At 44.0% G+C, this 144,179-nt stretch overlaps 1 protein-coding gene across 7 annotated transcripts; it reads left to right on the plus strand.

Moving 5' to 3' along the window:
* Positions 1 to 2,848: 2,848 nt before the first annotated feature.
* EBF2 (EBF transcription factor 2) lies at positions 2,849 to 121,032 on the plus strand. 7 transcript variants are annotated; one of them, XM_065659283.1, is made up of 16 exons: positions 2,850 to 3,142; positions 5,561 to 5,717; positions 6,686 to 6,749; positions 7,052 to 7,107; positions 7,476 to 7,549; positions 13,034 to 13,102; positions 85,636 to 85,717; positions 95,609 to 95,726; positions 97,333 to 97,463; positions 98,007 to 98,133; positions 104,976 to 105,064; positions 105,933 to 105,998; positions 106,105 to 106,282; positions 107,736 to 107,921; positions 108,711 to 108,878; positions 117,130 to 121,032. In XM_065659283.1, the coding sequence occupies exons 1-16, from the start codon at positions 3,012 to 3,014 to the stop codon at positions 117,159 to 117,161; spliced, it is 1,728 nt and encodes a 575-aa protein (XP_065515355.1). In that variant the 5' UTR covers positions 2,850 to 3,011; the 3' UTR covers positions 117,162 to 121,032. The 7 variants fall into 7 exon arrangements, 6 of the variants coding, with proteins under 6 accessions (XP_065515356.1, XP_065515355.1, XP_065515353.1 ...); XM_065659284.1 differs by lacking the exon at positions 117,130 to 121,032 and having other exon boundaries at positions 2,849 to 3,142; positions 108,711 to 109,045; XR_010608133.1 differs by lacking the exons at positions 2,850 to 3,142; positions 5,561 to 5,717; positions 6,686 to 6,749 and having other exon boundaries at positions 7,058 to 7,107; positions 117,130 to 117,793; positions 117,891 to 121,032.
* Positions 121,033 to 144,179: the final 23,147 nt, after the last annotated feature.

Genomic DNA, 144,179 nt, shown 5'->3' on the forward strand with positions numbered 1-144,179 from the left:
ACCTGTCACTTTGACCCCGGCATGCGGCGGAGCGCGGCAGCCCGGAGGGAAGCAGCGAGCACCTCCAGAAGGCAGCGAGCACCGCTCCCAATCCGCTGCTTTTCCCCCTTCTTTTTAGCTTGGAGCGGTTTGCGAGGGTGGAAGCCGCGGGGGGAGCCCCGGCCCCGCGCCCTCTCGCAGCCGTTTCTCGGGCGTCGCTTCCACTCTCGGCGCCGAGAAACCCTCTCCCCGAGCCCTTGGCGCGCTCTGATTTGTGTTTAAATGCTTTGTAGAAGCGGGTGCGAGCCTGGTGCGGAAGATCCGCTGCTGGCTGGAGGCTCCCTTCTCTTATCGGGGTGTCCCCGGCAGGTCTTGCAGGGCTTGCCTATTCCGGAGTTAGACGGTGCCATTTACCTGCCGGCGGAACCGGCTCCCTCAGCAGGAACATCTGAAGTGCAAAGCCAAACTCGGCGGCGGTTGCACTAGTGTAACTGCTGCTTTTACTCGGTGGTTTTACTTCAGAAGAATCTCAGAAATGGGCTTTTCCCAAACTGCGTTTAAACCGAGTGCTTCTAATGAGCAATCTAGATCAGGAGGTTATAATTTGAGAGGTACTAAGTCCTGTTGAAATAAGCCGCAAAAGAGTGAAACTTAGCTGGAGGGGGAGCAGATTCTCCCCCGAAAGCACTTCCTCTGCCGGGGCCGATGAGGGACTCTGCTCGGGGCTGTGCCGCTTCCGAAGCGCCCGCCGAGCTCCCCCCGCGGAGGGGACGGTCCCTTCGCTTGTCCCTGAAGGGCAGAATTCTGGTGGCAGCTGTTTGGGGCGAGGAGAGGGCATCTCCGTGACCCGCGCCTCTGCCCCCTGACCCGCCCCGAGTCCCCCGAGCACGGCTCAGGGCCCCGGAGCACGGCTCCCCCGCCCTTGTATCGAAGCCGGGCAGGACCCGAGCGGACTTGTAGGGACAGAGCCGGCTTCATCACCCAGGAGCGAGGGACTCCGGGTATTAGGAAACGTTTTCTCCTTCTGAATACATCGGCCAAGGTTAGATGGATTGGGAATTCCGCCCCCTCCCCTTCCGTCTCTGCCCGGGTGTAAGACTAAATGCAGAAACGGTCGGAGTGGCATTGCCAAAAATGAGCTTAGTGCAGAGATGGGGCTTTTATCCAAGGAAATGTACCCACGCCTATTGCGAAATGGTCACAAGAAAAAACCCACCCTAATCTGCTTTACCACTGCCCGCATGTTTACCTCGTAGGTCCTTGTTCTCTCACTTCTCATTAAATTTTTAAACATATTACCCTGTTTGGGTGGATTGTGGGGTTTTATTATACTAAGAAACTGCACCTCAAAGATGCTAAGATCATATCTTGAGGGGCTGGCCTCGGCTCCAGAACACTATCAAACTGCCGCTGCTTTTCTTTCCCGTTAATATAACGCCAGCCTCGCCTTTTGCTAACCTGGCAAAATCGCTTCCTGCATATTTATCAATTTTGGGAGGCGGGTAGCATGGTAAATGTCCTGGAACAAAGATCGTGCGCGGTGCATTAGTTCATTCAGTACCATGTGTGTCACTTGTGCGGACACAACAATTCTCAGGGCCGGCTTCGCCCTCAGCCCGGCTTGAATTAAGGATACGTTTTAATCAAAGTTTTACGGGAAGAAATTAATTTTTGGTTATTTTGGCGAGAACTGTATGAAACTCCATGAAAATAATTTCGCATTTAGTAGAAAAGTGGCTTTTTGGAATGCAGATGAACGTGGATGGAAGGAGTTGGGATTTATTTTTAAATGGATATTATAGTCCTATCTCGTTGAAAATAAGTAATAAAGCAGGTTAAAGAGAGAAGCTGCACATAATGAGTGAGGAAATCCTTGCGCTGTCCCTTTAACTACCGAACATCTGATTCCCTCATCTGGCAGATGGTCTCTGAGCACAGATTTGCATTCATTGTCTTGAAATCTGTTTTCGCGTTGGTGCTATATAGATTTCAGAGGCAGATCTATACGCGGATCGGAATACAAAGGGGGCAGGAGGAAAAGGATCACCGAGGCAGAGTGCGTTACAAAAACCAGAATCCATGCGGTCCCGGCGCGCAGCGGGCCGGGCTGGCGGAGCTCCGCTCGCTTTAAACGGGGGATTTTGCCCATAATAACAAGTTTTAAGGCTGGACCCGGCAGCTCTCGCACGGTGGGAGCGCAGACCCCGCGGGCAGCGCTGCCGCCCGGTTCGCTCCTCCGGGCGCTCGGTTTTTAAACCCCGCGCCCGAGAGCGAGCCATCCAACCGCCTGTGCGGCTGCCTTGTCGCTGCAGCACGGCTGGATCGTTACGTGGCCGGTAGCGTGCGGCGGACGGGCCGTGCCATGAAGTTCGGAGCTCGCCCGCCCGCCGCGCTCCCGGTGCCGCGGCCCCGCTGCCCGCTCCCCGCCCGCGGGTCCGGCCCCGGGACCGCCCGCTTCCCACCAATCCGCGGTCGGTATGCTAATGTAATCCCTTATTTGGGAGCGGGCTCCGCCCCCTTCCCGGTACGTCCGCGGTAACCCCTTCATGGTGACCGGCTGCGGGAGGACCGGCTCTTCCCGGTGGAGCGGTAGCAGACCCTCCTTAACTCTGCTTCTTCCTTTCTTGTACAGTTTATCCCGCTTTTTTTTCCCTGTTCCCCCCCACCCCCCCGGATTAGGCAGCAATCATTCCTTCTCCCCGTGTCTGTGGAGAAACAGGTGATCCTGGTTAACAGCCATCGCTTTCTGGATGCAGTTTCCTCTCCTGCGTTTGAAGGATGATGATACCCGGCAAGACTGAAGCAGCGTAACTTTCACTCTGCAAGAGGAAAAACTTTTCATTTTCTCTGTTTGAAGGCATTAAAAACACGTAGCACTTAAAAAGCAGAAGAAGTTGGTTTTAAAGCTGAACTTCTCCACTTTCCTGGGATTTGTGTGTGCCAATTCCAAAGGCTGTGTCTTTTTATTTTCTTCTTTTCTCCTCCCTTATCTCCCAAAAGGAAACTGTTGCTAGTTGGAATAGACTTTTTAAATGTTTGGGATTCAAGATACTTTAGGAAGAGGACCAATTCTGAAAGATAAATCTCTAGGTTCTGAAATGGATTCCGTCAGGTCCTGGGTCAGAAACGTTGGGGTTGTGGATGCAAACGTAGCAGCACAAAGGTAACCGTGACTATTTCTCCCCGTTTCCCCCCTGCCTTTATTCTGTTATTTTACCTTTTTAAGCGAGCTTTTACTCTTTATTGTTGTTTGCATTTGATATTAAATTTATGCTCTCCTTTTCTGTCCCTGTCCCAGTCTCATCTAGTCAGTGAAAATCCAAGTTAGTGCAGCTAGAGCTAGGGAGAAGCGCTCCAAACCCGGAGAGCATCAAGCGTCCTAAAATCCAGTGCGGGGATCGGATGACAGCGACATCGGCTCATTACTTCTTTTCCTGCACAAGGGAGGTGTGTGTGGGGTGGATTATAACAGTAATACAGACCGCTCCTTCCCTCTTTGTGGGTCGGACAGCAGAACAGGAGTGGATAAAGTTAGAATTAAGTTAAATTTAGGTCTTTCTCTCCGCCCTCCCCGGCCCATCTTGTTTCATTTAATTCAAGTGGCTCTGCAGCTACCGCAGGCACCGGCCAAACCTTCCCCCGCGGCTTGAAGGCCGCGAGCTGCCTAAAGCAGACGAGCAGCGATCAGAGCACGGTTCTCGGGACCAAGGGGAGTCTGCAGAACGGGAGGACGCGCGGCACCGCGGAGCCCCGCGGGTGCTGCGCGGAGCCGGCGGGGAGCACCTGCCCGCGGGGCTCTGCGCCGACGGGCTGCGGAGCACACCGCGCTGGGGCCGGGTGTTCCTACTTGTTTGGGTGGGTTACACCACCCCTCCCACCCCTTTTTATTCTCTCTTCCCAGCCAAGTCTGCTCAGGACCGTTATTCCAGTCTCTTCCCGTTATTCCAGTCCCTTCCCATTAGGGGTAAGACGATTAAACCCACTTCTAGGTTGGTTTATTTTTTTTTTTCCCCTCGCTCTCTGGATACATTTTTTTATTATTATTATTTTTATTTTTTTTAAAGTAGCAAAAGGTAAAGGTAAAATTAGTCCCAGGAATAAGTTGGGTTTTATTTAATATAGAGACAAAGTGAAGGGCATGTGACAGCAGATGGGACTTCAAATGAACCATGGACGTTTTAAATAGTACTTCCATGCCCTCCCCCTCCTCCGGTCTCATCTGTGAGCGATGTTTTCTGAGGGCTATGGGAGGAGTTATCAGAGTTTTATGAATGTCAATAGATGGTTTAATAAATACAATGAGGGGAGGAAGAGGTTTATTCCCGGGGAAACCGAAAGCAAAAGGAAACGGCTCCTAAGAAGCCTGTAACTCTTAGGGCAGTGGGGCAGCAGCTGCGCTGTGCTCCTGGTGGCATCACCAGGGCTCTTTGAGAGACCTGTAACAAACCAAGAAACGCAGAAAATGAAAGGAAATCCGAACTAGGGGCAGTTGTGGCTGATGTGGTGAGTTCACACTGCACCTATTTGGCAAGGGAAAACACAGCGAAACATCTGTAGTTCTCCGAAAGAGTCAAACACTTTTGCCAATGCGGTGGAGCTATTTTGGGGACTGAAAATGTGAAGCAGTTCTGACTCCTAACTTGTCTGGCAGGTAGACTTAATCTGTCTAGTAAGTAATCTGGAGGTTCTAATGCGCACCCTTGTTCTCTGCAGTGGGTAGAAATCGGCATTAGGGAGAAGGAGCTACAACTAGTTTCACTAAGAAATGTACCTGCAGTTCGGGATGTTGTAGATACACAAAAGCATTTGAGTCTTTCCAAAGGTATGTGAAACATCCCTGTGTTTTCTGCAGTCAGGGACAAGATTTGGGCAAGGGTGAATTAACTTGAATCTAGATTCTTTCAATTTAAATTCGAAATTGAAGACCCAGACATCGGTTCAAATAGGACTAAGTGCTACACTGACAAACTTTGCTGCTGAGGGAAGTGAATGCTCTGCTTGAAACGAGTTGCCTTTCACCTAAAATGTAGGTGTCCTCAAGTTGACAGTGTGCTTGTAGGCAATGTTGTAAGGTCCTTGTCTCCTACAGGAGAGGTGAGCAATGTTGGGATGCGTAGATAGCACTTCCAGACCGGCTAATATGTTGCACCATCTTACCACCCTGCGTGTTGCATTCCAGAGATGAGTGTGACAGGAGAGGGGAAAATAGGTAGAGGAAGGAATAAAACACTTCCTCGTTTAGCAGTGACCCATCTCTTATCTTTCGGCGCCTATAAATTATTCTTGCCCTCGGAGCAAACTGCAGACACCAGCGTTACAATGACAACCCGGCCCGGCCGCAGCCCTCGGCCGCGCTTCTGCATAGCGGAGCCGCGGCGCCCGGGTGGGGAAGCGCCGGGCTCGGGGGTCGTTGTGACAAGCGACTGCTCCAGCGCCGTGTGCCGCTGGCTCAGGGGGGCGAGTCCCGGCTCTTCTCGGAATGTGCGCTGCCTTTTCTGTTGTTGTTTTGCTGTGACTGCTGCACAACCTGGTAATGTCTTTGTCTCTCCCCCACACCCCATCCCGTATGTTTCCTTCACAGCGGAGTAGCTTTGTCCAGAGCTCACTTTGAAAAGCAGCCACCCTCCAACTTGAGGAAATCCAATTTCTTTCACTTTGTTCTGGCTCTCTACGACAGACAGGGGCAGCCCGTGGAAATAGAGAGGACAGCTTTTGTGGACTTTGTAGAAAATGATAAAGTAAGGCTTGTTACCTTTCTTCTTCCTCTTTCGCTCTCCAAATCTGATCTTCTCCCCGTTGAGCTGTTAACTTCTAATACCTGTTGTCCCAAACAAAATGCAACCAGCTCTCGGTTAAGGGTTCAGGTGCTTTGACAGAGCTGTTGCCCTCTGTGTGCTGCTGTAGTTAAAAAGGTTTGCAAGCCTCTGCTGTATTGGGAATACAATGGGAATTTCATAGACCCACTAAAAATAGAATAAAAAAAATAATGGGGGTCAAATGTGCCTTTTTTTGCTACCTACCAGATCTGCCAAGTTTTATTAGCACCCTCAAAGAAGTGGAGTGTGACCTGTAATAGAGCATATTATTGTTGAGCTTGATTATATGTATTTTTGAAGGCTCCAAAGTCAATGGCAGTATTTAAAAAGCATTTGCTTTTGGATTTTAAAACCCATGTGCTGACCACTTCACATTGGTTTTACAATTGTTTTCTTAGTCATGGACAAGATGTTTTTTAATTATGAAGGATGCTCATTAATTATTTTCTAGGAAATTACAGTAAAAAAAAAACCCCATGCAAGAAACCTCCTTGTAACACAGGAAATAAATATCAGTAATGACTCAAAATAACACTACTGCAAAGGAATGAGCATGCTAAACCCCAAACCCACTGAGTTTTCCCACCGTCAATCTGCTTCATATTAACTGACTTGAAATGGACAAATTTATCTTGGTGTATTGCCTTGGAAAAGTGGAGAGCGTAGTAGCAAGTAGGAGGAAAAGAAGTTCTTGAACTCCTATAGGAAAAGATGTCAGCAGTATTTTGTAGTTTGCCTTGGGTCATTCGGAAGGTTAATACATCCCAATCAGTGGATTCACCTCGCAGAATTTTAATGAACTTTGTTGTCACTTCCATCATGATTATCAGCTTCTGCATTTTAAATGTGCCAAGTGTAAGTTCTGGAAGATTTTTAATTCTCTCTTTCAGGAGCAAGGCAATGAAAAGACAAACAACGGCACACATTACAAACTCCAGCTCCTCTATAGCAATGGTGAGTCCCCCCGCCAGTCACCTTCCGTGCGCTGTAAAGGGAGGGAAGGTTTGTAGGTGCTGTCACTGTGATTTCTGAAACACACTGAAATTCCCTTGCCTGATGCCCCTTCAGTGTAGGGATGGGTTCTGAAGTTTCGCTGGTGTGGATGGCCTTGGGAAACACACTAGAGGGACCAAAACTCGAGTGGTCTTTCTGAGGATGTTTGCTAAGGCACTAGATGAAACTAAACAGGTTTGTTCTGATGCTGAGGGAAGGATGCGTATGGCGGCATTGTTTATCACTCGTCTGTCTCGCTGTAGGTGTCAGGACTGAACAGGATCTGTACGTTAGACTCATCGACTCAGTCACTAAGCAGGTGAGCATAGCTAATGTGTGCCGTGCTGTCCTGCCTTGCTGCAGCCTGCCTTTTTCCCAGACACTGCCCTGCATGATTTTTTTTTTTTTCTTCTGGTTAATTTTTGTCTCTGGTTTATCTTAAAGACCTTATTTTTGAGGGCAATTGAAAAGTAATGCTCTAAAGTCTATTTATTTTCTTTATGGTTTGGAGGTTTTTATCCTCTTTAAAATCAATATTTATGTATAAGCTGCCTTCCCTGCTCATAAAGGCTTTGGGGGAAGGTATTTATTTGTGAATAGTGGTAAAAAGCCTTCACCTTAGATCTGAATATTATGACACGAGTAACCCTGATGCTCCTGGCTTACCCCTGTCTTTAATTCTTGTAGCCCATAACTTACGAAGGACAGAACAAGAACCCCGAAATGTGCAGAGTGTTGCTTACCCACGAGGTCATGTGCAGGTAAGATGACATGATTAATGGCATGGCATGTGTCAAGTTTGTTTCCATAGATGCTAAAACGGCCTTTCTGATGAAGTTGCGGGTAGGAAGAGTTTGGTATTTTTGTTGTTGAGTCGCAGGGGTTATTTATGTAGGAAGATTTTCCTTTTACATGTGGATGATGCTTGATTTAGGTCTGATACATGTAGTTGAGGTCTTATTTTTTTATCTTATTTTGCTTTGGCTTTTCTTTTTATTTACCGCAAGAGATTGAGCAGCCCTATGTATGCAGTCTGACCCGTGCTGGTTTGGTTTAAGCTGGGCCTCTGTATGCACTGTTTAAATCAAGACTTTTCATCTGCCTACTTCTTACCCAATTCCTGTTCACCTCTTGAGGATGAGCAGTTGAATGTACAGATTTTTCCCTGGCAATTAGAAGGCATTCTTCATCTAATTTTATCTGGTGAAATAGTTTAATTTTTTTAATTATCATCATTCATGTTCCTTAATTTTGTTTAGTTTTACCCCAGCCCAAAAAGAAACTCCTCAACCCAAAACACAAATCCTTTTTTATACCGTGTATGTAGTATGTAGGGGACTTCCACCTTTTAATTCAGAAAGACATTATTTTTAGCATGTAAAGTTATAAATTAGAGGGTAAAATGAGTTGAGGATGTTTTAATAACATTTATCTAAGTCTGAAGTTACATGTACCTTATGTATGTACGTTGTGCTTCCATGGGAACTTTTATTACACAAGAATGGGAAAAGTCCTGACTTTTTTTCCAGTACATAGAACAATGCAAACAGTCACTGTTCTCATATTAAGATGGGCTAAATTGTGCATAGAATGTATTTTATAAAAGGAAAGAAAGGCAAGGCAAAACCAGTCTTGGCCTTTATTAAACACAGTCTGTGATTTATTGTATCAGTGGGAGGGGGTTAAGCTGTTGGACTGATCATTGCTTCTTTTAATGTTTGCAGTTTGCTGCTTGATTATTTTTTTTGTTTGTTTTTAATGATTTTTTTAAAGTAGCCTTTTGATGTAGTAGTAAGAGCAGCCTGTTTGCACAGACTTCTTGTCAAGGGAAGGTATCAGTTTTGTACTTGGATATTATATCAACTATTCCATTACTTTTTAAATGCAGTAAGAATCGGGTCAATGTGTAGTGTTTCTGTTGGGCTTTGCTCTTGTTAATTAAAAAATGAGCATTGTCACTTCTGTCCAACTTCACATCCGGGCACACAAACACGGAGGGTATCAGGCGAGACACCCATATGGTGCGCTGTACGGGGACCGTAGATGTAGGAGCAAAGAGCAAAGGTACCTTTGTTACTTTCTGTCACATCTGGAACTTGCATACGTACTTAAATATATGATGTAAATATATATACTATCCATAGTGTGGAAAGTCTTCGCTTTAACTGGGTGAACATCAGAGAAGGAAAATTCTTGGATTTTCCATGCGGTTGTGATAACAACGTAACAGTGCGCTTCATCTTTCTCCTCTCTTCCTGTATCTCTACATCTGTGTGCACTCCTGCACTTCTGTTTTAGAAGTTGAAGTATTTCAGCAAACACCAGCACCTTCCCATCCAAATATACTTCAAAATGAAAGTAATTTGGGTTTTTGCTCTGCTGCTTCTTCATTCCTCTAGTATCACTGTTCAGCTTTTATATACCTGGCCTCCACTGATGCCTGCAACCATATTCCGTGCTTGATTTAAGGTAGTGTTCTACAAATGTAAGCCACTATTCTGATTACACTGAACTTTCCTGCTTGATAGATTAGCCAGGGAAGAATTACAACTCGGGGATGTCCTTTCTATGTAAAACACGGACTAGTGAAGGAAATCAAAAGCACTCTGTAACCTAATCAAGACATTCGATTTTAGATGTCGTGTTTTCCTGAAGTAGCTCTGAACAGGATGCTGCGTGTTCTGAAGAGGCATTACACATATCACTTTGAATAATGCCCAGGGAATGGATCCAGCTCTAGTTAAACTTGACATTTTATTTTATTTCTTTTAAGTACAATAATCAAATCTTCCTCATTGTGTGCTGCTTAAGTGGCAGCATCAATTTTTAAAGCCCCTAGTTTAGTTTGCATTAGTAACAGTATATAAAAATTTAATGCACTACCCACTCTGCTGTCCAAATTGATGCCTGGTGTTTTTAAAAGAAGGGTCTGCCAGTCTTTCTGCTCCTCTGCTTCCAGTCCTCACTAGTTGAAGGTAGGCTTTCTTTTTGTATGTAATCACACACGCAGCTATTCCTGCTGCACGGAGACAAGTGCATGCGAAACCCCGTCTCTTTCCATCAGACAGTGACAGATGCATGCTTAGCAGGAAAGTTGTCTAAATATTGATACGGCTGCACCAATCTGTCATACCCATTGAAAGTTAAACTCTCAACTCTCAATAATTAGTACTTTCACTGAGAGCCTCCTATTTATTTGCCCATCTGAAATTCTTCATTTGGGTTATCCTGCCCTAATGGGATCTGTTCCTGTTAGGTGGGTCTCTCTCAGACACACAGGCTTCCCCCCAATGGCTGGAAATCAAGGTAAACACTCTCCTCTCCTGGAATAACTTTTTTCTCCTCTTCTTTTTCTTCCAATTACCGGCTAAGAGGAAACTAGTTGTTATGCTGCTGCCAGCAACCCCCTATGCCCTCAATGCTCAGAGGGTTAAAAGGTATTATAATGTGAACAGAAGTAGTCTCAGGGCCTACAGCTGGCTAATAACAGAGTTGTATTGAGCACAGGCGAGCCCCACAGCTGTGACTTTCGCCACAAGGCTCAGACTAGACGGGAGCTCTAATCAGCTGGGCCAGGCGGCCGCTGGGGCCCGTGTCTTTATCGGCCAGATGGTGTGAATTTAGACACTTTTGTTATGCAATTGCAGGGAGGAGTTGGGGAGAAGAAAACAAAACAAAGGCCACCATGCTGGGAGCTTATTTGAGTTTGAAATTAGAGACAGATTTTTTTATTTTATGGGGAGGGGAGGCAAGTTGAGGGCTGAATTTTAAAACCATTTTAGTCAAGTGTGGGGAGGGAATGGGTGCAAGCTTGCCCCTGACTTGAGCCTTCTGGGGTGTTCAGTTTGGAGAGCTGGTGTTGGTCGTCGGAGCTTTTTGGGCTTTTTGGTTTCCGTGTTCGATTTTGTTGTTATTTTAATGTAAACAGTTATTTTTCCTCGTTAGAGCTAGTTAAAGGGCAAAGAATAATAAGAAAAGGTGTAGAAACTACAGGCCTCAATATTCGTGTTTTAAGTAAAGGTATGTTCCTGGCACAATGTTGTAACAGAAGTGTAGGTATTGGTGAAGTCATGCCAATAGTTTGCTTTAAGAGAATATCTTAGGCTTGATCTCTGACCACCAGAGCTTGGGAGTTTTGCCATTGACTTAAATTGGACCAAGTCAGTTCCGTGTGATCAGGATGTAGAGATCTCAAAAGCATTTTGAAGTATTTTGAGAGGTTTAGCTGAAAGCCATGGTTTTAGAAAGTAAGTTTCTAAGTATTCCAAATGTAAAGCTCCAAACTGAGACAATTGTGCAAACTGCCATCACCCAAAATGTGTTCATTTCAGACTGCAGCCACACTGAACTCCAATCTCGCATAACTCATCCTAAGCCACTTCCTATGCCAAGGAATGGCAGCCCTGGGAAGGGTGTATGAGCTGATGAGATGCGATGGAGGAACTGCTGGTGTGTTCTGCTTGGATATTATCAGTGTGCAATCAGATACATGCTTATGATCATCTGCATAAATTATATCACTAAAGGGTATCTCAGTATTACTGCAGAGAGGAAACAAGTGCTGTTTCTGCTAGCTGTAAAAAAAACCCCAAACACCACAAAAGTATCTTGAAAATTGAGGGTTTTGTTGTTTTATTAGAGCAGCATGTAAACCAGCACAGGCGTTTATTCCCAGTGTTACATTGGGTATGTCGGAAGTAGATGCCAAATCTATATTCTTCTATGTGAGGGGTTTCTGCTTTTGGGGGGTTTATTTTTTTTCCTTAGAAACTATCTCGTCTCAGCTTTTAGGACAAAAATATGCAGTTCTCTTTAAACAATCATTAGGCAATGAAATGCATAAAAGATGCACTTAAAGTTGGGTGAAGGAGGGAATAGGATATTCTTAGCTAGTGTGAATTACCATAGCTTCACTGAAGTCGATGGAACTATGACAATTTACAGCAGCTCGAGGCTCTGCCCCAGGGATTTTTAAATATTTAGTGTATCCTTTTATTTTAAAAGGACTAGCATCGATGAATAAGTGCAGGTTTGAGGCAAAGGGAATGTAGAAATGCTGGAACAGTTAGAGCTGCTGTTCAAATAGATCTGCTGGTTGGAGCTCATCTCGCCAGGCAATTGCAACTCGCGAACAGGAAGTTCCTGGCAGACGCTGTAACTTCAGTTCCAAATATCTGCGTTTTCCCCTTTCCATATCTGAAAGAGGGTTTTTGTCCAAATGCTTTTTAGGTATTTATAATTGAATATTAGGCATTGGGGGGGAAGCCCCTCTTTGATGCTTTGTCTGCCTTCAGTGAATTTAAGCATTTTATTGAATTTGGATTTTTTAATTCCTCTGCCTCGAATTGCTCTCCAGCTGGAAAACTGTGGAATTCAGAATTTTGTGAATGTACTCAGCACCAATTACAGCACTGTACAAACCCCTCAGCAATTGCTTGATCCCATAGGTGTGAATTTGAAAAACCACAGCAGACTCTGGAGAGCAGAATTTGGGAAGGCATTTGTGTCAGGGCCGAATTTGATCTGGTGACTTCTGAGGCAAATGGGACTTGGGATGCAGACTCCTTAGTTTCAGATGACTCCATCTTCCCCCTCCCATGTTAGCTTTGTTTGGAACAAGCTATCTGAGCATCAGGACACCTGAAATCTCTTCTAATGGACTTCTATAGCTAAGGACTGTTTTTAAAGTCTGTTGAAATTCTGGTACTCGGCTGGTGTATCTGCAAGGAGCATCGCTCATGTCCATGGGTCTGTCAGTGGAAATCAATGACCCATCTCCTGATATTGTTTTGTTTTGTTTTGTGGTGTTTTGGTTTTTTTGGTTGTTTTTTTTTTATTATTATTCCTTTTAAAAACGGGAAAAGGAAATGCAGTGGTTTCTTCAGATGGAAATGCAGTGGTTACTTTAGATGGATTTTAACCATACATAAACATGATACTCCTGCCTGTCATGTCATTATGACATCTGTTAATCATTTATTAATAAATAGCACCTTAGTCTAAAGCATGGCTTTTCATTTTTGGCTGGGAATTGCAGAAAAGACTATGGGGAGCCAAGTACCAAATCCAGCTGGAAACAACCAGGACTTGGGCACCCAATTCCCTTCTGGAAAGCCTAGCCAGAATATTCTGTCACTCTTCTAGGCTGAGTTCTGGAGCTTTGCAGACAAGACTTTCAGCTGGTTGCTTTGCTTTGCTGTTGATAGACCCAGTAATTCTTTAACTTTGGTTTTCTCTCTCTTTAGTCGGTGCTGTGAGAAGAAAAGTTGTGGCAACAGAAATGAGACTCCGTCTGACCCCGTGATCATCGACAGGTAGGATACAAATCCTCATTTTCGTACAAAAGCAACCCCAAATTGCTGGTTGTGCTTTGAGGTGGCTGAGGGTCTGTGATGATGGATATCTGTCAGCGTCTGCCATTGGGGATGTCTGTGCTTCATGATTCCTGACAGAGCTGCCAGCCTAAGAGCGGGTTGGCTTTAGTCCATCTAGGCTTACCTTGGCATAATGATTGATGTTCATCTTTTAAACTAAGTTCTCTGTGTATCACTTTCATTGCGAGCAAATATTCCATATATACATCTGGAATGTTTTCTGTTCAGCAGGGATCTGATCCAACTGGGTTACTGAGACAGATAAAGCTTTGAGCAACCTGGCAGCTCCAGTAATATTCTTTAACAAAATACCATTTTTGTAGGAATGTGGGGAGGAAGGAAGGGGTAAAGGCAGAAGTGCAACATGTTGGGTAGGATTAAAACTGATGGTTTGGGTGTCGTGAGCAATTTTATGTAGAACGCCACCTTCATATGTTACTCAGTTCCAGATCTAAGTCTAGGTTCTGCTTGCCAGTTTCTAGATGAATAACATAAATAGGGGAGAGCAGGGGTTTGTTAAATCATGAGCTGGCACATTAAAAACTGTGAGTACTTGTGGAGGCTGAGAAGTCGCCTGTGAACTCACTGACTCAAAGTGGTGTTTGCTATCCGGAGATCAGCGAGATTCCAAAAGGAAAAATAAGAGTAGACAGAGCTTTTAAAAAGAAGTGCGCAACCGAGATCTCCAGAAGGAGAACAGGAAACAAGGGAGAGTCAGGAAGAAACCTTCTCCCCCGTTTAATCTATAGTAACTGTTTAAAGAGCTGCTTTTTCCTGAAGCAGCTGGTACAAGGGGCCAGTGGAGAGCTGCTGCTGAAGTGGAATGATTGTGGATTCAGCTTTTATGTCTGTATGTGTCTGGCATGCTCTGACTACATTCTAATAAGCATTATTTGTCATAGTATGTCTTCTGAATTTGTTTTGGCATTCAGAATGGTCAAGCTGGTTTGAATAAAGATTTGCAAATCTTTCTTTTTCTTCATGACAGCGTTAACCTAAGTATTTTGGAGCTTTGATGTGATGGTTCTTCACTCCTTTTACCCCATGATTTTCCCTTTTAATGTTCTATTTACAAGCTGTGGTTGGGGCCAGAGTTTGCAGTGGCAGCAAACCGGGCTGTTTGTGTGGGGACAGTTTCCTGACTGGAAGCAGAAGTCCCAAATATGCCATCTTGACCTTTTCTGTGAAAATTCAAGCTTATTTTTGGCTGTGTTGATGTTTGGTATGAATCTGCTTTTGGGAACTTTCCAGTCTGAATGTTCTGAAACTGGTCTTGCTGCTGGAGAAGCAGCATGATGTGAGTGCTGTATTAGCCCAGGAATTAAGCCCATGAAGGGGATAGTTCCTACCACTAGATCAGATGTAGGCCGCAGAGGAAAGGCATGATGACAAATCATGTCTGGTAGCATGGTTTAGTGAACAGCGTGGACAATAGAAGCTAAACTCAAAGCTAAATCTTGTTCTACCACTGATCACAGGGCAGCATCTAGCAAATCACTCCCTCTTCTGCGCAGTTGCTCCTATTCCACCACTTTGCCCAGTTACACAAGGTTTGAGGAGTGAGGGATAATCCTGTGTACTGCGTCTTAACACATGTAATGCAAATACTATATCAAAGTTTACGCTGTACGTGCCTGTGCACAGAGGAATTTGTTGTCTAGACTGTCACCCTCAGGCATGTCCACAGCAGTAAGTACAACTATCAATGAGCTTAACGAAACGCTTCACTCTCCCAAGCTACTTTCAATGGGGCTGATCTTCCTGTCTTTCAAACAAGCAGAAAACTCTGCTGGAGAGCTCTATGTGTTCGGAACTAGCTTGGGAATCTGGGCAGCAGTGTTCTTATTTATCCAGGTGGTCTTTATATGGCTTCTTTAGAAGAAGATGTCTATGCTTAAGGGCTTAGTAGCAGGTAGAATATAGTCTCTGAAATGCAGCTTGCCATCGTGTAGGCCAGGAAAGGTAAGATTTTCAGTTTGGTGTTGCCTTCATGGTGGGTTTCTTCTTAGTTTAAAAAGAACTATGGGTTGTTTTTAGCAATAAATAATAATTGGAGTGGGTGCAGAGAGGGGCTGCGCTTTGGGTGTGTGTCTGTGCTCTGCATCTGCCCACGCCATGGACGCATCCTACAGACCTCCGGAGACTACTGAAGCCTTTGAATCGGTTGAGGTTATAACCATCCACTGTTGCACTGAGCTAACCGTGCACCAGATTTAGCTGAGTTCAGGGACTGTGTTACAAGCTGCTGCAGATGACCATGACTCCATGAGCAGTGCACAGCAGTGCAGTGTTTCCCCCTTTCTTTGTTTCTCTCCTTGCTTTTTATGCTCCTGAGGACTGATGCTTAGACACTTCTGTTGGTTTATCTGTCCCTTGCTATAGGGAGGCACAATTTGTCAGTGTTTGCCAGATCATGGAAACTTGTATCCCTCTTTTAAAAGGAAGAAATGGCTCAGTGGGAAAAAAATGTCAGTCGTGTTGTTGTTGTTGGGTTTTTTCTTCTCCTTGAATGAATTCCAAAAGTTCTTATGCTGAATAAAACATTTCTGCTGTGACCTTTGCTCTGGGGACTAGATTTAGATCCTAAGGACCTTGCAGTTATTTTTCCATTCACTCTTGAAAACTAGCACTTTTCTATATGAAATGGAACTTCTTCACTGAAATTCACTGTGACCCTCTCCCACCGACAGAGGTCTGTAGGAAGCGTTGGAGTATTTAGGTTCCTGCAATGTTTTGAGTCAGAATTCCAGGGCTAGTCTGATCAGAATCTGACTTCAGAATGCTGCCTCTGTTTTAGCAACAGCGATACAGCTCAAATCCTGCAATGCTGCTATTGCAGAGGTCAAAAAGCAGGGAAGACAGAACCCCAGTGGAGCAGAGCACTGAGAGGACTCTGTGAGCATGGGCAGGAGGCTTCTTGATAGATGTTTAGTCCAGAAGCATTTCCAGAATAGACACTTGAAGCTTTTTAGACAGCACAAATCCCAGTCAGCTCTCAGAATATTGGAGCAAGCTTTAATTTAGTGTATGAGATCAAAATTCACCGGAGCTAAGTTAGTTCAAGTGTGCTTCCATGGTGGATCATAGCATGGGTGGGTTTCCAGGGATCTTAATGTCCCTTCATCCTGTTTTCCATCTTAGTTTTTGGAGTTAGTACCTGTGGAATTGGTGGGTTTATGAGACTTCAGCAGTGTAATGGTTTTTATTCTCCCCCTCCCTTCATGGCTGAAGTGGTGGTTCTCGACGTTCCTTGTAATTCCTGGAAATCTGTGAACTTTGAGTGCTAACATTCCCTTCTTTGTTGAAATCATAGGCAGGGATATGAAGTGGAGGGGTTGGGGTGGCTTCCAGATAGAAGGGTGGACGCTTGTTCTTTTAAAGATGATACTTCCCAAATGAAAACTGTATTTTGCTTATATTCCAATTAGTTTTCCTCCTTTCCCACTGCAGTGATGCACATGAAAAGAAACTTAGTCCTGGGATTAAAAGGTCAGAGATGCTGCAAATGAATTTAATTCCTCATTTTAGGAGAGTTGGGATATAAATTCCCCATTCATCAAGTGGGAATGTTGGGATGGTTTTAATTTATATTTGTCTTTGGTTTTTTTGTGTGTGTGTGTGTGGGTTTTTTTTTTTCTTTGTGGTGGGTTTTTTTTTTGGTATTTTTTTCCCTTAATCTCAGCCATCTAAAAAGGACTTTATCCTTTCCGTCACCCTTTCAGGCTGATCCCAAAAACCGTGGGGTAACATAAGGATATTTCATAATGCTTAGGGGCAGAGCAGCATGAATGGAGAGGCCTGGATCAAATTCCCACTGATACAGGTTGCCCTAAGACTTCGAGCCAGCCACATAAGTCCTCCGTTTCTCCCTGTGGAAAGTGGTTTCAGATCCTTCAATAGGAATTTTGGGTTTGTTTTTCGTATTTCTACTGCCAGGATTTCACCTCCACGGCAGAGTTGGATTGTTCTTGTTCTGCTGTGCTCCACGCTCCTTGTACGCCTGCCAAGGTAGAATGAATGTCTCAAATCTGTTGCTGCTGTGGGGTGAAATGAGGAGCCCCAGAGAGACACAGCCTTCCTGAGCTCCCTGTGTGCTCCAATCCCCCCTTCCAAGCCTCCAAACCCCACAATGATCTCTTCTCTTGTCCTAGGGAGTCAAAGTCCTTTGTTCACTGCTAAACCCGGCTCTCCTGCAAAGAGCTGCTGTTGTGCCATCTGTCTCTTTATGAATTTTTTAGTAGACTGGATGTTTGTGGGGAGTCAGTAACTTACAGTGCACTATCGGAGCCGTTTGACACGTGGTTCTCTTAGTGCCTAATGTGCGTGTTTTGGTTCTTCCCTCTTCTTCCCCTTTTAGGCAAAAAGAACATTTCTTTACTAGTTTGCTGTACAAAACATCTTGTAATCTTTGCTATGTGCAATCACTTAAAGCTTGTAAATGGAGTAAACTTGAGGATGGTGTCACTTAATCTTCCTTTTAATGTTGACAGACAACAGGTTTTCCAGCAAGCTTGGTGAATCAGGAGGAGCTTAAAGATCTTTCTGAGTGTGCCTGAAAACTGAAGGATGGACGTGTGGTTAAGGAACTTGTTTGAACTGTGGAAGCCTCAGGTTCTCCATTGCAGACTCCCTGTATTTTTCCAGCCATTCCCATAGGAATTTCTACCTTTCACTGGTAACACAGGGACGCATGCTGAAAACCGATGTGTACAAATACTAGGGTGATGTGGAAAGCTGTTGCCGTTAGGTGGCAATTGTTCTGGAGTGGTTTAAAGCTTATTCTCTCCCCAGGCCTTAGTTGCTGCTGCCTGGGCTGAAGGTGTTACTGCTCCTGAAACTAAGCACACTTTGAATCACTGCTGACTTCAAGCATGGATCTATTAGGAAGCAACAGAACTAGGACCTCACTTCCACTAGCTTTTTGTACAGGAGCGCTGCAGGCCTTGTGCCGTCACTGTGTGACTGTGCAGCGTTTTGTCCTGAGCCCTCTGAATGGAGCACTTGCCTTTTGGGATAAGTCTGAGGGGAAAAACATAACGGGTTGGAGTGTTAACTAAAACTGGTTGGTTTAGTTCCACTAAGTGTGACTGAAATAGCCAGCTCATGTTCTGGTTTCAGGACTGCAAGTGGAACATGGTTAAGTCTCTGAACAAGCTGAGAGAGCAGGGCTGGTTCAGCCTGGAGAAGGAAAGGCTCCTTAAGGGGAAACCCTAGAGCAGCTCCAGTGCCTAAAGGGGCTACAGGAAACCTGATGAGGAGGGGCTTTGGACTAAGGGCCTGTAGGGACAAGACAATGGGAATGGCTTTATCCTGCCAGAGAGGTTCCCTGATGCTTTAGTGCAGTTTGGACAGCAAGCATGGACAAATTCCAGCCTTGTTAGATGAGTTGTGCTTTAGTAGAGACAAAAACCATTGCTGGTACTGGCTGGGTGAATCCTAACTGCACAAGGCAGAGTTTTGAGCGGAGTTCAGAGTGGAAAAATCCCTGTCTCCTCTTAAATGGAGGCATTGTCCTTGCAGTAAAGAGAATTTGAAGCAGTTTGTGTCCTGTTCTTATGAATAGCCAGCTGATACTGAAGGCTCTCAGGACAGATATGATAGCAGTGTGAAGAGCCATTGGAGTCAAGGAGTTTGGTAGCTGTAGAGTGGGGAATGGAATCAAAGTTTCCCATGAGCTAAAGTACCTCTGGGAACAGTAGCTGAGGGTGAATTTGCTATGCAAACAGGGGAAAAGAAATCCTGGGCCTGTAGAGCATTCGTGTGTGACATGGAATCTCTAAAACTCACCTGTTTGAAAATGGTCTGCATTTGTCTGGATCCATCTGAACGCATCTTTGCCAGTATTTCAGAGTATTTGCATCTTAATGAAAGCATCCTCTGTGTATTTATGACCTGAAATACTCTTCCTTGTCACTTTTGCCCTCCTCTAGGCCTCTGTCTAGACCTGGTTTTATGGACTTGTCACTTCATCTGCCCTAGCCTTGTTACTGCCTCTTGCTTTCCTTTTGAACCTTTTATTTCTGTCCATCCCTTCCTTGTGTTTCTTTCACCATCTGTTTCTGGTAAGATCTTGTGTATTTTCCATGCTGTTAACTTCAGCAGCTCTGAAGCAAGTGCTTCACATCTGAAGAAGGGCTGCCAGTTAATGTATAGTGCTTGCTCCTTTCAGATAGGGGCTGAAATAACTTGTCTTGCTTGGAACATCTCCCAGAGTCCTTGGTAAATGAAGACAGGGTTGAGACTGAAAGTATGTAATGTATATCTGAAACTTGCTAAGTCAGATAGCAATGGACTCACCATTTTAATGACAGTAAGAGCTGACATGGCTTGCCCAGGATCATGTAGGAGACTGTGGAGTGGCATCCAGGTCTTGTGTGTTCCAGGCTGGATCATGTGAGCATGTCCTGGAACAGCGTTTTCTTTCTGCAAGTGTAAGTCATATTCCCATCTTTTTCTCACTGGGACCTCTAATGTGCTGCTCTCATCCAACCCATCTTCTCTTTCTTTTTTTCTTTTTTTCCTTTCCTCCCCATTTCTTCTTCTCTGCTCATTTCCTTCACAAACAAATGCTTATTTCTCCATGGGCATTCCATTTATAACTCCACGTTTGGTGGCTTTTCCTTCAAGTGGAGTCCATTGAGCTTGTAAATCGTATTGGATCAGTGAGCCTATAATGAGGCTTCTGAGTCCAAACAGTGCAAGTCTGCTGGGATTTTATTGTTCATAAAGCTTCTTCCCTGGGGAGTGATAGAGCCATTAGGTGTGTGCTGTGTTTAATATTTGGTCATGGCAGGAAGCAATAATTTTCTCTCTTTTACTGTGGCTCCCGAGTTGTTTTTAAGCACTCAGCTTATTTGAGTGCCTGTGAACCCATTAGGCAAAAGGAGCCGCTCTGCCCTGCTTGGGTTTGTATCTGTCCTACAAAGGCTATTTCAACAAAGTAAAATGAAGCAGCAACTGATTGCCCTGTGGTGGCTCTTGATCACTTGCCCCTCTCATGAACTCAAGTGCTGTCACACCTGACAGGAGATGGCATGAAGCTGATTTCACCAGGCGATGGCATTTCTCATGCTGAAGGGATTGTTCTGTTTATTCCAGCAGAGAACAACCACCAGGGCTCCTCTTTGTATGGCATGTTAAATGGGGCTAAGGATTTATCTTGTGCGAATCCACATCAAAACTGCCTTTCACTTCAGTGGAAGCAGGAGCAAGGTTGTTACTCCGGTATTCTGGAAGTGGGTGTGTATATTTTATCAATAAAACAAATCAGCAAACCACCAGGCAGAAACCAAGCAAAAGCCAAGGAGTGAAACCCACCACTTTTCCAGGAAGGAACTGCAGTTTGGGTAAGGAAACAGGCAGAGTCTGGGCTGTAGGTGCTTTGCAGCTCCAAGTGTCACAACTTCATACCCATGTGGCCTGGGGCCATCAGTGAGCGGGGCAAGTCCAGCTCTGCAGCCCATTGAGCCCTTTTCTCTCTGCTCAGTTTTTGGCATGAAGGCAGAAAATTCTGCTCCATGGATTTTTTTTTTTTATCCCTTTAAAGAGAAAAGAGTGGAGTAACTATTCTCCTTGGAAATGTGAATCCCAAGCAAAGGAAAATGGTATTGTCAATTACCGTGAATCCTTTCAAGATTCAGGCTCTGCAGTGTGATAGGAAGTGGCTCCTCTGACAGCCTTTCCCTTGTATTCCCAGTGCTTCCCTCAAAGTACTAGTCAACTTTCTCCCCAGGATGTACCATCCGTTCTGCATGCTCCTTATGCTTTCCATTGTTGCTGCTGACTGCACCACCAAGCGGGTTTGTTAGCCTGATTATTGTAGGTGTTCACTTCTCTAGTTAGGTCTGTTCCTTTGCTTCAGGGGAAGAGTTTCCCACTACCATGTTTTCCCGCTGGGTCCTTGTCTTGATCTTTGCAGCTCTGTGCAAGAGGCTTGTATCAGAAAGGAAAGAAATAATTGCCTTGCTCTTAGGCTCTGTACCCAAGAGCTAAGTTGCAGAAGCAGGACTGCACGAGGTATGTTTGCATTAGCCAGACACACACACGTTGTGTTTTACCTTAAAGGAAGATGAGCGAGTGTTTGAAAAGAGATGGTGTAGGGTGGGTAATTACACAGGTGTTTAAAGCACTTGAATGCCAGAACACAGGGAACAGATCAAATTACCTGATGGCATAAAGAAATGAGACTTAAAGCCAAGAGTGGGGATGTCAATACCAATATGGAATGGTTTTTGAAGAGATGTGGTTATGTTTTCTTCTGCAACTTTGATAAAAAGCTATTTCAGCAAATGGATCCTGATTCGGCAATGCAGTTGGCACTTTTATTTAGCATCAACATCAAGAAGCATGTACGTAAACATTGTGTTGAAACTAAGTCCTGAAAAGAAACATGAAACTGCTGAAATTCCCAGCTGGGCTTTGTTGTCCGTTGTCAACTTCCCATCGGGAATGACAGTTCTGGAAGTTTCTTTTTTTTTTTAAAGATGAAACTTGGGATTCTTCCATTCACATGAATCTAAACTAAAAAGTGCTGTTTGGGAGGAGAGGTAAAGCTGAGGAGGTTCTGCCTCCTTCACGCGCTCTTCATCTTATGCGTCTGTCTGAGGGTTTTATTCTGGACAGCTTTAAATGCTCCCTGAATTAATGCTGCTCGCCGTGTCACTGGGTCTCCACGCTACATTGTGCTGGATACTAATTTGGAGCAGGAGCGAATACTTGAGCAGTGATGTTTTTCCAGATCTCTCCTCTCATTAGGAACGTGGGTGCTCAGTACCTCGAAGAAAAATAACGAGGACTTTGAAGGTTGACTCCACGCCAGAATAAATCATTTTCCTTGATGTTGACAAAAGATTTGGTCAGTCAGAATTCCTCTGCTAAAGAGGGGAGAAATGTATCCAGGGTTGTGTCAGTGTCACTTGTTGACATAGACCTCAAAAAAAATATCCTCTGGGACACTTTGGTTAAAGGTTTGGGTTTTTATTTTCCCCTTCCCCTTTATCTCAAGCATTTCCCAGCATTCCTGCAGGGACATCTGGTTCTCTCATTTTCCAGTTTGACTTCAGTGCCTTCAGAAAGTGTCACTGTCAGTTGCTTTCTATTTAGCCAAGCAACAGAGGCAGGAGAGGAGCCCTGCCTGGTAACTCGCCTAACGTAGAGCTGCCCTTCAGAAGCAGTGACCTGAACCATTTCTGTGATGGGCAATGGGACTGTGTCTTGTCTGTAACCCTTGTGGATATATACTGCACACAGTTTGGGAGCCGCCTCTTGATGGCCTGCTTGCAGTATGGGGGAAATGGTGCTTCTGGGCAAGAGAATTAGGCTTTGAGGTTTGGTGAGGAATTGTGTATGGACTGGGAGTCTTGACTGCAGGATTAGGACCTGATGATAGGCTGGACCCAGTTGGGGGAGTGAGGAAGAGTCAAGGAGCAGCTAGAACGAGCAGGTAAAAATGGGGATGGGGCAAGGTACATACTGTGATGTATTGAGGAAAAAATATATCATAATAAGATCGTGTCATATACATCAAAAAGGATTTCAGTTACTTCGTTAATTTTAATTGTAGCATTTTCTAGTTTCTGAATGAGTTTTTATGCGGTCCGTAATATTTCTGTATTTAAGATCATTGGCATGTGAAAGACTTGCTATTAACATTGCTGTAAGCTGCAGGTGCGGGTGAAGTTTTATCTTCCTGCAAGCTTCAATGTGAGTGTTTGATAATAAAATCCCCTGTATCTTTCATGCACGTTACTTTTCCCAATATAAGAAATCTAGAGCTGTTCCACGAGCTGTTCTGGGACACTGTCAGCATTGGCAAAGTACAGGGCAGTTGTTAACATAATGGTTCTACAGAGCTGTGTATAACAGCCTGCAGCACAGCTGTGATCATATGCAGGTACAAGATTTTAACAGACAACCAAGACTTCGCTCAGTTGAACCCTACACAAATTGAGTCTCTGTCATCATCCCCCCCACCATTATGCCATTTCAGGTACACCCCGCATATCTGTATCGGCCCTAAACAGCAAAGTTAAAGCTGAAGTCATTGGAGAGGCAACTTGATTGGAGTTGCAGCCCTTCCCCTCTAAGACATAGATCTGAACTTGAAAAACGAACCGGGTCTGTTTGTCCCTGCAGCTGCTTCCAGCCCACACTGCAAGCACTGAACACAAGTCTGCAGAATGGAACGTGATTGGCAGCTGCCTCCTCTAGGAGTGGAGGCCCCAAGAAGGATGGTGTGCAGATAATGAATTGGTGTCTTCATCCCAGGAGACTGAGCATTGCAATGCAGTGCCCACTCTATTCTCCTGTCACCCATGGTGTATCATATCCCCTAGACACAAAGGGAACTTCGGGTCTTACTGTCATAAATTTAAGCTTTAAGTCTTCAGTGTGCTTCTCCCCTTGCCCCCAAGATCTGTGGGAAGTGTTTCACCGTCCTCTGGAATGGTGCCTGCTGCTGTGTGCCTGCAGTGTGTTATCTGTGTGCTGACACTGTGAGCAGTCCCTCTCTTGCGCTTCTTGGGACAGAAACATGGCTTTCTTAGGACTTGGCACTGTTGCAGATATCCGTATGGAATCTTCCAGCATCTGGGTGGGGAAAAGTGCACTGGCACTCTTATGCTCAGTGGCTCTGTCACTGGCTTGGGCTGTTGTCTTGTGCAAGTTTTCGTCTTGAGGAGCTGTCAATAGCATGGGTGGTTGTATTCTCATCACTGCCTTAACACCATCCATTCCTGGTGCGAGAATGAACTCTGTGCTTAGTTCTGTCTTCTGCAGAAAGGGGTCTGATATGAAGGAATGTATTTAATGGGGAATTAGTCTGGAGACAACTGCAGTGTGCTGTATTGCATGAATGTTTGGGAATACAAGACTCAAAAGGAGAGAGGCTGTAGCCTGTTGGTATGCAGCAAAAAAATAAGATCCAGCTCTTATCCTGCACTTCATTGGCAATATTAAAAGCTGTAAATTGAGCTCTTGCTTGTATTAATTTTAAGGTATCTTTTAGGCTCCTGATGTTTTAAGCCTGTCCAGGACAACTGGCCTGTTTCTTAGTGTTTTGGTTGTTCCTTCTCTATCCTTTCCATTCAGAGTAGAAGCTCTGCAATGCAGGTTTGTGCTGTGACTTTGGACAGTGCCTAATGGTCAGATCCTGCTCTCAGCTGCTGTTGGAAGTAATGCAGTCGTTTCAGCTACCACCTCACATCAACTGCTCCCATCACTGAGACCTGTTTGCTTATTAAGCGAGCTCAGTGGAAAAGGCCTCCTTTAGTCTCATGCCCCAGTTGTCTGAACCAGTGCGATATGAAATAATTAACAGAAGTGAATAACCATTTAAATCTTTCCAGTAATTTCTAAAGAATTGGTTTCCAGAATTCTCCATAATTAGCACAACATTTCAGTAGGTTCTGTCTCTTGCTGATGTTACTTGATCTGATCTGTTTACTGGTCATTCAATGGCAACTGGAACATGAGATGGCTTTCTTGGGGGCCTATGAGAAAAAGATTTACTACCATAGGACTGTTGCTGAAGGAACCGGCTATGACTGAAAATCCTGCTCTGAATCCATTTTTGGGCTAAAAACCTGGCTTTTAGTTCATTTCTGTTTGGATCAACATTCATATCCCCAGATACTTGCTGTAAATGGCAGTAACCTTGTTTCTGTGCTTGCAAGGGCAGCAGAGGACAAGATGGTGGTGTACCTGCACGGGGACTCCCCTAGCTCCGGGACTAGTGTGTATCACCACAATAATCCCTCTGGAAAACTTGCTATATGTTATCCACCCAGAAGTCCCCTAAGGAAAAAAAGCTCCTTCCTTATCCCATTGGCAGTTCCATACGTTGGGTAGTCTCCTCTCCCTCCTAAGCCCCGTTTTCTCCTGGAGTTCACTATTGTTTTGGCAGCCCACCCATCACAAAGCAGAGGTCACATCAACATGACCTTTGGCTGGTACAAGGAGGCTGCTAAATAATTCACGTGGCCAACTTGATTTCGGGGTCCACATTTGTTTTTTCCACTCTCCTAATCAAGATGCTCATTTAATTCTATTCCAGCACCTGTTCAGCAATTAACACCCTACAATTTGCATCTTACCCTGACATTTGCTATCTCTCCAATTAGTTTTTATATCAGTATAATTAGGTAGGGTTATTACAGTGCATCAAGCAGGGTCGAGGATATTCCCAAGCCTTTAAGCTCTTTCCCAGATTTGTTTAGGGAAGCCACTAAGGGTAAACGGTTGATTAGGATCACTGTTTTTCTTCTGCATTCAGATCAGGCGAAAACTGTTTCCCCATGTGGCTCATGAAAGATCAGGGAAATATGTCAGTCTGTAAGAACTAATATTATGTAGTTCATGACTTTTTGGGTGAATTTACAGGGGATTATAAGTAAGGGTCAGGCTGCGAAGCCACTTGCAGCAGCATTCACGAGGGGACATAATGCTCTTGCTTTAGGTTAAGCTAAGCAAATTGCAACAATGAGTTTAATTTTTCACATCAGTTTTTGGAGTTACCATGTGGGTGGGGGGATAAATCAGAACTAGAGGGGACCTGGCCGTGTTGAACACTGAGGTTAATTGGGAAAGACTGTGGGAGTGAAATGACTATTCCTAACACCTTTTAATTCCAGTTTCATGGAAGGAAGGTCTTGCTCTTCAGCTGTGCCTGGTTTGGGTTGTAGGCTCCCTGAGGCAAAAAGTGTTTTGCCAGTGTACGCAGAGCATCCAGCAGTGTGGATCTTCCTAATGCTAAACTGTCCAGTAGTAAAAGAGATGGCTCCTTGCTGCTAATGTTGATCCCACCCCAATCAGCGCTGATATAAGGGAGACTTATGTGTATGTAGGGGAAGCGGGACACTAGGAGGTGAGATCTATAGCATGGGTCAGAGAGGAGGTGTTATTTTTCTCATCTCGCATCACCTAGCTCTGTGTGGTGCTTCTTTCTTAAGTTTGGTTTGAAATTCTCTTCTTCTAACCCTCAAATTCCCCTAGATCTCCCTCAATTCTGAAGGTGCATACACAGATTGTATTATCAAGAGGCAATATTGCCCTTGGTGAGGTTGCAGTGAGGAAAAAGATGATTGTAGGAAGAAGATCAGTGCTGGTGTGAAGAAGTGGGTAAAAAAGAACCCAACCCACCTCGCTTCACATCTGGTGTATTGCCCTGAATCTTGTTATTCTGAGCCTTTCTGCAGTATATGCTAATGATGCTCTCTAGGCTTTGGTGGGGAGGGATTCTGGAAACCCAAAGGAGGAGTCAGCCCACTTGAATTCCCCAGCCTGGAAAGGCTGGAGAGAAGTATAGATCTCATGTGCTGCATCAGTACAGCCAGAGCTACAAGCAGTTCTAATGCTTCCAAGTATACAATAGACTTTGCCTTGCTTAGTTTGAAATTCTATATTGTAATGAGCTTCATCTCTCCCCATTGTGTTGTCTTCTTTTTTAATCTCCAATTGCTTTATATGGATACATGAACAGGCTTAGAAAAATATAGGGTGGAAATGTCTTGGGAAATCGGGGCAGTGGGGAAGAAGTGGAATGGGAAAGGAGGCTGGGGACGACAAAGAAACCTGCAGAGATGAGCTTGATTAATGGGTATAAGAAATAAGAAAACAAGACCAGCCCTCAGACAGGCAGGAGTTTGAACATAAATCTCATTTGTGAGTGTCACCTCCAACTGATTTTTAAAGTTCTATCCTTTGCTGCTTTCCATGAGATGAAATCCTTAGGAATGAGTTTCCATGATGTGTTAGTAAGAAATTAAATTCCTAAGCTTCTAAGAGTTTCTATAGGGCTGCAACCCCCTCCCAAAATTCTGTGGAAGTGCTTTTGAGATACATGTATCTGTAGATATGTGTGTATATAGATATATATATTTATATATATACATACCTATTTATAGAGTCCATATTTAGGAGACTTCCTATCTGATTTTTCATCCTCATAGGCTTCAGCTGGATGCATATCTCAGCTAAACCCTGAGCAATATGAAGCTTTACCCCTGATGTTCACCTCTGTATCTGATGTTAAAATCTGGAGTCTCATGTACTTGCTTAGTTGGGTGGAGGAGAGAGTAAACAAATAGCTCGGTTGAAAACGGTAACCGTATCCTGTATTGTGTAGGATAATGTCATTATCTGATCACCTTGTCTGCTCTGAAATCTCACACTTCATCTTTTCCCCTTGATAGATTTCACCTTGGAATGCAAATACAGTCTGTCACTGTTGAGCAATCTGGTTAATACAGTGCCTGGCTACTCTGGGCCAGGATGAGCTTCTTGTTGTGCATCAGGAAGCACTGAAGGGTGCTATAGGGCTGATGGCTTCTCTCTGAATGGCAAGGAAGTCATCAAAAAGTGATCATAGTGACATCAAGGAAGGTACCTGTGTGATAGCATTTTGAAGGGCTGGATCTTCCTGTTGCTGGTTGCAGACTCTTTCTTAATCAGCAAATACAAACTTGCTCTGAAGCTGATGGAGCAATAGGCAGAACAGGCCTCTCCTCCCTTTTTCCCAAACAAGCAGATAGCCAGCAAGAAGGGCTCTTTGTTTCCTAAAAGTCTAAAAATAGGAGCATGATGTGTGAGCAGGAGAGATTTGTATATCATCAGCATTGGCCACGGTGCCAACTGTATCAGATTCCCTCTCGTTTGGGGGATCTCTCAGGGCTTTTGCTGTTGTGTTAATGGAAACGAAGCTTGTCTGTCTAAATACTGGGGTGTGTGAGAACCTGCACCCATTGCTTTGACCTGGGTTTTCAATCCCGAGGTTATCAACATGTTCTTAAACCGAAATGATATGAAACTCTGCAAATCCTTTTTTAATCTTCAAAAGCAGTTTTGGGGGGAAACAACAGAAATAATAATAATAAGGCTTATATTGTAAAAGTCGCTGTGTATTTTTGGGGTTTATTAGGGGAGACTGAGGTGGGAAAGGGAGAACCTGGCGAGCGTTCCGCTGCCTGATGCGGGTGACCAAATAGATGAGTTGCTACTGTGATTTGTTCAAGGAGGGGTCAGGGAAGAAAACGTGTGTGGGGAGGGGGAGCCAGGCTCTGCGTGGTTGCGTTTTAACACCTTCTCTGCTAAGCAGGAGGCCAGCTTGGGGTGCTAAATTCCTGTCTGTGGCTGTCTGTGAAATAAATCTGTGTGTTGTGTAGTCCCAAGCTGTCAGCACCGGTTTGCACTGATGGACTCTGAAGGAGGTTTCCTCTGGGCTCGGCAGCCACTAGGGAGCTGTCTTTAGCTCGGATTTCAGAGGCAGCTCATTAGACCCATAACAGCAGACACTCACTGCTGCTTTTCTCCAAGAATTTGTCAAGTTGGAATGTATTTATAGAGTTATGGCTAGACAATGATAATATTACATCTCCTGTACCTGTTGTAATGGCCTGGTGAGTTGGATGGTATGTGCTTTGTCAGAGAGAGTAGCTACCCCATTTGGTTACTACTCCTGCATGCTGTGCCCCCTTCTCCCCGTGGCACGCTCTCTGTCTTCGAAGGAGTGTTTGTGCATTGCCAAAGCCTTTGTCTCTGCTCACAGTCAGAGTCTTTGTTTTGAACACTCACAGGAAGTCCTGTCTGATATTTGTCTTTCCTCCTTCTTCCCCTTTGCACCAGTAACTGGCTGTTGAATGGGTCATCTCATGCATGTTTCTCTTCTGAACCTTTCTCTTTGCTTGCTCCTACCCAGCTGGTTCCCAGCTACTTTGGGAGCAGGCAGGAATGCTGTAGCCCATCTGTTGTGACAGAGGAGGCAGGATATGATTGTAGAAGGAAGGATGTGAGTGCACTGTGACCTCCCACTTTAAAATGTCATCACCCAGTGCTGGTTGTGGCTGGGAAGCAGGAGATGTAACTGGGACTGGTTCAGACCAGCACTCCAGCAGTGTCTGCTGTCAGACCTTGCTGCTCTGTAGTTCCATTCCAAGGGAGAAATGAGTCAATCCAGCCATTGTTCCTAGTCAGTGACACCTGATGTGTTTAGGCCTAGAATAGAGAGCCGAAAGTCGGAAATAACAAGATCCCATATTGGAAAGGAGTGTCCTGTGAGTGAGTCACAACTCTGGAACTCGGGAGACATCATTCAGGTCCCTGTCATAAGATGGCATTGAAAAGGCTGACTCTGGAGATAAGAATCATACCATGCATGATTTAATTCATGCTGCTGCATCACTTCCCCCTGAAGCCTGTCTCCACTGGGACACTCTTTTCCAGAGAAAACTCCTGAACTGAGCTAATACAAGTTTCAATTTTTCTTGATCAAAATACTCTTCCAGTTCTGAATCTCAGCCTAAGATTCGTCCAGCTCTTATATCTGTGTATGGGAAATACTCCAAAGAGGACTCAAAGGCAACTGATGCCTAAACTTCTTTTACAAGAGTAACGTAACTGTAAATAAGGTTTAAAAACTCTTTAAAACCAGTGTCAGGTTGGGCAGAGAAGTAACGTGGTGGTGACTATTCCTTACCAAACAGAAGGTACAGTTCTCTTGCTGTCCCTCTGCGGAGGCCCTTCTTAAGGCAGGGTGGGTTTTGTACCCTGTTGCAGCTGTGAGTCCTGGAACGCTGTAGAACTGATACCAGGAATCATTCACATCACAACAGCTCCTTGGTTGTGTGTCCCCCTTTGCCCTTCCATAAGGGGCATCTTGGCTGACTGGCAAAGATGTGAGTCAACGTGTGCTTCACTGGAGGCACCAGCGGCAAGTGTTTCCGAGAACAGCAGCTGAAAGGACCATTCCAGCACAGTGCTAGCTGGCAAAAAGCACTGGCAAACTGAGTATTAATCAAACAGCTGATAAAGTTTCATTTGGTTAATTTTCCCTGCAATAAAGCACTAATTATATCAAAATGAGAACATTTCTGAGCATTGCAGCAGAATGGGATCAAAATGACCATGATTGCACTGAGTGTAAAACCACCCTTTTCCCCCATCTCCTAGCGCAATGATTTCAGAGCCAAAGTATGAAGTGAGACTCAACAGAAGGAGGACATGGTGGGTTTCATTGAATCATTGAAATTAAACAGTGTCTCTATACTTCGGCTGATAGAAGGAAACTTCCACTCAAATGTGTGATAATGGTGGGAATTAGAAATGGTTGGAAGTTGGTTGGTGCTTTGTGGTTGTAACTATTAGTATTTAGACTTTTTATGCAAAGTTTTCTTCTCTTAGCAAGGAGCTCTTGAAACTTGGAAGTGTATTTTCAACTATTGGAAGGAAAGAAACCCAACAATTTTTCCTGCCAATAAATGCCTAGAAGATGAACGGTTGCACTTCTGAAGGTCAAAACATTTCCTGGAAGGAGCATAGAAGTAATGGAGATAACTGTTTCAGATGGTTTCTTGGTAGAGAATGTGAAAGGGTTTGGGGATCTGGAGGCAAAACCAAAGATGAAATTGCAGGACATGAAGAAGTCGGATGGTTTAGCAGTATTGCTTAGTGGATTTAATAGTTTTGTAGTAGTAAAAGTACTTTTCAGTTAATTATTACCAGCTTACCTAATCAGTCAACTGATGGATGTCCTTTCAAGGTGTCTCTGTGTTGTTATTGTAGTGACCGAGTGCAGTGTAGCCTGATGTCCTTCAACACAGCATTGTCTTGATAGTTACTTGACTGTTCCTGCCATGGTTGGGGCATTCCTGGAAATCATAGAACAGTTAGGGTTGGAAATGAAGCTTTCTGGGGTCAGGCTGGCAGCCTGTCCTGCAGACAAGGTCTTCCCAGATGTTACCAGGGTGCTAGTTTCACGCATGGCTTTCTGTGAAGGAAACCATGTTTTTTGGTTGTCTCTCACCCATTCTCCTCCCCCGTCTCCCCCTGTGGTGCTTGTTTCTCCTCTGAGGTTAAGCTCCAGTTAGAGAGAATAAAATAATGAATGCAAGAAGGGAAGGAAACGGGAGTTTCTTTTTAGCATTTCAATTTTCTCTCTGTCAAATGACACTTGAGGAGCTGGAGCCTGTTAACGCTCTCTCCAAGGAACAAGGCTTCTTTTGAGAGAAGAACTACAGGGAAATGCAGCAGCAACAACAAAAGTGCACCAGAATCCTTCAGACCTGGGCGTTCTCTAAAGAGCTCTGGCTGTCAGAATTTACACACCTTGCCTAATTCAGAGCACATGTCTCAGCTACAACAGGCACTCGGTAGACACGCTGCTGTCTTCCTCTCAGTGGGCCTGCTGTGAGTTTGTCAGCAGTGCTGTTAACGGTGACAAAGTAGTTCATCAATATTGTTTTTTAACACCAATATCCTAGAAGCAGCAGCAATGCTGTGTGCTGTTCACATGCAGCCTGTGCGCCCAGAGCCTTAAGGAGAAATGCAGCAGGTAATGGAGCGGCTGCTGGATACTGAAACCCTCTTCTCCTTTAATCAAGGCATTGGCAGTTTGTCTTTCAATACATTGCTGTTTGTTGTTCCTTCTTCTATCTGAGGGAGTCGGTCTGGGTTGTGGGTGTGCTGTTCCATTAGTGTAGAGCTCGGAAATCCTGCTGGCCAAAGATGATGCTGATCTGGAAGCAGTATTAAATGTGTTACATGTATGTCTACACAGGTTGTATGGCTGCATCATATTTTCCAGCACTCCTAGCTTTGGAAGGACGTAGTGCCTTGGATGCAGGGCTCTGAACACAGCAGTCCAGCTTTCAGGCCTAAGCCTGCTCTGTATCTCTATGTAAGTAAGTCTTCCTGGATCCAGAAGCACTTGCAAATATGATGCAGAAATATTTGAGCTGGCTCTGCAGGAAATCCATCTGGATGATTCTATTTCCTGGGGATTTTCCTATCTCTGCAATACCTAATGCCAACTGAATTGCACTTTATAATCCAAAACTCATCACTTAACACTTTTCCACAGACCTTTAAGCTGCCCATTTGCCTCAGGAGCACTGATGGGAATGGAGTAGAAATTTGTTGAAGTTAACAACAACAACAACACAAATCAAATGTAATTGAAAACATTTTTGGAAGCTGGAACAGTTTAACATAAGGAGAAATAGAAGTGTTGGATACAAACCGTCTAGTCTGAAACTTCTGCTGAGACTCATGGCAACAGTGAGCTGCGTGTTTCGTCTAAGAGGAACACTGCAAAAGTGGAAATGCCTTGAACAGAGGCATAAGCAAAGAGAGTATTCAATAACAGGAGGAGAATAAAAGCAAGAACTAGTATTACTTTGAGGTAGATTTGGCCTCTAGCCTTCATTTCCAGTCAGTATTACAGACCTCACAATTATTAAAGTTTATAAATGTTCTGTATGGATGTGATACTGAGATACTGAGAACAGCGAATTGTATTTTAGGAAGGGCATACCTAACTGCTTGGTGAGTTCTGACATTAACCGATAACTGTACTCATGCATTGCTCATCGTAGTATTTGAAAGGTCAAATGCTGGGTCTGGTGGCAACATCCATGATCAAACCCTGTGTGTTCAGCAGAACGACTGAAACGGTGCTCTTAGCAACAGATTGCAAAACCAAGTTGAGCAGATAAACCATAAATGCAGTGGGAGAGCCAACCCGTAGCTGTGAGCCGTAGATATCACCTTGTTTCAACATGAAAGTGACATAATTCACAGGGTTTACTTCCTCCTCAGTCTCCATTATTGATCAGAGAGCAGCAGGAGCCAGTGTACCAGAGATGATGGCTTTCAGAGCATCTTCATCCACTAGAAATTTACTGGCCAAGAAAAGAATGGATTCTCCAATTTTCATCCCACTTCATTGAATTTCTTGTTGGATCTCTGTTCTTGGCTCCTTGGCAGGACTGGTTTTAACGGCCAGTCCCTGGTGCTGTGTGAGGTAGCACTGGAGTGTGGAATGGGCAGTCTGGGAAATAGCCCCTCTCTTAAAGGAACCCCTCGCTCTGCCCACCTCCTCCTCCCCCCTGCTGAAGTAGCTTGGTCTGACTCATATCTGGCTCTTACAACATGTGGTAAGAGTTAGGAGGAGGGAAAAGAGGCAGAAAAAGATGGGGGAAGGGTAGAATGGGAAGGTTCCACAGAATTTTATAAGACTGCTTAGAATTTATGCTAAAATCCTACAGGGAAGATGCACTGGTGTCCACCCCTGCCCCCTTGATGCGTCTGCAAGTTTAGAGCCAAGATATGTCAAATTAGGGTGGAGGTGTCAGGGAAGATGGCGGTAGAGCTTGCAGGTAGGAAAAAGATCTAAAGAAAAAGATGTTTAAGAGACTATGAAGTTAGGTTTTGGCCTTGGTAGAAATAGTCTTAAAGCTGTTGAAGTCACATTCCATTTTATACCAGCTGGAGGCATGTTCCTCTCCCAAGCAGTGGTTGGGAATTGTGATTGAACTCACACTTGGCTGCAGTGTTGGGTAAGAGTTTAAAGAAATAAAGTGGATGCTGTTCACGCCAAAGTTGCAGAATCCATGTTTTTTCATTCCCATCCGTATTTTTCAGCCCCGTGGAAGATGGTTTGGAATTGTTCCCTAATGCAAGGATTTGTTCGAAATCACAGCTCAGCTGCAGAAGTTTCAGGCCTGGGTTTACTTTGTACCCAGCCTTTCCCGTGCCTTGATCCAAAGTTTATGGGAATTGGTCTCCAGTGCGTTGCTGAGGAGGGTCCTAGTGGTTTGCTTGCTGGTGTAGATCCTACAGGGAGAGTTTGTGTTTTCCCTTGCATGTCTTAAGGACACATTTGCTTGTGCTACCTCTGTGTGGGCTTTTTGGCTGCTCGTGTACTAATTTGTTGACATAAGAATATAACCATCTTGTCAAGCAGCATCTGCTTGTCTTTCTTCCATGAATTCTGCATAGTTTCTACTCTGTTTTTCCAAAAGCTGCTGGGCCTACATCCAATAACCTCTCCCCAACTCTTCCAAATAGCGTTTCCGGCAATTGCCCAACAGCCTCAGTATGGGTGAGGGGAAAAAAAAGGACTTATCTGCATGAGAACAACTGTAACCGTGCAGTGAATTTGACATAATAAACCCTCCTCCCCCTCAGCAAAACGTGTGATCAGTGGAATCCACAGCACTGCAGTTCAGCAGCGAGGCCTTGGGGTGCAGTTGCAGCAGGACTATAAAATCAGTTTGAAATCTTCTCGTTTAGGACACTGATTTGTGTTTATTTCCAGTACATTAGTTTCAGATGGTGCCTCTCTTTCACTGCAGAGCTGGTGGAGGGAAGTGAGCCTGCGTCTCACTCAAGTCATGGACAAAGACATAGCTCAGTGTGCAGCTGGAGGTGTGCTTAAGCTAAGCTTAGCTGGCTTTTATGGGCAGGTAAATGCTGCTTACTGCATTCTGCCAACTCTGCTCAGAGAGGTAAGCCCCAGAAAGGAGCAGTGTGAGATACCAGGGCCACAAATGTCTTTCAGACCTCACTGGTAGATTTGTACTCCCCTGTCAGCATCTTACTCATGCAAGTTCCTTGATGAAAACCAACTGAATGATACATAAAGCATGGAGAGGATGAACTTGGGTGCTACCCTTGTGCTTCATGGGTTGTGAATGCGGATCATTGAGCTCCTTTTGAAATGAGATCAATCTCTTCATGCAGTGCCAGATATAGCTCTTAATTGCCCTGTTGTAATGCGTTATTCCTTTGCTAATAGTTTGAGTTATTTCTTTGTTAACCTTTACACAGCCAATAACAAATTAAACATCATTATCTGAGTTTAAAGTAGGTTGTAAATCTTGAAGCTCTGGTTAATACTCAGGCACTTACAACGAGGGAGCAATAAAAGGGCATTTAATGACACCAAAACACAACGTGGGAAGTGTTATAAGCAAAAAAGAAGAAAACAGGGCGGTTATGAATTGTCCATGGAAAGATGAGTTTACATAAGTGATAGTGGTCTTAAAATGCGTCTCTGCTCAAAGTGGAGAGCTTTCCTTTTCAGACTGCAGGCAAATAACATGGTTCCAATGCTCTAAATTGCTTTGACTCGGCAAAATTGAAGGCATGTAGTAGAAATTTCTGCAAGTAACATTGGCATGAGAGAAACAGCATTGACCTGAGAGATCTGAAATGTTGGTCTGTTCTCTAGTAAGAACATTATTCCCCTCAGCTACCTGCACCCTTGGTTTGATGCAGCCAGCTTCTGTTTTCCAAGGGTGATGCTTTTGTATGGCTTCATGTTGGAGTGCAGAGTGACTCAAGGGATCCTTACCCCTGTGTGTGCGAAGTGCAAGCTGATGCACGTGGGACACATCTGATCTGCATCACGTCTGTGTGTGTAGTAGAAGCCACTCAGATGAATGCATGGGACCTGGGGATGTTGACAGATGTGATCAAGGCCTCTTCGCTGTTTGGGTGGAAGGTGGTGTGTAGAGGTGTAATGTTACTTGGGACTTGGTTATAAATGCTGGATGTGCACCAAAAATGTCAGTGCTCTCAGACTGGAAGGTGGCAGGAGCAGTGGTAGTGATGAGTCTGGAGGGCACTTCCCCTCTGGTGTTGAGAGAACAATTCTCTCTCAGCTGCGCTAGCAATTTGATGCTTGCAACCACACACATTCCCCTTTTCCTCTTCCCTTCAAAAACATAGCTGTAGGAGACCACAGGAACTGTGTAGGAAACATTAATTGGTATGCACAGCGGTGGCATGAGAACTAAGTAACATACTGCTGGTAGTCTCAGAGTGACAAGAGGTCAATAGAGGTAGTCTTGATGTGAGACACTGTATTTGTCTGGCTGTGGCCTCTCTTGTACCTGGCTTGGGAATAAACAAAGAATGATGATTACTGATTTTCCTCAGCATTTCATTCACTTTGCCAATGTTGGGAGCAAGAGGGTTAACCTGACTGGGTTTAAATGCATTCCCCTTGTATAGGAGGTAACTCCTGCTTGCACCATTTGAGGATATTCCTTCATCCATATTTTCTCAAAGATCTGTGAAGGTGAACCACACTGTGGTGCTGCAAGTTATGCACTGAGGTTGGCTTATGTAGAGGAGTGTGTGTTTTTCTTACTGTTCTCTGCTGTTGGGCGACTTTTGCTGCCACCAGCCTAAGCCAAAGATGAGAAAAATGTGGGTAGAGGCCAGATCCTTGAGATGCTTACTGCTGAGCTGTAGGCAGCTCTTCTGACCTCCTGCTCCTCAGTAGTGAACGGGTGCTGGGTTGTGCCTATGGACAGCAGTTCTACTGAATGGTTTTTGTTTGTTTGGCTTTTTAACTGTTTCACACTTTATCTTTCAGAACAACTTGAACTGAAAGCAAAAAGATCATGGAGCCTTGTACAGTCTCATAATGTGGAGTTTACACTGTACCTAGAACAGAACCTACACAGAGGACTTGCCAGTTCAAGTGCACTTGCCCTTAATTCCACTGTATTGCAGTGGTATAGAGATAATCTGAGCACTGCACTTGCCTTAATGGGCCAGAAACACTTCTGAAGTAGCCTTTAGCACAGCTTCTCACTGCTGCTTGACCTTGGGTATTTATGTTTCCACTTGAACGGACTTTGGCAAGTCTGTGGTGCGTGTGGGGGCAGCGGACGTCGAGGAGGGGACTTGGGCGTCATTAGAGGTGTTGGAGGTTGCTGATCTCAAAATTGACACACTTGACCCATTTCCTTGCCACGCTGGACCTGGAGTCTGGAGTGAGTTCCCCTGGGGACAGCGCAGTGGGTTTGAAGCTGAATCTTCAGCCCTTTCTTCCCATGAGGTGTATAATTCGATATTTATAGCTTTTCTCTCCAACAAGGTCTATGGTACCTGAGGGACCCATTCGGTAAAGAATGCTGATTCCCTTTATGAATTTTTGATGGGGGAGGAGGAGCAAGGGAGGCCACAAGGGGAACTTGTGAAATGGTTTTTTCTCTTTAGCAGGGTTGTGAACAGCCCCTCTGATGGCATTTGCCAGCCGAAAGTTGCCTGGATTTTCCTTCTCTTTCCTTGCTCCGTTCTTGTTTGCAAAGCAAGAAAACGGAAACGAGCATCTCCCAACTCCATGACTTGGTTTTTTCAGCTGCTCTCCTCCTCCAAAGATGAGGGTGATCAGTAAACAGGATATTTTCCTTGACTCTAATCTAATTGAGCCTCCTTTGTTCAGCTTCATTTTGGTGTCCATGGGGGTGGCACTCCTGGGACTGGGAGTGTCTGACTGTGTTTCAGTGCAGAGGAGGAAACGAGGGGTTTGCTTTTACTTAGCGTGTATGAGTGCACGTAACTCAGTTGTAATTCTTCATCTTCCCATCATACACACAAACAAAATGTACACCCCTGCCTTTCTTTTTTGCGGGTGAAATGTTCACCAATGTGAATTTAGCCACAGTTTTAATCACAGAGGATGTCTTTTTGTGTGTGTGTGTGTGTGGGTTTATTAGTAATTTAAACCAAGCTTTGCATAAGTAAATCTGATTTTGAGAGAATAAGACTTGCTTTCAATGAGTTGTGAAGCCTCTAGATGATGTAAAATGATGCGAAGCCTCTCTCAAAAGCTTTGTATGGTATGATGAGTCTCCTTTTCTGTGCAAGGTGTTGCAGGCATTGCAGATAACTCCAAATGCCAGTAGGGGACTGTGAGTTTGAGGCTATTAAGGGTTTTTTACTTGGATGGGGGAGGTAATAAATCTCACATCTGTAATGTGTTGGGCTTTTCCTCTTGATTGACTCATAAAACAATATTTGTGAAAACAGATGCAATTACTGACATAGCCTTGATCCTGGAGCGCTTAAAACACACACGTAACTTTGCTCTCCCGAGTAGTCCCGGGACATAAGCCAGTGCCTGTAGTTTTGGGGTCCTGTTGCTGAACTGTTAGAATCCAGGAGACTGGGAAATCAGAACTCTGGGTATTCTGCATTGCTCTGCAGGGTGTGTATTGTCTAGTAGGGAGATAAAGAAAAGGACATCAGGGAATAGATGAGGTCTGCTCTGTTGTGGCTTGGGGAGGGGGGAAAAGAAAGAGGTCTGGATCTGTGCCTGAGATTTTCCCATCTGTTCAATAGGGATTAAGATACTTTCTCTATCTCCCATCAGGGTGCAAAACTTAATGGAATAGATTGGCTGCTTTTTGATTCCACCTGTTAGGTGCTGTATTATCAAGCGTGTTTGATGCTGTGTTCTCCAACAGCTCCCTTTCTGTGGGACCTTTATCCTCTTTGCTTTTTGTCAGGTCAGTCAAATAAGACTTTTATTCTGAGGCTGATGTCAGATTCACTTTCCAAGAAGTTTTAGTGCTCCATTACCTTAAAGTATCATATGTTCAAGGCCAGTCTTAATTTCTTGTTTCTTGATGTCTGTACGATGCTGCCCACAGGTAACTGGTGAGTTGTTCCCATGTCCTTGATACCAGCTTCAGCTTTTCTCCTTTGTTCTCTTTTTTTCTTCATTTTTGTTTACTGTCTTGCTTTCTTTGTAGATCCCACTTTAAAGCAGATCTCTTTCTGCTCCACTTTGGGACTTGATCATTTCATCCATGTGTGACTACAACTTCCTGTTCTTCCCAAGCAACTGAAAATCATTCCCATTGTTAGAGCTTTACTTTGCATCCCTCTGTCTTTGATAACTGTTCCTGGTTTATTATAACCCTCATGCAGTTCCTCTTCCATTCTATCATGTCCTTTTGCTGCACCAAGGCCTTCATGAGGTTGTTTTTCTTGTTTTCTGTTCCCAACACCTTTGGGAACTTAAGATCTCCCAGTCTTTTCTATCAAAATAACCTTTAACTTTAGCGATGAGCCACCTTGTCATCTTGATACAGTATTGGTTGACTTCGTCTTTCTTCTTTAGTCCATTGGCTTATGAGTTTTCATAGTAAACCCTATGGACAACTGGTGTGTGTGCAGTACATTGCCGAGCATGCTGAAATTTCTGCCAGTGCTTTGTAAATATTTGCTGAGGATTGCTTTACATTGAGATCTTTTTGGGAACAGTCAATGGGTGTAGAAAGCTTTTAGTATGAGCAGAGATGGGGACAACAGCTTTCCTACCTAATAAAACCAGCTGAATATAAAAGTCTTCACACAAATGTGTTAAAAGGAGGCTGTTAGGATCTCTTAAATAAAGCATCCAATATAATTGAAGTAGGCTATTACAAACATACATTCCCGTCATGATGAAAGTAGGCTAATACAAACATTGATAAACCCACACCGTTACAAAAGCAGAACCAGTTCCACAAACACCTATATAAACCTCCCCATCATCATAAACCTCAAGTAGAGAGCAAACATTTAACACAAGCCTTGTTCACCGTAATAAAAGCAAATTAGGCAGGCAAATACCACAGGCATCTGTCAGTAGGATCCCTGATCTATTTTGGGTAACTTGGAGCATCTTGGTTCCCACCAGCCATCTTGACACGCGGCTGCACTGTAAATTGCTTAGGGAGAAATCCAGGCATTTAGTGGTCGTAAAAGAGAGGCTGCCTGCTGCTGCCTGAAAGGATTCCTGCTCTCTGTGCTTTATTCCCTGCTCGTGCAGCAGGCCTGCAGACCTCACTGCTGCAGCTTCAAGCAGATGTGGCTCAGTTTCTCTGGCACGTCTGTCTCTCTATCAAATGCTCCCCTCACAGGGACAGGTAAGGTTCGTGCATGTGTAACTACTCACTCTGGTTTCCACAGTGTGATGAGAGGTCAGTGACAGGCACTGCTGATGATGCCAGGGCTGAGGCTGACCTGCCCATTAGCCTGTGACGACTGACTTGGCTGCTGGATGGGGTTCTTGGTGCTTTACTGACTGCTTCAAAGTGACAGTGAGTCAAAGTCATTCTGAGGTGACTGGGAAAAGGACAGGTAAGCGCAGACAAGAAGAGAGGGGCATATTAACTCATGGTTCTTCTGGTCACAATGCCTTCATTGCTTTCTCCTTAACCTACCATGGAGCTCATGGGGGTGAAGTCCATTACTTCCTCCAGCAGAGATGCTCACCGAGGTTAGGTCCTTGTCAGATCCCAGATGGATCTGGCCTTCAGTTTCTAAAGCAAGATGTGAACTAAAATTTCCCGTTCCTATCCTGGCCCTTGGGAAACCCTGCTTATTCTTAGCAAAGCTGATAGCTAAGTACTCATCAAATTCAGCAGCAAGACAGTTAATCTGTACAGTTTTGAAGCCAGCTCTGATCCTTGCTGCCCAGCTATGGCTCCCGTTTGATTTAGTAGTGACGAGGCACGATGTGTGTTACTGCAGCAAAGCCAGACGCCTGCTCCCGATTCCCCAGGCATTCCTCTAGGATTGTGCAGCATCTACAGCCGTCTGTTCTGTAGGAGTAATAACCTGCTGTATCTGCTCAAGTTGATAAGCTCTTTGTTGTGAAAAAAGCTGGTGGGAAGACAGGAAAGTATCCCTGCGTGTTGTCACACCAGGATGTGTGTTGTATTAACTCCTTGTGGAAAGGTGTTGGGATCTAGTGGTTGTCAGAGGCCTGTAGTTGTTCTAATGGAACTGATAGTTTTATCTGGTGTGGAAGAGGAAAAGAAGAGTGGTCGTCTGAGGTTGAAATGTAATGCTGAAGTGGGCTGCTTTCAATGCTGGACTTCGTCGTAAGCTTCCTCAGTGACTTGGGGTTACTCAGTTCACTTCCATGAGCCTTGTTTTTACTATCTATGAAATGGTTCCTATAGTACTTTTCTTACAATCAGTAAACGTCTCTGGGCCGTTGCTACTCAGTCCTAATAGTGTATGGATTGGCAAGAAAGATCCTATATGGACTACAAGCTGGTTGCTCAGTATGTACACATATCTTCCATAGCTGTTTTGAAGGTGGTTATATGGCTGAAATGCTGATGTGCTCTATGGGGAAGTTATTTCTGAGGAGCTAAGTCTGGTTTTGATCTCATCTCTTTCCAGCTTACCTTACTTGTTAGTAAATAGAAAGTAGCAAGTCCTGCTGGTGGTTATCAGTGAGTTACTGCTCTGGGTTATTTTGTTCAACTCCAGCTTTGGAAATGCCTCTTTTCTCTATTCCCTAATTGGATATCAGTCAGAAAACAACCCAGTCTTGGGAACATGAGATTTTAATGTGCAGTGAATAAGTACCTTGAGACTGAAGGCTGTCACTAGAACTCATCTGGAATTGCTTACCACAGGGTAAATTTACTGGAAGCTGTGGCTTAATACTGGAGTTTAAAAGGTGGCACCTAAAGAAATCCTCTTAATGTCTCAACAAGCTGATGTTGACAAGTTCTGTGCGTTAAGGACTTACGGCAAAGTCCAAACCCTCACTCAGTATGTTAGACAAATAATTATAGAGAATTTTTATCTTGATACTTTGCTCTGAGGTATCCAGTCATAAAATATTTACAGTCGCTGCAGAGAATGCAACAACCATGGTTTGTTTTTGCTTGCTTTCTTTTTTTTCCCCCTCCTCTCTCTTTAGAACCAGGATTCCTACAGCACCGAATTGGGAGAATAACAATCAGGCTTCACGTTTTGAGCAGAGACACTTCCAAAGTGATTTCCCCCCCCCCCCCCCCCCCCCCCCGTAAACTTCTGTGTCTCTTTTCCTTTTTTTTTTTAAATAATATATAAAGCCTGTAAATTTCAAGCACTGGAAATTCTATAAGAATAACTAATAAATGCAAGAAACAGGGGGGGAATCGTACCCAAATCACAGCCGCGTTCAGCTGAAGGAGACTGTATATTTGTGCAGCTAACTTCCACTTTGTGTCATTTTCCTAAGTCTCTTGCCCAGAATATTATGAGTGCTTCTAAAGATGTCAAATAGCCCCTCAGTATCTACCGGGCCTACAAACCTTTATGGAAGTCAGAAAGCTTAGCACTTGCATAGTGTTTAATAGCAGCCTATGGTGGGAGACTGCCAAATTGGCCAACTTCTCCTGATTTTCATTCTGAAGTGGGGAAATAACATGGAAAAACTGCATGTGGTTTTTCAGAACTATATTCAATAATGATTTAACAATTTTAACCACATCCTAGTTAAAAATATGGATTTATTTTTATGAAACACATGATGCAATGTGATTTATCTGATGAGCAGCTTATTCGTTAGAATCAGAAAGAACAAGTCAGAACTGACTCATAATTCATATTATTTATATATGTGTGCATGGCTATTTTTAATTGGCTGTTGGTTTAAACAATAAATAATATGCAAGAATCATATAAAGATTTAAGCCAGAAGCATCAATTTGCTGTTTCTTTAGATTTAGATTTTTCCTTTTCATTGGTGGCTGTGTAAACTCTGCAAAACATTAATGAGAAACCGTGATTGTTTAAATAGAAATGCATGTTAAAATAGACATTGTTTTTGTATGGGGCCTGATTATTCCATTTGAAAAGGAACATGGATGTAAGGGGGTTTAGCAACTGCTTGGGGTTCTTTTGAATTCTTTTGGAAGTTATTTTAGCATAGAATTAGCAACAGATTCTGAAAATGACTGTTCAGGTAAATAGAAAATCCTGTGTGTGCACTGGGTGCTTCCCACTTATTTTGCATGAGAAGTTTCAAGCTCTTTTCAGGCAGAGGAATGTTTCACATGAATGATGTAGTTAGTAATGAACACACAAACACATGTGTTAGTGAATGGAAACAGTGATTCCGTTATGGATTCCTAGTTAAGGTATGCAAACAATTCCTTGTGCAAAAAGCAGGAAGATTGCTCTTCTGCCTGTTTGCTGAAGTCATTGTTTTTTTGGAGGAAATAATTTTCCTGCCTAATTTCTCAAGCAAATACTGTTATTTCTGTAGCTGGAAAGAAGCGTCTCAACAAGAATAGGTTTTGGTGTGGAATTGGGTTTGGTGGTGGATGTTTTTTATTGAATCGGACTCATTTACCTCTTGCTGCATTTCCTTTGTCCTAGATGATTTCTGACAGGTCCCCAAAAAAAGCAGTTCTTGTCCCAAAGTTCTCCCAAGAGTTTCTAATTTTCCATGATATAAAGCTATGAGAAATGTAGAAATTCTTCCCATACTCAGCTCTTGTAAGTGCCAAGGAGCAGTTTGGGATGGAGTTATGTATGGTGGGCGATGGAGAGAAACTTTTCTTTGTGGTTTTGGGGGGGGGGGGGGGGGGGGGTCAGGACTGCAAAGAAAGAAAAGACCCAGCCTGTCTCAAATTAATCTTTTGCCTCTGGATTTCTCATTCCTCGTGGCGGTAGTGATTTCTCTACCCTGGTGTCAGGCTGGTAACGAGGGGGGAGGCACAGGCAGTAGCTTGATTGTTCTGGATGAACTATCAGCGATCCATTGGGAATACTGGTACCTTGACCCCTCTGACCCTCAAAGTGCTGAGTGTGGAAAATGGGAAGTCTCCATGGACCTCAGTATGCGCAAGATGTCAGAAAAATGCAGTTCTTGGAAAACTGTACCTTTTTTTAAGGTTGCATCGCTGTGCTAACGTTACCGTTCCCTTCTTTTCTGTTTGGTTTTGTCCCCCAATGAGTGTTTTCCTTTTCTCGCCTCCCTTCAGTAACATTCACATTTTTATTGCGTTTGGGGTGTTTGCGATTGTCCCAGGAGAAGGAAAATGTAATAGAGGGTTTTAAACACAGTTACATTGCAAAATTGTATTGTTCCTCCTCCTGCCTCCACCACGGAGCTGGGAGCTCTTTTAATAATGTCTTCCCCACATTGAGCCAAAATCTCTGCTGAACTTGAGTAAACTTCCTACAGCTCCTTTTGGACTCATTAAGGGCTGAGCTATATTTCAATTTTGATATTTGGGTGTTTCCTTGGCAACACTTTTTTCATTTGGACACATAGAAGGTTATGGATCATCCACTTGCTTCTCTGAATTCCCAAGTATTGTTCCGTGTAGTAGAGCACAGCCGAGCCTGTATAATAACAAACCTGATTGCAGCCTAGCTGTTGGTGACTGATGTTGCAATGTAGATTCATAAGCATTTCCAGATTTCTGGTGCCAGTATCCAGCATGTGTATGGTGAGCACAGAACTCGAGCAAGTTTAGTCAACAGTTTAACATTTCACTTGGTGAGCCAAGATTTTTTCTTCCTTCCCCTCCTCATTTGAGGACAGAAGGGTGTATTTGATTTAAAGTTTCTACTGTGCCCCTCTTTGGGTTTGGGGGTTTAAGATGGATTTTTCTAACAGCCATTCACACTCTCAACACGCCTTCCCTTTCTCTGTGTGCCACAGGAGTGTTCTCTCCCATTTCCAAATGGGATCTTAATGCTGTGTATGGATTTAGAAGTTGAGAGTAAAAGTTCATCTTAGGCTGGCTTGCATACATCATTTTTTCACTGCTTGTGCTTTGGTTTCTGCGTCTTGAAGGAAAATACCCAGACTTTTAAGAGGAACTGAGACTGGATTTTGTAGGAGTTAAAATGATTTGCTGTGGCAAAGGAGAACCTGATCTTGACATCGATGCTGAAATAGCAGCAGAGTCTGGTCATTGTACTGTATTTGTTAAAGTGTTATTAACATTCCCAAGTTCTTGATGTGATTTCCTTAGTGGGTCTCAGAGCATCTCAGATAGAAGCTCCGTTAGTTCTTTAATTGGGATGACCGTGGGCATTTCATGCTGTTCTGACAGTGTAAATCACAACTGCTTCTGGTTTTCAGCCCTGTCAGTATTGTCAAAGCAATGCAGAGAGGCTCTAACATAAAAATCGGCCTTAACATGCTCCATTATAAAAATATCCTCACCTATATTCAGTATTTTATTAAAGGAGTCTTACAAAAGGGTTTTGAATTCTTCATTCCTGCAGACTAAACCCTTATTTACCTGAGAGACCAAACATCTCCACTGGTGGTTTCCGGGCCTTCTAGGTAAATAATGAGCCCTTTGCAGAGCTGCTTAGTTAACATGCTCACCCCAGCCACAGCGCTGGTCCCTGGCGGAAATGATGGGCTTTATGAAGCTGGGAAGAATTAAGTACACAACCCAACATTTAAATAATGTAAGTGGGGCTGTGTGTGTGCTTGTGCCTCCATCTGTGGGCTTGATCCTCAGGATAAAAAGTTGTGGCAGGCATTATTTATAGCTCAAACCATTTTGTCTTTGCCTTATAGTTTTCAGAAGAGCCAGGATTTGTTAGTATCAGCCTTAACTTTCAATTTCCTGGGCTTTGTCAGCTTAAGCCAGACACTTAACCTTAGTCAAAACCATTTCTGTTTGTTTAACTTGCCTCTTGGTTCTGTTGGGGCTGAAATGACATGAAAAATGGAGAAAAAGACGTGGCTCAAAGCATGTGGAAGCCCAAAGTTATTTTTCACTTTCTGGAAACAAAGAGAAGGTGAAAAATGCTGATTTATTGTAATTCTTTTGTCTTTACCACTACTGCCCCAGAGGACAAGGGGTTTGGGGCAGGGAAGTGGCTGCTCTGTGCTTACGGCTTTGCAAAGCTCATTCTCAAATCCAGATGTATAATTGAAGTCAGTGAGTCAGAAAAGTGTAAACATCACAGGTGACTTCCCCAGCACGAAGGGGGTCTGTCTGCTGGCTTAGAGGTGGTAAGCAATGGGAGATGAGGGGTTTTGGGTTCAAGTGTGACATACATGAACTTACCCATTTCGGGGAGTGATTTAAAATGCCAGCTGCCATTTGCCTGCAATAATTTCTCTCGTAAACTCCTCTTTCTGGATTTAGCTACAATATCATTCAGGGTTCATAATTCAATAGCCAGAACCATCAGTGCCTCTTGCTCCTGGCTGTTCCTACATCTTTTCTGTTGGGAATCTGTTCGTTGTGTGTATGTAAGATCCCCCCGTTCCTGCCTTACAACAATCCAAGTGGATGCAACTGTAAGTCATGGGTTCTAAACCTTTGTAGATCATCACGCCTTTAGAGATCATGATTCCTAGTCCAGTTTAGCTGAAGTATTTGAGGAGAACGTCCTGTCAGCTTTCAGCAAGCATCCATGAAGCTGTGGGAATGCTCGGTGATACTGTAAGTTTGACTAAGTTGTGGGCATGGAGTAACTTTAACAGCAGTCGAGATTGCTCTTGCTGATGAGGGCTGGTACCGGTTGGTGGAACCGAACGTCTGATTACACAGGTACTGCGACTGTGAGCAGCTCTCCGAGTAAAGGCAGGGAAGGCCAGCCATTAGAACAACATGAGATAAAGGAAAGGTTCTGGGTTGACTCCTCTTTTGTCATAGGCTGTTTTTGTGACTGGCTACCTGTGGTAGCTAAGAATGTGTGTGGAGTCTAGAAAGGATTTTAGAAACAACTAAGCTTGGTTAGAAAAGCTGAGCATTTGCCTTGCTGCGCCTCAGTTTCCCACATATGGATGAAAGTAACAGCACTTCTCTACTTACGGTGGAGAAATTCAAGCATTGCTGCAGTTTAATACTGAAGAGAGGACAAATGATTGTGTATTTGGAGAATTCCTGGTATTCTTTCCACTGCAGCACCAACAGTGCACAGCTCCGGTTGGAAGGCTTGTGTCACAGAATTATTAGGGTTGGAAGGGGTCTCTGGAGATAATCTGGTCCAGCCCCCAGTGGGAGCTGTGCTTCCTCCTGGGTTTGCGCACGGGGACCCTGGCTTGTGATGAGGGGTCTTGGGATTTTTCAAGCCACAAACTGAGATGGGCCCCAGAAATCCTCCTCCGGCCTTTACCAAGCACAGCAGTGCTCCTGCAGCATTGAAGCGCTGCGTCCTTCCCACCAGAGGTGTGAAGCTGTGCGAGAACTGGCCCACGAGCAGGTCTGTTTGTTGTGGGCTGTTTTATGAGGGGAAGAAAAGCAACGCTCCCAGTTTGCGAGTCTGAGGAGAGCTTAATTAAACTGATTTTCTGTTACTTAAAATACGCCTACACCTGCCTCTGTGGTGCTTTGAGAGGCTCCTGTTCCCAGAAGGCCGGGGGAGACGAGAGGAGAGTCAGATTGCAAGTTGTGTTTTTCATCCAGCCTTGTGTGTCTTGGGCTTGTATGTTTGGATTGAAATGGATGGGGAGGAAAAAGTGGAATTAGGTGGTTTTCATGGGGAAAGCTTACAGGTAGTGGCAAATTCTGCATGTGTTTAAACCCCGCGTTTTTCAAATCAAAAAACCTTCAGATATTTTCAAAATAATGGTGTTTATAATTTAGTTATTCGCAGCTTTTTAAAATAGTCCTTAGCCAGTTGTTTTTCCTTCCTCTTTTTCCTACTCTGGAATTTTTGTATAGGAAAGTGAGGTTAGGGAAGAAGATAGGAAAAGGAACAAACCACTGGCACCCTTAATGAAAAGCTTCGTTCAGGGCTATGCCTTATTTAAGCAAGTAGTTCAAAACCAAAACCATCTTCTTTCCCCAGCTCTGATTTTACAGGGAATTATTCCCCAATCAGCCCAATCTTCTGGCTGAATTTCAGTGTCACGTTGCAACATAATAAGCACAGGAGAAGAAGTAAACTGTATATTATACATGATGATATGTTTACATTCCACCTGTAATAAAATTAGTGTGATGACCCATTGGTCATGAAATGAAATGAGAATACTGGAATGTTGAAATATTGCCCTTAAAATGAATCGCTGTCCATGGAGCAGTTTTGATTAAACAGGGTTTTCTGCAGGGTTCTTGTTTCTGTTTTACTTTACGTACAAGGCAGCTGCGGAGCAGAGGGATTAACGCTCCGCTTCCCTTCGCTGTGCGCGTCTCAGCAGGCAGGTGGAGCGCGGCTCCTCCGGGCGATGGGCCTTTGCACACCCTTCAGACAGAAGCTAACGCTGGGAGAAGGCACAAACCAGGGTCTGATCGGGGCTAGGGAGTATTTGGAGCGGATTGTTGAAGCCACCTGGTGCGATGCTGAGGTATTGCAGCGATGTGATCCCAGGCGATAGCATCCAGAGACCATCCTGGTTTTTAACTGAAGCCCTATTTGAGGGCTCAAGGAAAGGCTGATGTTGATTTTGCTCTTCCCGTTCTCGTTACCATTTTGTGGCTGCCCCATCCCTGGCAGTGTTCAGGGCAACGTTGGAGGGGGCTTGGAGCAAGCTGCTGTAGTGGAAGGTGTCCCTGCATGTGGCAGGGGGCTGGGGCCGGGTGAGTTTTAAGGTCCCTTCCAACACATACCATTCTATGATTCACACCAGTATAGCCCCTTGGTCATCTGCCATACCCAGGGAGCAGCTGCGTGGACTTTAAAGTCCCCTTGTCTGCAAGCAGAGGTTTCATTAACCTCCCCCACAATCAAGTTAATCACTGTAAAGCTTATCAATGTGAGTAGTTCCATTTAAAACTGGTGGGGGTGTCCCAGTTGCTGGCTTTGTGCAAAGCATACAGGAGCCTAACATTAAATTGTACACTGCACTGATTTAAGGCAAATGTTGTTTCTTGGGGGGTGTGAAAATTTGGGGAGGGATTTCTTTCTTTTTCAAAATGACTTTCCTGCATTGCAGACTCTGTTCCTCTTTGTCTCCTCACCAGCTGAGCCTCAGCTGCAGATTCCCAGGCTCTTCTTCCCCACTCTGTTCTCGGCAGTGATTTAATAAATATATCTAAAAATCACTTTTTCCTTTCTCCCCCACCCAGCTGCCAGCTCCCACCCCCAGAATGCGTGCACACGGATGCATGTGAACTGGATTCACACCCGCAGGCAGCGATAGGTCTGATTTCATCACAGCTTCACACACCCAGGACTTTCTTTTTACTAATTTCCCACTTTTTCCCCTTCTCCCACTGCTTTTTGGACCCTGGGGTGAAAGTCCATCCCACAGTGAGAACGTGAACTAAGTATATGCTATAGAGACAGTGCATCAGTTGGGAAGGGCAGGAGCAGAATGACCAGGTCCCAGTCACCACCCAACGCAATGCTGAAGCTTCTGATGCAGGAGTCCCTACCCAAATGTGCTCAGTGCTACAGTAAATACTTCGGTTCTGGTTGCTTGACGTTCAGAAGTGCGATGTCTGAATGTGGTCTGTGCAGAGGGACTGCCTGATGTGGATGTGTTGCTCCGCTTTTCGGTGCTTGGATATTATGGGAATTTTCTGCTTCCAAGACCTCACATTCAGTTTTCATTGGTGCTGATCTATGATGATTCCTATGGACTTTGGCAGCTGTGAGTACTTGAGGATACAGGAATTGATGCTCAGTGCTGGGCCGTGCTGGTGGGAGCCACATCATTGCCCTTCCACCTTGCAGTGCCCATACGTCCTGGTGCTGGTGCCGGTGTTGTCACTCACGTTACGACCCCTGCTCACACCATCCACATATGCTGAGTGCAAGAGCTGCACATTGGGATGCTTTAGTATAAATGGGCCAGGTTGATAAGAGGAGGAGTAGGGAAAGAGATGCTTGAGGTATGAACTGGCCTCACCGCACCATTAGGCTACAGTCCTCAGGTCTTTGAAGTTCTGTCCCTGGGCTGTTTTGTCTGGTGTTCTCTTTAGCTTAAACTTCCTTTAGCTCCTCGGACGCAATCAATTCAGATCAAATTGACTCATAATGAGGAATTAAATAGCAAAGTTGTTCTGTTCATTCATCCTGATGGCTTGAATGGCTGTAATAAAAACTCATGCAAAGTAAGGAGAGGTTGGCCATGAATAAACTTGAGGCAGACTATGACCATGAGATTCATGCATTTCATGTAGTTCTGAAACATGCATATCTGGGCTAGTCCGGATGCCTCCTTGGTGCAGTGGTGAATAGCAAAAGCATTAAGGATCTGAATATAAGTGAAGTAATGCAAGACAAGATCTGTCAGCACAGGCTTTAATGTTGCTTAACAAAATATGTTACAGTAAATCTTTATAGACTATATAAGTACGCTGAGTTCCAACAAAGTAAACCAAAGTAAACATTTCTCTTATGGGAAATTAAATTCCATGTGGTTAGGGTAGAGCAATGATTAATTCAACGGCAATGAGAATATAGTGAAGTTATTGACTGCATCTGAGAAACAATTCAATGTCAGGAAAAGAGTTGAACCACCAGATAGTATGAGTGGAGCAACAGAACTGGAGTTTCTAATCTTTAGTTATAAATTAAAGCACTGATGCTGTATTAAAGCCAGTATTAAAGTCACATCCCATTACTGATAATGAGCTCACTGCAGGGTTGGTGAGGGACCATCATTTGCACTGGGACTTTGCAGTGTAAAGGGGAGTGTGTGTGTGTGTGTGCATGTGTGCACACGCGTGTGCGTGCGTGCGATGGCGTTCGCTCCCTGAGCCGCTACCAGCAGGAGCAGCGAGCGCTCGGCGGGCTCTTGGCTGCAGTGTTCCCTTTCATAATGCTCGTTTTAACTTTAACTGGTTTTTAATATTCTACATATGGTTTCATGGTTTTAAGCCTCCTCACTGGGAATGAACAAGGCTGTGGTATTATGATGAATAGTGGATCAAGTCCAGGAACACCCACTTGCTTCCCTACATATCAAACATGTGGCGCTCCCATTAAATATGGGAGTCTCTCTGGGGATTAGAGTTGTCCTATCTAATCCAGTCCTATTTTGTTCCCCCGACCCGGATTGAGTAGGATGCATTGTTCCCATACATTCTTCTTTTAATTAAATGCAGTAGATATGTCATGTCAGTGAAATATTCCAGGTCTGTTTTTACATCTGTAGCCATTTTCTCCTCCCATACTTCCATTTGCCTTCTTGGAAAGAAATTCTACATTAAATAGAGCCTTGGATTAGCTGATTGGCTGGGTGGCTGCTGCCAAAACTGGTCAAATAAAAAGCTTAATGTTGTTTTTTATTTTTCTGCCTATGTAAAACTACCCCATAATGTCAGACCCACCAGCAAACTCCAAACTCCCTGCCTTGGGTTGTTTGCTTTGTGGATGGCTCTTGCAGTGCTCACCCCTAACGTTTTGTTCCTTGTTCCTTCTGTAATCCCGACGGGTACCAGCACGATGGACACTGGGTCGGGTTTGGATTTGCTGGGATCATGTGGGAGCTGATCCAATTGATATAAAGCTTTATCATGATTCCCACTAAAAACTCTCTCTGACTGGGTGCCAGGCAGATTAGCCGGGGTTGAAAACTGATCTCCTTTTAAAAGCGCCGTGTTCAATTATTATATTTAAAACGCTGGATTACAGCTCTCAATTCTCCGGAGGTTAAACTGGAGCCTTATTATGAGGGGAACTACAAGTAAACATTATTAATTATATAAAAAAAAGATTGCTTAAATTAGGTTTTTTTCACACCTGCTTCTTTCTTAATTAGCTGCTAGGCCCCAGATTTCAGTCAGTTGAACTCTTTAGTATTTATTCAAGCATACTTGACATTAACATACTGTTTGATGTTTGATATCCCGAGTTTTTAATTTAACCACATGACAACAAATGGTATTTATGAAATATCAGTGAGCTGGAAAAATATCCTGTGTTGCAGTCGTGCGCTGTAGTGAGCTGAAAGCTGTTTCCTTTCGGAGCTTTCAGAAGGGCTTAAATGCACAGGGGGGAATATGTGCCTTGTGCTGATACCCCTATTTTTTATCCCGAGCAAGATTTACAGGCCGCCGGGGGTGCAGGGCTACCAGGAGAGCAGTAGCAGGCCTGCCATAGGGCTTGGGAGGGGGAAGAGACAGACAAATACCTTTGGAATGATGTCATAAGTTAGAGGGTTCTTACAAAATGGGATTTGTACCGACACACAAGTCAGCAGCAAAATATGTGACATGGCGTTGTCTGGGTTTATTCGTGTTGTTACACTTGATACTAGGATTGTTAACCTCCCCCCTTGTGATCCACACTGATGCCTACACTTTCCATCCCAGTTTACAGCACTTGTTTTGTGTTGCAGTAGTGCTCAGAGGGGAAGCGGGGCTCAGGCCTGCCTGGGTTAGGTGCTGTTCACCGTCACCAGAAGACAGCTCCTGCCAAGGAGAACTTGCATTCAAAACAGATTGTGTAAACACAGGGTGCTGAGCACAGAAACCACATAGGCATGTGAAACAACTTCCTTAGGATTTCACAGCGGGGTAGCGGCAGCGCTAGGATTAGAGCACAGTCCCTAAATCCCAGCCTCAGTTATGATAGCACGGAGATTTTTTATCCTATTTTCTTTAATTTGTTAGTGGGGAAACTGAGGAATGAAGTAATGAGCTGGCTTTCCCAAAGCTGCTCTGTGTGCAGGACAAAAACCAGTCCCTCAGCTTGTACTTGGGTTCAGCGTTTGCATCAGGATGTATCAGCTATCTGTCTCCAAGTGAATAATCTTACGTTTGTAATTACAGAGCTCCATAGCCAACAATGACTGTTCCTAGCACTGGCTAGCATTAAACTTGCACAGCCTTTGCCAGAATCTTGATACCTGCTGGTTTGGTCTTCATATGTCATCCTGCCCAGCGTCTACAGGGAATGGCTGCGTTTGGGGAGCGGATCTCAGTGAAAGCGTGGGGAAGATCTGAATCACTTCTGAACCGTGCTGCAGATTCTCTGTGCGAGTCTCGTCCCCCTCGGCCTGTTCCCTGTCTGACAGCAGTTTGCTGATGTTGGTGACTGGGTCTTGCATTAAGCAGAGCTCGCAAAGTGTTTGGAACGGAGCTGTGTTAAGTGACTTTGCATTTTATCAGTTAAGGAGTTGAGAGGTCCCAAATGAAAAATCGTCAACGAAATAGAATACTAAAAATAAGAAATTTCAATTCTTAAACTGGAATTTTGGTGTGATTCTGAGCTTAAAACCAGAATTTTGGTTTAAAATCAAGGCCCTTATTTAAAAAAGGGTCAATAAACTATTTCTGTTTGCTTTTGATACCTCTGCTCACTGTGAAAAACGCAACAAGATCTTTTTCCTTTTTCTTGTGTTGCGCACGTTAAAGCTTCACATTTGTTTCTGCATTTGATGAAATGCTATTAATCATTCTGATGACAGTTTAGGCTTTTTTTCTGAGCCATTTGGACCATAACAAAGGTTAGAAGTACAAAATCCTTGCGAATGAACAGGTATCACCTTTGTGATCCCTGCTTCTGGCTCAGGCAGAATTCTCTGGTGAGTTAAAACTGGTATAATGCCCTGGTTCAGACTCAGAGGGGTTATTTTTAAGGATGCTGGTTGTTGTAGTAGAGTTTGCAGATGGTCTCCATCACTTTTGGCTTCACTCACGTGGATGTGTACACACTTTGCTATTGCTGTCCTCCTGCAGTGACGTTTCGATGGCAGTCATGAGCTCTACCTGCTTTCTGTGCCATTGAAACATTGGTAGCCAGTGGGAGAAGGAAAGAAGGGAATATTTGCACCCCAGATCTCAACAGTGTGTGTGTGCTCCGCACCAGGATGCTGAGCATTGGTTCACTGGGACCATGTAGAATCCGATTCCGAATTATGGCACGTAACATCTGTTTGGGAAGATGCAGTCCAAGGGCCTGTGATTTCAGGGGGAGCCTTGCATGCATCTTGGCTGAGTATGCCTGGAATGTAGAGTCTGAAGGACTCATTGTAGTGTCTTTGATGCACCAGTAAGGATGTCTGTATAGAGACAGAGCCACCTGCGCACCTGGAATAGAAAGGCAGAAGATTACAGGTTAGTGAGGGTGGTAAGGCCATGGTACAGGGTGTCCAGAGAAGCTGCGGCCGCCCCATCCGTGGCAGTGTCCTAGGCCAGACTGGATGGGGCTTGGAGCAACCTGCTCTAGTGGAATGGCAGGGGGTTGGAACTGGATGAGCTTTAAGGTGTCTGTTTATAACTGTATTTGCCTTGTGCTTTAACCCTTTGCTGATCCTCTGTCTACTGGTAGATAACATCTGCTTGGGGTGACTGAGAGCACCAAGACACTGGTTCCTATTTATTACAAGTATTTCCTTTCTGTGTGAGAAGGGGAGAGATGTTTTGCTCTGTGTAATTGAGAACTTGGAAGGTTCTTGCACTCTTGATGTTCAGAGTGAGAACTTCACTTCTGCTGCAGCTTTTGGGCTTCATCTGCATGAAACATCTTTTATTGAACCACTAAGAGGATGATTTTCCTTTAAAGACCACAAGCCCAATCCCAGTTTATTCCACAGGTATGAGCAGAGCCAGAGCAATAGACCTGTGTAAACAAGACACCAAGACAAGACTTTCTTCTTGGTATTTTTGTTTTAAAACTTCTTTATATATATATATGTATATATAAAGAGGCTACTTCAGATTCTGCAGAAGTAATAATAAAACCAGACCTAATGGGTCACCATATGTGGAGAGGAGTTCTCTTGGGTCTTAGGATATACACTTAAAGAGTGAAATAAAGAAAGGGAAAAAAGCAGTAATATTGGCAACTGTTGTTAGGTAGTATAAACAATAGCCAGCCATTGGCTTGGAGCAGAGGATCAAGTTCCAATAGCACTCAATAGGGAGCCTTCCTTAAAAAATTAGAAGAAGCTGGGTTGGAGCTGGTCCATGCTGGGAATGGCAGAAGAAGCAAAAACAAGAGTAAATGAATGGAAATTAAGCAGCAGGAAATGGGGATTTGGCACAAGGCTGGAATTTGAAACTGCAGAGAGGTGTCAGTGATAAAGGTTGGATAGAGTTTCTGGCCAAAAACAGAAAGAAAGAATGCAGATGTGTTCATTGAATAAAGTACAGATGTAGAAAGTGGAAGGGGGGGGCTGACGGGGGAGAGAGGAAAAAAGAAAGGGGAAAAAAGGGAAAAAACAGAGGGGAAATAAGGCAGAAAGTAGGTGCATTCATGTTGAATGGCTTCTTGAAACAGTTTGTCTGTGAGCCCTTACCGACAGGTCAGGCAGGGTTTGTGCTTCTGGACTCCTCCTAAAGAGGCTTGGATGCACAAGTCCTGTTTACAGGTTTTCCTTATCATTTTCCCAATTGGTTTTGTTCTTTTCTTCTTCTCTGCAGCAGAGTATTTGTGCCTAACCCAAGGCATATGGTTGCACAATCAGAATTTATCATGTATTATTTAAATAAGCCCGCATTGTGGCAACTGACAGTGGGTATGTTCTTCCTAATTACAAAGTAGGCTTATTTGCTTCAACTGTTGTGACTATGAACCCATTTTCCCCTGCAGTTGGGCAGGCTAATTACAGTTTTGTTTCCATTTCTGCAATTCATCTGATGAGTAATGCTGGTGTATTCTTTCCCCAAAGTCCTTTTATAGCCCATAATACAGTTGCTGCTGAGTACTTGTCTATATATCTGCTTCAGATTGCCCCAGTGACAGAGGGAAGTCCTGTCACTCCTGTTGTACACTCGGTAAACCCACGCGCTGTGAGCTTTGAAGGCACTTAGCCACTTGTCTCCTATTGACTTGAGCACATAAAGTAAGAAATAGGGTCTCAGTGACTGGACAGATAATCACATAGGCTGTAGCAGAGCTCAGGGTAGTATCTGGGTCTTCTAAATCTGGGCTGTGACTTCAGCCGTGGAACCGCGTTGTGTGCAGAGCTGTAGCTTAGGGAATAAACAGGCCAGGGATGAAGCAGGTCTCCTGGTAACTGCCTTCACCCCAGAGATCCTACAACATAATTACTTTTAATTGGCATCTTGTGTCTTTAACTCGGGTGTTTAAACATCTCTGTCATGAATGTCATGGTAGGTTTCTGAAGGGCCTGATTCTGTTGACCGTTGTTTTGTGTGTCGTTTACTGGATAGGAAAGCGAGCATTTTGTGTCTACTTTGCAGTGGCTATTATGAAATGAAGTGCAGTGCTGCAGAGGACCGCGACTTTCTGAGAGCAGCAACAATGAATGGCAGTCTTTGAGTTATGTTTGACCAAATTATACTGTGGTTTATGGATTCGTGGTGTTAGACCCTCGTCTTGTAACTTAATCTGTGCTGTGCCCTGTTGACTTTTGAAAGAGCCTGTCCAGGAAAATGGTTTCGACCTAACCCAAGGCTGTTGCAAGGCTGCTCACTGATGTGTTGGGTGTTCACACGTGGGAATGCGTGCAGGTAGAGTTAACCCTTTTCACCTGCAAAGGACTTACTTGACCTTTAAGTTCAATTTAATACAGAACTTCATGTATTACTGTGATACCTGCAACATAAATGAGGAAAACAAGACAGGGAGAGGCTGAACAACTCTTTGTTATTTGGTTGGTATTCGGTGAAATCAGTCCAGCATTCCTAGAGTTTTCCAGTGGAATATCTGTGCCTATCTGTACTAATGACACTAATGTTAGCCGCAAAAGCTTGGATGAGGTGAAGTGAAGCCAAAGGGTGGACAATTTGATTGTCTCTGAGCTCTTTACTAGACCTTTATGCTTTGTGGTATCAGTTTGTGCAAACTGTTCTAATAGATCTTTGTAGCTGAGGCTTGAGGAGGAGTTAGATCTCATGGAATCATGGCAGCGAAGGAGGCTGTTTTTAGAGGAAGTAAGACCTTAATCAATCTAAAGCAATCATAATAAACCTTCATATTATAAGCTATAAACTAAATCACTGTGGGTTGGTTTGCTATTTTATTTCTAATTGCTGCAGTTCAGGACTTGGCCATCTGACTGTGAATTTTTTTTCTTTCCATTAAGATATAAAATAAGGGATATTTTGGTGTCTAAGCATCACTTAATATTTTCCTCAAGTATAAAGTGTCTTGACTCCAGAAAGTCTTTATTGTCCTTTGAGCTCTAGAAGGAATTTGTAGTGCCTTTCCACAGCTGTTGTTTTGCTTTTGAGTGGCTGTTGCACAACATTTCCTTTATATTTCAGGGTATTGTTAAATTAATCCAACTCTTATATTATTATCTGTTATGAATTTTGCCTCTCAGCTCTGCCAGAGCCATGATTCTCCAACCCTTGAGAACTCAAAGAACTGGCAGGTGGGGAAGGCTTCTCCATCCTGCAATAACAGCTCCTTCTCAAGCCCTACCATTTAGATAGTTTGATACTCAATTAATGGATGTTATGGGATTTAGCATGGGGGTAAATCAGTGACTTTTGTATGCCTAATTCCCGTGCAAATTCCAAGGCCCTTGGCATATCTCCAGGAGCTAGATGCACAGATCTAACAGTTTCTGCTGTTACTCTGACTGCCCTCCTTGGAAGCACTGCCTGGCATCAGCTTGCAGGATTAGTCTCTGATCGTCTAAAATGAACTGCTTAGTGTTAGCACATCCAAGACTCTCTTCTACAGGTTCTTGTATGCGACAATTTTAACTGAAGGCTGTATCCTGGGAAATATTGTACTGTAAATTCCCCGAATTTAGAATGAGAAGTTATGTGATGTAGATTCCTTTGCATATGCCGTGAAATACTGTGTGTTCTCTGCCCATACTCCCAGATTTTAAAGGGTTTCCTAAGAGAATGAGACACACAGGTCATGCCTGGTTCTTGTGGGAGCTGAATACCCATCACTGGTACTTGAGCAGCTCTGAAGAGCAGGAGTCATCAAACCTGCCAGCTGAGGCAAGCAAATACAAGCAAAAGTGGATGTCAGTGCTAAGGATTTCACAGCTGAGCTGTTAAACTCCTTTGTGAAATCATTGCGAAGTGGCCTAAATATTAACTGAGAACATTTGCCTTTTCCTGTGTCAGTTCCTGGGTGATGCTAATAAATAAGGGAATAAACCTGCAAAATGAAATGCATTTTTAAGGGACCCAAATCCTGGCAGGTAAAGGGTTTGTTATCCCTGCTCTTAAAGCAGCATCTGGCCACCTTCCTTTTCCTATTTCTCCATTTCTGTTTCCTATCTCTTCCCCTTTCCCCCCACCCTTCCCTTCATGGAGTCTTTTAAGTATAGATGCTACTTACAAGCCTGAACAGCTGTACAGCTACCAGTGCAAACCCCCTGTAAATGCCGACCAGATGCACGGTGGTGCGATACATGTACGGACAGCACCAGCCCCGTGCCGGCGGCTGCACTCACTTTCCTTCCTCACTGCGAGGGCAATAAAGGGAGAACTCTGCACCCATGCTCAGCTCCTTTTGCTAGATAGGAAAGGTAATGCTGAAGCTTTTGACTACCTTGGAAGGGAGTTACAGTGGTCTTTATTCTGAGTTTGGGTTCTTTAAAAGAGGATCATGGACAGACTTATGTGCAAGATGACAACATCACATTCTGATGTTCCTTCCAACTCTGTCACCCTGCACTGGGGATGCAGACTTGGTTTCACAAACCCAGGGCTTTCACAGTCCTTTTACCAGCTCCTGTGACTCACTTTTCTCCATCATTGGTTGCCTTACATAGATGATCACTGAGGGAAGTGGCAGCAGTGTAAATCTGCCTCCCCTCTTTGAAAAGGTGCTTCTCAGAGCCCAGGGTCCTCAGGGAGCAGCTTGTTACCTTGGGACTTCAGCTGGCATGGTGTGTCTTGGAGGTTGTCAGCCTGATGGCAGGGCTGGGCATGCCTCCCTCAGCACAGCCGCTCTGTGGCACCTGCAGGATGGGCAGCAATAGATACTGCAAAAACCAGGCATCGTGCTGGGTGTTTTTGGAGATCCTCCTGTTGTGTCTTATCCATGAACTGTTGGCATGCAAACAAATCAGATGTGCTTCTCTAGCACATTTCGTTGCCCTGTCCTCACTGGAAGCAGAGAGAACTGCAGCAGGAGGTAGGAATGGGGAGTTCCTGACAGGAGCAGAGGTTTGCATGAGGAGTCTTCTGTCACAGGCTGGGAAGTGTAACCTGTTGATACTTAACAGTAAGCATCGTTATGTACCCAGGAACTACAGATGGTTGGCCATAACTGTGGGTTATGTTAGTTCCTTACCACTTACTGCATGCCCACACATCTGGCTTACTGTACTCTGCATTTCAGCTTTCTGTAGTGATTTTTCTTTCTCTTCCCTGCAAATAAATTATTTTGGTACTTTTTGTATGAGGAGGGTTGATTTAAACATCAAATCGTTGATGTTTAAGAACAAATTGAGATGCTTCAAGGGAAGAGATGCACGTTAATGATGTTTGTTGCTGATACAACACCTTATGATTGAAAGTCATCTTTCAGTTCCTGCATGTATAGCAGTACTGAAGCACAGCCATCTCTGGGCTGAAGCACAGCAGTTTGAGGCACTGTCCTCTGCACCCATGGAAATGGCAGCACAACAGGACTGAGTCCCTTCCCCTACAATAAACCTGGTTTGTGCATAGTGTCCATGAAAACCGGTGCAGCTGTGAGGGTTTTACCTCGCAGCCCTGTGTACACCGACTGTGCTCGGCTTACTTTGCCTTTGCTATGCAAAGAGTTCCTGCTGTGATTCACGAGAGGTTTCCCTACGTGCAGCTCCCTGAAGCTGTCTGGGTCTGTGGCTTACCCCGCGGCTTAAGCTGAAACCTGAACAAAGTGCTGACTTGGTTGCTGATCCTTCTGTGATCAGATGGCCTATTTAGGGGCAGATTCTTTGCTGCACCTCTTCTGGGAATCCCCCCTCAGCCACCCCCCTGTGCTTGACGATGCTGTTCTGCCTCATTATGCCCACTGCACCAAGGGTGATGAAGGTTTGGTGATGTTACCTGTCTAATAGCCATGCTCTAGGGGAATCATTCCTGATTCATTCTCTTTTCCACAGCCTGTATCCCTTGCTGAAGCTGGGTCAGACACCTTTTCTTAATCACCCATTTTATGATTAAAAACTCCTTTGCTGACAAAGCAGGAGTGGTTTGTCACGAAGCAGTCTGTTCATTTAGGATCATCTGTTCATGCTGAATGGTATCTAGATCAGCGACTGAAAGGTTATGTCATTGACTGGAAGCAGAAATGTTTCCACAGCTGAGATCCTTGCTCTGTTATCCAAGGCATGTGTGCAATTGTGACTGTGACAAAATTGGTTTAAAACTGCAGATCTTTGCATGCAGGCTTAAAGTGAACTGATGCACTCTGGACAGTTGTCAGTCTGAGGGGTCTCTTGTTGAAGGACAGTATGTGATGTGATTCCTGTTTAACTGTGGATCATTCCATGCTTTGAGAGGTACTTGAGTGCCTTGTTTCAGGGGATATCCCAGTTTGCTTATTTAAATATATCTGGGAGGTTGTTGCCCACAGGATGAGTGTTGTAACACAGTGGGGCTCATCTCTGATTAAGGTTCTTGGCAATTGTGTCCTATTTATGTTGGAGGAAGGTCAAAATTCACAACCTTCATGTTAAGGTACATGCAAAAACTCTTTATATCTGAAAGTTAGTGTAAGTTGGGTATCTTGATGGGATGCTGGCTGCAAAAGGAAGATGGTACATTTCCAGACTCAAAACTAGGACCAGATTTGCTAATAAGGTTGAGAGGACTTCCTGACCTGTGTGGGTGGCTAATGGTGCTGTTTTTGTGGCAAAACTATGTGAAAACTGCAGCTGCGAATAAGGATGTGTCTGAGCCACAAGGTTTGGATTCGTTTCCAGATTCGCAGTCATGGGCGTTGGGATGCGATATTACAGTCTGAGCTACTCCTTGGTGCAGATCCAGTGGAGATTGTTGCGTTTGCTTTCCTAGCTTGTTTTGTTCCCTTAAACCCAAATCCACAGTTCCTGAAGGTTTGCAACTCTTGGATTCCAAGTCTGTTGTCAGGGAGGGCAGGATCACACTGGAGTTAAGCAGTGAGTAAATGTGACTGCTCTTTTGAGGAGGGGTCACACAAGATACTTGTGTGCATGATGAAACAATCATAGGTCATATGTGCAAAAAGGCTTTAACTAGGCATGGTGCTTACATTAAATGTGACTCATAGAATCGGTTGTTTCTTGCATCATCTATACATGATCCTTGCACATTTCCCACAGTTTGGATTATGATGGGCAAATTGCAATTCCGGTTACAGGGAATCTCTGCTGAAGTTGGGGATCTGTGCAAACAATTACTTCTGTGTGAGTAGTGCTTCAAACAGCTCTCTGGACAGGAGTGTGCCTGCCCTAGTAAAGCAGTGTTTTGTTCTTCCCCCAAACTCCAGTTCCATCCTATACCCCTGATTTTAGCAGTCTGGCCAACTGTTTAGTTCCTGCAGTTACAAAAGGGCATCATACTGCACATCAGTCATCTTACACTGCAAATGTTTGCACATAACCAAGACTGAGAAGAAAACAAATACACAAGATGTGCATATGTTCTACTTTCAATGTGAAATAATCATTTTGAAGCCTGTTAATATGCAGATAGATTGGAGCAGCGCCGTCACCAGAGAGTATCTCTGAACTCGCTCACTGAGCTCATGGAATCCTTTAGGTAGGAAAGGACCTTTAAGATTGAGTCCGTCGTTAACCCAGCAGTGTCAAGCCCATCACTAAACCATGTCCCCAGGTACCACATCTACAAATCCTTTAAACACCTCCAGAGTTGGTGACTCCATTGCTGCCCTGGGCAGCCTGTTCCAATGCTTGACAACCCTTGTGGTGAAGAAGTTTTCCCTAATATCCAGCCTAAACCTCCCTGGAACAGCTTGAGGCCGTTTCCTCTTGTTCTAATGCTTGTTACTTGGGAGACTGACCCCCACCTCACTACAGCCTCCTGTCAGGCACTTGTAGGGAGCCATCAGGTCCCCCCTGAGCCTTCTCTTCTCCATCTGAACCCCCCAGGTCCCTCAGCCGTTCCCCATCACCGCTGTGCCCCAGGCCCTGCTCCAGCTCCATTCCCTTCTCTGGCCTCATTCCAGCACCTCAAGGTCTCTCTTGAAGTGAGGGGCCCAGAACTGAACACAGGATTCAAGGTGCGGCCTCACCAGTGTCCAGTTGCAGGGGAACGATCCCTTCCCTCTGTAGAGCCTCCTACCCTCGAGCACATCAGTGCTCCCACTCAGCTTGGTGTTGCCTACAAGAAGTAGGTTAGTGAGGGTGTTCTCAAACCTCACATCGTTGAGATTGCACAACTAGACTGAGCACCCTTTTGTTAGGAACATTTAAGCTTGGTCTAGTGAGTTGTCTGTAGAAGCGCCCATGTCTTTTACATTTGCATCCATGGGATTTAATTCGCTGTAGTAGCTGCAAAAGCTATTTATTGCTTCTCTCTTGGAATTCTGCAGTGAGTATATGTAGGATCCTACATGCTAAATTATGATGGAACCATATGGTTTATTCCCAACTGAATATAGGACTTTTGAAAAGGGGGATGGTCTCATAAATTTGTTCACTGTAAGCATCATTGTCTATTTACATCAGTTTCACAAGTATATATTAGGGAAATGGAGCTGTACAGGGTTCCTTTTTCTTTCGAAGGGCCAATGTGGGATGCTGGGAGTCAATTTTGATTGTGGGGGATGCTCTGGCCCTCAAGCTGCTGAACAAATATGGAAGAAAAATCTAGAACAGGGTGACTTTTGTTGGCTGATCCTTGATTCTCTCTCATAGCAGATCTTTCTGCACAGCTGCTGAAAAACCCTTATTGGAGGACAGCACAGAGGTGCTCTTCCAGCTTTATAGCTGATCTCCATAGAGCTTCCTTCCTAATTGTCCGTTTATTTGGGTCTCTTCATTGAAACCTTGCGAAATAGAGACCGGATTCCTCTGTGTCTTTAAGGCACTGTGCACTTGAAGGTGCTTCTCTCTCTGTGTGTTGTAACCCAGGCAGACTCTAACAGCTGTGTAGCTACACTGATTTATTTTTTTCCTTTCTCCTTGATTTCTTTTGACTCTTGGGGGGGGCAGGGGAATAAGCAGAGAGGAAAGAGAAAAAAATCACATTAACACAAAGGAGCACTTCTTATTAAGAGTAGGTGGGTAAAGGCATTGGAAAAATAATACCTTGAGATGCATTGAAACATTTTAGGGAATTAGGGAATTCTGATCTCCTGCAAAAGAAAAAAAAGGAGAAGGGGGGGGGGTGGGGGGAGGAGAAAATTAATATTAAAGACAAGCTGTGAGTTTCCATCTGGCCTTGCCGCTTTCGACTAACGCTTCCATGACGGAATTCATCTGTCCATCAACTGTCAAAAATTCTCCTGTCAGTAAATCCCTGGGTGCTTTTGCTAGCCCACCCCACTCAAAAATATTCCAAGCTGGAGAGTCCCCCGAATCACAAGTGGCCTCTCCCCCCCCGCCCCGCTCCCTCGTACCAAAGTTGTAGGTCCCAGGTATTTATTTATTTACATCCTCCTCCTCCAAAAGTGGGGTCCAGGCGGGGGGAGCTCTGGTGGGAAGAGGCTGGGGAGCATTCAATCATCTGGAGGTTAAATTCCCACCAAGATCCTCCAAAGTCTTACTATTCCAGCCTGACAGCAGACAGCCCACATCTGTTTTAAACCACTGAGTGGTTGTGAAGTGTGAACTCCCCACTGTTTAATGTAACTACATGACTATTTAATGTACACAGTGGTAGAGCAACTCAGAATGCCAAACTGTTGTGACATGCCTGAAGGACATATATAAACATAATATACGGTGGTTTATTGTGACAAAGTGCATCTACACCGCAAATAGAGAAAGATCAGTTTGCTCCTGAGTGGAGTCAAATGGGAGCATAATACTCTTTACCACCTTTTATTTTGCTCTGCAGACATAAGACAAATACACATGAAACTTATGGTGCTTTGAATTGCATGGATGTATTTAAACCCCCCAATGAAAGATTTATTTTAGCTGAGGATTCATCCAGATCTATGTCTTCCGTGCTGTTATTGATGGTAGGAAGAGAAGTGAAAGCAGCAGGTAGGGAATTTGGGAAGCAGGCACTGCATGCTTGGCTGGGCTGACTCCCAGCCCATAGGACTCTGCTGCTTTGCTCTCTTGTGCCAGGCAGGGACCTGGCCCTGAGGATTTCCCATTTCACATTCTCAAGAGATCAGAGCGGTTACATTACACCCCACAACAAAATGCTGTGGGTTCTCTCTCTCAGCTTGATTTGGGGCAGTGATTTCTTATTTTCTGACCACGCTGAAAACAGAACCCGCCACTGAAGCAGCTCAATGATGGGAAGTGGGAGAAACATGAAATCTTTAAAAGTACATTTGATTTCAGTGTTTTTCCTTCAAAAAAAGTGGTGGTTACTCGTGGCTTCTGACACCTCATTAATCAAGTGATCAGAATTCAGGATTTTACAGCAGCAAGAGCAATTAACCTTTGTTGGCTACGGAGCAGCCAAAAAGAATGTCTAATTGTCAGATGGGGAAAGAAACCCCCACCCCAAACATGGACCCTCTGCAGCAGATAGAGATAAAAGATCAGAGGGAGATTCTCAGCTCTGCGTGTGTGGTTTGAACTTGTGAAAATAAGGGAGAAACTTGGAGAGAAGCGAGTTCAGGGGTTGGGCTGTGCCAAGTGCCAGCCTGGAATGTGGCGCTCAATCCCATAGGATGGAAGCCCGGGCTCTCCTTCCCTGCAACTCGGGAGTGTGTTTTCTAAAAGGATCTTCCTTTCACAGCTAGGATATGAGTAGGAGACAAAAGATGAGGTGACAATCTCGGCTCCAACCATTCCATTGTAGCAATCCCCCCCAACTATCTGACATCCACTGTTGCAACTGGGATCACCGGCCCGTGGTGTTCCTGGTGTTCCCGGTTGGATCATAAGTGGCAGATCTTCAGAGCAGCAGTGGGGTGAATTCTGCCAGCTGAGAGGCTGTGGCCTTGGGGCTTTATTTGCAGCTCCTGACCTGATGATCAGAATTAAACCCAAGTATTACTTGGTTGGAGGTTACTTTTCGGTGTGCACTTACTGTAGGTCTTCAAACTGATGATTTTTACTTCTGAATTGCATTTTACTGAGGAAAATTGCAGTTTTCAAAGGACGGTTTGGGGCAGCTTTTGATTATTAGTAAAGAATATTGAAAAGAATTTAAAAGCATTAACTGAGGGGAAGGATAATGCAATAACGAGAAGCTCCTTATAAAGGGGGAAAGTGAAACAAATTGTCTTTATTTTCTTGGTGTCATTTCTGAAGAGTAATAGTTTCTGTCAGAATTCCATTACGGATCTTTAAATGTACTCAGTTAACCACTATTGAGGGAAGAGACCCCAGTATTCAGACTGCTTATCTACCATACAACAACCTCCTTGTTCCTTACTCAACGCTAGTAAGAGCTCTCTGTATTTACATCGTATTTTTTGCTATTACCTTATGGTTTAATTCTCTTTATTATAGCAACCATCAGAAGATCAGGATACAAAGTCATGCTGAGGTTCAAATCCCACATAAGCTTTGGCATGGAGTATTGTTGCAAGCCTTTGCTTGAGGTTGTGATGAGATTTGCAGTCAAGCTGGAGCTCAGCTGAATATTATCATTTACTCCTGAAGTTTAGCTTATAGTTTTCCTTATAGGCTGATAACTTTTCTTTCTGATACATTCCACATAACACAAAATCTGATTCCAGTATTTGTGTGGACTTTTGTCTTTCAGGAGTATTTCACATCCTGTGTTCTCCTGTTAGCTGCATTTCATCCATCAGGCTTTTAATGGAATAGGGCATCTCCATCCTCACTTTGGACACAGGGTGTGTGAGGAAATAGAGTGTCAGGGAGGACTGAGGAGGTCGGGGTTTTGTTGCAGGTTTTATTCCCCCCCTCCAGGTTCCCTCACCTCCCCCTTCCAGGGTTGTTCAATGTATTCCAAGCAGAGGAGGTCAAAAACACTGGTGCATATGCAAGAGCCAAACAAATAGCCTTTCTGATAGGGTTGGGTGACATGTGTCAACCCCTGTCATCCAGGAACAAGAGAGGCAATGTGCCCAGACAAAGGAGAGGGTGGAATCTCAACACACTGGCAAACCCTGACCCACACGCAAGGGCTTTGTGCAGCAGATGCCGCCTCTTATTGTTTCCTGACTCTCTCCCCACCACCCCTGACAACAGCCACTGCCGCTGGCATTCCACCCTGACATCTGTTCAGCTTTATTGATGCTCTCCTGGAGGAATTCCCAGTGTAAACAGGGAATTCTCTACGGGAACCCCATGTTGTAAAAGGGATGAGCTGCATAATGCAAAGATTTAACCACTATTTAAAGGTGTGACACTTGATTGAAAGTGACTTGATTTTTTTTTTCCTTCCCTTCTTCCCAATCACCCTTAACTGTATTTGGCACAAACTGGCTGGGACGGACTTTTATTTTAGTAGTGTTATTTTTTATTTTGGGTAGGATTTCTCCTCCTCCCCTTCCTTTCTCTCCCTCCTCCCTTTTGTTTTCATGAAGTGGAATTGTCAGGATGAAGGAAAACTAGGAAATGGAGCACACCAAAAATGGAAAACGAAGCAAAAACTTGAGGAAGGAAAGGTGGAAAAGAAACCCCTGCTTTGTGTGGAGTGGAGTCCAGTTATTGCTGTTCTCAAAGCCCAGCTACTCTTAGGACTGACAGCAGATGTCCTGAAGGTCTTTGTATGTTTTGAACCTAGGGAGAATTCCTTCTGAGGGTATGAGAACTGGGACAGTACATTCAGGATCTACAGCCATAGGAAGGAAAGCAACATACTGAACCATAAGATCCTTTTATTCATGCACTTCCTCTCTTAGTATCCTTTAAAAAGGAATCCTATCTGCTTCCATTTTACATGCTGCTGTTCGTGGGTTTTCAAGCTCCCTCTGTGAGCACCCGGATCTGCTCCTGTAGAAAATCTTTAGCTGAATTTTTGGCACCAAAAGCCCTGATCCAAAATCCATAGCAGCTGATGAGAATCAGTCCATTGATTTGAATTGGCCTTGGGGTGGGATATCAGATGCTGAAGAGGCCAAAATAGCAGGAGGACTGGGAATTGCTGTGTATTCTTGTCATCTGGGGACCACTATGAAGAGACTGGAGCTGGCATTATTTTGACTCCCTGATTTGTTTAAATAAGTATGTGAAAATAAACGTGGATGCTGAAATGCAAACAGTAGGTTGTCTGCTCATCAGATCAACCAGAAATACACTGAGAAAAGCACGTACAGAAGTCCTGTAGAATCTGATTAGGATATAAGCTAATATTACGCTGTTGGAATTGCTCTATAAAGCCATCGTGTCTGATGCTGGAGGTATAGCTGAGGTTCTCCCAAACACATACTTATTTAAATGAACTAGGGATCCAGCTTAGAAACCCTCATTCTTTGTTAAAGTTCTGTGTCTGATGCTGGAGGTATAGCTGAGGTTCTCCCAAACACATACTTATTTAAATGAACTAGGGATCCAGCTTAGAAACCCTCATTCTTTGTTAAAGTTCTGTCCGTGTTCTTTATTCTTGGAAGTAAAATGATATGTTAGCTATAATTATTTCTGTTATTGGATAAGATGTAGTTATGAGAACATCCCTCCAGTGTGAAGTGTGATAAAAAATTCACCAAACCTACAATAAAAATACAGAGAAGGAAATAAAACACTATAAATGGAACAAGTGCTACATTACAGAGAAATCTCTTAAGTCTGAAAATGTTATATTTAAAATCAATTCAAGCTTAGCCTGTGCTCGGCACGGAGAACACCATATAGTTATTTTAGTTCTTAGTGTGATAGGTAATCATCCTAAGAGTTTTTATTAGGTTTAGGGTATCACTGGGATGAATGTAGTGATTTCAAATCCACAGCGAACAGGCAGAGTCTGCATTGGGTTAGATGTAATACAAATATCATTGGTATGAGGAAGGTGCTTACTGAAATGGTAACTTGAAGTTTTATTGGGCTGTCTCTAGGATTTCACACTCAGTTGTATATTTAGTCTATAATTCCATTGGGTTGTGTAAGAAATACCACTAATCTATTGATAGCATCTCTTTTTTAGGGATTTTGGAGGAATGTCTTGTAGGAGTCTCTGAGTAAATTATATTACACCTTCAGGACTTCTTTCTGAGAAGGAGAGTCAATATCTAAGCTTTTTTAGAAGCAAAGATAAAATCAAGCAACATCCTCCCCCCCGCCTCGAAGCCAATGGCTAGCTGAGCATCTTTTTGTACTAGTGAAGCTAATGGGAAATGAGAGGTCTCAGCAACCACAGAGATCACTGTGTCAAAGGAAGTTGTTAGTACTGTAAGTGTAAGAGCTCCTGATGTAGTCTACACGGTAGGATCAGGCCCTTGGAGATTATTTTGAGACTAAACAGAAGACTGTAGAAAAAGCAATGACTTGTAATGAAGTTATGGAGAGGTGGATTTCATGGTGCTTGTAGGAGTGTCTCTAATTAGAATGTCTTATTTTTCCCCTCATGTCTGCTTTTCCCTTGCTCCTAGTAGCTGAAAAATAACGAACACAAACACCAAGCGCTGATGGATGGCCAAAGTCGTGGCCAAATCCCACTTTGTGCTTCCTGTGCAGTTTAAACTAAAACACAAAGAGAAGTTGCTACTAGAATTCTCAACAGCAGTCAATCAAGAAGCAAATTTCAATAGAAATCCAGCTTCCCTTAGGAACAAACCACTTGGAGATCTCGGGATGTAAATAAATATCTTCCAAGCCGCGTTTGAAGCACAGCGCGAGTACAGTTTCATTAGAACCTGCCTCTTGATGCTGTTCTCAAAGGCAGCTTTGCTCCACTGCTGTGTGTAAATATTTTGGGGAAAATACATATTTTCTAAAAAGTTAAGCCAACATTCTGTGTGTTTGTCTTAATGTGAGAAGAGTGACAGGAATAATACGGGCATGGATGCGTTTATGCACTCAGTACGTTCAGATGCACGTGTGGCTATATGTCTGTAGTATCCGTGCGTGCATATGTGCACAGATCTATTTGCTTCCAGGTCAAATAACAGCTGTTATTATGAAGTTCAGCTTTTATTACCAATTTGTTGGTAGATTCGGGCACTATTTAATAGAAAAAAAGAGAAGTCCACATCTGAGCTTTTTCCTAATCAGTTCCCTCATTTTGCTAATATTCCAGCGACTGTCAATTCACTTCAGTGGTGCCATTTGCAGAATTTTCCAATTAGCAGGAAACCTGTTCCACCTTCTCCCATAATTACAGGGGACTCGCTTCAGATCAGCTGTGGCCAGACAGCATGTGATGTACTTGCCAAAATCTGTGCACTGAGGGTCTGTGTGTGTGTGTGTGGAATTTTTGTTAACCTTTGCATGAGCTGGCACAGGCTCCCATCGCTGCTGGAGGCAGGGAGCTCCCTCAGTAGTGGCATGTGTCAAAATATCCAAGTAATTTCTAATAAACACACCACAGTGCAAACACAAATAGGAGCCGGGTTTGATGCGCTGGTGTGCGGTGGATGTTCAGCGCCTGGTACTTCCGTTGCATCGCTGTGTCTGGCTGTGAAAAGCAGGTAAAGATTCAGGGACTGCTGCGTTCCACTCACGTTAGATGATTTTATTCAAGAAGCATCTGTTTGGTCAGTTTTTCTTTATCCTTCAGCATCTGTGTCAAGCAGTACAGCGAGGACAAGGTGGTTCTGATACTCTGCTGTTACACTGGCTGATCAAAAAGCAATCAGCCCCTTTTCTAAGGGCTGCTTATCCAGCTGATATTACAGCTATAACAATGGAGCAGCAATAACTATTATTGTTACATGAAAAGAAAATATATTTAATAATAAGCTCATTGATTTTTAACAGCATCTCTGTGTTGCCTAATTGATGGGAAGTTGTATGTTTGTGTAGCCAACGGGGGTTATGAATTAAATATGGTCGTCGTTCCTTGAGGGATGCATGTCAATGCAAGAAGGATGGAGGATCTACATTTCCCCCAAGCTAAACAATCCCCTTGTAAAAGACCTAGGAAAGCCTGGAACAGGAGGAAGGGGGGAAAGGGAATAAAAAGCATCCATCACTGTTTATTAAGTGCTGCTACTTGAAGGTAAAAGGGGTATTGAACCGTTTTCAAATTGGAAGGAATGTAGCTAGACAAAACATTGATGGTAATATTAGGTTGGTGACAAATTTTATTCTTTTGTCCACATTTATTACAGTAGCAATTTGAAGTGATTTATGTCTCTTACCCCTCTAAGCCTTTCTCTTTGCATGCGCACTCTCACAGAGGCGGACACACATGAATTCAGTGCTTTGAGTAATAAAATGAAACTTTCTGGTAACAGCCACAAAAAATATGGAGCAAAAGTGTCTGGAAGTGTCACATCTGAAATTTTAAGAGCACTTGGAAGAAACGAGGCTCATGTGGAGGTGCTTCAAACTGGGCCCTTCCACAAACCTCGGCTACCCTGCGCAGTACATGGGGAATGTTGGTGGAGGCTGAGAACAGCAGCAGCTTCTTTCATTTCTTTATGCGCATGTGTGCTAATGGCAGTGGAAGTACTTATTGGAAGCAGTCCTTGCGTTGCTTAGTTTTGAGATTTCAGGTATGCTGAGCTCCTCTGGAAGCTCAGCTTTCAGCTCTTGAGCTTGAACTGTAAATGCAAGGGAAGTTCTGAGTTCCTTGCACTCATGATGAGCAGTTACAAGCAGAGCATGGCTCAGTGCTTGTGTGAGCAATCACTGATTTCTCATGCACATATGTATATAGTCTGCTGTCATATGACCTGAAAAAATATGCTCTCACATTCATATACCGGTATCATATAGAATGATGGAATTCTTAACATAGAATCTAGAGTATTCTGCAGACTGGAGCATTTCACCCTTCAGGTAACAGCTCTCAGTCTCTAGGGAATGCAGCTGTTGTTACCTGTCGCTTTTCAAGTACCTGTACCCTGAGTTGTCTCAGACTTCACCCATTGTATGATCACTGTCTGTCTGTTGAGCAGTTCAATGAGGCCTAGGAGGGCAAGGCTTGGTGCACGTTTAGTGTAAGGTAGTGTCTATTTGACCATGAGGATGCATATGGAATGACAGTAACAGGATGTACTGAGGAAGTACTAAGGATTGCTGAGCCGCATAAGTCTGGGGTGTGTGCAGCGTTGAACTGTGCTGTGACCATTTTTAGGATGTAACAAATCGTTCATCTCCAGCATTATCAACCGGATTCCTCTTCCAAAATCTCTGAATCGTAAAAGCCATTCTGTTTTCTCCTGTCCTACTGTTTGATGCTCAGCTTTATTCTTGTCATTAATAGGGGATAACATAATGCAGAGCGAAGTTTGGAGTGGTCATTGCATTTGCAGGGCAGACGCCAGAACTCACACAACCCTGGCTATAGTAGGACATGGATTCTTAAAATAGGACTTAAGTCTTAAAGCAAGGCTTTCATCAAAGAATTCCTGCTAACTTTAAGCAAGCGTGCTTGAGATGAAGGTGGAGCCGTGGTGTTTGTCAGAGTTGGATTTGTTCTTATAACCAGTTATTACCAAAACAGTGTTAACCGCTGGGGATGCTGCTTAATGTTAAAGCTGCAACAGGCGGTTTGCAACATTTTAACCCAAATTTTAGAGCAAACAGGCAGTTCCCCACAAGATGCTGTAAGAAAATGAAACCCACCTGAAAAAGGAACAAACCGCTTGTGGTGAGAGGACTGGTTCTAAGAAACCAGTAGAGTTTATTCAACAGTTCTGATTTTAAGTAACAACTTAGAGCCAGTCCAGGTCTAGTTTCAGCTGTAGCGACTGAGCTGCAAATGCTTGGAGATGGGAACATTTCTTGGTAAGACAAAACCTTTTACTGGATCTAAGCAACAGATGGGAACCGATTTCCTGCTGTTGGAGGAAAGGGACTGTTGTGTCTCCTGCTCTTTTCTAACTGCTGGGACAGTGAGGCCTTGATCCCTCTTTAAAAGCCTTCCATAGTCTCTTAGTGAAAATAATTTGTCATTAAGAGGGAAAGATGTTCACAGGTCCCCAGGTGTCAGCCTGCTCAGCTTGCCAGCCCTTGCCTCTCACACTCATGGTCAGCCAAAGCCAACCGGGGCTGTGAATGGTGGGGAAAAGCCCTCTAGAAAACCAATTTCTCTTTTCCCCAAGTTTTGTCATTTTCTAAGCTCAAGTAAAGCCATTGCCAAACATAATAACGGCACTATTAGTCCTGCTCAGGTGCTCAGGAATATGGAGCTTACTCAAGAAGGAGAAAAATGAGCAGGCTTTCCATTTTATTAGAAAGAAACCCTCTGTTTTGGGTAAAAGACACTTTCCCCTTAATATGTGACTTGTTAGTAGATCAGTACAAAGTAATTATGTAGAACACGTTAAATGGTTTCTAATGCCTCACTTCAGGCATTATAGTGAATGTTTTCCTAAGCTGCCCTCCACATTGGTAGTTTTATTCAGTAACAAAAGATGGTGTTGGAATCTACTGAATTTAAACTGAAACTGTTGACTGTTTCTTTTTGGAAGGTGGAGAGGGAAAGGGGGAATAGAGATGGGAGGGATCTGTTATTAGAACAAATGATTCATCTTCTGAAAAGCTAAAGCGTCCTGGCAAAGATCAAAGTTTCTGCCTTGACATTCATTGGTTTGATGATTCCTTATGAGTGTGATTAGTAGATTTAAACCCCAAGAGCTTCAAAGCTATGGCACATCTTTTTAGCATGTATATTAAGATGTGCAAGTCATCTAGCTGGTCTCCGTAGTAAATGCTGATCTTCTAGAAAGAAATGCAACATTTTCCTGCTGGTTCCCCAGGAAAACACATTTTGCCGGAATGAGTGAAGCCTCTTAACCTAGAATTTCTGCCTTAAACTTAGTTTTTGTCTGTAAATTCACAGAGCAAATGTTTCTGCAATTGTTTTATTGAAACAGTGATGCACAGTTTCATGTACAGGCCCTTTAAGAAGTGTATGTTGACAAGTCACAGTGGAATCCCAGAATCCCAGACTGGTTTGGGTTGGAAGGGACCTTAAAGCTCCTCTAGCTCCAACCCCTGCCACGGGCAGGGACCCCTTCCACTGGAGCAGCTTGCTCCAAGCCCCTGTGTCCAACCTGGCCTTGAACACTGCCAGGGATGGGGCAGCCACAGCCTCTCTGGGCACCCTGTGCCAGTGCCTCAGCACCCTCACAGGGGAGAGCTGCTTCCCCATGTCTAATCTCGTTCTCACCTCTTTCAGTTTAAAACCATTCCCCCAAGTCAGAACTGTTTATCGGATGCTATTCAACTCCACAGCATTCATCAGAGATGTAATTATACATTTATGCATGAAGAAACTTTGCAAAGTTAATTTTCTTGGTAGGGAAAAATATCTGTGGAAATCTGGTCTTTTCTTCTCTCCTGCTGGCTTCTTATAAAAGATGGATTTGAGGCCCAATGGACTGTAACTCCTGTAAAATCTCTGTTCTGTAGATACTTCAGTAGATACTTCTTAACAGCTCCAAGGGAGCCTTTACAAGGGATTATGTCACGGTGTGGAGCCTTTAAGATCTTTTTGCATAGTGGGGGAAAATACAGTTGTGCCATGGAGCAAGGAGGGAATATACAGTAGCTGACTTCCAGGGAGCGAGTCTTTACCTGGTTCAGATCGTTATAACAACCTAAGAAGTGATTTTGAAAACCGAATTGAACAAAGCTACTGCAAACCTGCACAGAATCTTCCTTCCATTTCAGCTGACTTGATTTGCGTCCGCAACTGAATCAAACTGATGAAGAAATGTGTTAGCTTTTATAATGGAAAAGTTCCCAATATACTCTTCACTACAAGTTCTGTGCAGTTTGGGTCCATCCTTGCTCGGCAGTCTCTTTAAGTGTCCTGGATAGGCTTGTGTTGATGTGTGATGTTTTCCAACAAGCTCCGTGCCTTCACTCCTACAACCTGTCCTGACACTGTAGGCACTGACTCCGTAGTCTGATGCCTCATCACACAGCCTGTTTGGAATGACAGCGCTACTCCCATTAGCCTCCCTTGATGTCTGTTTGCCGTAGCAGCTTTTCAATTATTTAGCATGTAAACAGCTGGATTAAAGGAATGCAGAAATGTTACAGGCACTCACAAACTTTGGTCCAGAAATTAGGACTGCTGCAGAGCTTGAGAAGGGAAAAGAATCAACATTAACCACGTGCACCAACATCACATTGTACCAGGGACAGGGAAGTCCTGAAGCTGGGAACTGCCAAAAGACCTTTTTCAGTAGAGAGCACATTATGATGCTGCATCTGGAAGGATACCCTGTTATTTAGACCATCAAAACATGACTATATTCCAATCAATAAGCCAACTGTTATCTTAAAATCAGTGCTCTGCATGGATGTGTGTGTGCCTGCAGTTGGAGCATATAACCCATGGAATATGTATGCATAAAAATATGTTGTACATCTCCAAGAGATAGATGGGATTGGATTTTCTGCCTGAGAAGTCTTTTAAAGTCAGTTCAGTGTGGGGTTTGTGTCCAGCCTTAACACTGCTAAACTGTTGAAATAGCCTCATCTCTGGCTTTTGTAATACCTGCTTAAGCATCGAGTTTAATCTGTCCCTGTGATCTCTCCAAATCAGGGAAGAGTATTAGAATTTGAAGGGGATGAAGAATACAGATCATAGTTGCTGTGTTTGGAAACAGCTGGAGCCCTCACACAAGCTCATTAGTCTCATTACAAAGCAGAGCGGTGCAGAAGTCTTACCTTAATGAGATTAAACGTAAGCGCAAACAACCCGGTGGGTGAATGACCACTCTGTTCAGGCAGAGGAAGCTGCTGGTTGCACGGGGGCTTTATTAATCATGGGCTTGAGAAGGGGCGATCAGCAGCTGGTCGGGGGGGTGGATAGAAAGTTTGGTCCATGGAGACTTGGTCTCACTGTTGTGCAGCCTCCTGCAATTCCCCTCAAGGTCCAAAGCCACGTCGGTGTCTGCTGTGTAAAGAGGCCTAGGAATCAGGTATTTACTTTTGGGTTTTGGTATGTTTCACAGGCCTTGCTCGTTTTCAGTAGGTGGAAGGTCAGGAGCTGGAATTACAAAGTGTTAACTTAGGATCTCTGCTAGAAGCCCTGGGAATGTGTTTTGCTCTAGCCAGAGGGTAAGGTTCCGTAGCTGAACACAAGCTCTGTTAACAGCATCGTGAATATACACATAGATATGCTGTGGTGCTGAAGGGGGAGATCCAAACTATGACCTTCACCACAAGAAAGGGTCCCCATTGCTGTGCAAAAGGAGCAGCTCACTCACCAGGTGGGGATCTTGAAGGAGCCACCTCTAAAACCAGATCTGAACATGTGCACTTGAATAGGTGAACAGCAGATTTTGCATTGTCTGAAGTGATGTGGGAATAGGTATTACATATACACAGTAAAATGAAACCAATCTCATGCTTCAGGGTGTAAATTGATCACTGGAAAGGTCAGGAAGCAATTTTCCTCTCCTGTTAACATCAGTGCACAGTCAACTTGGGGTGCGCGCATGTGTGCGAATGTGAGCGAGGGAGGGCTGGAATGAAGGGAAGCAATTTCTCCTGTACTGTTTGCCAGAAGCAAAATAACTTCTGCAGCCAGGAGTTCATAGCAAACGGAGTGCTCAAGTGTTTGAGTTTTACCTCGTCTTAATTTCTGTGTGTCCAATCTAAGGTGCTTTAATGGAGCATGGCTTTCACAATGTGTTTCATGAGAACCCAGCCTGCTTTTCAATGTTGTGTGCAGTTGCCCCAAGTGGCTCTTCTTACATGAAACCTGGGCTTCGAGCTCGATGTCATCATGGTTTTGAACCAGGAGCTCAGAGAAGTTCTGTGCTGGTGTTTGGACCCACTGCATTCTGGAGATGTGCATCTTAGTCTAGCGGTTGTAGTACAGTGTGACTTAGCATAGTGTTTTTCCTGAAGAGCCTCATACTAAGCCAGCTAAAAACGTGCCTCACCTTGCTGTGTATCTTCATAATCATCATAACTTCTTAGGACAGTTGCCCTGACATAACAGAAGAGTCAAACCAAGCAAAGTCAAGTCCCCTTGAGTGTCAACCCCTGCAGCGATACTGAAGTGAAGTCCCTGTGCTTGTCTTCTGCCCGACACCACCCCAACCCTTCCACTCCAATCCCATATTAATGTCCTGGAAAGGCAAAATCAGCTGTGGGGTCTCATTTGAGGTTCACCGATTGCCAGTTAACAGAGTTCATACCCCAAAATGGAGCTTCTTTTTGGCCTCTGGCACGTATGTGCCACATCAAAGGTACTGAAAAGGTTAGTGAAATTTGGAGACTAGTAAGCAGAGATAAATGTTTGCAGGGAAAGGTTGAATCACTTTAAATGTGTTAATTTATTTAATGCACACCAGAAATGTTCATGTTCCTCAGAAATACAAGATGGTGCTTGTGTGCATTCTTGTTTGCAAAATGGCCAATGACATTTTGGGTGCTCTTTCCCTCTTTCTCTGCACCCAGTTGCTGGGTGAAATCTCAGGCTGTGGCTGTTTGATGCACAAAGCAGAGTCCCTGGTCTGCAGCCTGTAGCACTGCACGTTTTACAGGACACGTTGGCATGCACGTTTCTGTGAGTCCAGGCTCTTCAACATTAAAGCAGGACCCTTCATTTTAATCATTAGAGAATGAATCCAGTGCTAATAGCACTTAATTGTTTCACTAGAATGATCTCCGTTGGTTTTGGCAGCCGAAATGAAAACAATTCCAAATACCATCAAAGGAGCTTATCCACACACAGCATGTACAGGGAGAGGGGTTTGATACACAACGGTGGGTGAATATCCTAACATCTCCTAATTCTACAGACGGCTCTGTAATCCTTTTCTGTCTCAGTCTATGATCTTGAAAGGTCCGATGGGTAAAAGCAAAAGGAATAAAATAGACACAGCAAACCTTGCTCCGTGCCCCTGGAAATCACACGCCTGTGCCTCAACCATACACCTATATTAATCTTGACTTTCTTGAAGCTTGCCCGCTAGTTTAAATTTGTATGCGACATCAAACATACCTTTTCACATATGTTCTTTCCAGATTTTTTTTAACAGTTACTTAGCAGTTTATAGAAGGAAGTGAATGATCTCATCAAGCTGCTTAGAAATTAAAAAAAAATCTGTGCTTATTAATTATGCAGGATTAGTCTAATTATAATTCAGCAAATTAATTAGCGACAGAAGGTGTTCTGAAACATTGGAGTACATTTGCATGTTAAATGGAGAGGCTAGTCTGTAATATATGTAAATTTATGCATGGCTTCATAGTTTAATTTAAAAATTTGCAGCTGCATATGGTATGGGAGCAGGTGAAAAGTCAGTTTTAGTTTAATGATGCTAACAAACATTGGATGCTGTCCTGTCTTAGGGAAGGAATGCGCTGAATGCACCCCGATCTGCCAATCTATAAATCTGTCATAGGAATATAATGTTACACCAATGCTCAGATTCAAGGTCATCTGTGACTAGACCCAGAAGTACAATAGGTGCAGATCTACCAACTGCATAGACCTCAGGAAATGAAGGAGGCGAAATGCGCACGGACCCGAGGTGCTGGGCTGTAAATTTGCCTCTTTAGCAGATGAATGCATGTTTAGGTGAATACAGTTTAGGGCCAGGCAATGTTCTTGTCTTCATAAATGAGTGAGAGCCTACAGCTGAGTGATATCCACTCTGGCAGGTGTAAACCAGGTGCCTAACCTTGGTTCCATCTCTAACATACGCATCAGTGCAACTTCCAGATCTCTTGGAGTCACCGGAAAGTTATTCCCAAGTTGGGCATTAACTGCAGGGTGAAGAGTTTTTATGTTCTGGCCGCTGCCATCTGGCAGAAGGAGTAAAAACCAGCAGCAGCAAAAAGGCTGTTGGTGTAATTGGTGCTCACTGTTCAGTCTAGCATGGCTCGGTAGGCAGAGCGTTCTTGAGAGGGGTGGCGGAGAGCATGGAAGAGTCAGAAGACAGAGGAATCATAAGGGCCTATTTTGCCATTAAAAAATGAGCCATAGGGTTTAGAAAGTAGAACTTGAGTTAAATTTGCACCTATGTAGAACTGTAAGGACAAAGCGATACCAAAGAATAAATAGATGTAACCAGGACTGCAGAGCTATGTTTCCATGACACAGTCCAGCACCAAACCATTGGGTTCTGCTGAGGCAGACCCAAGTGGAGTGAAGAGGAATCTGGCTGGGTGTTGTGTTCTGGAGCAGTGTGCTCTATGAAATTTTTGTCACTGTTAGAAAGAACCAGTAAAATCACAAACACGGGCTTGCAGGAATGGTAGGTGGTTCTTGGCTTGATCTGTGCTGTGGGCAAGTCCCTTTATTTCTAGGTGCCTTGACTCCCCCATCAGTGAAGTGTGTATAAAAGCCTTTCTTTCCTCCTGTCCTTTGTGTATCTTTTCTCCAGTACGAATTTCACAATGTGACTGTGTGATGCTTAGCACAGTGGGAGCCCATAGATACTTTAATAAGCCAGGGAATATTATCTGAGCATCCCTTTCAACAGCTCGTCAGCCCAATCCTCTCCTCTATTACCTCCCTGCCTATTGACTTTTGATTATGCTATGGCATTTGGTCTGGTGCCAAATGGCATGAATAATATGGATCTTACAGTATAAATAAGCTTTTAGCCATTGTCTTGTAAGTTACTGGAAAGTTTTGGGGTGGGAGGAAGGAGGAAAAAACCCAAAGGGAAAGGGAAACTGCTCAGATTGCAGAGAGCCCTCCAAAGACTTTTTGGAGACCAATGGCAATTACAAACACGCTGTTAGTGTTGTGTTTCATTTTCAATTCGAACCCATAGAGTTCAATTATTATTTTCATTAATGGTGTCAGGTTTTCATCAGAGTGCACAAACAAGGAGGTTTTCCTTGGAGATCTTTTTTTCTCCTAGCAAATGTGGCCATGCCAAATAACTACATTGAGCACCGAGAAATGACTGTGTGTAACCGGCAGCGCGCTCCCCCCAGCCCTTGTTTCTTGAAAATGGAATCGTTTTGCAAGACAGAATAAGCATTTACCAAATGAGTGTGAATTGCAGTTGCTCAGAAGGAGTGGAACAGAAGCTGCTTTAGAGATGAGAATTGTGCAGGAGGTGGAAAATGTACAGAATAGAAACATCACGTTTACTGCCGTGTTTTGGGGTTGGATGGCATTGCAGGTTTGCATTCAGTTCCTACTAATTTGGAAAGTAAGATTTAAAAGAAAGCCACTAGATGTAAGGCAGAGAGAAATATGATGTTCTAGGCTGCAGAGAGATGGGAGATTTGAGGAGGAATTGTTCTCTGGTGAAGACATGAGGCTGGGAGCTGGACATGAATTCAAGCCCAACCGTTGCTGTGGACTCAAGGCGCAATGTTCTTTCTTGACCCATCTAAAATACAGGATGTCAGTACTTTCACCCCGGTTCCACACCAAAACTCAAAACTTAAATTGGAGTGATTGCCTCAGTGTAGGAGAAGGAAGGCAGGATGTTAAACAGTGGATGTTGGTAAATGACACTGGGCTGTTAGCCTTGGAAAATAGAAGTGTTTTGATAGTTAAGATTATGTGATGTTTCTAATTAATTTGAGGGATACAATATCTTGTGGAATTTTAAAGGCCTTTCTGAGTTTTTCTGCTTTATTAAAGCTAAAAGTGCTAATTCCACCTGTTCCCTATTACACTTATCTGATCTGCATCTCCTCATGTGCTTTGCATTTCATCTTGGAATGAGCACACTGTTCTTCATAGAATGGTTTGGGTTGGAAGGGACATTAAAGATCATCTTCTTATTGATTGATTGAGTATTAATTTAATAATAAAGATGGGCCTAAACAGGAAACTTCTGATCTAGGCTTTCTTCAGCACAAAGGATCTTTGTGTCCTGTAGATTTTAGTCCAAACCACCCTGATTTAATAATACAAGTTACTCCTGCACCGTACTCTTTACACTCTGCATCTGTGTTGAAACTGGGTAAGAAATGTGGAGCACAGGAAAAAGATCCTGTGGAAGGGGGTCAGGATCAGTGCCTAGAAGCTGAGCCATCAGAGAGGTAAGATGAGAATGCAGTGGCAGTGGAAAGGTTTTATGTGGCAGAAAGGATAGGTGGAAGCGTGAAAATAGGAATCATAGGAATTTGTGAGGAAGGGACCTTGAAGGATCACTTGCTTCATCTCCCTTAGGTTTGCAAGCACCTTAACTCATGTCCACACAAGGCTGAGGAGTTAACTTGCGTAGTCTGGTTGTCCTCTGCATGCAGCAGCTGGAGAAGGGCCTTACCACATTGGTGGTCCCATCACTGAAGGAAGTATTTTGAATTAAGGCAAGAGGATAGAGAAGTGTTCTTTGCTTTTCCCGTCAGGAAATGAGGATGTTGTTGGGGACCGGCTTCATGTTCATGTGCAGTTTTGGCGCAGCTGGAGTCTATCTATCAAAAACCAAGTGACAGATGAGCAGCCACCTCCTCTTGTGGCCTAGACATGGGACCTCACATCATCTGACTCCTGCCCCCTTCCCTCATAGTAAATCTCTGACAAACTCCAAAAACTCTTTTGACCTACATATGTTGGGTTTCACATTTGTTGTGCACAGGAGTTTCGTGAAGGTGAATTAGCTGCTGTTTGTGGAGTATCATATAAATACTCTAGATTATTGTAATAACCTCACTCATTCCTCACACACTATAAGGTGTATGTTCATTAGAATGCCTTTGTGCAAAGCCTGATCCCACATTGACTGTAACTGCTGGAAAAGAGCAGGAAATTTTCTCATCAGCTCCCTAATAATACACACCGACATAATAGAATGAAATTACTCCAGAGATAAATATTCAGATTATAAAGAAGTCTTCTACTGTGATATTCATTAAAATCAAGGTGATGATATCAAATAAATGCGAGTAATTGATTTTAAGCACTGACCTTCAAATAGGTGTGCAGCATCTGACCTAGTCCCTTTGAAAGGAAGACATTTGAGTCCAGCTGCCTACTTTGCCTTGTTGTGCCATGGGGTAGGGTTACCGGTCACACTTATCTCAGAGTCTGCAATGCCAAGACACACACGGGTGAGTCGAGGGGAGGACGGGAGCTTTGATGGGGTTGGAGCCGGGCCCTCACTGTAATGATTATTTTGCAGTTCATAGTAGATTTAATCTTCATATTGTTTAACTGGAGCAAAGCTATCCGTAGTAACAGCTTCTGGTTTTCTCTTGGTTGACTTTGTGACTTTCTGGAAGCACTTGAATTGTTTAAGCAGAATGCCACCAGATCTCTCTGATTTCATTACACTGAAGCATCCTAGAGTTTGCTGATAAACATGATCAGACGAGGTAGGATTGTGCCAAAAAAAGCCTGAGGCCATGAATCCAAATTCTACAGTAACCCAAACAAGACAGGATTAGCTCAGTGTTTGCTTTACAAGGGATATTTTGGAAGTGTATCCAGAGGCTGCTCTAAGATAAAACCAGCGTTATGAGCCTTGATTCTGTACCTGTGTTTTAAGGAAGCACAAAAGGTGGATAAAGAAGGTTAGTTAAGATGTAGAACCAGGAGCCAGGAGATCTGAGTCCTAGTCCCAGCTCTGCGGCAGACCTGCAGTGTGATGGGGAGCGGTTCCCTCCCAGTTCCCAGGCCCTGGCATCTTTGCCTGTGGAATGGTGAGTTCCACCACCTGCTGCAGAGGGGTTTTGCGAGCCAGAATTAATTGAAGTTTAAGTCCCACAGAATGGCGCTCTAAAAGCACAAAGCATTTTATCTATTTCCGTGGTTCCATGTGGTGAGACTAATCAGTCCCAGGTCCTGTGGCAGGGGTTTAAAAAGGCATTAATGCATTTTTTCTTTTAAACCTCCACCTTCTGCTGCCTGTGGGACTGCTCTTTAGGGCTTCTGTCTTGTCCTGTTGAAGTCAAAGGAAGGTATTCTTTTCCGGACTCCAGTAGGATTTGATTAAGGTTCTTCTCAATCATCTGAGATGAAGGAGAAACGTTCTCAGAGGTGTCGAACTTGCTTTCTAGTTCTAGCCACATTTTAAAGTTGCTTCAGGTGGGTACAGAACTTAATTATCTATCTATCTACCTACCTACCTACCTACCTACCTAGAATATATAGAACCTAGTAATATATACATCTGTATATAATATATATGTCGATGAGGTGGGAATGTGGGTCAACAGTTTCTTTGGAAAGACCTTGACAGATGCAAGAACTTTGCCCTTCCCTTTTCTCTGTGCCCATTGAGAGCCCATTGACAGGGGAATCTGTTCTGCCTCTCTCAGCTGTGTTATGGGCTGTATGAGCACTCCCCGTCTGCTTTCCCACCAAGTCAGATCCCATTGCTCGTAGTATTGCTGCAAAACAGTTGAGATAACACAGCTGTCTTTGTACCGAAGTGAAAAAGGGGCACTTAAATGATTCATCAACCTCGCTCCTCAGTGACTCCCAGTAGGAGGTGCGGCACCTTTTAACATAGCTCCTTCTAAATCCTAAAAGAGGGAGTTATATTTAAGGTGGCTTTTAGGAGACCTCTGCAAGTGTATCAGGCTGTAGGTAGAAAGCTCGACTGTAAGTGAGACAATAGGAAAAAAAGGAGAAGTCTGTAGTTATATCGTCATTAATTTTATGTCTGTGCATTAAGTTAATCAGGTTTTCTACAGTAATGCCAGGATTTTTAGTGGTAGTGATTTAAAAGTGTTTAGTTTTTCCCCCAGTGCCCTTAGATAGTGAGCTCTGAGGTGAGTGGGCCACACTTGCTCTGCTTGGCTGGACTCAGAGTTACCTGCTAAACTCATAGCTGATCTTCCTTAGTGGGAAACAAAGGCCAGCTAAAGAAACATGAAAAGGAGCTAATTCTTTAAATTGCTTTTTATTTTTTGATGCATGTGGAGGTTAAAGCCAAAACTTAAAGGTTCTCATTTAAAAAAATTAATAAAGCTTTTCTGCAATTCTCCTGTTACCCCTAAACCAGCTTCATTTAGCGCTAAACCTTCCCTACTCTTTGCTCCCCCCAAGTCATTTTTATTCTAATGCTGCAATAAATATTAATGCCTTTCCCACATGCAGCCACTTAATATATATATGTATATATATCGACCTACCAAAGACTTCATGCAGATGCCCAGTTGTGGATAAAATTTGACTGGAGAAACTTTGAAAAAGGAGAAAAAGAGAGACGTGGTTTCTTGTGTATGCATCTAAATAGAACTGAATCTAAATCTGGGCTGATGGGAGGGAAATCTGTCTTAGTGCAGCGTATCCAGTGAGCTTCAAAGAAACTGCAGACCTCTTGGCACTGCCAATATATGGGAATACTGCTCAAGCACTAAAACCAAAGCCAGCAACTCCAAAAGTGAGGTGAGGAATTACTGACGCCTGTTTTGTGCTATCTTAAAGGTGCACCATTTTTAGCAGCTGAGGTGCTCAGCAGTTCCAAAAGGTCAGGCTCTTCAAGCTGTCTCCAGTGGGTCATTTGGAATCTTTACCTTTCTGTATCTGCATTTTAGGGGTTGGTGTGACCCGGGTGCTGCAGTACCCTATAGCTCTTACCAAAGCCAGCCCAGCTGACACAGCGAGTTCTCTTACAGACACTATTCGTTGCTCTGATTTTCTTTGTCCTTTAGTTCATGTTGATCAGTTTTCTCCTCTAGATGAATAGGGATGCGAGCATTTAAAACATTTAAAAAGGAAACTGCACGTTTTCCAGATTAATTTGATGATGTTCAATTTATTTTGCCTTGAAAGTAACAACTTGGTGTGGATTTTAGTTTGCAGTTACCCTCCAGTATAATCAGTTACCCAGCAGCACACTGATTTTCATGCAGAAGTTACTTGCCTTGGTTTCATTATCTAGTTTGGTTCCATTCTGCAGTTTTTCCTTCCATAGGTAGCTCTCAGTAACAGCGGCTCTTTGTATATCTGCAAATAATGATTTTATATCTGTGAGAAGAGGGCAGGGTAAAAAGGAGAGTTTGTGAGTAACGGTTCTGACTCGAATTCTCCTGTGAATCTTCGCTCCGGCACGCCGTGTTCTTCCTTCTGCAAACATCCTTGCAGTTAAAATCTTGCTTCCAAATCACCCAAATAAAAGAGGTCACAGATTTTAGCACGAGGAATCAGTGAGTCGTATTTGATAGAATATATTCGCTCAGTGCTGCTCCTCGGGCATGAAGTTCCGTAGGGTTTTCAGTTGAGAAGACACGGCGGTGACCAGGGCTCTGTTGGGAGAAGTTGCCCCCTGACAGCTGAGCATGAGCAGGTCTCTGCTGCTGAACCTCAGCGTGGTGAGGGACCATGGCAGGATGTCATCTGTGCGAAAGGAAGGACCAGGAGCTCTCTAAGTCATAAATGAGAAGGAATGAGGAAAATAAAATCCGGTCTCCAAAATGCACAGAGAAAAAGAAATATTTTAACTATTTAAAAAACATTGGTGAGAGATTTCAGGCCAACAGGAACATTTGATCAACCTGGGCTAATGGAAGGTGTCCCTGCCCTTGGGAGGGGGTTGGAACTGGATGAGCTTTAAGGTCCCTTCCAACCCAAACCAGCGTGGGATTCTGTGCTTTTAATTTACAAAGCTCACTGGAAGGTTGCATTCTGTGACAGTCATTTTACATGACGTTATCTGGCTCTTTTTTGTGGGTTCAATTGTCATGAGGTTTCTGAAGGGTTTTGTTTGTTCAAGCACCATATAAACGGATCAGATCCTTCGATATTTCTTTGTATGTTTGGGGCAGATGGAAGAGAAATGCCGCGATGGAAGTGGTGCAGAGCAAGCAGCAGTAACAAGGGCGAGCGGATTCCTGCTTTATTGTCTTGTGCGAGGACTCTTTGGGTGGGTGGTGGTGGTAAAGCCAGGAAATATACATCTTTCTCCTTTAAAGTTCTAATTCAAGGCATGAATGTGTGAGTTCTGAAGGGACTTAGGGACTGCGGTAAAAAATCGTTGTCATAGTAACAGAAAGGGAAATAGGCCTGGCTCACCTGGGACTTTAACTTACTGCAAAAGCGGCTTTTTTTTGTAAGGAAAGCACTCAGCAAAGCGAAATAAATAAATAAATGTCTCTTTGTATTCCAAATCAATCCTTCAACTCTTTATTTTTATTTCCAGCCAAGTCTTTTTGCCTTCGAAATCTGTCTCAAAGTCTTTGATTTTTTGATTTCCTTAATTATTGCAGCTAAATCTGGTTTTGTCCAACAAATGGAACTGAAAATCACAGCGAAATCTTTCCACTTGTGATAGAGGATGCCAAAAAAAATCCTTGCCTGCTAGGTCTGAATTTTCAAGACGTTGCTTGTTCGGTTTTTAAGCCGACAGCTCTGATTTTTCATGTAATTTCTTTACGTCTGAATTTCCTAAATGTAATGGGATGAACCAGATAACAAAGGGGTGACTCCTCTCCTCCCTGGATCTGACACACAATTTCATGGAAATCGCATAGAAAAACACCTGCCTAATATTTCTAAGCTTTGAGATCTAGTGCGAGGTGTTGGGGAAACCAACCCAGCAGTCTGAAGACTTAACCTGTGTACATGACAAGCTAAACTCGACCGATAATAACACATAAAGATAGGCATATGTGACAGGGCAAAATAATTGGCATGAGAACTTTGTATGATGTTAATGGGTTTATCTGCTTGGACAGCATGAGCTGTCACGTATTCCTTCAGGTTGTGCTTGCGTTATCCTCTCTCCAAATCTATGTAAGATTATAATCCGGACTCTTGGCAGTGCTGCTTCTCCTCTTTAGTTTGTGAAATCTTAATAAGTAAAAACCAACGTCGTGATGAAATCTCATCGGCTGCTTCTGGGAGCTGTGTTTGTCTCTGGTTTTGAACACATTCTCAGTAGTTTCAAGGTTTATCTGCTTCAGAGTTGCCCTGTTGCTTTTTGTAATTTTGACAATGACATTATCCTTCTGTATTGTTTCATGGAAAATCCCTTCAGACAGCGAAAGAAAGAGCTTGTGTGCAAGGGAGAGATAAAGAAAGAGACTGAAACTGTGTGGTCAAACATGCAGTGAGGCAACGGGCAGAAATCGGAGTGGATCTGTTGAATTCCACGGGCTAGCAGCCCAGCTCAGGGTGGATTACACTCACACGGGTTGTACTTCACCTGATTCATTTGAACTTCTCTTTGTCAGGGTTTGCTTGCGTTTGGTTTAATTCTGTTTTGCTAAGTCCCTGGTCTACAGATACCCCACCCTGTAAATCACTACCATGTGTATTTGAAAACAAGATCCCACAAGAGGTGGTTGTGAGGGTTAACAGCAGTGACGTGGTTCTTTATCTTTCCAGGTTCTTCCTAAAATTTTTTCTCAAGTGCAATCAGAATTGCTTGAAAACAGCAGGAAACCCAAGAGACATGAGACGGTTCCAGGTAAGTCTTATGAGGCTCAGCATTAACCTGTCTGCTTTTTTTCTCTTCCCTCTCCTCTCCCCTCCATACATAAATATGATGACAGTATAGGATAAGCCATATCAGATATTGTTAAAGTTTTTCTCCATTTGTTGTGTTTAAACCTTTTTTTTCCTCTTTTTTCCTCTTTTTCCACTCTGAATCCCCAAGGGGAAGTGATGTACTGCACCAACCAGCAGTGGATATTTGATTTGACACCCTCGGGCAAAGCACTCGCACATACAGCTGCCCACAGCAGGGATCATGTTTGTGATACTTAGATGCCTCAGAATTTTCCAAGTAGCTCTGTACGTGGTACACAAGCAGGCTCCTCATTTCCCTCCACTCCCTCTCTCTTTCCATCTTTTTTGCCTTTTAACACTCTCATGCCCTCCCTTTTAGCTTCTTTTTTAAAACAAGGAGCCAAAATAGCAATGGTCACTTTAAGATCTCATGCAGCAAAGCAACAAGACCCATGGGAGGATGACCCAGCTGCTTTGCAGCAAAATCTGCCACTGGTTTCATCATAGCTGTCGCTGATGTATTGTGAACACCAGCTAATAAAAACACAGAAGGAGGTGAAGTGTGTCAGTGGTGAGGAGAAAGGCAGGCAGTGTCTCCCATCTTTCATTCCCAACCTTTTAAGCAACTATTTACAATTAATGTTTTAACTGTAACTGAACGGAGTGCTCAGGGTTTTACATCAGGGATGCACTGTTGTGTCTCCATGCAGTGGGAAAGGTGGCACGGCAGAGAACGTGGTAGGAGAACGGTGTTGGAACTGGATCTCCTTCACTTGAGTGTGAGGCAGCTTGGTCTGGTGAAGGGACATGGGGTTGCCAGTCAGGGTTGGGCTGCAGCACTGATCCAGTGTTTGTTTCCACCTCTCTGTATGGGGATGCTCACCTTGGTACAGCATCGTGGTCTTGATTCAGGAGAATGTTTGAGGGAGTGCAGGGAGGCTTGGCCAGCCAGTCCCTCTGTAACCTACTGATGATATCAGGACTATCCTTGTAAATGCTCTTACTGCTTCTTCTCTTCATTATTGTACCTTCTTTGTGCCACATCCCTGGTACAAAGAGGATTTTAGCTTCTTGAGGGATGTGTGGTTTCCCTGGTGACCCACAAGACTCGCAGTGGGAAGGTGCCATCCTTAGGTGTGGTGGTTCGCGTTTCATTGCTTGGGCACTTGCATCAGTTTCCTCATTTATAAATGAAATTAAAACTCCACAGGAGTTGTTTAAAACTTTCCACCAAAACATGTTTTCATAGACAAGTGGTTTCAGTTGGTTTTACTTTTACTAGCAATGAAAATTCACAGGAGGTATTAATAAAAAACCCAAATAAAGAGTTCAAGTTTTAGGAGCAACTGCAAATGGAAGCTTCTGAAAGCTCCAAAAATGGTAAAGAAATATAGGCAAAGAATAGAAAAGTTATCGATTATTTTGTTTGAGCAGAAATAAATACGAAGAAAAATACTTGAAACCACAGTGACTTCTTCATTCTGTGTTTTTAGAGGTAAGACACGAGAAAAAAGAGGTGCTCGTTGTTAGGGAATTTATACTGATTTCATTGTTTTTTCAAGTGGCAATTTCCATAAAGAAAACCCCAGCAATTAGTTCTCATCTGCCAAGAATGCCCAAAAACCTGAGCGCAAAGGAAAACTGGATTTATAGCATGTAAACAGATCTTGTTAGCTCGGAGAGCAGCTCAAAGAGCTGATTGTGGAGTGCGATGAAACATAAATACAGAGCCTCCTGCTTTGTTTTGTTAGGAGCTGGTAAAGAATCCGGCACAAGGGTATCCTGATTAGCACCCGGGGATTCCAGGCACCGCCCTGTTACAAAGAATACTCCTTGTAAGCGCCAGAATAGAACTTCTGGATGCAGACACACCTGAACGCTGCAGCAGTTCAGATCTGGTTTCAGTCTCGTGCAAGCTGCAGTGACTGAACTAAAACCCGAGGTTTCAATCAGGTGCTGAACTGCAGGAGGATTTTGGAACTAAGGTTTTTGGCTGAAATCTATCTGCTATCAGCCTTATTGTTTCACCTCTTTATCTCCCCATCCTGATGGTGACGTTACAGAGCCTAAATACCTTCATATTTCCAGTGAAGCATTGAACAGGGAAACTAAAGTGGGTCCTGCAGCACCCCCATGGCCTCTGATAGAATGCCTGCAGCTAGCCCCCCTGGCTATATGTGGGACAGTATGGCTTTGCTTGTGACCTCTGGACCAAAACCAGCGGTGTGTTGGGAGTAGAACAAGAGCTGGGATAGACTCTTCATCTGCATTTTCTGCCTTGCAACTTGCCAAGCCAGAAAAACAGAGCCAAGTGAAACTCTGGTTGTGTTTTGCAGGGCTTGCTTAAACTCCTCCTGCACTTTCAGTCTATGCGAGTTCATCCCCTCTGAGCTTCATTATGAGCTTTAAGTTCAAACCTCCAAATTAATCAGGCTCAGGCAAACCCATTAGGTTCAGCTTCCTCTTTCTCAAACCCAGAAATGTCGACACGACTTTTCTCAGCATTACAAAAATGAAATGAACCCTTTGAGACAAACTCTCGAGGTTGTGAGTGCAGGGATCTTCCTTCGGGCTTGTTCCGAGCGGGACACATCGGTTGATGAGCTTTGTTCTGGCCTACAGAGGTCAGGACGGATAAAAAAGGATACAAAACGTACTTCAGCTGCTAAAATTTTACACATTGGGAGTAAAAAAGCTCAGTGTTCTGAGGGAAATTAGCCGGGATGAGCCAGAAAGACAATCAGCAAAGAGCTTGTTTTCTGCCTGCCTCCTTGTTTATGGGGATAGAAGCACGACTTCCCGGGATGTAATGGAAGTTAAGAGCGTTCTTGAGCGCTCCACTGTCTCTGTCCTCTGGATCTTCTTTTTCTGGTGGATTTTTTAGGGTGGTTTGTGGGTTTGTTTCTTTGGGGTCAAAGCTTTTTTGCCTGCTGCTCGCTGAGTATGGTCCCCCCTAAAGTCAGAAGTGGGGAGAGAAACCTGGATTACTTCGAGCGTTAGTGATGTGCTTGCGCACTGTGAACGCGTTCATTTTCATTTTAGCTGTTAAGATTTACATCAGGCAAAGTAATTAATGTGCAGCATTGTTTATTGGGATTGAAAGGACAGTCAGTTGTTCGTCCTCCCAGCACAGGAGCATGTGTGAGCACAGTAAAAGCAGGGTCAAAAGGCTCAGCGCTGTAGGGTACTTTATTCATTTTATGATTTAATTCACTGTGTTTTATTCTTGAACTACATCTAAAACCGTTATTGTTTTTTTCCCCATAAATTATTTGTACAGCTGTTGTTATTAGGGCCCTCCTTTCTGAAACATTTGCACACATTTAACTTTCCTTATGCAAGCAGACTTGTGCAGCAGCGCTGCTGAGAATCTTTTCACTCGTACCTATGTTTTCCTGCAGAAATATGTTCATTTTCAACGTGTCAGATCTCCACGAGACATTAAGATACTCTTTTATGGTTAAACAACAGAAGAGAGAATCCTTATCTCAGAGTTCTCATTTAAGCTGCTACTGAAATCTGGAACTAAAAGGGTCCCATCAAAAGCCACTTTTGCTCTTCAGTGGAGATTGAATGAAAGCCCCAAACCCAGGCTTTGTTGTTGAGACACAAGTACAAATAAGAGACATGGAATTAGTGCTGTACAATGCATCTTATTGAGCTCTTCCAGCACGGAAGAATGGTTACTCATGTCTGGAAAAGTGTCAAGTTAATGCTTCGGATTAGAGATGGGTGTGAAGTGACACAGTTTGGGCTTGCCTTGGCTGACCACCAGCGTTCCAGGGCACTGGGCTCCAGTCTCTGGCCCTGGCCTCAGCCTTGCTTCTAGATAGGTCATAAGATTTAGATATTTTATAGCAGAGTTATGATGTATTAAACTCAATTAAATGTTAAATTTCACTTATATCACATTCATTTAAAACAAGGAGGGTGAGGAGAAGAAGGGATGGAAAGGTTACATTAACACTGCATTGTAAAATTCATACAGCTCCAGATGCCTAAAGAGGTGTTGTTTTAGTATAATTCTTCAGTTTAGAGAGCAACACCAGCTGCTTTGTGATCACATTCACCAGCTGAAATTTGCTTTGATATTGAGTAGAGCTTCAAAGATGCAATGAAAATCTCTTTAAGTTTCATTTTTTCAAATGAAATACAGAGATTTTCTACTGTTGAAAAAATGCTAAACCTCAGAAGTTAGAGGATGAGTGATCATTATTTAGTGGGATTTTCCCCCACAAGTAACATGATTTTACTGTGAATTGCTCACTACTGCAGTGGCTAAAGCAGGGAGAGGGAGTCTTTCTAGAACTAATGGATGTTTTCGTGGTTACTTGCTGGCTGCCCAGATAAAGTATGCAGATGGAGTAACAAATCCTTGTGAATTTAACTGAAACAAATACTGATTATTTCGCAATGAAAATACTTCTGACCAAAGATTATCAGTGGAAAACTGAAACAAAAACCGGGTTAAAATCACCTCTTCAAGCTATAGTGCTGACTGGGTTCAGCTGAGCTGCAAAGCTGAGTTTACACAGGTACTGTCATTGCTGTCACTGCGGTAGTCTCAGTGAGTGATTCTCTCAGGAACAGAATAAAACAAATATGATGCCCTCCGTTTAATGAGGACTTCTCCTGGAGAACTTGATTGAAGCCCTATGGTGCTTAATGGTAACGACCGGTGTGTAATGGGGGACAATAATTCTGTGGAATTAAGATAAGGCACTTCAGCTAAAATGCTTCAGCTGAGACCTGGCACCAACGCATTAGACTCCTGTTGATTGGGAATTCTGCTTCATCCAGTAACGTACTGATTAAACAGATCCTACAGAGAGAATGGTACAAGGCAACGGAACTTCAATGCTAACAATGGTCAGCTTTGAACCGACATGCTTTTTAGAAACACAAAGAGAAAGGTCAGCAGTTGCCCTCTGTTTTCAGCAGGAATCATGCCATGGAATGTTTCCTGGCAGGTATCCCCCTCTAGGTGCTCTAGGGGAGAAAGAGAAAGGAAAAATAACAAGGTGTGTCCCTGGGGAGATTTCCTGCCTGACCTCAGAGTGGTTGGATCAGTTCATCATGAGGCACATGAGCAAAGCTGGCTGTGCTTGAGAATTCACCCAGCTGGCTTCTGATACGAAGCACTGAAGGATCTGTGTCAGTCAGGAAAAAGGAAACTGGGTAAGAGTGGTGGGGCGGTACTGTGAGTTAGCAGCGCAGGCTGGGAAAACAAAAAGGGAGAGCAGGGATGAAGCATAAAGGGTCTAAATCGAACTCCTTTTTATGCCGATGGTGAGAGAATGTGCCAGAGACCCCCACGGTCTCTTGGATATGGGTAGGAATTGCTGAACTGGTGTTAGAGAGGTGAGTGCTACATGGACTAGTGTTATGGGAGACTAATTCCCAGGTATAGACTGCAAAACAAGTGCAGCGAGTATGAGCACAGTCTAAAGCTATTAATGGGTGGCACATTTCCTCATCAGATAGTGACTGACACAAAAAAGGGTGATGTTATTTTAGGTTCTATATGAGTAAGGGGAGAACTGGCTGCAAGTGCAGAAGAAAAAGCAGCCATGGAGCTTAATGTGCTTAGATCTGGAGATGAAATAGCCATTGTGACAGGGAGTTGCCAGAGGTATGTATTGTCTGTTAAAAACAAACCACAGATGAGGTTGTTCTCCTATCCCTGTGCCCCTAAAATCTTGGGAGCCTCTGTTTCTGAGATGAATCATAGACTTACAGATTAGTTTGGGTTGGAAGGGACCTTCAAAGGTCATCTAGCCCTGCAGTGACCACATCCAGCCTGCATGAAGGCTACGTGCATAGGTTTTTGTGTTAGCCCAGAGTCTGCAGCAGGCTCAGGGAGGATATCCCGAAGAATTCAATGGAAGTTTTGAGCAGAGAGAGGCTGTTGGCATTTTTCACATTGTTTATGTTATTCCTAATCCAGCTATGGAGCAAACACATAATATTCCAGCCTCTACTCCTGTATTACTCCCTCAACCAAAATGCCTATTGACATCAATGGGAGCCCTGTCCAAGTGAAGACAGCAGGATGGGGCCTGACATCTTTCCTTCCACCCAGCTGGAAAATACTAATAATGATGATAATTTTTTAGATCCTCATAGTAGTTCTTCTTTTGAAAAGTTAAAATAACAGGGTGCTGTGACCAGAGAGTTACAAGGGAAAGTGCATCAGGAATGCAATATTGTTTCCAGATGTACAATGTCATAAAGAATTTTTTCCACACTTGGAATGGTAACAGGAATTTTTTGAGAGAGATCATTTACACAGTGATGAGATACGTTACATGTAAGTAAATGCCTCTATGCCTGGAATGTTTGTACCATATGTCTGAAAAGGTGTCTATGAGTGATGCAGCTTTTATGCGTATGTGGTGATGTGTGTTTACTTGCATATACGTGATTTGAAGAGGAACATACTTTAGAATATGAAAATACTGGGGTGATGGATTGATGGGGAAGGAAAAATTGCAGTACCCAGGTAAAGGTCTCTGAAGAAATACAGCCCTGTGCAGGGAAGTGGGAGAGGGGCAGCGCAGCTCAGAGAACCTGAGTTTAATGTGCTAAAGACAGTTTGAATGTCACTGTAGGTGAACCCTCATTGTGGTTTTTGAGCAGGAATTTCATTACAGAAATGCACCTGGAAAACAAAGATAATGTAGGGATAGTGCACACACATTCCTCTGGTGCTGCTGGGGAGTCATTCTGTGTCTGTGGCTTCCCAGCTAACAAGAAGATGCCTGCAGATTTGCAGAGAGAATCTTAACAACTGCTGAAAGTCCCGCTTAGAAGCCTGGAACTCCCTCACTGTTCCTAGAGATGTGGACCCTCCATTGGATGGATGGAGGAATAACACATTGCCCTGTTGATTCCTTGCTTGATTGGGTGTCCTCTGAAACTCCAGTGGAGGTGATGGGTTGATCCAGCTGCTGGGCAGCACAAAACTTTGGTCCTTATGCTGCCTGTGTCACATTTGGCCTTTACCTACAGTTACTAGAATCCACGGCCTCTCTGTCAGATCTTGATGTTCTCAGATCGTTCCCTGAGGATTCCAGTTTGCATTCACTATTGATTTTAGGTAAAAGACCATCAAGTAAATGGGCACAGAAGCCAAATTACCATAGCCAAGAAGTCGTGCCATCAGATAGGGGTAAGAGAAAGCACCAAAAAGATTTGCCAGTAATTTGTCAGTGCTGTGGACAAATCTGAGCCTTTCAGTCTCTGTGGAAGTTTTCACATCACCTTCCATCAGCACTAAATACGGGTTCTTTTAAGCAAAAGGCCTGGAATGTTTTATGATGGTAGGAGAACAAGTGTTACTGGTAAATACATGTTCAGAAGGGTATTGGCAAAAATGCATAGAAATGGTTAACAAGGTAATGGTAAGAAATGTTGACCTTGATTTGTTTAGCTAAGATGTAAAGATTTTTGAAGGTCAAAGGTGTTCTTGTGTAGTGTTTTGGAGTCTAACTGTGTCTGACCCTCTAACATTAAGCTGCTGTGGCCTGCAGTTTTGAAGAGTGAAGCAAACCAGGGGGAAAGAGAGAAGGGGGAGAGAACAGGAAATGGAGTGAGGTGTTTCAGGAAGTTGTCAGGAGTTGACTGATTGATTCCAGATGGAAAGGGTCACCCTTCGTGACCCAGGAAATACTCACTGGGGGAAAGCAGTTGGCTTGTGAAAGGGAAGGGCCTGGGAGTTAGAGACCACAGTGGAATGCACATTCCTCTTCCTTTTATCCATAAAACATTGTTTTTTAATCTTCAAGTATAAAACAATCGGATTGTCGTGTTCATCGGGCAGGAGGGAATGACTGGAGCAAAGTGAAGAAGTTCAGTTATTTGTACGTCCATAATCTCATGATGTTCTTACTCCACATCGTTGATAATGACGGCTAGCAGTGTTGTAGCAAAGGCACAAAGGTCTCTGCTCAATTGGAGCAGCACCTTCGAGATTACTGCACACAAGGTCCAAAACTTCTGCGAACGTTCAGGTCCAGATCTGATCTTTGCATTTTGTCCTGTCCATGACAACGCTGTAGTGACTTACCCCAGGCCCAGGCTGTGGGTTGCCAAATGGCTTTGACCCTCCTGTGGTGGAGAGGTGAATAAAGATGGAACCGCTCATGCAGAGAGGTCTGAAAGTGCTTCATCCATCCCTGTTGGCTCAGGGGATGGAGGATGCTCACGACTTACCTTCAAAGCAGAGCTGTTACTCATGCTGCAGGGATCTCTGTAACTCGTACTGGAATGCGGCTCGTGTGTTGTGCACAACTTCTACACCCAAATGGTTACTCAGACAGGGAACGTGCATACTTGGAGTCTGCATCTCTTACAAAGATCTCATACTGAGAGCATGTGGGTGTGTGTTCACTGTGCTTGTGTATGTGAGCGGAGCTATGTGTATATTATACAGTGTAACTGTATATACATGATATACTTTTTATTTACATTTGGTTACAATTTAAACACTTGTCGTAAATATTTCAGACACTGGAATAATTCAGGTCTATTCCCCTGTTGCCACAGTGTGCTCTGGGCTGGCCAGGGAGAGATGAAAATTTATTTCCATTGTTTAAGGGAAAATAATGAAGTGCATCTGAGTGGGTTCAGCTATGTCATGCGGGAAATGTTCCCTTTGGATGCGAGTCTCACTCCACCCAAATGTGCAATGATGAAATCAGTTGGCACACAAAAGCAACACATTTTGTGACAAGAATGCTTGAGAAGTGTAAGAGTACAGTATGACAAGAGCCTTTTGGAATGAATTAAATCTGTCTCGAGAAAGTAAGTGTTCTTTAAGCTAGCAGAACCCCATAGAGGGCAAGGCTTCTCCCGCTATATTCTGAATGGAGCTTGATCAACAATTAGAGCTTGACATTCTCTTACCTAGACTATGACAGCCACATCTGTGGAAACTGATGAACACACCCAGGGTTGGATTCTCAATAGCTGTGAATTACTGTGGCTGTGTGGCAGCTGAATGGAGTTCAGCACTTTTGCACTAATGGTTGAAACCTGAAAGTTTCCCTGAGATGCTGCTTCTTTCAGTAGTTAAAACGCAGTTTGTTCGGGTTTTCCTAAAAGTTCATGGTTTAAAGGCACGTATATTTCTGGATTTATCAGACTTGCACCTTTGGATGTTCTGTTGTAAAGGGAAAACTAAGTGGGATTAATGAACAGACACTTCCTCTAGGAACTGACACCCAACTGGAACCCTGCAATGTGGAATTCAGGTTTAGAAACTACATCTTGATGTGAAGTCCATGGGCTCAGGTGCCTTTCAGGAGGCTCTAAGCACACGAATGTCAAACCCCAGATGTGATCCGAGGTGCTGTTTTCACAGAGTAGGAGTTTCCAGTTTGTTCAGTCAATGGAGACCTGTATTTTTAAAGCAGATGCAGGTCCATTTGCATGTGAGCGTAGTACAGCAGATGGCTCAGAATCTGCCTGTGTGTATCAGAGGGCAAATTGCTGCGGTGCTCTGCAGCCTGCCCCCCTGGTCGGTATATTCAGCCCTCTTTGCCATCAGCTATGCTACAGTGCATCATAGGGAACTAAATTTAAGGCCATCTGCAGTAGATGGTTCATTTTACAGTTAGGACTTTATACGGCCCTTAGGATGCTGTATTAAATGGAATTAATGCCTAGAATGAAGACTGGAAATACATTCTCGCCTTCTTCTTGGGCAATAAACCCTGCAGGACCTGGTGCCATTTTACAGACAGAACTGAATAATGAATAATAAAGCTGAATAATTCACATTTCACAGGTGGAATTTCAAAGCACATTGTTTACCTGCCTCCTTTCTCTTCCCTTTCTAAACGTGCAGGTTGTGCTATCAACAACAGTGAATGTCGATGGGCACGTGCTGGCAGTGTCTGACAACATGTTTGTTCACAACAACTCCAAGCATGGCCGGAGAGCAAGGAGACTTGACCCTTCGGAAGGTAGGACGTCTCTATGAAGAGCAGGCCACAGATGTGAAAGCATGTTACCCATTCTTCTATTTCTATTTGGCTTCAGGAGGCTAAGGGGGAGCTACAGAACCTCAGGGGGGTTAGAGAAGGAAGAGGCAGGAAAGCAGTGTCTACTGCATGCAAAATCTGATCCTCTTTACATCTCAGAGACTCCCCCTCCCCCAATTTATTAATTAGTGTGTACTGCAGAGCTGAAAAACACAGGAACACGAAGGATTATCTGAATTTCAGGCTTCTCGTTCAGCTGGGATAGATTTGATTTCAGGCAAATTAGGCAACATGACATCTTAGTTAAACAGAGCTGTTGCAGCACAAGATGTGTATGAAAAAGTGTCACCAGTTCCCTTAAACAAACTATGTGCAAAGCATAACAATGCACAGAAGGAGACTGACACTAATTGATTTTAGTTTGTTTGGCCAAGCAAGGCTCATGGCCGGCTGCAGGATGGGTTTTGGACTATATTAAAGCAATTACAAATACTTGTATCTGTTAAGCTTCAAATCGGTTGGCCCCTCCTTTCCCCCTCCCCATACATTCATTCCCAATGCATTCCACCTCTCTCACGCAGACACTAGCTAGAAACTGCTATCTGTGTCTCCTTTTCCCTCCCCTGCAGCTAGTGAAAGTGAGAAGAGCAAGTGATGTTAGTAGAAAAGACAAGAAAGGATATTATTTCATTATAATGTTTTGCTGCCCCACTTCTTAACCGTGCCCTGTATCAACCTAAAAGAAGAATTAATGAACTGGAAGAAAATGATTGAATCAGTAAAGAATTCAGAGTGGTGTTAATTCTCCCCCAGCGGGCAGTGAAATGGTAGAAGGAAAATCCCAGGATTCCTAGCCTAGGAAGCCATCCAGTTTTTCCTTGACTGATTGGATGTGATTGACTGGCTGTTCAAAGGAGTCTCATGTTTTTGGAGCACTGCCAAAGTTCCCCTCCACCTCTGACCCTGTCAACATTGGGAATGGAGTGATGGATTGACTTTGGTTATGGCCTGGAAACCATATTGGGTTCCTGATGGGATGCATAGTCCAGAGGCCTTGAACATATGGAAGAGAGAGGGGGGAAAAAATCTACTCTATAAAATCAAGAAATTGTCTCCTGATAGGAATTGGAGGAAACATTTGATATTCCCGTATCTTTTTTTATCCATCGATAAACTTAATAAATCCGATCTCTCTCTCCTTCCACCGGGTTTTTGTGTGAGCATATGCTAATGAATGGGGTGGTTTTTAAACAGCCTCTGCACAATCATGTAAGTGTTTCACTTTTCCACCTACTACAGTTGGCCTATTAGGCTTTAATGACACAAAGTTAAGTGCCAGTAATGAATAGGCGAGTCATTAACACCACCAAGGCAGAAAACATGGTTTCATTTATTCATGTATTGTTTGTGTATTGATTTGTTGGGCTTCATGGAATGATAAAGCAGCCTTTATGGGTGAATGGCCGGAGGGGACTTGTCCTAGGCCTTCCTGCAAGGGCTCCCCACCCACTGTTGCAAACAGTCTCAAATCTGAGTGGGAAAACAACCCTATAACCTGGTGCTCTGATGTCCTTTTGGTTCTGTTCAGCCACACCGTGCATCAAAGCAATCAGCCCCAGTGAAGGCTGGACTACCGGTGGAGCAATGGTCATCATCATCGGGGACAACTTCTTTGATGGGCTGCAAGTTGTGTTTGGGACCATGCTTGTATGGAGTGAGGTAGGTAGAGGTGCCTCCCTATTGCTTAACAGTATTAATAGGAATTAATTAATTCCTGTTCTAATAATGGTATAAAAATTGTGGTGTGTAAGGTAGGATGTATAAGCCTGTGTGAAGGGAATTTATGGGACGTATTTCCTCTGTGGAACTCCTTGCTGTGTGATGCTATTGAGGCCAGCTGCTCAGTAATATCCAGAACAGAGCTGAACAGTCGAGGTGTCTGGAGACAGTAAAGGTAACGAAAGTAAAAAGGAAAAGGTTAGAGTTTGAGAAGGAGGAAGAATTCCCTCTGGGTCCAGAAATAAGCCGGCAGTTAACCAGTCAGCATGAGCAGTGCAGTTTTCCTGGTGACAGTTTATCCTAAAACGAGTCTTCTTCTATTGAAGGTGAGAAACTAGACCAGATGTAACACTTTTGCCTGATCTGTGGTGTCTCCATTACAGCAATAAGCAATGCATTTACTCATGGTTGGAGGGCGAAAAGTGAAAGCAAGGGATTAACAGCAACGTGTTGTAATCGTGCCTCTCCTTTGTTACTTCCCAGCTGATCACGCCTCATGCCATCCGAGTTCAGACGCCTCCACGTCACATCCCCGGAGTGGTTGAAGTGACATTATCATACAAATCCAAGCAGTTTTGCAAGGGTGCACCAGGCAGGTTTATTTACACAGGTAGGTGGCTGTGATTTACGCCGGAGGCGCTCGGGGCTCTTTCCTTTGGTAATCGGTATTGACAACTCTCTGCTTGCTTGCTTTATTTATTTAGCCTCTTGGTGGTTGAAGGCCACTCTGCTGGTTGTGACGTCTGGAGATGTAAGGAGATAGCTTCGTTGTGCAGAGCTGCTGAGGCACTGTTACTACACATGTTCGTATTTTTTCCAGATTAGAGCCATGCTGTTACGATAGGGGTCTGCCTATAGGTATATTGAGTGTACAGGAACACGGGAGCATTGTTCTACGTACTGGATGATGTTTTATTTAGAACAGGATTTATTTTACATTGCCCTCTTGCTGGGGGTAACCTTTAATTTTCAAGATGATCCCAAAGGACAAGGAAGGCCTCTTGTATTGAGTGAAGCCAATGAGCCGAGCGGAAAATACATCTGTTAGGGGTGGTTTTGTTCTCAAATGGACGATCAGCATCTTTAGTGCCCTGTATTCACCTCCGCTGGCAGAGGAACACTACCTATAGATCTGAAAAGAAGAAACCAGATGTGCCCAGATGACCATCTCATTGAACTGTCAATACCAGTAGTACCAGTCATGGCATACAATGCATACAGTGTGGTTTCTGGAGCCTGTTAAGCACGGCTGGAGAATAATGGTGTGCTGAGCTCTAAAGGGTGGATTTATATTTAAGTTGAATGACTTGCTCCCACCAAATCGTGGTCAGATTTCTCAGAATGGAAGGATTGGTTTTGGGGTTTTTTGAAGCCAAATAATCCCTTTTCTGTAATCTTTGTGTATTAGAATTGTCAAAATTGAAATCATAATTTAACTCAATAATGAAGATCCAAGATTTTTGTTATTGAAAACTTCACCCCCTGTTGGGTGAATTGGAGATTTTCCAAAAGTGGAAAAATGTGAATGAAAATTTGACACTTCAGGACCTGAGAAAGAACCAATGATTTGTGAGGATCCTGTTACTGCCTTGTGCTGCTTTCTGTGCCCTTTATTAGTAGACATTCTCTAGTCGTTATCACAGATCTAAATGTAAAGTTCTTCTGTGCCGTTTTCTGCTTCTGGAGGCTTTGCTCTCACAGTGTCTTCAGCACAAACAGTACTTTGTGCTCTTGGTACCTGTGCTGAACGGGGTTAGGACTGGAGTGACAGAGAGATGTGTAAGAGGAATGTGCGTTTCTCTGTGAAGAAAAGTCACCTTAGTAATGTAAAGCTGTTGTAAGTGCAAGACTTACTTGTACCATGTAGGGGGGACTAAAGTCAGACTGCAGGGCAGTGCTTTAACGCTGAGTTAATTAGAGTGCTTCCTCCAGAAAGGACATAAAGATGCATGCAGGTGCCGTCAGGAGAGAATAGAGTTAAATACACTACCCCTGCTTTACTGCACGGGGATATAGATCCATTGGCATCCTCTGAGGAGTGAGTGGGTGCTTCCTGCCACACGTTCCGAAACAGCATTCGCAGAAGATGGCGAGTGTGAGGGTGGAACAGGCAGCTTCTCAATCTGTCTGCTGAGGAGCCTGCAGTTCTCCTGCCGTGGCAGGCAAAGTGATAAACACAGCTATCGGGTACAGCCTCACCTGTCACCAATTCCCCCAGGTTGTTGCTGCTGATAGCAGTAAAACAGCTCCTGAGCTATGAAAATAACACGGTGACTTTTATTTTCCTTGCTGTGGCTGTGATCAGAAACCGGCTGGGAGCAAATGCGTTGGTTTTAGCCCAGGCGAGCCATGCTCAGGCGATCAGGGCCCTTCTGCCTGGGTGCCTTCCTCAGAACTTCCACAACAGCTTTAGAACCTTTTAACCAGTTTCTGTCAGGTTTTAGCAGACAGGAGCATCAAAGGTGCTCGTTCGTGACAGTGGACAATGGTAAGAGAGCGCTGAATTAATCCTCCACTGAAGAGCTCAACCATGTTATTAGACAGCAGAGAAGCTACTGGAAGACAGCGTCAGGAAACCAGGTTGTTTAAATGGCACTGCCCTCAGAGTCCATGTGTGTACCCGTAGCACTCTGTAAAATGTGCTCAGTAGCAGCAGAGAGGTGCAGCTTTTTGTTGGGTAGAGTGTAGCAGACAAATAGCACATAAATACCAGAAAGGAAGGTTTAACAGATTTATAACTATTGGTGATACCGGTTACCTGATTGGTAATAAGGGGAACTTAATAGTTTAGCAACAAAAAAGTGTGGAATCCTGCAAGCTAAGAGCATGGGAAGTTGTAGTAGTTCTGGCACACCTAGGATCAGCAGCAACAACCGGAGCCCTGGTGCTGTCGGGATCATGTTGTATTAAGTCCTTCATAATTGTTAATGGCCAAGATACAGCCTCAGATGAAAAGCACAAAGCGTCAAGTCAGGAGTAGCTTCTGAGTAGCTGCCTATGGATACTTCTCAGCTATAACAGGAATAATTATTCATTGAAAGCCAAACCTTAGAGGGTCCCATTGCGTCAGACTTGGGCAACCAGGTACAGACAGACACGTGCTTCCATTGCCACAGGGCAGTGAGGCCTGTGGTCATACAGGAGAGCTGAAAGTTAGACAGGGAAATAGATCTCTTGGGCTCTGGTCGTATCCTGAACCCCAATACTGCTCTGAAATATGGAAACAGAAAACCAATGATCTTTGTGCATTGCCTACACCCCTCATATTTAATATCCAGTCAGCTGTTAATGTTTCTGATTCTTCCTTTGTTAAAGAGTCGCAGTGGCTCAGGTTGTTGGAAGAGGAAAATGCTAAACTGCTGAAAAGATGGCTCTAAAAATGAGGTATAAATTCAAGGTGCGTCACAGTGGAGCTGTTCCGGGGGCTCATACGTGTCCTGTGATGTGTGCTTCTCATCGGCTCCTTGCATGGTGTGCTGGGCTAGCACGGGGCTGTCAGCGTTCCCACTCCTGAGTGCTATCATTCAGGCACCAGATTCCTCCCATCACCCAGATGTGATGTGTGGGCTTTTCCATAAGGTTCCCAGGTGGAAACCTTTTGCAAGAGTGAAGCCAACGGGATTCTGTGGACATCTGAGGGTGTGCTAGGGAGCACAGCAAAAAGCTGGAGAGCTGCCTTGTTAGATGTTAATGGCAGTTGCTGAACCAACTGACGTGCTTTAAGTTCAGTCTCTACTTAAAGTGGGAGAGAAAAGGTTTGTTTTTAAATCACCCCACCTAAACATGTAGTCGCTGTGTGCACCTTCACCAGGTGAGCACAGAGGTTACACCAGCACCCCCGTGTTCTCAATTGCTTTGCTTTCATCAGCTGTTCCTAAAATAAGAAGGCATTTTCTCTCTGCTGCTAATCCAGCACTAGCCTCATATTCTGCCTTTAATACTACACAAACCCAGTGCTCTGCTGCTGTAAGTAGTTCCATTATAGTTCCCCTGACTTAATAACGCTTACATCAGCTTATGCCAGCTGAGGATATGTCTCGCAGGCTTTCCTACCTTAAGTCTGATCGCAGCTCGGCATTTACTCTGTCACAGAGATGCTAACCTGGAAACGTGTATATCAGGGAGATTTTGAACATAATTTTCCTTGCTGAGCAGAAATCCTCCAGGGGTTACCTTGTCAGAGCAGTGCAATATAAAATAATCTGTAGGATATGTCGGACTCCCGGTTGTACTCTATCAGCCTCTGTGCCATGCACCACGGGTAGGAGGGTACTGGCTTGCTAAAGCTTGTAAGTAGATCTGAGAAGGTCTTGTTACCTGCTTGTGGGGAACAACACTTACAAGGGTGCAGGGAGCTCTACAAATTGGAAGAGCGAGTTCGTGTGGGCAGAACACAACTGAGGTGACAGAAAGCATTTGCTCTGCCATTGCTTTAGCCTAGGAAAGGCACACACACAATAGGAGGCAGTGCCGCGTTGGGAGGGAGTGCGGTGTTTGGAAAGCTGTTACCAGCACAGCAAACAGAACACAGGATAGGACAGGATGCTCCTAGCAGCGTCCTTCCCACCCTAGACCACAAGGTACCCCTCGGAGTAGACTGACCTGTGTGTAGCTACCTCCCAAGCCCAAGATGAGTCCAATTGGGGCTGGCAGCATGGAAAGGTTTTATTCTGTCAGGTGAATACCAAGCATCTCTTTACTGTTGGCTTCGGTGAAGGTGCTCACCAGGGAAAGGTGGAATTGAGGCTTTAAGGCCACTGGTGCCTTTCCCTCGCGTCTTTAAGGCTGTCAGACATCACACTGCATAAACTGCTCCCCCTGGCTCAGTTGTCTGGGTTCAGGATGCTTCTAGAGCTCTGCCTGCTTTGTTTCTTCTCATTCAGACTTTGCAAACAGAGGATGTGCTGCTCCCCGGTCTGCTCCATGGAGTAAAGCAGAGGGGAGATGCAGAACTTTCCTAGGGTCCCTTTTTGGCTGGCAAAGAGGGGGAGCGCTCCTCTCCCACGGCGCACGCTGGCAATGTGAGGCTGAGCTGTCACTCATGATGGATTGTGCAGATCTTCATAACATCATCTTCCTTCCACAGTCTGATGTGCTTTGATGTGTGGTGAAATAATTAATACTTTAAATGTCAGCACCGTTATCGTTGGGTGTCTGAGTTAGTCCCCATTGAGATGAATGGGGCTGAGCTGCTTTTTCAGGTTTTGCAAATGCAGACAGATGTCGTGGCATCGGTTGCTCAGGTGTGAGAAATTGTTTCTCCTCCTATTCCAGTGAGTCAGGATAGCTGGAGACTTGTATTTAGACTGGAAGCACGGGGTCTGGAGGGTAAGGAGCAATAGCAGAGAGGATGCACTGTGCCGTATTCTGAGCCAGATAAAAGCTGGCAGACTGGGGGGCATTTAAACCTCTCCCTTCTGCTGAGTATAACAGTTCTGTTGGTAAAGCAGTTACACTAGAGCAGGGTTTAGATTCTAACTGACAACTGAGTTTATTCACCAGGTGGTTGCTCTTGGTTCAGAATGGTCGAGTCCTTCTTAGGACAATTCATCATTGTTGAGAAGTGATTTGCTGCTGTTTATCAGAACGAAAATACCCACGTCAATCCATTGGAAAAATGTTTGTTGAATAATAGCCAATTTCTTCTTCCTGAATTAGCATTTTGTATATTCCCATTAGCTATTTTTAGCAAACCATGTGTATCTGTGTTTGAAATCCTATAGATTTTACATTGCTTTTGCTTAGCTTAAGATCTGTAACTTCACCGGTTAGACTTGGAATCAAGAAGAGAGATGGCACAAGATGGTCTATAGGCTCTTGAGAGAATTGGCCTATAATGCTCAGGATTATTGGCAAAAGACCCCCCCCCCCCCAAAAAAAAGCCCCTTCTGTAGATTCTGTGGCAGTTGAAATGTGTATTATTAAACTCCTTAAGCAAACCAGAATGGCTCCCAGTGGAGAGCAAAGACATTCTAAGTATAGCCAAGACTAAATTCTCAGGTCTGGATTTTCTCTGCTCAATTCCCACTTGATTATCTCCTGTAATATTTAAACTTCATGCCATGCCGTAATTATTTAATAGAAAGTAAATAGAAGATGTCTCTCAGTGGGGAATGTGACCTTTTACCTTCGTGTTGTTATACCAGAGACAGGCACAGATAAACAGAGACTGTGGACCCGTGTCATTGGCTGTCTCACTGGGTAGTTCCATCCTCCTGGTGTCCCAGGCGGCTTCCCTGCGAGGTGCTGGGGATGTTTCGGGAGATGCCATCGGCATCTCCTGCAGTTGGGGTTTCCTGTGCTGCAGGCGCTGCTTAGGTAAAAAATCAGTCTTATTTTTCCAAAAGGAGGGCAAATGATGCAGGAGGGTGGAAGCCGCTGAGCGAGAATGGTGCTGACGGGCTTACAGATGGTACTCACTGAATGTGCCATGGTATTAGGGTCTCGGCAGCAATGTGTCATTTGAATTCTAATGCATCCCGAAGTGTAAGGAAATCCCCAAATCCATACCTATAACTGTGTTAGTAAACACTTGTAATCCTAATGGATTAGAGGCAGTTGAAGCTTTTGAGCATGCAGAGCACTTGACTTTTGGTTTCTGTATTAATGTGGAGTTTAATTTGGACTTGTCAGAAATGAGATTCTTATTGCCATGATTTCATAGTAGAGTATTTAAAGTGTCTGAAGTGTTACGAAATCATCAGCGATGGCAGCAGCGCTCTGCCAGCTATTACTGATCTGGGTCAAAATATCTCAGTTTATCCACTGGAGATTAACATCACCACAGTGAAGTGGCTCTGTCTGCATCACAGCCACACACCACTGACGATGTTAATGTGTCTAATGAGTAGCTGTGCCCTAGTTTGTGATGGCAAAATGTTGGGGGAGTGTTTATTAGATGAGCAAATGTGGTACTTTTCATGTCTGACCTGTTGTAATTTGTATTTGTACCGTAACTTGCTTGGCACAGTGAGTTTTGCCCAAAGTAAATACATTCATCCTTAGAGGGGTATTTTTGTGGCAGTGCCTCCCTGCTGTACCTTTCAGATTATTCACTCAGCCTTTGATAGATGAGAAATCAGCATCAGAAACTGATGTTTTAAGTGCAGAAGTCGTTATTTCTGTGTTCTCCTACCAAGGAAGCCAAAGCCATGAGTGTAAGGATTGTCTTTGAAAAGGGATTAGTGGGTGAGTAGCTTATTATTCAGCCCGTCTTGCACACAGGGCTCAGGGCTCAGCTGAGCAGGAGGCAATGACACCTCCCAGGGACCCGGGCAAGGAGAGGTTTTCTGGAGAGAAGCTGTGAAACTTGCCTGTCTTAGGTAATGAAACTTAGGCAAGGATACAGATAGATACAGATATATAGATTAGATAGAGATACAGATATGGATATAGACATGGATATACACACACTCATATAATGTGGTGGGTTTTTTCCTGTTTTCTTTTCAGCTTTAAATGAACCTACCATAGATTATGGTTTCCAAAGACTGCAGAAGGTCATCCCGAGACATCCTGGGGACCCCGAAAGACTAGCTAAGGTAAAAGAGTTTTAAGCTTTTCACTGAGCCCACTAAATATGTTCTTTAACTCTTATAAAAGAGACCAAATTGTGTCTTAGATGACTGTTAAATCTGCACATAAGTTACGTTCACCAGGTCCAAACAAGAATGTGATTGTGTGGAACCCACAGCTGCCAGTAAGTTTTATCTGTTAGAGCTCTAACACTCTGCAGATAAAATGAGCAGATATCTTCCCAGGTCATGTGCATTGTCCTTTGCAGTTATCCATAGCACTGTGTTGATGCAGCACCCGGCACAGTGTATGGCATTAATGGCTGTATTCCTTGATTTTAGTGCAGTACCAGAAGTACCAATGCACGATGCAATTGCGTGATGAAAGACTGTTGTATTCAGATATTATACTGTGTCGTATTTTCCCTAGAACCAGAGGTAACATAAGATACCTTCTAGCTAAAGTGCTTTGTTTGGTTATTGTTACTTAGAAAACAGAAATGGACGTGGGGATTAATCAGCTTTTAGGTGTCTGTGCAAAAGGATATCCATTGAAATTGAGAAGGGAACAGTTCCTATTTCACTTGGATAGGTCAGGGAAGTTCTTTTCACTTTGTGGAGCTGAGGGCAGGTTCAGGACTACGGAGAGCTCCTGATGAGCAGGAGCACGGGGCCGGCACATCTCATGCGTCGCGATGTTGGTATCAGGTTTGAGATACTGCAAAGGGTTCAGTTTGTCAGATAAGTGGCAAATAATGGTATTGAAGGGACCCAGTTTTCAGGATGAACGCACACAAACAGCAGTCACTTCAGAAAATACAATCCCAAGGTTTTATTTGCACTGAAATCCTTTTGCTGTTCTAATATCAATGTTCTGCATCTCCTCATCCTCCAGGAAATGCTGTTGAAACGAGCTGCTGACCTAGTTGAAGCGCTGTATGGAACGCCACACAACAACCAGGTCAGAATGAGTCCTCGGCAGGGGAGTGGTCCATGGTCAGGTTTGGTAATCAACAGCGGAGCTCTTCTCCATGCATGTTTCTGAACTCGTCCCCCTTGTCCCGCAGGACATCATCCTGAAACGAGCTGCAGACATTGCAGAGGCTCTCTACAGCGTGCCCCGGAATCCCGCCCAGATCCCCGCGCTGTCCAGCTCTCCGGCTCACAGCAGTATGATGGGAATTAACTCCTACGGCAGCCAGTTAGGAGTCAGCATTTCGGAGTCAACACAAGGCAACAACCAAGGTAAGCGCTGCGAGTGGCGCAGTGTTGATTTAAACGGTACAAACCGAACCACAGCTGCTACCGCAGGACCTCCTCAGCTTCTGGACCTGCTCAGCTGATGGACACAAAGGTGGCTTTGAACTGTTTGCATTAGAAGTGAAGGCGTGCTCCCACTGTGGATGGTGCTTTGTCTGCTGCAGCTCCCAGGCACCACACCAGCTATGTGTGAAATAAGTCTTGAGTAGTTTTTGATACCAGCTTTACCCCAGTCCGCCCCCCCTGCTCCCCACACCAGCTTCGTTGTTGTTGTATCGCTGTTTTCATAGAATACAAGGACAGCAAAACTGTTAAATAGGTGGGAAATTTCCTGTTTTTCTTTTTAAGGCTGCTTTGGTGGTGTTACCTTAATGTTAACTTGTAGATGTTGTGTGATAAATATCATCGATAGTTAGGAAAACGTGCCCTGAAGTAATTAAATTAAATCAGCGGTAACGCATCATGGGAGCAACACAAACTCGGGTGTTCTCTGACTCCTGAATATTTGGACTTTTAGCACTTGATTCCGGTTACACGCAGTCTGTGGCTGACTGCAGGAGCAGGGCAGCGTTTAACACTCCACAGCAGTCAACCCATGGCAGAGGAAGTTGATATTACATATGTTGTGTTAAAAGTCATCACACAGATAATTCTGCTGCTTCTCTTAATAAGGTCTTACCAGCCCTGAATTAAAACTTCATAATATAAATGGGCAGAAAGCACCTGGCTAGATGTCTAAATGGTAACCCCATTTAAAGTAGGTATTGTATTCTGTCTTTCTAATGAAAGCTTTTCCATGAAAAAAGGCCATTTGCAGCTGTAATAATAGCCTTGTACGTTAATGCTGATGGCCGTGGTGTTGGTCAGGGCTCCTTTTGGAGAAAAAAAAGGCTAAATTTTGATTCTCAAATACCTGTGATTCTTTTTACAGACAAAAAATGGTTTTATTTATCCAGTTTATTCTTTCCCCCGAGTATCTATGGGTACTGTATATAATACATATAGAAAAAGCATAGAGTCAAGCTGCAAACTAGATCTGGGTTGTAATTTCCCCTTCCTAATGTACTTGCTTTATTTGTGATTCATTAATAATTTGAGAAGTATAATCTCCCCCCTAAAACAATAGAAAATCCCCATCCCTGATGGATTCTACCTCAGAAAGAGCAGCACACACGCTGCGTTGCAGGGCTTAGAACAGATTTCAGACTTTATTCAAACCAACCGTGATTAGAAAAATACACATCAGCTCACTGCGGAAAGTCGGTTTCCCACCTTGTTTTAACAAACACTTAATATTGCTTAACTTGAAAGCACGTGCAGAAACACCCCTGAATTTAATGGTATTTCCTTACATGTTTTAATGACTCTGGCTGTAAGTCAGTCATTTACTTAAGCAGGAAATACACAGGAGAAAGTTCTGCAATGTGTTCTCTTCCAGGTTACATTCGCAATACGAGCAGCATCTCACCCCGAGGTTACTCCTCCAGTTCCACACCTCAACAGTCCAATTACAGCACTTCCAGCAACAGCATGAACGGCTACAGCAACGTCCCCATGTCCAACCTGGGCGTCCCCGGCTCGCCCGGCTTCATCAACGGCTCTCCCACAGGATCCCCCTATGGCTGTACGTGCTTTGCTCCTCTTACATTTGATTCTTGCTCCTGCTTAGCTTCATTTACCACGTCGGGAAATGGAGCAAGTGATGTCTTTCAAGAGAAGTACTCAGGATTTAGTGAAACCTTTGTGAAAGGTTCTGATTTTTGTTCTGGTGCTTTTTGGTATGGGGTTCCCATTTTTCAAGAACAGAGGAATACTGAATCAGTCCTGCTTGTGTTTCCTTCATTTTTATCCTTATACAGATTCCAAAGTGGCAAAGGCCACAGTGAGAAAAAAGATAACAGTTTGCAACTTAATTCAGACTGAGCAAGTAGCCATCACTTCTAGCACAGGCTACTCCGAGTTCTATGTAAAAGCCACTCTAAAAGAATTTGTATGTGTAAGAACTGCATTATCAATCCGAGAGCTGAATTGTGGATTAAATTTCCTGTGAAACTGTGTTACTGTCATAACCAGAAATATAACAACAGTGGGATTCAGTTCTGGAATTCAGTATTGTTCCACTTGTAGTTACTCGTTTTACCATTAGCAAGTCACTGTTCCTTTCATGCTTTGGTTTTTCTCTGACAAGAATGTGTATTTCATGCATATATATATATACACACACATATAAACTAATGAACAGTTAACCAGCTATTTACTGAGCTATTACGTATTTACCTACACTGTAGCTCAGAGTGAGACTGAGATCTTCTTGTAGAAATAAAATGGATAAAAAGAAGGGAGACATCTTAAGCAGCTTTACCAAACTTCTGTGCCTGTATTTCTAATAAGGGTTCACCTTTCTCTGTCGCAGTAATGTCTTCAAGTCCGACCGTTGGCTCCTCCAGCACTTCTTCCATCCTTCCATTCTCCTCTTCCGTCTTCCCTGCTGTCAAACAGAAGAGTGCCTTTGCTCCTGTCATCAGACCCCAAGGGTCTCCTTCTCCTGCCTGCTCTAGTGGCAATGGAAATGGGTTTAGAGGTAAGAAATGTACAATTAATATTCAGCCTGCACATGTAAAGCACACAGTGTTAGTCTGGGTAAACACAGGAATCATCTGAATACCATTACACGCCTATTACAGGGCTGAGTAGTGGAAATCTGACCCAATCCAACTGGATTAAAGCGATGCTCTGAGCTTTGTCTATTTGGTTTTAAAACAATAGGGGACAGACACTCATTTAGACCAAGAAGGATTTGCCCCACGCTGCTTTCCAGTACCAGATCTTTGGTGAGGAACAACTTCTCCTCCTTAGGCTTCAGGGACTTGTAAAACGAGTGTCTGCCCTGCAGAGTTACCGCACAGCCCTGTATGTAACGGCCCATGGCTCGAAACCTGCTGCAAGGTTTAGGCGCATACCGGGAATTGAGCCCTATAGTACATTTACAGCCTTTTTAAAGGTGATCTGCAAAACAAATGTGAGTATTAAGATAAGAATGGAAACCTGTACTAAATTATTTCTTTTAACAGGCTGTTGGGGGGAGGTGTGCGACACTTAAATATGCTCCAAGTCTCCATAAAAACAGCCTTTATAGGGCCTGGGAAGTCATCTGGCTCCTTCAGACTTCACTAGAGATAGCCCAGAAAACATAACTCTGGGAATTCAGCCATGCCAAGAGCCAGTGGTAATTCCAAAACGAGCCCCACAAACTGCACCTGTTGATTTGGGTGCATTATAAATCCTTAGCTGGGCCCCAGGGATGCACAGAGTGTGATTATTTGATGCAATAAGGAAATTCTAAGCGTGGCGAACAAAAACAATGACACTTTTAAAAGCAAACTTACGGAACTGTGAAGCAGCTTCCTCCCCTGCCCCAGTGGCAGGAAGCTGCTTCTCCGAGATCATCTTCCTCTTTGTGAAAGATGGTGATGGGAAATGGGATTTCTTTTCTGCTGTTTAAAGAAGATGACAAAGGAGTTGAAGTAACTTTGTTCACTCTATGTACAGAAGTTTTGTTGGCCCAACAGTTGTCACTGTTCATCTAAACTGTTTAGGTATGGGTTTTGTTTTGGTAAATTAATTTTGGTGCCTAAAGAGTCATCATCAGTGCCTGGTCTGATTTAGTGAAACATTTACCTAGGAAGGGGATCAGCTTAACAATAGTTTGCTTGTTTAGCTTAAACCAGTGGGACAGTGCTCTAATCTAAAGCCAAATCAGTCTGTTTAGAACAGATGTAAGTCTGCTTTAATGTTAGGCTTGCCTAACTGCTGCGCTGGGAAGGCCTCATTGTTATGAAGTTACCTAAGGCAATGCCAACCCCGAATCAGTTCAGTGAGAAAATCACTGTCAGGGAGACAGAAATAAACACAGATTAAAAACCCCACTGACTTTTAAGTTAATACTTTTCCTTAACTTACCGCGTCCGTCCTGGCTGCTCAAGATTCCTTTTTAATCCTTTTGTGAACAGGTAAAGTGTTAGAGGGCTTCGTGTTTACATCATATTTTCTCCAATCTATAAATTGGTAATCAATAAATGATTTTAAAAATAGAACTTTGAAGTTTAACATAAAAGCTCAAACCTCAAAATCCTGTCCTCACATCCATGCATCTCTGCTGACAAAAAGTCCACTCCCGAGGGGTTCAAGACTAATGGATCAGTTAAGGTTGTGATTATTCACTGAAATAGCTTAGGCATATACAGATGCAGAGACTTGGACATGGATAAACCCATACAAAGTTATTGACCATATCCCTTTCTTTGTGGGATACTTCCTGTACATCAGCGGCCTGATACATAAATACAATAATATGCTGTTATTTAAGTAAGTTTTCAGCACACACAGCACACCAGGACCTGTCAGACTGCAACAACAAGCAACAACAGATGACTCCCAGCAAAGGTAGCAGTTGCTTTGCAGAATAGATCCCGTCTGCCCACGTTTGCCATGCCAGCTTTTTGTAACTATTGAACGGTTTCAGCCATAGATGCAAATTCTCCTTTCCAACCGAAATATTTAAATTGATGCAAGCTGGGGAGCACATGCTTTGGAAAGGATCCAGCTACACACAGCCTGATATCCAAATTAACGTTCCCACAGTGCTGACAGACAGATGTGGCCAGAAAGTCAACAGGAGGGTCCCAAAGAGGCTGCTTGAGTGGACTTACTGGGCTGCAGCAATGGGAGGCTGTTAATCCCCTCGGCTATGCCATTGCCTGGTACTGTAAGCTAAGAATAGATGAGCTGGTAATGTAATTTATTTACTTATATCTCAGATTTCAGCATCAGTAAATACTGATGAAGATAGAGTACCAAAAGTGCAGAGCAAGCAGTAAGTAGATGCAGGCTCCTTCCCAAAGCATTCCAGGCGCAAGTGGTTTGATATTACCTCCATTTCCCCACCCTCCATAATTTAGGGCAAAATCTCTGCAATGGGGATTTCCTTACCCCAGTGTAATGTTTGCAACGCAGTTTAGCTGCGTCTTTTGTTCAAAGGCAAAAGCTTCCTGGTGACAGAGTCTCCATCCTACTTACAACATCCTGTTGCAATGAAAACATTAGAACTGCTACCCACACCTCAGGGCATGCCACTCACAAGCAGCAGTGAAAACCTAGAATACAACTTCCACATACATTAACCAAGAAGTGTTTAAGCCTGAGTCAAAACTGGTTTAAACAGAAGTAGCTGTACATGTACAAGCTTCATCCTCAGACTGGCATTCCTGTTATTCCAGGAAATTTACTGCTGGAAATTTTTCTTCCAAAAATGTATTTTGGGAGGAAGGTCTTGGTGATGCTTAAAAGCTGCTGGAGACAGTAGGACAGCTGCGAGGGAATATCCTGTAACTCAAAAGTATTGGCTAAGCATGAAGCCTGTCTATCTGCTTGGCTTTGGGCTGCGCAACGCAGCCGAGACATGTGAGATACCCTCAGATAACCCCCTGTGCCATGTGTTCCTGCTTACCTCTCTCACCTGCCATCTGCTATCCATTCCTACAGTGCAACAGGACGTTATAGGTAGAGAACAAGCAGCAATCCATACTGGACACCACTCACTTCTATATGCTCTCCAAATTGAGCACAGGTGATCCTGATCACAACACTTGCGTGCTCTGTTCATGTCATATGTCAAGGCAGTTTAGAAAAGGCACTGGATAGGATGTGACATGATGCAACACGGCATGCTAGGTACACAAATGCCCAATCAACTCATCTCAGATGGAAGGCAGCTGATGCGAAAAGCAAGCAAATTGGAAACTGCTGGAACAGCATGGACTGCTGCGTGCCCAGATTCCCTTTGGCCAGCTCAGCACATCTCAACATGAAAATGCAAGCTCAGTTACAAGGAATAGCAGGCAAGCCCCAGAAGGTCAGATCTTCCATTAACTGTCAGGATCCTGGCCAGTCCAAAGGTATCAAAGTCTGATACCCTCAGAAACAGTTTAGCAAAGGGGACACCTGGACTGTTTCCTAAAGAGATACAGGTATTATTAAGAGGCTGTGCAAACAGGTAAAGAGAGAAATAGTTGCTCTGAAAAGCTTGGAAGGGCTGGGATTCCCGTGACCTGGCTTGCTCACACAACACAATGGTTCCTGAGTGGTTCCGGTGCAGAGCCTGATCTGCTGCTCTGTGTTGGAGCCCAGCTCCACTCAACAACTAAATATACTCTTAACTCTTAAAATAACTCTTACCAGAGAATCTAACCAGGTAAAAATAACAGGGCCACTTCCACGCTAGGAACGTGCAAGCAGTATGCTTCTGCCTGAATCAGAATGATTCCAGAGCCAAGACAGTGATTTAATTATGCCAAAGGCAGCAAATGCTGTGTACATGATGTCAATAGATATGAGAAATATGTATCTGCCATCTGATTAAATCCAATAGAGTGGAAGATCAAGTACAGTTTTCTCCCCAGTTTATTGGCAGAGATGTAAGCAGCACAGCCTGCTCCAAAATAAAAACCTTAAGAGCTATTTAAATCTTCTTGCTAACACTTAACTGAACAAAAATATCTCCTGTTACTATTAATTACTTGTCTTTCATTTGATGGGATGTTAATTTTGGTAGCTCTTCATATGTCACAGAGCTATTTGAGCTAGACAAGAGCTCCATTTTTAATAGGAAAAAACAAAAATCTGCCTTTTTTAATGGAAGAAAATATTCAGGACTGTTGGGTGTACCCCCCAAAAAAGGAGGATATTGGGCAAGATTCACTACTGACATCGTGGAGATGAAAACTTAGCTGCTTTCTAGTCTAACTGGAAGAACAGCTAGTTGCAGAGTGGCTTTTACATTCCTGTGTGCTTTGGTAATTAAACTAATGCATGTGTAACACTGCAAACACGTATTTTGATTTTAAGGGTGTTCCTAATTAGCTTGAACTAAATCACAGTGGTTGCTGAGGCAGCCTTTAGTGCTTACAGTTTAGCACCATGGTGAGGCAGTAACTACATCAACACAACTCCACAGGTGAGACCAAGGTGACTTCTCCACCTCTGAGCTATCAATGGTTTTATCTAGATTGTTTGAAAACATCTTACATAAAATATGGCTTAACCTGCTTGTTGTCTAAGAGAGACAAACCCACTGTTCATAAATATCTGACCTGCTTGTGGTTAGAGACGGTGAGTGGGTGAACGCCGATCTTCAATCTTCCATCCAGATACAGATGCATTGCTGCAAAAAAAGTGGTAATTTCCTGGAGGAAAAAAGTAAATTCTTTAGGAAAAACTCAGAGCTTTTGGCTACTTTTTAGTGTTTCAGTTGGAACCACCCTGGACAGGAGCTGGAATTTAGTTCACTTTCATTCCAGTATAAAGGATGATGGTGCCCTTCAGCAGAGCCCACTGCTGGTTGTCTGCTCCATGGAGGCCACCTGGGGTTTCCTCTGGAAATCCTTTCTTTATCATTTTCAGTTCCTTAGTTACTTAATAATAAACGATGATAATAAGCAGGTGCATGGTCTTAATGGTGACAGTAAGTCTGCACATTTTCTAGTGGTCACGGTGCTGGATTCAGCAGGATGGTGAAGTCTGTGGGCAGAGGCTGCAGCTTTTATTAGACCAACAGCTTGGTGGCTTGCAAAGTGCAGCCCTCCCCTTGCCTACAGCCAGCTCACGCGTGGAGATGTTTCTGGTGTTGCAGGGTAGGAGCACTCAGTTAAGATGCTCAGAGTGGCACCGCTGGAGCACTTTGTTCACCAAACAGCTGTAGAACTGTAAGACTGGAGTTTGCTGGAAACCTAGTGCCAAAAGAGGAAAAACAAATGAGAAAGCAGTGCTTTTGATGTAACTGACTGTAAATTAAATGCTCAGCACCCATCTTTCTCCTCTAGAAAGCAGAGTTTTAAACCAGGTCAGTATTTAGGCCCCAACAAAGCACCGAAGAACTAGATCAGTGTGTGCGCACACGTGTATGTGTGTACATGTGTCCAGTGCTTACCAAGCAGCTCTTTGAATTGGAGAGTTCTTTTGCACTACAGAGCAAGGCAGCAGTTTCAGGGGCTACTTGTAAACACCAGGCCGGTGATGGTTATTAATTACAGCCATTAAAGGTGCCCATCACCAGAGCATCTGGGTGCTATCCACGTTGGATTATTTATTTATAAAAAAATTCTCCAACCCTGTGACAATTTTAATGAAGTGTTTCAGTTGATAATTGCAAGCTGTCAAGGTTAATACAATAAGGCTCATCTCTAATTCTTTTTCCATTTCCCTCCAAGAGAAAAAAAAGACCCTCTGGGATAATGACTGTGGTTTCTATATTCCCAACTCATCAGGGAGTGTCCTGCATTGAACCACCTTTATTGAAAAGTTACATCGATTCAATATATAGTAATACAGGCAAAAATAATTACAGCTTTGCTAGCAGTGTAAGACCTTAATCCAAACCTCACAAACATTCAATAAAAAGCGATACAGGCTGGGAATAGGCTTTTGACAGTGCAGCCCCAAAGGGGACTGGAGGTGGGGTGGAAATGGGCAGATGAGGGTATGTAAAAAGAGAGAGAACCACAGAGCAAAGCCGCTCAGATGAGCTGGGGAAAGCCAGGTGCGAATTCCAGCCAATATTCCTCACCCTCCTTGTTCTTTGTTGCTGAAGGAGGTGAAGTTGCAACCTTAGGATGAAATGCCAGTGAAACAATTACCCTTTGCTTGTCCTTTCTGTGTCAGGGTAGAGTTTTACCTGAATTTGCCCAGTGGCAGGTTCCATCCCTACAACTTCTGAGCAGTGCCTCTGCTCCGGAGCACTTGCAGCCTGCAGGGCTGGGAGAGCTAAAATAAGGAGAGGAAAGCAAGGAGTGGAAAGTAGGGACGTGCTGTTTGCTCAGGAGGAGGAAGGGAGGCAAAAGAGGGGTCGCCAGAACCCCCTGTAGGGGTTGTAACACACTCTCCTGCTTGCAGAGACAGTGCTGCTGTTGCTGTCACTAGCTTGAGTCCAGGACTGCTGCAGAACAGAATGTTCCAGTTACACAGTAAAACTGGACTTGCATTACTTGTAAGGAACTTCCCAAAATGATGCCTCTACGAGTGCTCTTCAAATACTTTTGAAGAGACACGGCACAGACTCAGACCTGATCTCCGCTTTGATCTGCTGGAAGAGGTTTTCCTTGCTTAAAAGAAATGAAAATCATGCTGTTAACAAGAGTATCAGAAAAACCATTTGTGTCAATGCGTGCTCCCCTCAGGAGCAGCCCCTGCCTGGCTGGAATTAATCTGTGTTCCCCGTACCAGGGTCTGCTGCCTCTGCACAGACAATCTGATTGCCCAGACAGTCTGACTCTGGCTGTTCCAGAAGGGAAGGTGGCCACAGGCACCACCTCTGGAGCTGCTCCTGTGTTTGCTGTAGCAAAGGAGCAGCCAGGTTACCCTGGAGACACGGTTTCAATCCTTTGAGCTCACCTGGATGATTTTGCCCGACGCAGATGAGGCAGAGCTCACACAGATACACACTGGATACCTGCGTGTGGGGGGACACTTACTCTGCTTCCAGCCCAGTGGAATCCAGACGAGGGCATCAGTCCAAGACTTAAGCCGAGTTTTCTTTCCTAGAGGACAGAAAGGGAGGCTTGTGGTTAATAAACAGGGAGAGGGCTCCAGTGCCAGGCCAAACACTACCATTAGGATCATGGTTTAGTCTGGGGAGGAGGAGCTTGCTCCTTGGTGGTAGCAGAATATCTCTCTCCTAACGCACCCCCTGAAGCAGGCATTCAGATCTTTACCTGCTGTAGTTAGGGTTAGGTAAATGACCCGCTTGGAAATAAGTTTGAAAATCAATAGGAGATTCCTAAGCAAGCAGAAGTCAGTGTTTGACTGGAGGGGCTTTGGTTTCACTTTCTCTTTCAGGGAGCCGCCAGAACTGGCCGGGACTCCAGCCCTCCTCACTTACAAACTATGGAAATATTTCTTTTCCCATTGTGTTAAATCCCAGCCCATGGCCCCAGTTGTTTAAAAGCACAGCCCCAGTAAGAGTCGTGGTAGCGGAGGAGCTTGCCCCAAGCGCTTTTTTAACCACCGCAAACACAAGGGTGAAATCAGTTCCCACAGGACAGGGCTTTAAACACATGAATAATCCCACAAATTTCAGTGAACATAAATCTGTGCAGGATTAGGCCCTTGCACTGCGTCGAGGCCCCTTTGAAAATATGACTCACTCATTTGTTATATAAATACATATAAACTCCGCTTACCCCTCAGGCCCTCTGGGAACAGCACCAGTTCCAGGCAGATTCCATCGTTGCTGGTGTCAGTTATGAAGGATCCAGCTGCAATTAGAGGCAGGGAGAGTGACTAATAAATAATTTCCATAAGCCCAGTGTTCTGGGAATGTGCCAGGGAGGAACGGCAGTGGGTCAGGCGTGGGGTGAACAGGGTGAGAAACAGGCTGCTCCGATAGTTCCACTGGATAGTATCCCTGGTGAGGCCCCATAAGCAGCATGTGGGCCCATTGCCACTTGCTTCCTCATCTTCCCTCCCTCCCTCCCAACATAACCCTTCTGCACACAGGCTTTGTGGGAAGTGAAACCCAGAACTGAGCAGGGTCCTGAGGAGCGGTTTGGAGCGTTCAACCTAGGATAGCATGGGAAGTCTGAAGTTCTGAGGGTGGTTCTGAGCAATGTCCATCTCCAAGGATCCCTCAGGAGATGAGCACCCAAAAATGGGCTTGCATTTCCAGAAACTGGCCTGCTGAAGGCTGAATTGATTTATCCATTCATCAACTGAAGGGCTCGAATGTATTTTGTTCCTTACCAATTTGCCAGACTTTCATCTTTGTCACTTTTCTCTTTCAGCCATGACTGGCCTTGTCGTTCCCCCGATGTAAGGAAGAGGCAGTTTTGCTCCCCTCCCTCTTCCCTTTTTTCCTCTTTTTTGTTTTCCTGTTTCTTTTACAGCACAAAACTACTTATTGTGATGGACCACTAAAAGAAAATAATAGCACTACAAGCTCTTTTTTGGGGGAAAGCCAGGCCCAGGAGAGACAAAAAGGAACATTTTTTATGGACTGGACAAGACAGAAGTTGCATCTTTTACCTGTTTCATATTTGTGACACAACCACGTCAACTCCTAAACCATTGCGAAGGAAGCATCAGCCACGAGCCGGGATGAGCAACAGTTGCCCGAATGGAATCCGAAATGCAAAAAGTCTTTCCTGACAGCCGTGAAACCTTCCTGAGATTTGTAAACTATGAAAAGGAGAAAGAAATTGGCAAAAATGATTCAAGCTTGATATTTTGGATACAATTTGTTTTACTTTGTAGGGGAAAAAAGTTGAAGTTTCTATTTTCTACGGAGCCTTTCAGATATCGATTTAGTTTATGCAGAAAAAAAAAAAAAAACAATTCAACCAAACAGGGTACCAGCATGAAAGAATTTCTAGGACAAACAAACTGCCGTGAATGATGGAACTTTGGTGTATGTGTGTATTTGCTCATAGTTTAACCTCTTTAAAAAATGTAAGATGTTTTACAATTATTTAAATAAATAAACTTGTAACTTATTGTATGTAGAGGTAGAAATTAAACCCTTTTTTGGATTTTTTTTTTCCTCCAGTTGTACAATGAAGAAAAATGATGCAAAAATGTAGTGATAAGTTTGAGATATATTATTACCGCTGCGATTGCTCCTCCCTGGTCCCTCCGACTGACTCCATGTGCAAGGATGTACAGAATTCCTTCTGATTAACAAAACCGTCAGGAACTTTTACATCCCTTGTGGTCTCCAGGTTGCTGGTTCATGTATGAATTTGCATCCTTCTCGTTTTTCCCCCCTTCCAGTTTTGGTTTCAATTCAAATATTCAGGTACTAAGATTAACTGCTAAGTCTCAAAGACCCTCCTGGCAAAGGAATGGCCCAGAGGGATCTGAATGGATCAGATTTGTCATGAGGTACTGAGTGTGTTTTATATATTTAATGTATGAGGGAGAGGGTTCTGCAACATCCTGTTCTTCCATGTAGTTAGAACACCTTAAGTTCAGTTATACTCCATATTAAGGGTGCATTTATAAGGGTAAATATGTATTGGAATAATTTATGCACTTTTATCCTGAGTCGTTACAAATGGTAAGTATTTTCCATTTATATACTGAAGTTCATAGAAGTAATCGATTGCTTTGAATTTTTATGCATTTTAGAGTAAAAAGAAACAGTTTTGTTCTCCTCCTCTCCTGAAATTGGAAGGTGAGAACAAGGCTGTTAAAAGCCCATCACTTGTCACCTGACCAAACCAGAGACCATTGAGAGAATTTGATTGTTGGAAAGATGCTTTTAAAGGAAAAAAAATCAGGCACTCAACTTACACCCCGCTAAAAGACACAAAATTCCTACCTGCATGAATAGTTGTTCCTATGGTAACACCTTTATGTTAATAAATAAACCCTTCATATATGGCCCCTGAAACTGTCCTTGTCCATGTGCCCAGTAGTTTTATCGATGGGTAAGTAAAATAATATTCCTGGTGATCCTGATGTGTGGGAAATAATGTTCAGTGCTGGACCTGGGATGGCGAAGAGCGGGGACAAGGCTGAGAGCTTGGAGCCTGCTTGGAGCAGCAGTAGAGTTGGAAGCTCCCCTCTAGACCTGTGGTTCACATCTGGCCACAGAGATAAGTGACAAGATGCTGGGGGGTGGGATGGGACCCACACACCCACATGGCATGGACAGGACTTGGGTGCAGGGATGTGTTGTGCCAATGCGTAACATCAGCCCCTTGAGTAGAGCATCTCCATTTTCACCATGGAGGCATGGTTCAGCTCACGGGAGAAAGGTATTTAGCATATGTGAAGATGTACAGGGTGCTTCTTAAGCAGAACTCGGCACAGACTGGGGAGACAGTGGAACTGGATCCCTCCTTGTCATCCTTACCCACTGTGAGGTCCTGGCCAGGGCTTCATTAGGTGCCTCTTCAGCGCTACTGTATTTAGTTTCTACAAGGTGGAGGAGGTTTCTGTCTTCTAAAACTCAAGGCCCAATTTGTCCTATCAGCAAAAATCCAATTAGAAGCAACTTCAAATAGAGATGTGGTGGGAATAATGTGGTTTTAAGAAGCATGAATATAGTTAGTCAAGGCTTTACAGTCCCTGAAAGCACCTGCATTCCAGAGAAGGTGAAATAAAGTAACTCACCGTTAACTGTGGCTGCAAGGTCACACCATGCTAACCTGGGCATTGCCATTCAGAGCAAGACATAACAGAATACCAAGGAAAGTTTTCCATGCATTCCTAGGTGCTGATGTCCCAGCCAGGCCGAGTGGGACGGCCAGAGTCACGTTTGGAGTTCTGCACACACAGGTAAAAAAACAGGTTGAGGATTATTAGAGTTGGGAGTGAAACCTCCATAAATGTCAGTCAATACCATTCTGAGTATTCATGGACCAGGCTCATTTCTGATGTCTCAGCTCCCTCCCTCCCATTCTGACCTGCCAGAAAACCCCAAACAGCTCCAAAGCATCAGGAGGGGGGCGGATCTCCCCCCCCCTGCTCTGTACAGGCCACTTCTGAAACGTTATTTCTCGTCTTATACTCAAAATTCTATGCCCAGCAAATACTCCAGGTAGGAATTTCCGGCTCCTGCGCTGGAGAGCGGCAGGAGCTCCCTTAAATCCTCCCACAGCTTTTAGCAAGATTCAGAAACTCCGTCAGGAAGGTTTTAAATGTAAAAAATGGAACATTTCCTGAAAAAAGCCATTCTGGTAATTCCCACCTTCTTTTTTCCCATTGCTTAGTGAGCACAGGCCCTTAGCAAAGCTCACTGGTGTCTTGGGGAGAACCAGGGCAAACCCAACAGGAAAGGGATGGTTCCGAACCCCGCAGCATCCCCTTCACACTGGAGTTGCTTCTTTTGGCTCCATCCAGTTGCTCAGGTGGGGGAATCATGCACCCAAACACAAGAGGAAACCTCCCCAGAAAGCTACGTCGAGTGCAGGAGGAGAAACCACTGTGTCTGCCTGTGTAAGTGTGGGAAAGAGCTTTGGTTTGACCCAAGCCAAATGAAAACCATTCAACACAGCAGTGATTTAGAACATGGATTTGGCTCATGCATGGAAATCACCGTACCTGAGCTGAGTGTAGAACTTCCTGGTAGCTTTACAAGGAAAACTGTGTGTAAATAACTCCAATCAGAAATCCTTGGCCATGGAAGAAGGACTTTAGCAGTGGCAAAGCACCCAACAAAAAGGAAAAGTAATGTAAAAATCGATGTGTAAGGGTTTTCTTCAAGTGTAATAAGCAAATCCATCCTCTTTTAGTTATTGCTGTTCAATATTTCCTAACAGCTTTCCTTTTTGCCACTAGAGAAATGAAAGTGTTGCGATAGGTAACTACAAATTACATCCTACCTTTGGAAGAGTATGTTTTGTTTCATTATTTATCTTGGTATCGCATCTTACTCTCCCTCTTCCTTTGCACACCTCCAATATGCATGGTTTCGAAAGACCATTTTTGCCCTTCTGTAAATTAAGGCCTCATTTTCCCCCTCCTGTATAGTTTTGGGGTTGGTTTGGGGTTGGCTGGGCATTCTGTTGGGGTTTTGCTTTGTCAGTTATCCACGGTCTGAAGTTGCTATGCACAGAGCTTTTGTAAAGATAGCTTTTTTGGTTTACTGTTTCTAATGGTCCTACTTATGGAAGCCTCTTGTTTGTAAAATGAAAATGTTCTGCTGGAAACTTGAAATTATCCCGACAAGAAATAAAATTTTTGTACTGTAAACAAGGGGGGAATTCTCTTCATTTCAGAGCATTCCTGGGGCTTTATCCTTGATCCTCTTTGTGTCTTGGTACAGCAATAACACTTTACAAAAGGGTTGCTTTAGTGACATGGTTTAGTGGTGGACTTGGCAGGCCTGGGGTAAGGGTTGGACTTAACTTGACCTTAAAGGTCTTTTCCAACCCCGTTGTTTCTAGGATTCTATGCACTACATGACTGTTTTTCAAACCAAACCTCCGTGTGGAAGTGTTCCCCACCCCAGTTTGGTAGAGCCAGAACAAGGACAGGTCAGTAACAGTCTCTTCTGACCTGGCCTTTCCTACACCCATTTTCCTACACCTCTGTGAGGATTCTGGGGAGGGAAGGAGTCAATAGTGGGATAGCCGCAGTGTCCTGTTGGGAAACCTCCCTCTTTTGTTAGTATTCTACAGCCGGTGGCCCTCCCAGCCTGCTTTCTGCCTCCGCAGGTCTCCTCTAGATGGTTGTTTTGTAAGTACTTGAATTTCACTCCAATAACTGGTGAAACAGCAGCCACTCACCGGGCAGTGCGGCCCTTCCCAGGCCAGTGGAAGCATTTCTCTTGGTGAGAACGGGCAGCTACTGAGGTGCAAAGATCCGAAGCTTTAATCGCGCCGGGGTGTTCCAGTTGCGATGTCTCATTAACTCCGCTCGCAGGACTGGATTAGCTGCTGGTGGCTGCAGACCCTGCTGAGCAAACACAATGTGCGTAAGGGGAATGGGAAACACACCGCTTCCGTCCCACTGCGGAAGGTGCCACAGCCCTGTCCCACGAGGCACTGTGAGGAACAGGGGGAAAGGAGAGGAGCTCGTAGGCAGAAGCTCTTCCCTGTGAGGGTGCTGAGGCGCTGGCACAGGGTGACCAGAGAAGCTGTGGCTGCCCCATCCCTGGCAGTGCTCAAGGCCAGGTTGGACACAGGGGCTTGGAGCAAGCTGCTCCAGTGGAAGGGGTCCCTGCCCGTGGCAGGGGTTGGAGCTGGATGAGCTTTAAGGTCCCTTCCAACCCAAACCAGGCTGGGATTCTATGCTCTGTTGTCCTGCTTCCCTGGCATTAGGGCAAATTTATGGCAATAACAGGAAAAGACGGGAGTGACAACACAAACCTGGCCACTGCCAGCTCCTTTTCCAGGGGGACATGGGTGAGCTATGCAATTTTCTTGTTGGTCTTCTGTGAGGTCTGTAGCATAAAGACCTATAGTGTACTTGGGGAAACTCATCCCCATTAATTCCTCTCTGTATTCTCAAACTCAGTCCAGCACGGACACAGGCTGTGGCCACGTAGTTCTGAATACAAGTCAGTAACCAGGTCTGCAATGAGGAGGTGAAAGCTCCGATCTTACCACCATTAAAATCAGCAACAGCTTCAAACCCACCTCACACAACACATGGTTTTAGTGCATGCGAATGGGTGGAGTTGGTCAAAAATGCTGATAGCAACAGCACTTGAGGAGCAGTGAAAAGGGAGGGGAGAGAAGAACGGGGGAATAAATAGCTCACGCAGGCAGGGACTGTCTGTTGGTAATAATACCATCTCACCCTGTTTACAAGCTCAGAACTTGACAAGACACGGGCCAGATCCTCAGCTATTTGTCAGCCCCACTCAGTGGAGGTGCACCAATTTATGCCAGCTATAGACCTGGCCATATAATTACTTTCCCCTCCGGCCTGAAAACCAGAAGCACAGCTACAAAATAAGTGGTAAAGAAAATAATACAAGCACTGGATGTCTTTTATGTTCGTGTTCCTCCTAGCACAGCACCCAAGCGTGCACAGATCACTCTCCTTACACTGTGAAGGCTTCACAGTCTGCACCCAGCATGGAGGGCAACACCTAAACAAGTGATGAGAACACTTCCTGACCCAAAGACCTCACAGCCATGTTTCAGGTTAACACGCTCCAGTTGTACCAGAAGGCAGAAAGCACAGGGAGGGGGAATGGGACGCTGACATCGCAGTAATCACAGTAACATCCTGCTGTGAGGGTGCTGCTTATTTCAGTTAAGGGGGTTACAGCTCTTTGTCAGCATCAAGGAGCCTCCCTGTGCATAAGGCAAATAGGTTTTTAGGACCACTTCAGATCAGTTTCGAGAACGTAACTCACCTTGGTGGGAAATTCGGGCTCCCCTGCTCTTCTCAAGCCTCGTGCCACTGGTTTGGGTGGATCAGGACTTCCCTCAGCACTTCCCTGAGACTGCAGGAGCCGGTTTGAAGTTTCCCAGCAGGGTCCCTATGACACTGCAATTGCTGTAGTCATTTCTTTGTCTTTAAAATGCCATATAATTGCTAATGTAATTAGTGCTGTATACAGAGGGGGCCTGTGCAATTACAAAGTCCTAAGATCAAGTAATTAATGTTCTGTCAACAAAACAGCAACTGTTTCATTAACAACTGTCTGGGTTTGCAAACAGATCAACTCTCAACGTTACCCACTTGGCTGAGCTTCACAATGGCAGCGAATTCAATCCCAAAACGTTCCAGCCTGGAGCAGCAGTGTGCAGGGGATGGACTGTGGCATCACCACCCGCAGCTCCAGACATTCCCCTCCTGCAGGAGGAGGAGGCATTCACAGTGCTCAAAGGGACAGGGCTGGCAGCTGTGGAGTCCCCTTCTGCACAGGCAGCCGGTGTTCCCAGCTTTACGGAGAACCTTGAGCATTAAACACTTGCAGAGGGTTTGAAGGACGTGGAAAGTTTTCTAAAACACTATGGGAAGGGCCAGGATTTTGTTGTCCTTTGGGTTTGCTTTGTATTTCCCAGCATTCCTGAGCCACCAAGACCCCGAACTCCCATCTCATGGTGTCAGAGGAGGAGGGGGGTGTCTCCTTCCTCATAGCTATCTTGTTTTGACAGCTCCCATCCCTTAAAGTGTCAACCAAAACCACTTTGGGGTCTCTTGTTTCTCGTTTGTATCCAGAGGCCATTTTCCAGGTGGAAGAGAGACACGAGGAGATGGTAAGACCAGTGTAGCTCCTTCCCAGCAACCTTGAGCCCCATCTACTGGTTCTTCATCTCCCACTTTGATAGAGGGATTCAAGGTTCTCCTCTCCCAGGACACAACACTGATCCACATCCTGAAGCACCATGGTGCCCATCAAAGTTGCAGCATGGAATGGTCCCCGTAGCCTAACCACCACACTAAACAAAGGGTTTCAGCACCAGCCCTGCCTTGGACCCCAGATGATTTGTGCATCCCACAGCCACCTCATCCTCGCACAAGATGAGGTTTCCATTGCCATGATACCCTCCAGAAACCAGCTCAGGAACCAGGCCTGCCTCAGCGCACACTCAGCACAGCTAACGGCACACCATAGCTGGGCTAGAATGAGTGAGGCAGCAGAAGCAGGAGGGATAAACAAGGGTTTCTGGTGAGCTCAGAAGCACAAACAAGCACGAGCAACTCACAGTAACAGTTTTTCCTCCTGCTCTGTGCGTGCCATCTTATTACAGGCTAATTAAAGAACACTTTAAAATCGTGATTAATGGGCTTTTTAGCTTCAGAGAACTCCAATCTTTGACGTCAGTTGCTTAAACTTTCCGTTTACTTGGCCACTGAGGAATGGAAATAAAGCAAGCATGGCAAGGATGGGTTTATTTCTCCTTTCATTTTACTTACCGCAGGGAAGCTCTAACAGCAGCATGGATAGAAATGAGCTTCTGATAATACCAATCCTAAACCAACACCATTCACAGTCCATTCCCCGGGCCATGGACTAAGGGAATAAGCCTCTTCCTTTCTCTTCAGCAATACCAGCAAACCTCAGACACACAAAGCCTGGTTTTCTGCTTAGTTTGAGCCACTGATTGAAGTAATGCCTCTCGAGGGTGCTTGGGTTTATTTCATAGGGCTATTTTTAACCATGGGTGAATTTATACATGACAAAGAGTTAAGAATTAAATCAGTTCTAATTGCCCTTATTTTCCCTTTTGGTTGAGATCCGGACTCCATACCCTGCATTCCATGCCTTGCTGTAAAGATTACGGGGGTGCCTATTCCCAAAACATCATTCCCAGCCCACCGGCAGCCTATATGGCCAGTAGTTTTTCTTCAAGAGTAATTGTTGTCTTGCCTGTTCTCCATTTCCCCTTTCTCTGCTCAGCCTTTCCCTGTACATCCATAATTATGGAGCTGACTGAAGAACTTCCCTGCCCAGAGCCACTGAGCATCCCAGTTGGATCCCCAGGACAGGACAGGGAAGGGCAGTGCTGTGCCGTGCCATTTCTTGCTGTGGTTCTACAGAAACTGCTCTGATGCACTGAACACTGATGACACCTGAACTCCTGAATGCCCTGAGGTGTCCAACCCCATGGGATTTGCCTGAAGCCCAGTGGAACCCGTGGGATCAGCAGAGGTTTGAACCTGCACACCAAAAGTGACCAAGGCACTGCAGGGAAGAAGTAAGAAGGCAGATTGGAGTTTGGGTAAATATATTCATCCGTCAGCCTATATATAAGCATCAGTTTCTTGAAGCCTTATTGACAGTGGTTTTCTTCATGGTTCTATTCCACCCTTTGAACAAATCCTGCCTGACACACGCTCTTCCTTCCAGCTATTGGTAACGTGTCACACCTACATGCAGATTATGGATGCTTTTCATTCAATTGCTCTTGGAAGAAGAAAGAAGGGGAGGAAAAGGGGGGGGAAGAGGCAACTTTAATACTCTACAGTAGCACAAACCTCTTGGGCTTAAAGCATCGTTCAGGTAGACACATCTGGTGAAATGCATCACCTCAAATTAGTATCAAGGGTATTGAGATTCTAAGACGACTGGCAGACAATTCCCCTTCTAATGTACTGCTTTTGAGATTGTTGAAGAAACTTGAATCCCAAATCTCCTGTGAAATGAGTGATACTAAACATGCCTGCTCAAATACTGAAAGTGAAGATCAAAGACGCAGTGTCCAAATTGGCTTTGCAAACAAAGCAAGCCCTGGGATCCCCAAGAGAATGTGGTGCTAATTTTATCAGATCTCCTTGACTTCTTCCTCCCAACACTTTGTCATTTAAGGAAAATCATAATAATGAGCATGCATTTCTGGAACTGGCAGAACGTTGCTGTAACACAGACTCGTTGCCTTTTAAGTGTATGTTTTGCAAGTCACCTAATAGCCTTCATCTAGTTTAAATGAAAAATGAGGACGTTTCACTGCCTGAAAGCTGCCTACATCGTAGTCCCTGAACCACACATCCACAGACACACACATTCTGCCATGAATATTTCAATACAACTCAGCCTTTCAGATCAATACAGGCAACTCTCAAGTTCCATTGATTTTTCAGAGGTTTGGCTCACAAGGGTGATAAAATATTTCTCAAGTTATGAAACCCGAGTTCAGGAGCTCTTGCTGATACTTCAGCATTTACTAGACCCATCTCCCTCTGTCTCGATTTATGACTAAGCAATAAGTCTTGGTCAGGTGGGCAATATCATCCCATAGGGCCCACTTAGGGTCAAAAAGAGAAGTCAGGATAATAGGACAGCCCTTAAGGTCCCTAAACTTCTGTTTTCTGAGGTAATCACTTATTCTTTTCCACATGCCCTTACTCCAGCATTCATTAGCCAGTGAGTGAAATTCCCTTTCAGTACCTCTGTTAGCTGTCAGAAAGAAAGGGACACCAAAGCAGACACCAAATAAAGCAACTCCCTGCTGAGGCAAGGAAGCTAATCCTCTCCATATGGAAAGGAAATATACTTAATTATGTATTTATGCATGTCGTTGCAGGCTTATATCTTGTTTCACTTTCATCCACAATGATCCAAACCTATTGAAATATAATGAGTAAACATTTCTGGGTTTACAATAACATAAGCACACGGTTGCTCAGTGTTTCCCAACCATTTCCTTGCAGGACATGGCAACTGAGCGTGGTTGTTACTGGCACTGAAGCAGCACCCAGGGAAGCCAGTCATGGACTATGACTCCATTGTGTTAAGGTGTTTATAATCACAAAAACCAGAAGGCAATCACTCGCCCCAAAGAGTTTCCAACTGAGCTGAAGACACGTTTTGAGTTAGGAGGTGGAATCTGCGGATTCTGGTTGCAATATTCCAATTATTCCCTCCAAAACGGGGATCTCTGCATAACAAAGAATGACATTTTTGATCCAGTGGATAGCTCACAGTCTAAGACACTGTCAGTGTAGGATCCAGGCTGTTTGCTGACCCCTGCCAAGAGACCTGTTGCACATGACGGGCTAATAATGTTCCCTGCCCCATGTACCCCAGTTTCCTTTTGTCGCCTTCTAACTGCCCCATTTGTTTGTATTAAATTCCTTGGTGTAGGAATTGACTACATCATGGCCCGGCAAGGACCTCACCTTAAGGCGAGTAGAATATACACAGGCAACAACTCTTACATTAGAACCTACCCAGGCAGCATTAACATGTTTTAAAGGTCATAAACACATTTCAAACATTAGAATTCGATCTTTTAAATCACAAGGAACATCTCCCACTGGAGGTACCTGTGGGCAGGCTGATGAGCTGCGGATCAGCAAACAGCAGTTTGCATGCACAGACACAGAGCCAAGGCTTAATTCAGTTTCCCTATTTGTTCTTTAATAGTTCTACACCCAACGTGGCACCTAGCTCTGAAGCACCACAAGGCATTCTGGTGAGAAGATGACTGCTTGTTATTCCTTGTGAACAGATCACAGGATAAAAACGAGGTTAACTGACTTGACCCACCGGAGCGATCGGTCCATGGCAGTTGTATTGATCCCCCACTGCCTCCTCCAGCTTTCCCTCCATTTTGCCAGCTCTTTTGTTTTGAGGAATTAGGATTCATCTTTCATCACTTGAAATTTCAAGACCTTGATCTTGGAACAACCTTGTTAAGTGGGACAAGTCCTACAGGCTCTCATTCCCCACCCTTCCCCACGACACATAGCTGCCGTTTACCACACACAGTAGGCAGGATGCTCCCTGCTATTGCAGGAAACACGTTCATTACATTGCGATGGGAAATCTGGAATTGCAGAGTTACATGTTAGAGGTATTAATGGGATGTTAATTACTGGCTAGCAGACACAGGGGCTGTATTACTGTGTCCATAACCCATTTAACAGCAGTGGAAAGCTTTTCTTGCACTGAGGTGTTAGTGTGGTACGAGGGATGCGAGCAAAAGACCAGAGGCCATTTCTGATGGTGGGGCTCAGACCCTGGCCCTTGGGGGCACCATGTGGCTGTCTCCAGCTGAGATCAGACCCTCAAGCATTCAGTTCCACTTTTCTTATTACCTCCACCATTTCAGGCCCTTTAGTGATTCTGAATACCGCTATTTGACTACAGCAGGCCTCTGGCCTCTGTTTCCTGAGGGGAAACAATTTTGTCTGCACCAGACTGTCCTTGGTTACAAACACCAGGAAAGGCCAAGGAATCAGCACTCTGTTGTGTGTCGAGTTGCCCCAACAGCAAATGCTTTTCTCCCTAGGAAAGTGCGCTCATACTTGTGTGCATTGCCCTCAATATTTAGCATTTTATATTTGACTGCATTAATTGTATATGCTCCATTTCCTGGCCTTAGACAAACTGAAGCCCTCCTAAGGGGGCTGGCACTTCTACCTCCATCCTCGGCTTTCAGATAAAATAAGCTAAAATATATACAGTTCCCATACATACACAAGACAATAGTGGAAAGAGAAGTTCTCAAGAACACCTCCGTAACTTAAAATCCTAAATCATGCAAGTACATTTGAAGCATCATGCTCAAAAAGCCTGGATCTAGAAGTGCTTAAATCAATACTAGGGATGATGTTTGATACTTTGGGAAGAGAAACAAAATTCCAGTTAATCATTTAGCCTAAGACACAGTTTGGTACCCTAACTCCTGGCCTTACCCTGGAAAACATCAGCAAATCTCTTCTGAAATAAATTCTTTTAAAAGAGAAATCTAGTACCAGATCCTAAGCTGCTTTTTGGTAGTTCAGGGGTATAATCCTATCTCTGTTTCTTTGTTTGAAGCTATATTTAGTATTATTAATATTAGTCTTTTTTACCCAGTAACATCAAGGGGCACTTTGAGCCCAGGGATACCTGTGCTGTCTGCTGGACGTGATGTGGCAGGAGGCTGTCCCAGCCCTGAGTGGGTTACAGAGAAGGTCTGAGAAGCAAGAGGAGTGCAGGAGAAAGAGGTGGCCAGATTCACAGGCTCAGTGGCCAAGGCAAGAGGGAAACCCAGGAGAGCCATTCCCTGAGTTGCAGCCTGCAATTTTAAAAGGCAACACAAAGAACATCAGCATCTTATTTTCAGACTTATTCATGCAAACAGGATTCACGTGCCCAGGCAAAGACCTGCTGCTACAGCTATACTGCTCTGGTCTATGTCTGATCTCAACAAAGCAGCTGAATTGCAGTTAGACACCTAGAAAAGCTCATTTAAGAGAACCCGCCCTGAAGTAGCTTCCCCGAGCTGACAGAGCTTGGCATGGGAGTCCAGCTTGCCCAGTTTCCATTCTTTCCCCACCCATGTGATGGTCTTTAAGGTTTTCAGGAAGAAAAAAAATACACTTCATTTCACTTCTTCACGCAAAATCTGGCTTTCAACCCCTGCCTAAGAGAGTTCATCATTCCCCTCCATTTAAACACATTTCAAATAGGTTCAGTAGCACAGTTCAACGAAATGAAGAGGAGCGCTGTAGTTGCATCCCAGCTTGCCACTTCAAAACTAGAGCGCAAGTGCACACCATCCAGTCAAGATCCATACCTCCCATGGCAGCAATACCTTCCAAGAATCCTAAGTTAGTTAAAGCCCACATCAAAAACCCACGTTGGCCATCTCTAACCAAATTAGACTTTTCAAGCTGTTCACTCCCCAAACACCATAAAATGCTTTCTGATATTTTCCCCACACCCAGTGTTAAACTGTAATTGCTGCTGGATCTTTTTGCCCTGCTTGAATAATAGCTGTTAGATTTGCCACTTTATAGTCCTTGGGAATGTGACCTGTCATTATAAAGCTTCTAAAAATATCAGTTAACACTTTACAATATTCTCTCCATTATTTCCTTCTGCAGCAATGGATGTGCCCTCCCTGGACCAGATACCTGATCTGCCTTGGAGCCTGAAACTGTCAGCAAGAGTTTTTGCAGTCATTTGCGCTGTAACACCTTTAACATGCCTGGGAATAGAAAGGCAGATCTTTAACTGATGGAGACCAGCATAGCTCCACTGATTTTTAGAGTTCCCCCCACTTACACCAGTTGGAGAGTTCACTAAGAATTTCTTTGTATTTAACTTCATTTAAAAACCCAAATTCACACATTTCTCACTCTTTACAAGGCTTAACTCTACATAGAAAAATAGAAAAATCAAACTCATGCAGTAAGAACAGCTGTTATTAAACAACAGATTGTCTGTCTAACTTGAGAATGTATTTCAGGCCATCTCTGATGAACTAGTTGAAACTGTCAATATGCTTCATTATCTCCCTGAACTGGACCCTCAGTTTATAAGCTCTGTGCCTCATCTTCCAAGGTGCCAAGAAACCACATTTCCAATGGCAGCTGTGTGGAGCAGGGTGGGCAGAAGGCAGGGGTTTGCGGCAATAGCCATGGGGAGTCTTATACGGGAAAGGTTACACACAGGGACCCTGCTGGAGAGAAGGGAGTCGAACACAGAAGATTTGCTGAAAGCCCTATCGTTGCAGTCACAACGGTTTTTAGCCTTTTCCCTCTCCCTGTCCTCAGCAGGTTTGTACAGGTTTTCAGCAGCACTGGCACTCAGATTCCCATCTTCTAAACCCGTCAGCCACAGCCACTGTTGTTATTTATAGTGCTTCAATACACACAAACCCTGTTGCTCCAGCTTGCAGTATCTTTGCAAACTTATTCTCCGACATCCCAAACCACAGTGTCCAACTAGAATATTCAGAAGCCTATTTCTTGGCCAAGGAAGAAAGCTGTTTATAAAGAGAAGGATAAGTACGCATCACCAATCTCAGACTTTATACATTCTTCTTTCCCAGCACAGCCCCAAGTGGTTCTAGCACAGCCTCATCTTTTAGTTTAAGTACAGGAATCATACTAACACTCTCCTGCAATAAGCCCAGGTCTCCAGAGGAAGGGAGGAAGGATTGAGAGTCGGCTATATTCAGCATTGTTGCTAAAACTCCACAGTAGGCTGACCCCATGGCCTTTTCCAACAATCTTTAATACCCAGTGTTACATGATTCCTAACGGCACTTTTTTGGCGCTGGACAGGGCAGAGGTCAAGGTCTGGAATGTCACCAGGGCTGCTACTTACTGAGGAAAGACAATTAGACAATTGTCTAGACAAGTGAGCTCTGTGCTGTGTGTGATATGCATGCAATCAGCTCTCGGAGGTGATAGAAACAAGCTGCCGAGGCACCACGGTTTCCTTTGCAGCCTCCTCCTTGCTTTTTCTGGGGATCTCTTGTGTTCTTCCTCTGTGTGTGCTCTTCCCTACAACTCTCCTCCTCTGCATCTGACAGCTCTGCTGTTAGAAACAAGGCAGCTGTGGACATTACAGTTGCAGAACAGACTGCTTTAGCCACTGAAACAAAGAGCTTGACCAGTGTAATTCTCCAAGCTCAGTGTTTGGCCATTTACAGCTATTATTTATATTATAGCATTATTTACGCAAAATACGGAATCTCTAACAGGACAGCTTAAGAACTCCTAACCCTAAACTAACATCCATTCTCTGGCAGACACACAGATCTAAGAAAAGAACTGAAATTGCATTTCCGAAGTCCAGGAAAGTGCATTAGGCCACCAAGTTACTGCGTTAAAAACAACCAAACCAACCAAAACCAGTCAGCCAGACCATTATTGCCCAGCACCTCAGGCTGTATATGATTAAGATGACTCAAACCCCATCTATTACTCATTGGAGGTAGGGGGAAACTATCACCACAGTTTATGTACTGCAAAATACTGATAATGACATCTTGGAGTTCTCGAACACCTCTAATTCCAATGATCTTCAAGTATTTTCTTGTGGCTGTAGCTCACCAAACAATGTAATCACAGAATTAAAATCCCATTTACTCCAACAGAATGTGCTCAAGCGCTTTGCTGAACTGGGGACTAAACTATTAACATTTACACGCCCGTAAGGCAGAAATTATCTCTCCAGTTTTACAGATGAGAAGAAAATGAGGCTTGCAGAGAAACTCATGGAGACTTACACTCTGTGATTCCAGGTATGTCCAAATCAAACAGAGGGATGCACAAGAATCCAAAACCAACAGACTAGAGGCAGAGCCTTAGCTTTATGTGTTCATCCCTGTGCCACAGAGACCAGACTTGCATGCATGAGAAGAAACAGGACCATATGGGAGGGAAGAAGGCACTGAATATATATAGTCTAGAAAATGAATATATATAGTCTAGAAAATTAATATATATAGTCTAGAAAAATTGTCTTCATTGTTCTTTTCCCTCAGAATGGGCACCCAGTTCTAGATTTAGACCTGGCAAAGTGGCACAAACTCAGCCTATTAAATCCAAATCTTGCCTCTGGGTTCACAAAAGGATTTATGGAAATATGAGCCTTTTCAAGCTCTAGGGCCTGCAGGATACTCCTTGTGGACGGCTCTCTTACCCAGAGCTGTTTTACAGGACCTTCTCAAGCAGAACCTGCAGCACACAATGTCCTGGGAATCCTTCTCCCAACTTTTTAAGTGGGACTTCGGAAAAAACGTGTCTCAGGGGAATCCTCCTTGTGTTTTACACAGAACCCACCCACAAGTAAAGGGAGGTATTTTTCAGCCCCCTGCTATGTAGATACAATCAGTAACGCTCACAGTTCCCCCTCTCACTGCCTTGATTTAAAGAGCTCCCAATAACCTGGGACATAACAGCAAACTTTACACAGAGTGAACATTAAGTGAGGGCAAATTCCCTCTTATATCACCCAAAGGCTGCCTATATCCCAGTTAAGAGAATCTCCAGGATGTGTTTTCTTACATTCCTCAAATGAGGCACTTGGGCTTTGGGGCTCTTGCGGGTTGTATTTTTTTTAAACCAACTTTTGTTGGATGGGTTTGTCTGAAACTTTCTTGTAAAGCCCTGAACAAGTTCTGCTGAGCAAAGCCAGGTCTGCATTTACTATTCTCCAAGCTTCCAAGGCACCTTCTTGCACTACAACCGCACCGTGATAGACCAGTGATATAAACCTGAGGGAAACGAATCAAGGTTGTTAGTATCCGAAGTACTGAATGTAAAACTTCTGTTTGTGAGCCTCAGAGGCTCCTTAAATGGCAAGGAACGTCATCAGCCTAAGCATGGCAGGGGCTCCGAGTTGTTTAAAGCTTGGTTTAGCACAGTTTCTTTAAGGTTCAGAACCACTTCAGATGAAGCCTTGCCTTGCACAGAGTTGGACATTCTATTAAGAATAGCTCACTTGAAAAACATCTGTTCAAACACTCCTTGTTGTCTAGACCACTGATAGAGTCAGATCTAGAGATGTCCAACAAATATTAACGAAGGCCTTGCTAAAGCCACAGAGGAATGGAGATGCAGGAGAACGTAATTTATCCACCTTGCTGAAAACAAGATTAGTAAGTGCATTCCAAGCTCTGGATTGCCAGTGGTACCAGTGGAATAACGATTCCTGTGTCACACTGCCCACTATTTGCTTCCAAAGTTTCAGTGAAGGAGTATCCTAAGGGAGATACATGAACTCCACTGTCCCCAGTAGTGTCAAGATATGGTGCTCAGCATGACTAACAGTTCTTCTAGGTACCTGTCCATGTAGTTTTGTGCCCAACTAAGCTTTGTTCTCCTGGTTCTGGTTACTAAGAACTATACATCAAATTATTGCTACTGTGGGGATTGTGAAATTTTCTTTCTTAAAAATTAAGAGGAATAGAAAATCTACACATTCTTGAGCTGATTTGGTTTAGTTCACATGAAGTGTTTTATCTATAGAAATCACTGTCAGAAGAAAAAAGGGAGGGAACACTTAAATAGTGTTAATATTTGATATTAGAATATTTATACATGTAATACATATAAAATAAATAGAAGAAAATAATTATCTGCACTTAAGTAAAGTAGTGGTAAGCTCTGAAAGTGCAGTACCCTGGGCCCTTCCACACATAGAACACAAACACCAGTTCCCATTTGCTTTAGCTCTGCTACAAAACCTCTCTTACAAGTGTAGTCCTGAGCTGTACATTTGCTACTGATAAAGCAAAGCATCTTCTAGCACACTGGTCCTCACCCCCATCTGCAGATGAAGCTGAAGAGGAAGGAATACTTGGAGGTCGTACCTGGAGAGAGCCTTCAACCCTGAGGGTGGTAGGTAAGTAATCCATGGGTTCAGGAAAGAGCCCCCCCCTTTGCTGTTTGCAATAGTGTGCCAGAGGCAGATTATCCACAGAGTCCTACAACAGCTCCTGCTTTGATGAGATCAGGGGAGAATTTAATGATAGGCTGCTCTCTGTACGGGGGCTGGAACAGCTCCAGTCCTGTCTGGCCCAAATGATCGTGGGAGTCAAAAGTCAGCCTTTTCTTTCCTAGAATGCCTGCTGCAATAGGAATCCACTCCAAGAGTCATTTCTGTTGCATTATAAACAAACAATAAAAGATGAGTGTTTGTGCAGCCTGTGCAGCCTTTACAGCAACAGTACAGTAAATGGGAACCTTTAGCTTATATTGCTACTTCTGTGATGTGTTAAATCACTTTAAATCTAACTTCTGTTGGAGCAATTCTCCTGTAGAAAAAAAGGCCCTTCCTCCTTCCTTCATATAATTTGACCCCCAGGGCATAAGAGCTTTCTCCTCTGCAGCTCCTGCCCATCAGTGCATCTTCTTAGCATCTCTTTTCCCCTTCACCTCATTCACACTCTCTTCTAAACTCAGCTGGAAGCATCTCTTTTCCCCCTTGCCCATGACTCTTAATTTCTCTCTCCCTTGGCAGTTATTTAACTCATTAACTGAATTAATTTTAACCCTAAAGCACTTTGGGTGAATAGATTTTATGAAAGATCTGATACAAAATAAAGTCTTGGGGGCCTTATGCCACTGTAGGTGCACAAAGGAGCCTTGGTGTAACTGAGAATCAGACCCTTATTTCCCAGATTCTACATGGAGTTTAATCTCAGTGCGACTCACAGATTCCATTTAATGACAAAGCGGCTCTTTGATTGATAAAGGTCCCAGGCCTCTGATGCAGACTAAATAGCCAAGCATCCTGAACAGTGGAAAAATTATTCTTGGACGTGTATGAAAGAAGACTCTACATCACTTTCTCACATATGCTTCTTAGAAAAATTCCTTTTCATTTCAGAATGCTGTTTTATAAGGAAATATTAAGAGGAGAGTGGGCTTTGCCTTTTGCTCCAAGAGGTGGCTGTTTGGCAAGGGAAAAAACCAAAGTCAACATAGAAATAACATGGAAGCGCCCTACAGAAGATTTATTTTGCTTGGTGCACCCATGGCTTTGAAACTCAGTGAAGTTTCTCTTTCAGGTCAATTAAACTTTTGTGCAGCAAAATTGCACTAGAGACAAGAGTCTACGGACATGAGGTATTGATTGTAACCTGCTAGCACCCAGAAAGGGGCATTTTCAGCTGCCTGTGCCTGGGAGGTTTCTGAGCCTCCAATTTTCCACATAAATGCTCAGGAAATGAGGAGGGGATCCCACAGAGGCTCAAGGTATGCTCAGAACAACCAAAGGGAATTATGGCCCTTCAGCACAGTTACATTCCATAGACTATCACACAGCTCCTGACTCACATCTTCGTGGGATTCATATTATCTACATTCAGATATATATACACATACATACACATGTCTAATTCTAAAAGGATGATTACTGGCCACCACTACCTACTCTCTAGCACTGTGAAACTCATTGCAGTGAGATGATCCTTTATAGAAGAAGGCAATATTCAATGAACTCTGCTTCCAGTCTGGATGTACCACAAACCTCAGCTTCAAAGATCATTTCTTCACCAACACAACTCCTTCAAAAGGGCATGTGTTAGAGAACAAGAAGTGAGCCATGGAATCATGTTCTGCTTCCCATCGCTGCCACCTACTTGCTAAATAACCTTGAGCAAGTCAGTTCCCAAATCCACTTTTCTTCCCAATGCTTCCTTGTTCAGACCTTCAGCTCCTTGGGGCAGGGACGCTGTGTGTGAGAGGTACACAGGTTTAACGCTTGGAGCTATATATTGTTACCATAAACATCCATACAAGCACACACTGCAATAAGCTTTCAGATAAGAGGGAAAAAATCCCGTTCACTGAATGGGAAGTCAGCATCTGTTTGAAAAGCTGCTCTGGCACACGAACGCCTCAGCCCATTTTTATTCCAATAGATTTATTTCACTATATCTGAAAGTTTCATCAACTTCTGTAGAAATAAAAGAGGAAAAAAAGAGGGGGGGGGGAGGAAACCTGCCTGTGAGCGCTGCCAGTTTCTCCATTACAGATACTCACACACTCTAATCACAGGCGCTAAAGAACCTGCTCTGATCTGCTCGGAACAGATGACCTCGCAGCTCTTTCCTCACCTGTAATTTCTAGATTTCAGTTGATTTAAAAGACTGCAAGGAAACAAAACACTGTTCATAGATCAGTGCCAAAGAGAAGCCCTTGTATCAGGAACACGTCTGTCTGTTTCTGATACAGGGAGTAAATTGACTCCAAATACAGCCCTGGACTTGTTGGTCGTTTTCCCTCGAAGCAGTAAATAAGGAGCAGGGCTGGGAAGCTAAGCCAAGCTAATTTGGCCAGTTATTATTTGACTGAAAGGTGATAGGGAACGTTTAAATGGTTTATCCCCTTCTTGTTAGTGGCATCATTCAATCAGGACTACTAAGCCTCCAAGTGAAGGGATTGCAACTACCGAGGGAATTACTCACTCCAACCAGGAAATGTGGGGTTTGTTAGTTCAAACAGCATCTGTAGGAAGCTGGTAAACAACAGCTGAGATGATGAAAGATCACATCAACTCCTTGCTTTGAAGTAAAAGATATTAAAACCACGAGTGTACAAGTTCCTATTATAGCTCAGCCCCCCCCCCCCATGCTGATCCCCAAGAACCTGGCATGGTTGTAGTTGCTGCATAACAAGCTGTATAATAAAAATCCATAAAAATATCAACGAGGCACTTGAAAGTGACATGGAAAAGCGAGGGAATTTCTGGTGATGCTGCCATTACAGGCAATTTGTTCCTTTATGCCTGGAATGAAATCAAACATTCTTCCAGGCCCAGAGTGACATTTTTAGTCTCAGAAACTTCAGATCTGTTGTCACCTGGATGGGCAGATTGTGGGTACTGAAGAGCAGAACCATTACAATCATTTGTACACAGGGCGTGTGTCAGATTTGCACATGAGCACAAGGACAAGGGGTCAGATTTTAACAGCAGACTCATTGAAGCGTGAGTTCTCCCTGCATTAGGTGTTTGTTGGCAATTACAAAAGTACAAAAACGAGTCAGGGGCTGCTGCCTCTTGGCATGTTAAAGGGCTGCAGGTTAAATGCCTACAGTGCTTTGGAGCTGCTCCTCGAAGTTGCTTACAGTTGCTCCAGGAAGTTCTGTTACCTGCCTGAGAATCAAGCACACACATCTTAGATTCCCATTGCTGTCAGCTTCTATAATTTTAGGCCACTCCATCCATAGTGAAAAATCTCCTCACTTGCTCCTTACCCAACATCTGCTATCTCCGTCCCTTCTAAATCCCCTCAGCGTTTGGTATTGTGTTTCCCTTTTCTTTCCCTTCCAGGAACCACCCCACCTTGCTTTTCCCTCTGAGCTAACTAACCCCATCATGCATTCCACCCTCACCAAAACTGGCACTTACAGAACCCAGCTGATAGACAGCAGAGACTCAGGTTTTAGTTCAAGTCTCTGGTGCTCCTACACTGCAGTCATTCCTCTGTTTAAGCCATTCTTCTATAAAATAAGGATAACAAATTACATCTTTATTTCCAAAATGCTTTGAGATCTTGACATGAAAAGAGCCAAAGAGCAAGGATGAATAATATACGAGAGCTACAGGACAAGAGATGGGTTTTTTTTCCTGCTCCTAACACACCAATTGCAATGTTTCTATCTATGTAAATATTTTTCCACAATAAACCTTTTCAAAAACAGTGTTTTCCCTTACTTGTTTTAAAAGCCTTTAGCTTTAAGAATTGCCTGTTCAGGAAGAGCTCTAAAACCAATCACCCTCACAATGTGGACTCTCTTTCTAGAGCCACACACTTCACTGCTGTGTCTTCTCTTTGCATTCTCCTCCCTCAGCAAGGCACCCCAGATTCCATACTTTTGTAACCATGTCTTTAATATGTATTAGGGCAATACGGGCATATACAGTCAAACTTGACCTAGTCATGTCCATATGTCAGAAGGTGCCTGAAAGCTGAAATACTCAGACGTATTTTGCCATCTCATTTGTTTGATTAGTTGCCTTTCAGCGCATGTAAATCTATTTATTTAGGATGCCATGCAACAGACAGAGTGCTTCAGGGTATAGCACATCCAGCTTCCGCAGAAAACAAACATCCTAGGCCTTGACCCTACAATAAACCCCACACCAGCAGCTTTATGTCTTCAGTATAGCAGTGGTTATGACTTGAAAAATCTTAAAAATAACTGCTGCTCCCAAATGAAGGAATGCTAAAGGATACGGATCTGAGTATGAAACTACATCTCGGGGATACCATGTCAAACCAATACCTTTCAGAAGACAAAATCTTCATAAAGTCTTCCTGGCCCTTAAAAATGATGGTCAAACAATAGCAATCCCTCCTCAGTGCAAGTCCCATCCCTTCCTGAAGTCTTTGGCAGCCACCCTTAGAGAAACAGAGTTCAGATGCAATAAAAGCAGATACTCCAGTGACTCCACAGAGCCATCTAGGATCCCCATTCCCCCTTTTTGGTTTTGTTTGGGATTTTTTTAGGCAAAATCACAAGGAATGGCTGTAGAACCTCAGGTATAAAGCCCCAAGATAGGTGGGAGATGCAGCCAGCCATCCCTGCTCACCTTCATCTCTTCTTTCCCTTCATGGAGGCTATAAACGACCACATTCATGTGCCAAACGCCTGTGCACGAGTATGAGCCACAGACTGATATGAGGCAATGGATTACAAACTACTGGTGATAGATGTACTCCATGGCTCTCCCATGGATTCTAGCTCTGGGTGGAAAACTAGACACTTTCCTTGAGCAAACCAAGTGGCTTTTGCTGTAGCATTTTGCTAAAGCCAGAGCTGAGCACAAATGGGTCCAGATTTTGCTTGTCAGTATAGAGTACGTGTTCCAAGAGCTGAGAGGAAAAGCGGGGTATGAGGGGGACTTGACTCTTGATACTCCTGACCTAAGCTCAGCTGTTAGACTACATCACCTCTCTTTTTCCAGCACAGAGCTGCTGGGTCTGATTCAATCAATTCTTTGAAATGCAGAATGTGAAAACAAATCTGTTGAGGTTTTCTCCCTGATCACAAGACTTTGCACCTTTGTGGATGAGCATGGTGAGGAACACACACTCTGCAAAGGAATTCATTAGACCTCAGGAAAGAACACACAGGCTTGGAGAAGCATCCTTCCCAACAGCTTCCAAAGTAACAACTGGTGACAAAAATTAAACTGCATTCCCAAGTGCCCTAAATGTGACAGATTAGAACCACCAAGGTAGAGGGAAACATCCATGTGTTACGAGAGACACACTGATCATCATGAATGCATCTCTATGAAATGACTGTAAGTCAGCTGTCAGCACATGCTGTTCTTTCACTCTCCCCCCTCCCCATCTAAAGGTATCTGCTGCATTATGGGGCTACAAGTAATGCAATAAAAAAGCATTTCAAGTTTCATTTGACTCTTGTTGCACTGTACACCAGAGCTGCATGCTTTACAAGTCTACCAGAGTGAAATAAAAAGTAAGACTTCCTGTATGTCTGCTCCGCTGCTCAGGTTATGAGGCAGGGAAAAAAAATATCTATATATCAGTAATTGCTTTACATATAAATGTGAAAACAATTTTAGAACTCCCTGGTCCTGTATCAACATGCATATGCCTTTTACCAGCTCTGAACTGCCTATTATCATAACAGCAATGATAAAGGAGAAGGTTATACTCCACAGTTCTATGTTCACCTTTTTATACACAAGCATTTGCAAAATTACCTTGAGGTGTACCTGAGGATGCTGAGGGCTCTACAGCTTCTTGCATTGTGCAAGGAGTAGCAATGTAAAAATGTAGGAACATCACCCCTGGCCCTGCTGCCTTCCAAAGCCACAGAACACAGCAGAGGAATCTTCAGTAGCCTCCAATACAGCCACTGTATCAGCTTGCAGATGCTGATGGCTGCATTACATTGCTATGGTGCCACATTAATGCTGAAAGTACAACAGAAAATACTCAGTTCTATGGATTTCACTGCATCAAAAGAGAAGCCAAATTCTGGGTAGCTGACATACAGCCTTGCACCAAACTAACTGCATGGGTTTAAAACCCATTCATTGTACTGTTATGTGAGTGCTGATCTATCCACATAAACCAGCCCCATATTCCACTACATCCATCGACAGCAGCCCATACACTCCACCAAGAAAAAAAGAAAATCAATACTATGCAATTAAAAATATTTCTTTTAAGTAGCAGTAACCTGTCTTTTCCTTTGGCAAAGACAGCCAAAAGCTTGTATAGCACATACCTAACAGAAACAAACCCGAGTGGATGTGCTCCTCAAGGAAACCCTGGGGAGCTGAGTGCCACTTGAGGGAGAAACAAAGCACTTACCTCAGTGTAATGCACTGCCAGAAACCATTTAAAAAGCAAAAACCAACAACCAGCAACCCAGAGCACTCCAGCTATTCACCCTGCCTGCTGCGTATGGCCCTGCGCTCCAGTGTATCTATGGAGTAGTAGCTAAAGCTCTTTGAAAGAGGATTGAAATTTAGCAGCTGTATTAATGAATGCATTGAATAGTGAGTATGTGCACTGCAAACAAACTGAGTTTGAGTCTTACTATGTGAGGAAACCCTTGGAGCCAGCCCTTCTGCAAGCCACTGTCATTAGTGGGGACCTGCAGAAGTCCTTGCATGGCCACAGCAGCCTGTAGAATCCAAGAGGATTTTAAGGTCAGCAAGTACCATCAGGTCATTTAGCCCAATGTCCTGAGTAGCACAGGCCAGAGAATTTCACCATGAGAAACACCCCGTGACAAATGTAAGTATCTGATCCAAAGACAAAGAAAGGATTCCCTGGTGCAGCTGTATCTTTAGTTCTGTCAAGTTGTTAGCATTGGATTTAACATACATTGTTTTGTATAAAGATCTGAACAGATGTCTATTAAAAGCCATGGTCTTGAGGAGCTCAGAAACCCTATAAAATGAGGAAAGCATTTGATTCCTAAGGAGAAAGTAAAAGATCAACAGGCAAACTAAGCTGGACTTGAACTTGAAACATCACAGACTGCCTGGGTGCCAACAGAGGCAGTCTGAACACCAGCCAGAATGCTTCAGGTTCTGATTTAGTGCCCAATGAAATCAATTATTGATTTCAGCAGGAGTTGGAAGATGTCTTATGGGAGTTGCCCAAAGGGACACAGGAAGTTTGTGGCAGAGCCGAGAACCAGCCCAGATCTCCAGACTTTCCATTTAACCATATGTCCTGCTGTCCTTTTACATTTCTCTGTATTCTCTGTAGAAGCAACTCCCCCCACCTCTGCCCCCCTGCTCTGCTAGGAAGAAGTGGATGGCACTTTAACTCTCCTAGCTGCGCTCTGTCAGCTCTCCCTGCCACTTGGGATGTGCTGTCGCTTCCATGGAAACAGATTCATGAATCCTTTCCCCAGGAAATGCCTCCAAACTGCCTTCATTTTGTTTTGTTGTTGTTTGTAGGCAAGTCTGCGTGCACATGTGCATGCTGAGGCTGAAGGACTTGTGCTGCTATCTAATGTAGAAACAACCTTTTGGAAACCAAATTCGGTGCAACATTAAAGGAAGTGTAAAATATTCTTTTTTCCAAAGGATTTCCCCTCTTCTGCCTGGGGTTTCTTTGCCAACATTGGTCCTGCCATTTAGATGGCATGTGGCTATTAAAATGTTCATCCACTTATTTGCCTCTGTCACAGTCAAGGAAAGACATTTGTGTTGCAATGAAAGAGAAGGGGAATCTCTGTCACAGCAGGTCTGGTTACAAGGATGCAGCTCACTCTAAACGCTTGCACTAACATGGCTCGTGCTTTCCACCACCTTGGGCAATACTGGGGGCTGGACTGTAACAGAAGACTTGACACTCTACAGCCTGGGCTGCCAAGCCAGAAGTTGGGCAAGATCAGTATCACATACTGAATCAAGGCCTGACAAGGAAATGTAATTCACATGGACAGTGATTTACAGCCACGCAGGTCCCCTTATACCCAAGGAGAAATTAAAGGGGAAAGCAGTCCATAGAAAAGAGTGCAGAGCACATCAAGTCACAGAGATAATGATCAGCCTCACCCACCCAACACAGGTTTCTCTCCATCAGTACCAACACACAAAGCTGCCAGCTCTGAGCCCTGCTTTACCCCCCATGCTTACAGGACAGCAACCTCAAATAGAGTACAGGACTATAGAAGTCCTGAACTCCGCTCCTCAGGAGTTCATTGCCAGACAAACAGAACACCCCTTGTCAGCTTAAATGGCTTTAACGTGCCAGAGGGGAGGTTGAGCTGAGCTCTTAGGCAGAAGCTCTTCCCCGTGAGGGTACTGAGGCGCTGGCACAGGGTGCCCAGAGAAGCTGTGGCTGCCCCATCCCTGGCAGTGCTCAAGGCCAGGCTGAACACAGGGGCTTGGAGCTGGATAAGCTTTAAGGTATCTGTTTAGAACTGTATTTGCCTTGTGCTTTAGCCCTTTACTGGTCCTCTATCTATTGGTAGATATCATCTGCTTGGGGTGACTGAGAGCACCAGGACACTGGTTCCTATTTATTACAAGCTTCCATGAATGTGTATCTAAGTACTTATGATAAAATACTCAGAAGGCTTTCTGAGATGTTATTCAGAAACCTTATGCTTATTAATTTCTGTTTACTTAGGTCTGTGGGCCACAGAAACTGAGTGAAAAGGGGGCACTGGAACACTGAATCCTAATAGAAGTATTTCCTTTCTGTGTGAGAAGGGGAGAGATGTTTTGTTCTGTGTAATTGAGAACTTGGAAGGTTTTTGCACTTTTGATGTTTAGAGTGAGAACTTCACTTCTGCTGCAGCTTTTGGGCTTCACCTGCATGAAACATCTTTTATTGAACCACTAAGAGGATGATTTTCCTTTAGAGACCACAAGCCCAAGTCTCTAGTAAATGGGAACCATAAGAAGCCTTTTAAAAAGGGGCCACTGTAGAGCAAGGCAGTATCCTGGTGGCAATTACACAACTAACTCAGGGCATTGGGATAACTGCAAGAGACTCTTAGTGAGGGCTGGGACACACCCTCCATAAATCTCATGATGATATGAGTGATAACCCTCTCCTGTCTTCTATTGTTCACCTTTCCATCCATGTAAAGGTAACTCTGTGGAGCACACACTGAATGTAATTCTCCAAGAACACAGGGCACGTGAACATAGAGAAGTGCTTCAGTCATGGACATCATCCAGGAATTCCAAGTTAATCCTAACAACAGGCCTTAGCACATGGATTCAGCTGAACTGCAAAACTCAGTGTGACACAAGTGATCATGACAGCAGAATCCTGATCTGAAACAATTGCACAGCTTTTTCATCCAGTCCTCAGAGAAAATAGAAACCCGTGTATGATCACTAGTGACCCAAGTAACACACATTCTTGGTAAGAGCAGTGTCTGAAGCCAACTCAAATATGACAAGGGTTGAGCTACTCGACATAGTGAAGCTGTCTGTAAGAGGGGCAGAGAAACTTTGCTCTGTCATGTCCTTGTACCAACTTGCAACGTACAACAAACGATTTTGGCTGCAAAGGAGAATTCTCCCACTGTTACATCTGCAATGCTAGTGCAATCCACAGACACCGTGTTGGTTTCATGTAGCATAATAGCCTGAGGGAAACTCTTTTCTTATTTCATTCCTCTCTCACTCTCTTTTTCCTCCATCCTGCAAACAATTCATTAGAAAGCTACACCTAAATTATAAACTACCAACTTTAGGGAAGAAACAAATTTACTTGAGATTCCGAATGGC

Source organism: Lathamus discolor, chromosome 22, assembly GCF_037157495.1.
Source record: "Lathamus discolor isolate bLatDis1 chromosome 22, bLatDis1.hap1, whole genome shotgun sequence".
NCBI lineage: Eukaryota > Metazoa > Chordata > Aves > Psittaciformes > Psittacidae > Lathamus > Lathamus discolor.

Excerpts from the sequence above, each read along its gene's own strand:
- EBF2 (XM_065659284.1), top strand. The coding sequence starts at position 3,012 with ATGTTTGGGATTCAAGATACTTTAGGAAGAGGACCAATTCTGAAAGAT. Across the intron at positions 7,550-13,033 it reads ACCCACGAGGTCATGTGCAG|TCGGTGCTGTGAGAAGAAAA; the intron begins GTAAGATGACAT and ends CTCTCTCTTTAG. Across the intron at positions 13,103-85,635 it reads GACCCCGTGATCATCGACAG|GTTCTTCCTAAAATTTTTTC; the intron begins GTAGGATACAAA and ends TTATCTTTCCAG.